Source organism: Megascapheus bottae, chromosome 1 (genome assembly GCF_031878675.1).
Source record: "Megascapheus bottae isolate mThoBot1 chromosome 1, mThoBot2.hap1, whole genome shotgun sequence".
Lineage (NCBI taxonomy): Eukaryota > Metazoa > Chordata > Mammalia > Rodentia > Geomyidae > Megascapheus > Megascapheus bottae.
In genome coordinates, this window is record NC_143509.1 from 45,418,289 (window position 1) to 45,562,467 (window position 144,179).

The window sequence follows — 144,179 nt, forward strand, 5'->3', positions numbered from 1 at the left end:
TATGTCTTTTTCTCCCTGCCTATCCTCCACAACTTGTAAACTTATCTTGAATACTTTTATTTTCATGGCAGTATTATTAGTTTCATAGCTTTATTTTATTTATTTATTTATTTATTTATTTATTTATTTATTTATTTATTTATTTATTTATGTCGGTCATGGGGCTTGAACTGTGGGCCTGGGCGCTGTCCCTAAGCATTTCAGCTCAAGCCCAGTACTTCTACCACTTGAGCCACAGCACCACTTCCAGTTTTCTGGTGGTTTACTGGAGATAAGAGTCTCAAGGACTTTCTTGCCTGAGCTAGCTTTGAACTACAGACCTCAGATCTCAGCCTCCTGAGTAGCTAGGATTACAGGCATGAGCCACCGGCACCTGGCTTATTTTCATAGCTTTAACAGAAACATTTTCCATGTCCTAAAATACCATGGAGACACTCACTGAAATGTCATATTTGAGAAAGATATGTAGCAGCTAATCTGACCATGCAGATTTAAGGTTCTGAGATGGACTTTGTGGAGCTTACAAAGCTCTCTTGGAACAATTGGCCTGACTCATTTATAGGATTACCAACACCAGAGATAAGTAAAGAAAACCATTTGTGGGGTATTTGGGATGATACTGCCTAGAGGTCTTGAGTTCTTTCTCTCCACCAAATAAAGAATTATGAGGTAGGACAAAGGGGAGTAAGGGTCAAGTTTATTTGAAAATAAGGCACTGGAGGAAACTTAGGAAAAGTCTCTAAGCTACTAGAATGTTAGTATAAGTCACTAAACTGGGGTCTCTATTAAGAAGGCTACCTTATGAGCCAGAGATATACAGTAGAATAAACACAGCCTCTTCAATTATTGGTGCTGGAAAAACTGGGCAGCCACATGCAGCAAACTAAAAATTGATCCCAGCCTGTTGCCATGCATGAACATTAACTCAAAATTGATCAAAGACCAAATATCAGACCTGAAACTCTGAAACTGCTACACGACAGAGTAGAAGAGACACTGGAACTCATAGGCACAGGCAAAAGCTTCTTGAACAGAGTCCCAGGGTCACAACAGATTGGAGAGAGACTGGACAAATGGGATTACCTAACAATAGAAAATTTCTGCACAAAGACATAGCTACTAAAGTAGAAAACAGCCAACCAACTGGGAAAAAATATTTACCAATAATATACCAAATGCTTAATATACAATATCTACAGGGAACTCAAGAAACTAATCCCCCCCAACTCAACAAACCAATCACTAAATGGGCAAGCGAACTAAAGAGAGACTTATCAGAGGAAGAGGTAAAAATGGCAAAGAAATATATGAAAAAGGGGCCGGGAGTTTGGCCTAGTGGTAAAGTGCTTGCCTAGCATGCGTGAAGACCCGGGTTCGATTCCTTGGTACCACATACATAGAAAAAAGCCGGAAATGGGGCTGAGGCTCAAGTGGTAGAGCTCTAGCCTTGAGAAAGTCCAAGGACAGTGCTCAGGCCCTGAGCTCAAGCCCAGGACTGGAAAAAAAAAGAAATATATGAAAAAATGCTCATCATCCATAGTCATAAAAGAAATGCAAATAAAAATAACCCAAAGATACCACCTTATCCCAATCAGAATGGCCGAAATTCTGAACTCAGACAAGGACAAATGCTGGCAGGGATGTAGAGAAAGAGGAACCTTACCGCACTGCTAGTGGGAATGCAAACTAGTATAACCACTCTGGAAGGCAGTTTGGAGGTTCCTGAAAAAACTAAAAATAGACCTTCCCTACAACCCAGTCATGCCACTCCTGGGCATCTACCCTGAGCATCATAACCCAGGATATGATAAGGACACCTGCACAGCCATGTTCATCACTGCACTATTCACAATAGCCAAGCTATGGAAACAACCCAGATGCCCCACTACAGATGAATAGATACGAAAAGTACATAGATGCAATGGAATTCTACATAGCCAACAGACAAGATAAAATAATGGCATTCACTGGGAAGTGGATGAAATTAGAGCGAATCATGTAAAGTGAGATAAACCAAGATCAAAGGAACAAACGATACATGGTCTTCTTGATACATGGATATTAGATCCAAACAGTACAAGAGCAATGTCTCAATACTCAGGTACTCAAGGTCATTGACATGAACTTAGAGATATAAATATAACTATATAGACATATAAATCTATGATGGTATATATATATATATATATGTTCTATAGACATATTGATATATCGATTGATATGTATCTATAACATACAAACCCTCAGATTAATTTGAATTTGGTTCTTAAATTTAGGTGCCAGTGATTGCATATAGAGATTTCATTCCTGAATACTTGTGAAACTTGACATTTGAAATATGATGCAAAAACTCTTTTAATTAAAAAAATAAAAAGAAGGCTACCTTATCCCATATGAGGTCTTGTTACCAGCTTCCAGGTGAGGAAGAGGAGAAAAAGGAGGAGGAAAAAGAGAAGGAGAAGAAAGAGAATAGTACAGCTTTCTTGGTATAAGAGAGTTAGGAGGCCTGGAAATAGAAAGCCCAATGTAGGCTTGTGGGGTCTCTCTTTAGTAGCTCTTTTGGGTGAGTCTCAGCTGTTCTGACATATGATTGGGTCCCTGTCCCCCTCACCCAAAGAGGAGGAAAACCTGTCCCCTGCTCAGGTGTGCTCAGAGATATCAGGGAGTTTGCTTTTATCAGAACCATTGTCTTGGTATGTATGCTCTTCAGAAAGATCAAAGACCCTTTTCTCCAGCCAGCCTCCTCTACTTTCCTAGGGTCATTGGAAAGAGGAGAGGGTACAGGCACCCTGAGTTGTCTCCAGAAAGAGGAAGGGGTGCCACTTCCACAATGTGAATTTCCCTATCTCCCTAATCTTTTCCTTTCTGTCTCTCCCTGGGGAGGATCTCAAGAGAAAATTGCTTCCAATCTCTTAAAGTCCTAGGTAGGCTGAAAACCTAAAATGGGATTCCCAGTAAGGAAAATTTTCATGGGGCCTGGAGTGTGGCCTAGTGGTAGTATGCTTGCCTAGCATGCATGAAGCCAAAACAACATGGAATTGGTGCTGTTGTTCAATTGCTAGCTTTGAGAAAGCTCAAGGACAGTACACAGGCCCTGAGTTTAAGCCCCTAGACTGGTCAAAAACTTTTTTTTTCAAAAAATTATAATAAATAAAGTAAGCCAGACCCAAAGAATCATAGGCTGCAAGGTCTCCCTCATTTGTAATAACTAGACTATTCCTAACAGAGGCTCACAATGGCTCAATAGCTATGTACATAGGATCATATAAAATGATGGTTGTCAAAATGAACTCCAATAAAAGAAAACCAGAGGTTTGTGTCACTGTATATTTTATAGTTCTGTCAGTGTACTTTTTTTTTTTACAATTATTTCTGTCAGTGTACTTTTTACAGGTATTTCCCTTTTGTTTTTCTTCTTTTTCTTCCCGTTTGGTTTATTGACACTGCTTTGGATTTCTGTACCCTTTGTCAGATAAGTTTATCTGATTTGGGGAAGAGAAGGAGAAGACACAGAAATGGTGGGACAAAGGTGAACCAATGCAACGGTGATACTCACTAGACATTATTTTGGAACTAAAACTTATAACTTGGGAGAGAAGGGATTGGGGAAAGCAAGAGAAAAGAGAGGAGGTAACATTATTCAAAAGAAATGTACTCAAATACAATTAAAAGAAGAAATGTACTCATCACCTTTATAATACAAAAGAAAATAAGAAAAATTTCAGAAGCCTACATGATCAATATATTATTGTTGCTCTTACGTAAATCATCATGAAATGAATAATTATTTTGCAAAAAAAGAAGAATCTTTGATTATTAGCACAGAGGGGATTTCTGTTTCAGTGGAAAGGTCTAGAACATCTGTGGGTTATCAGACTGTAATCTTGTTCCTTGCCTTTGAGCTGATTATCTTCCTGAGCTGGGACTGGATCCTGCCACTGAGCATATTTTGTCAAAGCTATATCCATGTATTTCATCTTCTGTGCCAGGAAATGTCTAGGACCACAACCCCAGTTGACTGTGTCATCACCAAATTCAGGCATGCCACAAGCCAGGAAACCTATCACACTGTGCTACTGTCCCCAATCCACCAACTGAAAATGTCTCTAGACCAATGTCTAGAAATCTTCTTGACCAGCTGCCCTCTAACCTCAAAAGCTGGGTTATCATGGGAAAGCATGACATTGCCCCATTCATAAGGAAATGGAAAGACTTGGAAAAAAACTCATATTAAATGAAGTAGGTCAGGCCCAAAGGAAAATAGGCACCATGGCTTGTAATAATTAGTACATATCCAAGATTCTCCTAGCAGAAGATCACAATGGCTCAAAAGCTGTGTACATATGGTCATACAGGATGCGACTAAACACAATGAACTCTAGGATATGGAAACAAGAGTTGTATCTTGGTGATTGTTGTTCTTAGTGTACTATGTGAAGTTATTTCTCTTCTCTTTGTTTCCTCTTATGGTTAATCTCATGTGGTTACTGTATCTGACTTTGTTGCCTGGTATATTGTTATACATTTATCTGATTACTTGAAATAGAGAAGGGAAGGGGGAAAACAAGATGACTGGGAAGGGATGGGGGAGGGAAAGGGGGACAAAATCATGAGAAGTGGTATCAAGTCAGTGCCTGAGGAGGCACTGTCAAGGCACTACCTGACAAATTTCCACTGCCTGATGAATATAACTGTAACCTCTCTATACATTATCCAGACAATAAAATATACTTTTAAAGCTGGGCTATCATTTCTTGCAACCATCACTTTTTCTTTTTTTGTTTGTTTGGTTTTTTGCCAGTCCTGGGCTTGAGCTCAGAGCCTGAGCACTGTCCTTGGAATTTCTCAAGGCTAGCACTCTACCACTTGAGCCTCAACACCACTTCCAGCTTTTTGCTATGTATGTGGGGTACCAAGGAATCGAACCCGGGTCTTCGTGCATGCTAGGCAAGCACTCTACCACTAGGCCAAACTCCCAGCCTCCCCATCACTTTTTCTTTACCTGTAAGTTTTTAAAATTAAATGTTTGACTGCTTTCATCTCTACCAAACCTCAAAGATGGTTCAGCTGGTCCTTAGTGAAGGCAATGGTACAAGAAAAGGACAGATTAGTCAGAGAAAAAAGAATGTCTCTCTTTTTTTTTTTTTTTTCCTGAAATGGACTGACTTCTGTAACCTGAAGATGTTCCTTGGAGCCTTCTCAGCAAGGCCTCAACTGGACTTGGGTGTTTTCCCTGTGGAGTCCAGCTTTAGCAAGAATCCTGCAAAATCAGCTTAGAGAAAATCTTAAATTGGATTTCCTGGACCTAGTTTGGTCTGGAGGAATAGCATCTTGCATGATTATAGAAAAGCAGCCAATCAGGAAACTGTGGCCTATACAGATTGTATATGGAAGGATAAGCTGATAAACCAAAATCTGCTTGGCAATAAGATGGGGGCAGAGGACCACAAAAGACTGAGAAAGGGGCTGGGAGTTTGGCCTAGTGGTAGAGTGCTTGCCTAGCAAACATGAGGCCCCAGGTTCGATTTCTCAGTACCTCATACACAGAAAAAGCCGGAAGTGGTGCTGTGGCTCAAGTGATAGTGCTCTCGCCTTGAGAAAGTCCAAAGACAGTACTCAGGCCCTGAGTTCAAGACTCATGATTGACAAAAAAAAAAAAAGATGGAGGAAGTAAAAAGAATAAAACAATAAGAAAATAAGGATTATACAGTAAATCTTTGGCATCACAACCTTACAAGAAACAGAAAGCAGACCCACCAATCCGAAAGCCATTCGATTCTCACTATTTAACCAAGGTCATGCTCTATTACAAGAAAGATGGCCACCATGCTGCAGCTACTTAACTGCTTCTTCCTTTAACTTCCCTGTGGAATATTTATGCCATGTGTACTCTCTCTCTCCCTAACCCTCACTGCCATGTGTATCCTCTCTCTTTTTGCCATATTTCTCTTCTAATAAAACTTCCCTATCACTTTTACTCATTTCTGCATCTTTCCCAAACTCTTATATGACCAGAAAGAAGGACAGGGGCTGTTTAGCTGTCCTAAACTTTTCGGTAACTCATTTGGAGAACTGGCCCGGAAGTTCAGAATTAAGTATGTGCTTTTCTGACTTGGATTCATCTAATGGTTACAATGGGACCTCCAGAGATCCCAGAGCAGAGGGCCACTGAAAGGAGGGGCGGGCTGGCCCCAGCCTCTGGAGCCCCAAGCCATGAGGAGCCATAACAGAGGGGACATATTTAGTCATCACAGACCACAGCACAGTGTCTGTGCATGGAATTAATATTGTCCTCTAGATCTTTGCTCCCCATTTGCTAGGTGAAGGGGAAAGCAGTGCAGAGTCCAGGGACAATTTGTGCCCAGACTTTGAAGTAAGTGGTTATTAAACTTCCAGAGAAGCCCTCAGGGCACAGAGTGTGGGGACACAGGACACCAGTCTCTCCAAAAGCCAATGTTGCTTTGAGCTTCAAGGAAGATGATTTAAATGTCTTTGTAGTTGTCCACAGGGTTTTGACACCCCTCCCGCCCCTCCTCATCCCCAGCCTCATCAAAGGTTTGTACCAGCTGCTGTCCCTCAGATGTATTCCCTGTGCCTCTCACCTTCTGTTCAGCTGGGCCTTCACAGGCTATAAAGCCACTTCTTTTAAGGTGTGAAATTTCCAAACTCGGACGCAGTTAGAAATTGCCCCTGTTTTTTGTTTTATCTGCTTTTCATTTCCCGTTGTGCATTGCCCAAAATATTCTTCTTTTCCTCTTGAAGACTTTTTCCTTTTCTGAACAGAGATTTTATTTCAAATTTGTTTCATTAACTTCCCATTGAAATGGTTCTTCAAGTCCAGATTTCTTTCCTCTTTCCTGTAATGGGAACTACCCCTTCCGCAACACTGTCCCTGTGTCTGCTCCAGAACTTCCTCCAGCTACTGGTCCATTAGCAAGCATAATCTCCCTTCACTTCTGGGGCTACCTTGTGAAGTAGGAATTACACATAAGGAAACACTGAAGGATGTGCTTTGTGACTGGCACTCGCTCACGGTTGGGTTGTGGTGAACTGTAGTGATTATGAGTTAGGACAAGAAGAAGAGCTAAATTCCCTAAAATCTGCAATGAACTTGAGTACCTGTGGATGAAGCTGAGAAGGCCAATTCCCTGAGGGCCGGAATCTGTTGAAATTCACTGCTCTGTCCCCAGCACTTAGAGAAATGCTTGATTTACAGCAAGTACTCAGTAAGTATTAACCAAATGAATAAGTGGCAGTGAGGATCAAGGTCCCCCAACCTAAGCTACAATTAGAACTACTCAGACTTTTTTAAAAACACAAATGCCTGGGTTTTATGCCCAAAGATGTGCATTTTATTGATCTGTTTTGAGACCCAGGATTAGTATGTTTGAAAGTGTTCCAAGTAATTCCAATGCGTACTCTGAGCTTATCTATGGATAGCTAAGGTAAAGGTTCTGGTCTTGATTCTAGAGACCAAATAACAGTAAGAATAAATTAGTGTTGGGCTTGGAGTTTTGCTTAGTGGTAGAGTGCTTGGCTAGCATGCATGAAAACTGGGGTTTGATTCCTCGGTAGCACATACATAGATAAAAGCCAGAAGTGGTGCTGTGGCTCAAGTGGTAGAGCTCTAGCCTTGAAAAAAACCCAAAGACAGTGCTCAGGCCCTGAGCCCTAGCCCAGGACTGGTAAAAAAAAATAAATCAGTATTGATTCTACACATGTGGAAATTCACCAAGACATTGCCTTTTAATCTAGTAGAGAAAACCAAATGGTAACTTGTATTCAAAGGTTCACCTCTTCTATGTAAAGAACAGATTTTACCCCCTGTACAAAACTGGTTCCTAATGTCTTCATGTCCATATTTTGTAGTTTTAATGCCCTCAGGGCAGGGTTTCTAAAGAATGATTACTCTACCCTACGGTTTTGAGAAACCAAAGTTTTCTCTGAAAACTAAGTGGCCGTATTTGTGGGGATGGCAAAGAGTGTAGTGGAAGAAAGAAATCAAGCACCTGGTTGCTTTCTTTGGACCATTGTTTTAAGAAACAACATGGCTGGGTGAAGTGACTTAGGCCTATAATAATAGCTACTGTGGAAGCTGAGCTCTGAAGGTACACAGTTCAAGACCAACCTGGGCAAAAAAGTTCACCAGACCTCATCTCAACCAATTACTGCACATGTTTGTCAACCCCAATATGTGAGAGGCTGAGAGCAGGAAGGTTGAGGCTCTAGAGCAGCCCATGCAAAAAAGACCCCCATTTCAGCAGAAAAAAAAAACTAAACATGTTAGCTTACTTTATTATCCTAGCCATGATGAGAAGCATAACTAGGATGATCGCATTACAGGATGATATGTACAGAAAGTGTGATAGCCAGAGGGATAAGGGCAGGAGGCATAGCTCAAGTGATAGAATGCCTACATGCGTCTCTGTCTAGCAAGTGTGAAGCTCTGATTTTAGACCCTAGTACAGCCTAGAAAGAGAGAAGGTAGAAAAGAATAGAGAAGGAAGAAAAACATGGTTTGCTTTTTAAATGATACACCATAAGTTAATTCCTCGCTTGCTTGCTTGCTTTTTTTCCTTCCTTCTTTCTTACTTTTTGGTTGGTGGTGGGGCTTGAACTCTGGGCCTGCATGCTGTCCCTGAGCTCCTCAGTTCAAGGCTAGCACCCTACCACTTTGAGCCACAGAACCACTTCTGGTTTTCTGGTAGTCAGTTGGAGTCTCAGGGACTTTAGTGCCTGGGCTGGCTTCGAACTGTAATCCTCAGATCTCAACCTCCTGAGTAGCTAGGATTACAGGCATGAGCCATCGGTGCCCAGCTAACTGATTAATTTCTTTGTCCTAATAAAACTTTACCTAAATGATAATAAAAAGAAAATAAAACTGATCTATGCTGCCATCAGGAAGAATGACATGGCCCCATTTGTAAGGAAATGGAAAGACAGAAAAAATCATATTAAGTGAAATAAGCCAGACTCAAAGGATCATAGGCTCAATGGCTTCTCTCATTTGTCATAATTAGTATAAACCTTGGACTCTCCTAGCAGAGGTTTACAATAGGGCAAAACCTAGATACCTAAGGCTATATAGGATGAGGCTAAATGAAAGGACTTCCAGGATATAGAAACAAGAGCCATATAATGTGTGATTGTTGTTCTTAACATACTATGTAATTTCTTGTCTCTTGTTGTCCCTTGGTTATCTCATATTGTTACAGTATCTTACCTTGTTATCTGATATATTGTATATATGTTTATTTGTTTATTTGAAATAGGATAGGGAAGGGGGAAAACAAGATAAGTGGAGGGGTTAGGGGGAGGGAAATGGGGACAAAAACACGAGAAGGGGTAGCAATGTTTGTGAAGTAATGCACCTTCTATATGAAGAATATAATGTAACCCTTCTATTAATAAAAATATATTTTTAAAAAATGAGCTCAAAGATAAAGAAAAAGAGAGACCAACAGAATATGAGACATTTAAATAAATTTTTCGAGTGAAAAAGCAGATAAAGAGCAGGTATTAACTTAGCAGAGAGGAACACATGATTAAATTAAAGGTTTGCTGTAGATAATTGTGATATGAAGTAGAATGCTCAGAAGCTTGGAGTTTGAAGGTTCTGATGAGAAGACATGAAGCTCTGGCCTGAAAAGAAGAGCCAGTGTTGAACATTTGCATGTGCTGTGTTGGTTTCCAGGTACCTTTCCCATCACCTTTACAATATTTCATTTCTAAAATAAGTAGCTTACCAACAATATGACACATGAGGAAAGATTCTGATGCAGGAGACATAAACTAGCCAGAATAAAGAGAAATAAATAGGTAGTTTAAGGAATTACAATGTCTCATAACAAAAGAATTTACTATTATGAGAAAGGACTAATCATAGAATAAGAAAGAATTGCTAGGAAAAATAGAAGTAATGAGATTAAGCATATGAGGAAAATAGAATTAATTAGTAGAAGTAAGAATGTTGGAGCATGTGGAATAAAGATAATATCATGCTTAGAAAAGTATGCAAAGGTAAAACAAAGAAATGATAAACTCTTTGAAAAACCAAGAGCTATCGAAGAAATTGAGAATAATCTAACTCATTGCTTTATTCAACAGTAAAGAGTATTTACATAGCCAAATGGAAATATGGAGTATCAATCTAATCAAACATCGTGGTAGAACTATGTCTGGCCACACTCCCGGGCTTTGACACTTCTGTCTGTAAATAATATAGTCAAATGGGATTAAAAGACAAAAAGATCTTCACTTGCCATACAAGAAACAAGGGTGTTATATCTGAAATATACCTACAGCTCAAGAAATTAAATCTTCCCAAAACAAACCCTCAAAGAAGCCCATTAAAAGCTGTGCTAAAGACTTAGAGACTTCTCTGAAGAGGAAATAAAAATGGCCAATAGACCCTTGAAGAAATGCTCGACATCTCTAGCCATAAAAAAAAGGGGCAAATCAAATAGAATAAAAAAAAAAACTACCACTGGGCAGGTACTGGAGATGTAATCCCAGCTATTTAGGAAGCTGAGATCTGAGGATTGAAGTTTGAAGCCAGCCTGTGCAGTAAAGTCCATGAGACTTATTTCCAATGAGACATCAAACAGAATAAAACAAACAACAATAAAAAAACAACAATGACAAGTACACCTATAACTCAAGTAGAGCCCCAGCCTTGACCACAAAAGCTAAGGAACAGTGTCTAGGCCCTAAGTTCAGCTCCCCCCCATCGCTGCCCCCACCCCACACACATTTAATAAAGGGAAACTCTACTATGTAAGCTGTCTTGCTATCAAAACCTGGCCTATGCCTATTCTTCTAGAATAATGAGGATTGTGTTGTTGTGTATAGGAATTGCACTTGTATATGAGGAATCATTCTAGTTAGAGTTAATGGCATTGCTCATAAATTTAAAGGAGGTCTGAAGCTTTGTTTTTGTTTTTGTCTTTCCTAATGCTGATCATTTATGATCCTAGTAAGCCAGGAAGTCTGAACCTGGCATTCATAGTAGAACTTAAATTAGCAAAGGACTTTCGTGTAGTTATGATAGTGATTATTGCTGGCCTCTCTGTATGATCAATATATTTGGGTTTTCCAAATATGTAAGCTTCCTAAAATGTAAAGCTTAGGAGAATATTTCACCAAGTTGACAAATGTGTTCATTGTTCTCTGTGTGTAGAGTCTTGGGGCTTGAACTCAGGGACTAGGTGGGCACTATTCCTGAGCTAGATGTGCATGTGCAAGGCTAGAACTTGCCTATTTGAGTTACAGCTCCATTTCTGGCTCTTGTGATGTTTAATTGGAGATTAGAATCTTATGGACTTCCCGGCCAGGGTTGTCTTTGAACTGTGATCTTCAGATCTCAGCCTTGTGAAAAGCTAGGCATAAACCACTGGCATACTGCTTTGGGATTCATTCTTTGTACTAAACTTTTAAATGCATTTTCCTGCATGGATAACAGGGCGAGTTTGATGGTCCTGACATAATGCTACCAGTCATAATTATTATCCTAAATTGCTGTGTGCGATGGAAATAACTAGAACTGTTTTGTCAATTGCTAAATTGTTTTGCAAAATTCTATGGCTGTTCTAAGTCTTTTGTTATTTCAGTTTTTATCCATTCCCAAAGCATTAATAATCAGAATCATGGAAAATATCTTTAGCAAGAATATTTTGTTAGATGAATTCATTTCTTTTTTAAATGTTTACTCTTATTAGCCTTTTTTTGTTTTTCCCTAATGATGCTTTGTAACTTAGCTACTGGCATTCTGTAGAGGTTGCAACAAAGCCATTTCTGCAATGCTTTCAGATGCTAGGATATCACCTGGAAAACAATTAAAGTTAAGAATAATGTCCATTCAGATAAGCCTACCCTAAAAATCACTCCTTACAACAAAGCCAGTCTAGGCACCTCTGACAGAGGCAGACTCCTTCCTTTGGCCTTCTACTTAATTAGAGACAAAATTCTATTTCTGTTGGCTATAAACATAACCAACCAGTTAGTTGGCCACACCCATAGAAATATTTAAAAGAGGATTCCTACTTAATCTTTAGAATCAGCTGTCTTCTAGAGGATTTGGGGTTTTTTTTTGTTTGTTTTGGTTTTGGTGGTGTTTCACTGGTGCTAACCCTGGGGCTTGAACTCAGGACCTGAGTGCTATCCCTGAGCTTTTGTGCTCAAGGATAGGGCTCTACCACTTGAGCCACAACTCTACTTCTGACTTTTTGGTTAGTTGAAGATAAGAGTCTTGTAGACTTTTCTGCAGAGGATGGCATCAAAGCTCAGTCCACAGATCTCAGCCTCCTCAGTAGCTAGGATTACAAGATGAGCCACAGCACCTGCCTTGTCTTCTAAAGTTTATTCCTTTATGTCACCTGCTTTATCATGGTTCTAGTGTTAAGCTTCAATAGTGTTTTTTATTTGTCTGTTTGTTCCATGGTGCATTTGAAATCAGGACCTTGTACTTCCTAGGCAAGTGTTCTAACACTTTACCCATATCCCCAGCCCTTTTTGCTTTAGTTGATTTCTACATTTCTACCTCTCATGCTTTATTCTAGGGTCCAGCTTCGGCCCATGATCCTCTTACATAAGCTTCCAGTGCTGCTGGGAATATGGATGTAAACATTAGTGCTCAGTTTGCTTGTTGAGATGGGGATTTACTTTAAAACAATTTTTTATTGGCCCAGGCTGGCCTCAAACTGTTGATTACTTCTGATCTCCGCTTCCCAAATAGTTGGGATTTCAGGCATGAGCCACTGTGCCTGACCACAAAGGGTTCTTTTCCTTATATACTTCAGCTATTATACTGTGTCTCCTTTGCACATACTGCTTTATCCCCAGTTAGTAAATCTACAAAGCTGGATTGGCCAACACTCAAATTTCCTCTCAAGATTGAGGAATGACCAAACAAAAAGGGGAGATTTATAACAGGTACTTGGAAACTGCTGTTGATGACAAGCACAGACTGCACCCATGGGCCCACAAATTCCACAGAGCTGGATGAAAGCCTCGTATCCCTGCCCCCACTTCGGTTCAGTTTCACCCTGGGGTATTTTTCTCTGTGATCATCTTGAAATCCAAGGAGAAAACAAATTGGTAGGAACCTGTGGCAGAAATGGGAAGTGTGCGCCTCTCACACAACACAATAATGTGGCTTTCCAGCATAACCAGGTGTTCCTGACCAGCTGAAATGGGGAGTAACTGGGTCACATCTATGATCAGAAATGTTTAGAAATGACTGCCTCTGTTCTTCTAGTTAAACCTAAAGCATATGTCTGTACCCAGAACCTGGGCTTGCTGTGCTTTCCTGGCCTCTTTCCTATAGGTGTACACCCAGTTAAAAATCTTTCTTTACTCCTTACTACCACCTGTGGGTTTTTATCTTATTGTTATCTTTAAGTAATTGTATAAAGGAATTGCCATTTAACAAAGTAGTATATGAATACAATGAGTCTTGATCAATGTTACCTTCTTTCATTGTTTTCCTCTATCCTGCCCAACCCACCTCTTTCCTGGATTTTTAAAAAATTTTATAGAATATGCTTTGAATTTTGTAACTTTCTTTCAAACTTTGTGAGTCCACAATGGAAGCTGGCCTTCAGAGCCTGGATGCTGTTCCTTAGCTTTATTGCTCAAGGCTAGTCAACCATTTGAGCCATGCTTCCACTTCTGGCTTTTGGGGTGGTTAATTACAGATAAGAGTCTCATGGGCTTTCCTGCTTGGGCTGGGTTTGAACTTTAGTCCTCACATATCAGCCTACTAAATAACCAGGATTACAGGTGTGAGCCACTAGCTCCCAGTTCTACTTGTCTCTTTATTTGGTGAGTGGCTGGCTCTGATATGTTGGAATGCTTGGCCTCTAGCTTAGAACTCCTGGTTACACTTTGAGGAAAACAATACTAATTGTTGATAGAAAAGAGTACTAAAGACAGACAGATTTGCTCAGAATCCTCAGCAAAACACAAGATCCAAAGGTTCTTGTGGGATACAAGGCTTCCCATAGCATGCAAGCAAACATTCAGAAAGTGTCAGCAAGTATTATTCCTGTAACAGTGAGCAGAGAAGCCAGCAGACTTCACAAGATCATTGCCTGGCCATGGCTGGCCTTTGTCTTCAGCTGGCAAGGGTTCCTCATGCGTCAGCTGCGGTGTCTAGATTTAGCTTAGGAGCTGGGCTCTGTGGCTCAACAAAACCCAAGCTCAACTAAACTCAACTATTCATTTTGGGGGGAAAATAGTAACTTTTCAGTGAAGAAACCTGGCAGATAGCACTAAGCCAGGTGATGGAGATTAATGCCCCCAGTGACAACAAGTGGCTAAGCCCAAAATGATTTCCAATTAGAAAGGGAAAACCTGCTAGAGAGAAAGGAGACAAGAGCTTTCAATAGGCAATTTACAGAAATACAAAGTGGTGACCAATAAATAGAGGAAATCAATGTTAGAGGAATGCAACATTGAAATTTTATGAAGTATTACTAACTCTACCAGAATAGCAAAAGGTTGAAAAGAATGAAAATAGCTACTAACTTTGAAACGTTAGGGTGAAAGCTCACCCCAACCACTAACTTTCCTTGTAAGTAGAAATATGACAGTAATGTTTTTGGAAGTCAACTTTGCTTTGTCTTTTAAAGTGGAAAATCCAAACAAGGCCAGTAACTGGGTCTGCAATCCCAGTTACTCAGTAAGCTGAGATTTAGAGGATCAAAGTTCAAAGCCAGATCCAGCAGCAAAGTTCAATAGATTCCATTCCCCGATTAACCAGAGAGTACTGGACTGGAGTCATGGTTCAAGTGGTAAAGCACCAGTGAGCAAGCCAACCAAATAAGAGCAAGACCCTAAGGGAAGCCCTGGTACTATCAAAACAAATAACATGGGGCCTGGAGTTAGGCCTAGTGGTAGAGTGCTTGCCTGGCATGCACAAAGACCCAAGTTCAATTCCTTAGTACCACATACATAGAAAAGCCGAAAGTGGTGCAGTGGCTCAAGTAGTAGAGCTCTATCCTTGAGAAAGTCCACGGACAGTACACAGGCCCTGAGTTCAAGCTCCAGAACTGACAATAAATAAATAAACAAATGAATAATCTACATAGTATCTCATTCTGAACCCCTGTTCTTAAAAACTATCCTGATAAAAACAAGAGACATAAGGATTTATTCAATGATCATGTATGCAATGATATTTGTGGTGAATTGTCAACCAAACTCGTAGTTAAAATATAAACAAAAGGAAAACTAACAACAAATCAATGGGTACTAACAATAAAAGTTATTTGATTTGTAAGCAAAAGACTTAGAGAGAATTCTAGAAAACACTTTTTCATATTTTTCCCCTGCCTGTTTTTCAGACATTACCTGAGGAGAGGGGCTTGCTGTGCATAAAGAGGTAAGAAGAAGGGAAACAGGAAGGAAGACAGTAAAACACTGCATAAGAAGACCACAACCAAAGGTCAGCAAAATAAAACACTAGGAAGCAAGTACTTGAAAGGGGTAAGGTAAGGGCAAGGGCAAGGAGAAAATGAGTAAAGAAAAGAAGGGGGAATGCAGTCAAGAGTCCAATGTATATCCTACAAAACTAAAAAGACTGAGGAAGGTATAAGTAGGGAAGGGTGGGTGAGAATGTCGAAAAGGATGACAGCAAGACACATTGAATTCATAAACAGCTTTGTTAAATGGCAACTCCTTTGTACAACTACTTAAAGATAACAATAAAAATCTAAACTCCCATAAGAAAATTAGCATACATGGAATAATCCCGTTTATATATACATATTTGTATGAAATATATTTAGGTGCAAAATATTGTCAGTTGGTGACTACTGAGATTATCTTGGGGTGGCAAGATTTAAAGTTATCTTAAAAGTTCTTTCTTAACCAGGCACTGATGGTGGTTCTTGCCTGTAATCCTAGCTACTCAGGAGGCTGAGATCTGATGACTGGAGCTCCAAGCCAGCCATATCAGAAACATCTATGGGATTCCCTAATTAATCACAAAGAAAACCCCCAAAACACCTGGAAGTGGAGCTGTAGCTCAAGTGGTACAGTGCAAAAGAAGCACAGGGACAGCATTTAAGCCCAGAGTTCAAGCCCATGACTTGTGCGTGCACACACACACACACACACACACACACACACACACACACACACACAGAGTTCTTATACAATTATTCAGATCATTTTAAAGAGCTATATTAATCAGATAAGTTGAAACAGGCCCATAGCTATTCAAGACTGGGATCCAGATTTGAAGCCAGCTAGACAGTCAAATCATTTAACCAGCAAAAAGCATGAAGTGGAGCTGTAGCTCAAGTGGTTAGAATAAAATGCGAGTAAAAATGCTAAGTAAGGGCACAAGACACTGAATTCAAGCCCAAGTATGAGTACCAGGACAAAACAAAAACAGTAACGAAACTCTTTTCACACTGAGGGAGGGAAAAATACCCCAAATTGTCCATTATCTGTGAATCTACCTGAGGATTTCTTTTACATCTGCCAATGGTAGGTGTGCTGGTGGAGGTGGTATATCATTGCAGACTCTAATGCTCCCTCTCTCTCTTTCTCTAATGAGGGTTCTTGGGCATTTTGAAACGTGCCAGATAATTATACAATCCTTCCTAGTCCTTCCTTCCTTCTTTCCTTCTGTCTTCCCTCCTTTCTTCCTTCCCTTCTTCTCTCCCTCCTTTCTTCCTTTTCCCTCTCCCACCCCTCTTTCCTTTCTGTGCTATTGGAGACTCTACTCTGGGTCTTGCAACCCAATGTGAGTACACTACCACTGGACTACACCCCAAGTCCTATATGCCCCATTTATAGACCTGATTCATTTCCCAGATTTGCCCATGGTCTGCTCCATATGTAATGCACATCAGGAAATGTCAGCTGAGAGGAACTTGAGCCCCTGTTCAGACTTTAGTAATGGAATGTGCTCCTGGACGCAGCCTGGGGATCGTGGAGGTAAGCTGCGATGAACTTCAATGAGCTGGGCCTTTCTTAATTTCTCAGGTCACTTTTTCATCTTCTTATATAGCACCAGCTTCTGCAGGGCCAGGCCAACTGCATGGATGCCCCTAGATGAGAAAAGCGTGTTCGTTCTGTATGTGACTCCATGGATATGAGCCCAGGCCTGGTAGCAAACTTTCAAGAGCTACACAGTCCTGTCATCACTGCAGCCTGGCTGTGCCTTCTATGAGGCTGTTTTATCAAAAGCTTTCTGCCAACAACTCCCACAGCAGAAAACCAACTGGAGAAGAGCCAGGCAGAGGCCCTGACATTGGTTTTCTAGGCACTGGAAAGGAAGTACAGAGGCCAGTGTAGCAGCAGAACAATGATCATTTGCTCCAGACAGCCTACCTCTGCTGCTGTCCTCAGGCAAATCCTGCTATTCACTGGAAAACAACTGGACACTTAGCTTGGCCCCAATCACTCATGCCATTGGTGAAGTGGTATGAAAGGCTCAGAACAGAAGGATAGAAGTTCAGGATTACCTTGGTCGGATAATTTGGAAAGATTTCTTCTAGATTGAAGAAGCTGAACAAGCTAGTTTCTAAAGAAGTGGACATAGTTAATTGTACACCAGCCATTCACCTGGCAGGAAGTGGGGCACTATCACAAAAAAAATTAGTGTTAAAAAAAAAGCTGGAGGTATGGCTCAAGGGTAGAGTTCCTGCCTAGTAAGTACAAGGCTCTGATTTCAAAACCCTAGTACATACACACACACACACACACACAATAACTCTTGGAATAGCAAAATCAGAGTTACTGAATAGAGAACCTAAGATATTGCATCTGTATTATAGTTTATAATTTTATAAGCTCTATGTTTATAATTATAAACTTCCTTTTCTTATTAATTTCCTTTTTGAGGCATAATAATTTTACATATTTATGGGGTACAATTATTTTGATCCTTGCATATCACAGTAATTAGCATACTCATCATCTCCAACATTTGTCATTTCTTTTTGTTGAAAACATTCAATATCATCTCTAATATAGCACGATGAAGCCTACAAATACTGTTGGGGTGGGGGATGAGGAAATGGGAATTAAAGAATATAATAAAAGGAGTGAGTTTGTTCAAAGTACATTGTGCACATCTGTGGACTTGCCACATTGAAACTCCCCATTTAATATTAATGTATGCTGTTTTAAAATAAAGCAAGACACTGCTGTGTGCTGATAGCTCATGCCTGCAATCCTAGCTATTCAGGAGGCTGAGACCTAGGAGACTATGGTTCACTGCCAGCCCAGACAGAAAAAATCTGAAGGAGTTCATCTTCAATTAACCAGAAAAAAGTGCCAGAACAGAGACATGGCTCAAGTGGTAGAGTGCCAGAAGTGGGAGAGAAAATGAGAGCATGAGGCCTTAAGTTGAAACCCTGAGACCAGCATTAAAAATAATAGTAATAAAATAAAGCTGGGCTCGGTGGCTCATGCCTGTAATCCCAGTTAGTCAGGAGGCCGAGATTTGAGGATCAAGGTTCAAAGCCAGCCCAGGCACAGAACAGAAGGACCTGAGAATCTTATCTCCAATTAACCTCTAGAAAAAATGGGAAGTGGGGCTTGGCTCAAGGGTAGGGTGGTAGCCTTGAGCTGAAGAGCTCAGGGACAATGCCCAGGCCGAGTTCAAGCCCCATGACCCACAAGCACACACACACACACACACACACACACACACACACACACACACCAAAACAAAAAAAAACAATTAAAGTATGACTGGGAGGGGGGACTTTATTAGCTTGAACCCCACACCTAGGAAGAATGAGTTCAGTCCTGTCCCATAACTGCTTTGGAATGTGAATAAATTATTGTTGGCCTTTGTCACCTGCAGTGCTATAGGGCAGGAGACCTCATTCCTCCCATCCAGCTGTGGCATTGTTACCTCTAGCCAGTGCGTTTCTATGTCTACCAGCCTCTGGGAGCCATCCTTCTACTTTGGGACCAGGATGTCCTAGAATCTCAGCATTGGGAGGTAGTTACTTCGGGGACCTCTGGCAATCCTTCTGAGGAAGCTGAGGGTAAGGGTGGCCATGACACCTTATGAGCATGTTAACATGCAAAAAGTTTTCTGTGGTTTTTAACTTTTTAAATAATACACAGCATATTTTAAAAAATCCCTTCCTCACCATTGTGTTCCCTTCAGACTTCATTCTGGAAGTCTTTAGTAGCCTTGGACTCAAAACTTCATCCCTCATGTTAGGAAGCAGAGGAGGAGGAGAAAGAGGTGGAGGAAAAGGGAGATGAGAAAGAAGGAGGAAGAGGAGGAGGAGGAGGAAGAGGAAGAGGAAGAGGAGGAGGAGGAAGAGGAGGAAAAGAAGAAGAGAAGGAGGAGGAGGAAGAGGAGGAGGAGGAGGAGGAGGAGGAGGAGGAGGAGGAGGAGGAGAAGGAGAAGGAGAAGAAGAAGAAGAAGAAGAAGAAGAAGAAGAAGAAGAAGAAGAAGAAGAGGAGGAGGAGGAGGAGGAGGAGGAAGAGGAGGAGGAGGGGGAGGGGGAGGAGGGAGGGGAAAAAAGAGGAGGAATGAGGAGAAGGAAGGAGAAAAGGAAAAAGGAGAAAGAGGAAGATAAGGCAGAGGAGGAGGTGGGGGGAGAGGAAGAAGGAGAGGAGAAAGGAGGAGGAGAAGGAGGAGGAAGGAAGGGGAGGAGGAGTTGGTGAAGGAAGAGGTGAATAAGGTGGTAGAGGAAGAAGTGGAGGAGGTGGTGGAGGAAGAGGAGGAAGGAGGAGGAGAAAGAGCAGGAAAGAAAAGGAGAAAGAGAAGAAGGAGGAAGAAGAAGAGAAAGAGGAAAAAGAGGAAGAGGAGAAGGAAAGAAGAAAAGAAGGAAGAAAAGAAGAAAGAAAGAAAGAAAGGAGGTTCTGGAAATCCTCTAACATGCCTTTGTCACTTCTCCTAAGGATCCAGTCTTCCAGACCATCCCTGAGAGACGCAGAAAGAGTGGGAAATTCTTTCTCTCCTCTGCAGAACGATGGGATATTTTGGTTGGTATTTTTGCCCCCTTCACATTTTTTGGCTCCTATATCTAAAACAAACAAATAAAAACTGTGCTCTGTGATCTCTATAGAATGTGAGCTAATTTCATCCTCTCCTTTCTCCCATCCATTGCAGACTCTGGCCACTGCCTGTGAGCGTTAGAAAATAACTTGTCACCCACTCAACTCATTTCATTCTTAAAGGAAAATATTTAGTTATGCCACCAAAAAGGGTTTCCATGGTAGTGATGGCTGTAACACTGTTGCCTTAGCAACTACTTGAGTCCATCTTGAATGATCCGAAATCCCTTTCACAGACAAATAAGGGAATTCTGTTAAAAATGAGCCTCCACTGGTAGAGATCCCTGAAAGATGTTTCCCCAGCTCCGAGTTCTCCCACCAGTTTCTTTGCTCCTCTGGCATGCCCCCTTCTGCAACTTCGGAACTTTCCATGTCTCCTGTTCTCTAAGTGCCTGCCCTGGCCCCTTTTCTAGTATTCAGACTCAGATCCTCTGGCAGCTCTGCAAAGGGTTAAGGATTGGCATAGCAAAACCACTGGCATGCAAAGCCATGCCAAAGATAACAAGAGGAAGAATAAATACACACATCAACTTTTTATAGAGCCCTGCTACTTGCCCCTGGAGACTAAGAACATATTTTTTTTCTCTCTCTCTCTCTCCCAGTCCGAAATCAGCTCTGTGGACAGGAAAGGTAAGTCTTCCTTGAGGCTCTTAGTCCTGACATGTGGGTAGGCGACTCCTCTCAGCCATTTTCTATAAAGCTGAGGGATTGAGGTGGGGGTGGAAGGTCCCTCTAATTTTTACCCTCAGATTTTTTTTTATGAACCAATGACATATTATTGTTTCTCTCCTAAAGGATCCTGAGAGTTCTCTTAGCACGCAGGCAGAGACCCTTACAGAGGACGCTGGGACAAGAGAAAAGAATCCTTGGAGGAACCAGGAACATGACAATATTGCATGAATGCTTTTTCAGCGCCCCCTTTCTCTCTCTCTCTCTCTCTCTCTCTCTCTCTCTCTCTCTCTCTCTCTCTCTCTCTCTCTCTCTCTCACACACACACACACAAACACACACACACACACACACACACACTCACTCACACACAGAGTCTAATCACCATTAAGGCCATAGACCACATTGTCATTTTCAGCCCTAAACTTCAGGACGGTTGTCAGTCGATGCTCTACTGTTAAAGTACTCCCGCAAGCTGATCAAATAAATAATTGAGCCCTCTGGGAAGCAGCAACTTGTTTCTGAGAAGAAATATCTCCCGTGCCATGCATGCCCATCTCAGGCAGTTTCTTTGCTTCTTTCCAAATTGAAAGGCACTGGCAAAGAACAGCTAGAAATGCTGACCTGCTTTCTTTCATTCTGCCTCCCACTTCTGACAAGGAAGCTTTTCAAAAAGAGAATAGAGCCATTTAGATCATTTTTATTGTTTTACTAGCTGGCAAAGTGAAAAAAAATCACTTTGCCAGTGTGGTACAGAGACAAGGAGAAACACAACAAATCATGGCAGGGTGGGGGGGGGGGCGGGGGGAGGTTAAAAGTTCTCTAGGAGCTGAAATATCTCTTCACCAAAAATACCTCTTCACCTTCTTGACAAGTAGATGTACAAATGTCACATCAGACTTATTCAGACTCTTGACCTGAAAGGCAGGATGGAAGGCTTAGGGACCTGGCTCTGGCACCATCTTTGTGACCATGACAAGCTACTTGACCTAAGCTTCAATGTCTTTAGCTGTATAATGGGAGAATCAGTATCTCTACAATAGGGCTGCCGAAATAACCATCAGCAGTTCTATTTGTCTGGGCTATAGCAGTGTTTGCTTAATCGAACTCTCACATAGATATCGTAGCCGAGGTACTGAATGATGAGGTTCACAGCCACAACCAGATGACTCTGGGTGAAGGAGATGTGCTTAGCGGTGGGTAGCAGGGAGGAATTGCTCATCTGATTGACTGACAGTCTTAGGAGCAAAAGCTGATGTTTCCCAGAGAAAAGAAAATTCTGTTTCAAGACTCCAGCCTGAACTGCCAGCATGCCCTGTGAATTTTCAACCTGTCACCCCCCACAATTGTACAAGGAAACACTCTAGTATTTCCTTCTCACTCTTGCTCTCTCTCAACATTTATTTTCTGTTTCCTTGGAGAATCGTCACTGGGATAGGCTATCAGGGTGTTGGAAGAACTTAAGGGTATTAGATATGTCAAACGCCAGCCTATAGAAGGGGTAACTGGCCTGTCCATTGCCCTGGTGATAGAGAGAGCATATTTTGCCCCATCCCCTTTCCTGCCTCCTGACTATGTTGATTGGACAAGGAAAAGGAGACCTGTGACCTAAAAGGAATCAAACATGACCTTGCCTGATTTGTCTTATCCAGCATATATAGTGTACTGGGGTTTTTGTTGTTGTTGTTTTCCAGTCCTGGAGCTTGAACTCAGGGCCCGCGCACTGTCTTTGGGCTTCCTCAAGGTACCGCTTGAGCCAACAGCACCACTTTCGGCTTTTTCTGTTTATGTGGTATCGAAGAATGGAACCTAGGGCTTCATGCATGCTAGGTGAGCACTCTGCCCCTAGGCCATGCTCCCAGACCTGTACTGGGTTTTTTGTTTGTTTAAAATTGGAAGATTTTGCTTTAAAATCCCAAATCTTTATCATTTCTTTAAAAAAAATTAAAAAAGGATAGATGCCAGTGGCTCACAAAACCTGTAATGCTAACTACTGAGGAGATGGAGATCTGAAGGCTTTGGTTCAAAGCCAGTCCAGGCAGAAAAGTCCAGGACACACCAGTTAACCAGCAAAATCCTAGATATGGAGCTGTGGCCCAAATGGTAAGAGTACCAACCTTGAATGAAAGAGGTAAAAGACAGCACCCAGGCCCTGAGGTCAAGCCCTCAGTATAGGTATATATATACCAAAAAAGCCAGAAGTCCACCAGTGTAAGGTCTACAGAGCTGCAGTCAAGTGCAGCTGGTCTGAGTCCTCCCATCCACAAACTTCTAGCATACCCTGCTAACTCTGCCTATTAGTTTTACTCTTAGAAGACTTGCCTAGCACTTGTGGGCTTTGGTTCATGCCTTTGTTCATACTGGCACTGTACCCATGGGAGTTAGAGAGAAGATCCCAGAAACTAGAGGTGTCTTAAATCTAGAGTCAGAAATTATGGAAGCCAATCTCAATACGGCTTTAAGGAACTCGCCCTCCTCTTCTATGTGGCATCTAACAAACAATCTTCTTTGCTGAGCTAATTTAAGAAACAGGCCGATGCATCCTGGAGCAATAGCTAAGCTCAATGAGCTGCTGTCAAAGGACCCTGAGGAACACTGGCTGATGTTTGAAAGGGGAAGCCCCCCAAATTAGCTGGGCATCAAGAACCCAGGCCTATTTTTGCCAGCAGAGAACCAAGAATAAGAGCTGTAGCCATCTGTTCACTGGTCAACACTTAGAGTGAAATCACTCCCATAAGCACTTACCTTGTAATCCCTGGGACCAAGTATATTTATCCTTTGGGAATGCCAAAAGCAGTTTCCCACAAGACTTTAAGGAAGCCAATCTATACAAACAATCAGAATGAACCTCAGCTCTGGCATTTGGAGGCTTCAGCTGGGGAGGCTCCGGGCAGAAGCTGTTTGTCAATCACTATAGAAGCATGTAATGTAAAACTGTTGGCATGGCTGAAACTGTGACTGCAGAACTTGAACTCATAGACTAGTCCTTCATCAAGTCACCACTTCAGGATTCATTGTTACCAGTTTGTTGTGTGTGCAGCGTTGGTACCTCAATGGTTCAATCCGACACAGCCCTGAGAACCTTCCTGTACTATGCAAAAGGATCTCTAGAAGCCCTGATTTGGCAAGGTGTTTGGTTCAGTGATGTGTGTGAGCTCCAGGGGATTGCAGTTTGTTATCACTGACTCCCAGGTACCTGGAGATGAGCCACACATCCCAGCGGACAGTGAGGTCTTTATCTTGCCTTCTAGATTCAAGCTGATGGTATTGTGTAGATCCAAATATCACCAAAAGGGTAACACAGGACTTTCTAGCCTTTGACTTTCTGTGGTATCATCAGTTTGGATAACCATTGCACAATAAAACCTTCACTAGAGAAAAGGAAACCAGATGAGAGATTACATCGTGGGGGTATAGCACAGAAACAAGAAAAGATATGAAGAAGACAGGGACGGCAGCTTTCCATCACCAGTGTCCATAGTGCATCACACTGCATGGAGAGATGGCTTCTGGGTGGAGGAAGGAGAAAGAAATGAGCACCTGACCTGGCTCAACAATCAGCCATGCAGATAAAACTCAGCACTGGGAAGTTTCCACAGTTCTAGAACCCAAGGTGGTACCCACAGACTGAACTTCCAAGTGAAATTCAGGGTGAACGGGATCCCAGGCCATCCCCCCACAGCCAGATTCACCTCTGAAGCCTCAGGCTCTGGACAGCTTCCAGGTCCAGGCTGGGCTAGGTGGCCTCTATTTCCCCATCAACCGCAGCTCTGTCTTGGCCCTCATAGTCCTGAGCCTCAGGCTTGCTCTTGCTCTGGGCCAGTCCTTGCAGCCATAATCATCAGATCAGCACTCTTAGACCCAGCCTTCATATCTGATCTGGTAAGTATATGGCCTTCAGGTCACTCAAGTTCCAGATTTACCAGGCTGGCCCACACAGCCCCAGGTTTCAGCTTTACCCCATCTCTCGGCTAGAATCCGACTCTTTCGGTACACTCGAATGAACTAATTCTTACAGATCCAAGCCCTAAGATGACCTTTGGACTGAAGATTAAGGATGACTCCTTATAGCCCCAGAACTAGCATCAGTTCTTGTGCCCCTTCTTTTCAGGCCAGACGCTATACATTTAGTCTCCAGACCACGTCTTGGGGCTATAAGAACCAGAAAAAAAAACTGACTTGCACATACAGCTTCAAGTCTCACCTCTACCACAGCCCTAGGCTGGCTCTAGGCCCTAGACTAGTTACAGTAATCTATGATTCTGATTGACCAAAAGGCCTGCTCCAGACAGACCTAGGATTCAAGATCATCCCTGTAGACCCATGCTGTAGGCCAGCCTTCCCAGATCGGCACCTAGGCCTCCTATGTTAGGTCAGGTTCCAGACCCACCCCTGCACCAGCCCAGTCTCTGCAGATTAAGAGTCGTGGCCCACCTCAACACAAAGGCCACTACAGTATGTCTAGACTTCAGGTTAGCTCCTATGAGCCCAGATGCTGGGCACTCCAGAAGAAAATTCATCCACACGCTGTGCCAAAAATACACATGGCCCAAATCAGTACAGGCAGACTGTTAGGCCATTTCCCTAGAAAGGCACAATCTGCAATGTAACCTGTAAGTTGGTACAGATACCAATGCACATCCACAAAGGATCAAGAACAATTAGGGAGGTGAACGTCATCACCACATAAGGTACAAGTCACTGATCTCAAAGAAATGGAAGGGGTGACAGTCCCCCAAAGTAATTGTATTCACTTACCTGAATTATGGAATGGTAACCCCTCCGTACAACCAACACCTTAATAATAACAATAAAATTATATATTGGTCGTGGGACTTGAATTCTGGCCTGGAAGCTATCCCCGAGCTCTTCAGCTAAAGACTAGTGCTCTACCACTTCAGCTACAGTGCCACTTCTGGTTTTCTGGTGGTTAATTGAAGATAAGAGTTGGGGGGGGGGGTAGAGTGCCCAGGCTGGCATTGAATCATGAGCCTCAGTTCTCAGCCTCCTGAGTAGCTAGAATTAGAAGGATAAGCCATTGGCGCCTGGCTTAAATCTTTTTTTCTTTTACAAAACTTATGGAGATACAGGAACCGCCTGACCAAAAACATTAAATTGTTTTAAAGAATCTCAGCAACTTCAAGAAAATATAGGAAATGGTCCTAAGAAATCATGAAATTTTTAAAAAATTTAAAGAAGAAATCAGGAAAATAATAAATGACCAAAATTACACATTTATCAGAGAGGTTTTACACACACACACACACACACACACACACACACACACACACAAGAACAGCTGAGCTGAGCTGAGATACGCCTCGATCTGACTCACAGACTGTGGCTGGAGGTAAGAGAGGCTCCCTTATCCTGACCCTTAGACATTGAGGCAGCAAGAAGCACCTCAATGTAGAGTTTAAAACCAATTTCTGGAGTAAGGAGATATCTGAGAAAGTGACATTTCCCATGGTTTAACAGATAAAAACTTGAGGGAAACCATTGAGCCTAAGTTCCTCCTTGGGTTCTCCTAGCAGAGATTTGCAATAGAGCAAAACCTTGATACAAAAGGCCATATAGTAGGACACTAAATGAAAGGATCTCTAGGATATGGAAACATAAGCCATATAATGAATGATTGTTGTTCTTAAGGTACTATGTTATCTCTCATCTCTTTTGCTGTCCCTGGTTATCGCATATTGTTACAGTATCTCACTTTGTTACCTGATATATCGGCTATAATTATATTTGGTTATTTGAAATTGGATAGGGAAGGGGGGAAAACAAGATGAGGGGTGAGGGTGAGGGGAGGGAAATGGGGACCAAGACATGTGAAAGGGTATCCATGTATGTGAATTAATGCAAATATCATGTAACCTTCTATTAATTACAATAAAAATATATGAAAAAATAGATAAAAATTTAACTGTTCTTTGAAAATATGTCACATCTCTCTCATTTGAAAACAAATTCATATTACTTTGTTAATCTGACCTTTCTTTTCCTTCCTTCCTTCCTTCCTTCCTTCCTTCCTTCCTTCCTTCCTTCCTTCCTTCCTTCCTGTTTGGCAGTCCTGAAGCTTGAACTCAGGATCTGGAGGCTGTCTGTTGTTAAGCTTCTTCGTGCTCAAGGTCAGCACTCAACCACTTGTGCCATAGTGCCACTTCTGGCCTCTTCTGAGTCATTTATTGGAGATGAGAGTCTCACAGGCTTTCCTGCCTGGGCTGGTTCAAACCTTATTCATCAGATCTCAGCCTCCTAAGTAGCTAGGACGATAGGTGTGAGCCATCAGTGCTCAACTTCACTTTACTTTTCAAGGTGAAGTATTTGGGGGAAACACAAAAGAAGAGGAAAGTAAATATTAATGTTGCTGCATATCTATAAGGCACATTGCAACAATAAGAGATTGACTGATTTCTCTCAGATCTGTCTAGTGCTAAGGATTTAGATAGCTAGAATGGTTTTGTCTTATGATATGAAAGATGTGGACAGGCTGGCAGTTTTGCCTAATGGGAGAGTGCTTGCCTAGCATGTGCAAAGACCCAGGTTCAATTCCTCAGTACTGCATACAAAGAAAAACCAGAAGTGGTGCTATGGCTCAAGTGGTATAATTCTAGCCTTGAGAAAGCCCTAGGACAGTGTTCAGTCCCTGAGTTCAAGCCCCAGGATGGACAATAGGTAGATAGATAGATAGATAGATAGATAGATAGATAGATAGATAGATAGATAGATAGATAGATGAAAGATGCTGACATCTGAGGACTGGCATTCAAAGCCAACCCAGGCAGAAACGTCCCTGAGACTCTTATCTCTAGTTAATCAGTAAAAAGCTGCAAGTGGAGGTATGGCTCAGGTGGCAGAGCCCCAGTCTTGAGAGAAAAAGCCAAGTAAGAATACCAGGTCCTGAGTTCAAGCTCCAGTACTGGCACAGGGACTTAACCCTGTGAACATGTACTGGTTTCCATCTTGTATCCAGGATCTGTTCTGAACGCTGCTGGAACAACAGCTGGCATTCCTGAAAGCAGTAATTACCTTCACTTACGAAACTGCAGACTGATGGAATCAACAGCCGGATATATCCCTTAATTCTTTCCTAACACTGCCTTAAATCAAACCTATCCTTCCAGAAATCCACCTCTATCTTCCCCACAAGCCACTGTAATTAATTTCTCCTGTGTTATGCCACATACTACACCTTAAACTCAGTGGTTCTTTCAACATCAGAATGGCCCCAGCATGTGACTCTAAAATCAACCCACTTCTGTGACAGGTTGATTCCCTTCCTCCTATTCCCACATTCGCACCGGGAAATCTCAGGACACCCCTTGAGAGTGTAGATGCACTTTTCCAGTCCTCTGAAATCTATGCTTCCAGAACAGGTTTGAACAGGCCCAAGGATCATGGGATTAAAAAAAAAAAAGGAGACATTGCATTAAGTAAGCTGTCCCTATCAAATATATCTACTGAATATCTCTCTTTTTGCCTATAACAATGACTCAATTCTCCAGCAATGAACTCGCATAAGCCTTATTTTTGTTTTGATTTAGTTGGGGGTGGGTACTGGGATTTGAACTCAAGGTCTCATGCTTGCGACACAAGTATTTTATCACTAGAGCCGTTACAACCTTAGTCATTTTTAGCCTTACTTTTTTTTTTAGATAAGATCTCATGTATTTGCCCTGTGATCCTCCTGATCTTTGCCTCTCAAATTGCAAGTATCACAGGCTTGGGCCATCACACCCACAAGTCCTACGTAAGTATATGGATCAATTCGCTTCTTCTATCAATAGACTTCTATTAAGCATCTACCATGTACCAGGTCTTGTATTGTGGTGAAAGATACCAGCCAATTAAGCCAATAGCTATTGCCCATAAGTTTTGGGTCCAGAGAGAGAAGGCAGAAAAGAAGGTGTAGGGGAGAGGCCATCTGCCTGTTTTTCATTTTACTGGGGAGAAAAATGGGGCCTTCTTGCCAAATCTGTGTCATCCCATCATGAAGACACAGGTAAGCTGGAGGAATGAAGTGAGTGGGGACTGCGTCAAATGGGAGAGTGCAGACCTTTCTAAAGACAATCCTTTTGCTTTAGCTCCAGGTACTTCATCCAAGTCAGACTAAGTCTAGTCCTATATCTACAGATGGTCAAACACACTAGCAATTGAAGTTTGTTCCAGCTCATTTGCATAGCTCAGCTAAGGGACTGGACTTTAACAAGTATAAGAATTGCCTGAAAGTTAAATGTAGATTCTTGGGTCCATTTTGGAGTCTGAACCTGAACTTGATATAATTGATCCACAGGCCAGTGAAAGGTCAGGGTGGAAAGGACATAGCCCTGGGTTAGTCCCTGAGCCTTGGAAACAGGATGAGCCATACAGGGTAGTATTTGTTCCGCTCATGGGAGGATCTTTGCACAATGCTCTCTCCTGCAGATGGACCTGGAGATGAGCCCATGGCCCAGTCAGGATACCCTGTGCTGCCTGATGCCTTCCCATCATGTGCAAATCTTGATAACAGAGTCTAAGGAAAGAAGCTGCCTGCCCAGGTCCGTTGGGTCCATAAAACATAAGACACATGACCCTGTAAATAATAATAAATAGAAGAACAGGCTTGGGTCATCAATTCTGGTCTGAAGGAGTGAAACAGACCAATCTGCCTTCTTTCCCAGAGTCTCCAGGAAGCAAAGGGGCGATAGTCTTGGGAAGTAGTCAGACCTGAGTTCTAGTCTCAACTCTGCCATTTACCAGTTGGGGAAAATCTAAATGATTCAACTTCAGGTCATGGTGTTTTCCAGTCTAAATACACACACACACACACACACACACACACACACACACACACACACACACATTCACCTGTGCACAGAGAACAATCAAGTTTACCTGCAGGGTTGCAGTAAGAATTAAATCTGATTACACAAGAAACTGCCTGGCACATAGAAGGGCTTAGCAATGCCCTCCCTTCTCTCTGCCTCCAGCTCTCAATGCTTGGGAGAGTTTTTCTAGCCTTAGGAGTCAAGAAGATAAAAAGGGTTGGTGGTGTGTACCTTTTCTCTCTTTAGTATTATTGAAAATTATTCAAAAGGAACATTTATACTAAAATGCAACCCTAGGGAAACAAAAGGACATGAACAATATATATATATATATATATCCATAAAATGAAATGTAGATTACAGCTCTTACAGGAAGCTTTGACAAACCTCCTACAGTTTTCAGGGACAATAGGACCCACTGGAGCTGAGGGCCTGACCCAATAGGAGATTGACATCTTGTTCCACCCTCTCTCTCCCCCAGACCTCCTCTACCAGGCTGTTTTCTCAGCCTGGTAAGGGTGGGAGGCTGTCTGAGTTGGAGGCACTTCAGTGTGTTGGGTCAGCTCTGTGGTCCTGAATCCTGCTTAATGCATACTTCTGCCATCCATTCTACAGGCCTGCCCTGCTGGAGAAATCTAACCAAGGATGTAGCCACAGCTCTTCCTGCGTGAAGCTGCCTGAGGCTGCACAAAGCCAGTCACGACTCCAGGCTCTGGGGAGAGGTGGGAATCGCTCCCACTAGATGGGTGTGAGGTAAACAGCAGTGGTTTAAAAGCCAGCACCATTGCCTTTTTCCAGTATCCAGCCCAGGTCTTGCAGTGTGGGCTGTTGACATTATGGAAAGAAAAGAGAACAAGAGCAGTAGGACCTAATCATGGAAGCTCTAGCTCACAACCCAACACCCTGCTTAGCTCTGGGAGGGGTGAGCACTTTGTAGGGCCTTGCATAACTGCCATCTCCAGGGCAAAACATAGGACTTAACTAGGACTGGGACTGAGTGAAGCCCAGATCACAGCTCACTAGAACTAAAGGAAAAATGAGAGCCTGAGAGTCTAAGCTTCCAGAGGCTTCCAGATAAGATAGATAAGGGTAACATCACAGTGCAGGGTTGCTTGGCTGGCATAGTCTGTGGTCTGAGAAAGGAAGCCATGCCCAGCTAAGGGATTTGGAAAGATTGCCAGTGAGGGCGTTTGTTTTTTCTTTGAGATGGGGTCTCACTGTGGAGTTCGGGCCAACCTCTAACCTGCAGTCCTTCTGCCTCAGTCTCCAGAGTGCTAGGATTACAGGTATGGCCCACCATACCTTGCTTCTAATGAGTAATTTAAGAAATGGGGAGTGCTTAAAAGGGAGAGAGGCTTGGGAAGAGCTGGAAAGGAGGTAGGATAGCCTAGGGAAAATGAGACATGGTAAATGGCTGCCAGGGATTCAAAGACCCAAGCTTAAAGTTTGTACGTTCACTTCCCTCAAGATTAAGGGATGGCTGAAAGTTTGGCCTAGTGGTAGAGGGCTTGCCTAGCATGAACAAAGTCCTGGGTTCAATTCCTCAGTACCACATACATAGAAAAAAGCTGGAAGTGGTGCTGAGGCTCAAGTGATAGAGCTTCAGCCTTGGGAAAGCCCAAGGACAGTGCTTAGGCCCTTTACCGGGACTGGCAAAAAAAAAAAAAAAAAAAAAAAAAAAGATTAAGGGAACAAAAGTCATTTTGAGGGAAATAAAGCCCGATAGACTAGGAAAAATGAGGTACAGTCAGCTTACAGCAAGTACAAGAGATATTCCTTCATGTACTTCCCTTAAAATTAAGGGAACAAAAATCATTTAGGGAGAAATGAAACAGGATAACTTAAGGAAACTGAGGCCTGTGAAGGTAACCCACGGTATTCAGAAGTGCTATCTTTGCTTCAAAGAGAGACAACAGAATGCATTTCTTCCTGAGAGATATCTCACCAACTTAACAGCTAACCGACAGAATGTGTGCCTTCCTGAGAAAACTTAAACTATCTGCCCAAAGTACAGATAAACAGGGCACCTCCCTGTCTCAAGCTTCTGTTTTATGGCAGGATGCATTCTTACTTGGAAACTCAAAGTAACACCTGGCATAATTAGAGCAAAGACAAAGCACCTAACTTTGCATAACATTGACCCCCTGCCTTTACCCTATAAATACCCCAGCAGTCCAAGGAGCTGTGTGCTTCTCTGTCTAGCTCCCTATGAGAGCACCCACACTCTGTAAGAGTGTGCCCCTGCCCTTTGGTCTGTCTGCTTTTTATCTATTTGTCTGATTGCCTGTTTCGTTACTCAATAAAGCTCTGCCAAGGTTTCTTACTATCATGACTTGTCCAAAAATTTTTATTCTGTGATGCAAGTCAAGGACCCTAAGTGAAGAGTTCCTATATTTAAAGGGATGCTTCACTAAACCTCACCTCTGTCTGGTGACATATTCACACAGGTAAGGATGCATTTGAGGAAGAAAAACCTGCCTTGATGTAGTCAGAGGGTGTCAGCATTCATAGTTTCCAGCATTCAGAGTGGGTGGTCTTCCTACAGCACTCTGGGAGGTCTTCAGGATGATATGCCAATAGACATTATACCTATAGCAAATGGTCTTCAGGAGCCTGTGCATGGCTGATGTGGAACTTTCAGAGTTTCAGGGATGACTGTGGCTCTCAGATTGAAGTTACACGTTTGTGGTCAATGACTGAGCATCTGATGCCTTCCACAGGCTCTCCCTAAGGAGGAAATAGGCTACTGAGTCACAAGGAAAATGACGTTTCAGTGATTTGGGCCTAAGCTGACTTTTCCAGAAGGAAGAAATAGTGGACCTTACACTTTGGCAGACTTTCTAGGCATTGTCCTTGAGCTGAAGAGCTCAAACACTCTACCACTTAAGTCACAGTGCCACTTCCAGTTTTCTCATGGTTGATTGGAGATAAGAGTCTCACAGACTTTTGAACCTAGGCTGGGTTTGAACTGTGATCCTCAGATCTCAGCCTCCTGAGTAGCTAGGATTCCAGATGTGAGCCACCAGTGCCCAGCTGGCAGACCTTCTTGATGGGGCATCCATTTTTTTGTGTCTGGTCCTGGACTACTGGGCCCAGCTGTTCATCTAGCCCATACCTATCCTGTCTGGAGGCACATTTTTATGATGTCTCTGCAAGGAAGATTTATAGTGAAGAAGTAGGAATCTATACTACAAATGGCTGCTTCTGTCCCCTCATTATAATCAGCAGTGCCTTTCTTGGGAGATTGTCTAATACTCTAGAGTCTGATCTCAACCCGCCAGAATTTATATACCTTTCCAGTATCATAACAAAGGCATCAGAAGTCAGGTGCAGGTGGCACATGCCTGTAATCCTAGTTACTCAGGAGGCTGAGATGTGAGGATAGTGTTTTAAAGACAGTCCAGGCTGGGAAGTCTCTGAGACGCTTCTCTCCAATTAACCACAAGTGGCAGAGCACTAGCCTTGAGCATTAAAGCCTAGGGACAGCATCCAGTCCCTGAATTTAAGCCCCAGTACAGACATGCACACATCAGAATGTATCTTTTTTTTTTTTTGCCAGTCCTGGGCTTGAGCTCAGGGCCTGAGCACTGTCCTTGGACTTTCTCAAGGCTAGAGCTCTACCACTTGAGCCTCAGCACCATTTCTGGCTTTTTTCTGTATGTGGTACCGAGGAATCGAACCCGGGTCTTCATGCATGCAAGGCAAGCACTTTAACCACTAGGCCAAACTCCCGGCCCCAGAATGTATCTTAAGCCAGGCATAATATATAGAGACTATTTCTATGTTAGAAACATAATAACTTCTTAGGACATACTGAACATTTCATGCACTCAAAGATCTACATTCCCATCTTTTGAGTCTTACTACCCTGCTTTCCTGAACTACATGGCTATAACACTTAGGATCAATTTGCCACTTCCCTCAATTTGTCACAACTTTTTTTGTTAGTGGCATTGGAGGTTATCATTTAGCTTTCCTCAGGATGAGATAAAACAGCTGCTTCTCCAAAGAGTGAAGATGGGCTATTTTCTCTGAATCCAAACTCTCAATGGCTTCAAAGACAGAATTATTTGAGCTCTAGTTTTTAATGGATAGAGCATTTTGTGTTGCTGTTTCCCCTGGCTATCCAGCATTCTTTTCCTATCTAAAAACACCCATTTCCTCTAGGGGATCCACTTGTTTCCAAATATATGCAGACCTCTATGTAAGCAGATAGAAGACAGGTACCCCAAATATAGAAAACAGGTACATCCCTTCACCAGATTCTCCCTCTCTTACCCTACAAGAGCCAAGAACGAGGGCATGGGGCCTCAACCAACTAATCAGACTCTTTCCTGAGATTTTGAAGGCTGAGCAAAATGGAAGAAGCAACACTGTTAAATACCTCCTGGCCTGGTTTCTTTCTTTTTTTTGTTGGCTGCAGGGCTTGGACTCTGGGCCTGGGTACTGTCCCTGAGCTCTTTAGCTTGAGGCTACTGCCTTACCCTTGAGCCACAGTGCCACTTCCAGTTTTCTAGTGGTTGATTGGAGATAAGAGTCTCACGGTCTTTAGTGCCCGGGCTGGCTCTGAACCGTGATCCTCAGATCTCAGCCTCCTGAGTAGCTAGGATTACAGGCGTGAGCCATCACACTGGCCTGCCCTGGTTTCTTTCTTATTTCTAAGTTCTCTTCTACTCTTCCCATCATTTTCATGAGCTCCCTGATAACTTCCCACCAAATTACCTATGCTTTTGTTTTAGATCACTCGTTGGCATTTGGCCCAAACTAAAAATGACTCCTTTCTGTTGCATTCTTTTGATTCTTTATGAATAAGCAATATGATGGGAACATCAAGGCATCAAGCATCCTAGGAATCAAAAATCTTTTCTCCAGTCTCCTTTATTCCCCCCTTAAGAGGTTGCTGCTTAGTGACGGGCTGAGAGAACTGAACTTATGAACTACAACCAAGTAAGAGCTAGGAGCAAGATCAGATAGCTTACACTCCTTCCAAATTATTCATGTCACCTGGATACGCCTTAGCACATCTCCTAGGTAGCCCTGAGATGAGATGGAGATCTTCATTCCAATTACCACCAAACCACAGCCCAGGTCTTGCTGTGACTCCTTGCTGTATTCTCACTTAGTCTTCTCCATGAAGGAACTCTCCACATAGCACCCGAGAGAATAGGAAGATGAGGAAGTGCGATGACTTACATCTAGGCTCAGACTAGAAGCCTTACATATGGGCTCAAGCTCACCTGAGAAGATGGGCTAAGCCAATGGGATCATACAGACCCTGATTCATAGCTGATTACACGAATATCGTCTGGGGGCTGGGGACCTCACCAGGTTCAACTGGGAATAACCTGGAAATTTTCATGACCCCAGAGCCTACAAAGTGACGAAGTTCATCCAGTTTAGAGATTTATGCCAATGGTGTTTGGAATGTTGGAGCCACCGTGGTTAGAAGCTTTAGGGCAGCAGGTTTGAATCTGAAAAATCTAAAGAAAAATCGAAGTGCAGTAGTAAATCTGTCAACTTGTGGGTACCTACCTACCTTAGCAAGCAGCCACCAGAGTCAAGTCCCAGTTCTACTACCTAACAGCTAAGCAGTAACTTAGGAATGTCACTTTATCTCTCTCTCCATATGAAAAGAAAGGAAATAATAGAACCAATTTCCCGGGGATTGGTAATGGTTAATGAGTCGGTATTTGTAAAGTGTAGTGGAGAGTGCCTGATATAATACTGATAAAATACAGGCTCCTACCAAGTAAGTTCTGGATGAGGAGGTAGGACTGTGCTTAAGAACTAGTGAACACCTCTTTGCTGGAAGGGATGGAAACTGGGCTAGGTGACAAGTGTCAGGGATGCAGGCAGTGTTATCCACTGCCTAGGAGATGGCACTGGACCATGGAACAGACTAAGCATAAGCTTTGGTGGCAGATGCATGGTTCCATATCACAAAGCTACCACAGTACCCCTGGACAAGGCACAGCATCTCCAGTAATGATGTTAATAATACCTTTTACTTCACAGACCTATCATTTGGTTTTTTGTGTGTTTTTGAAACTTCCAAAGATAATCATAGAAAGCATTCATAGTGTGATTATCTATAGATGGTCCCTGGCTCATACAGACAGGATGGATGAGTAGGAAGATAGTTTCTTGTCCTCTTTCCCAGTCCCCACGGCTCCCTGGGTACCAGAGCTGGTCCTCGACAGCCTTCTGGCTGGTCTTTTTGTCCTTTCACAGTGTGTGCCAGCTTCTTTCAGGCTGCTTTGTGTGACTCACCCTTCTTTGCAATTAACTGTGATGTTCTGCTGGACACTTCCATTATAAATAATGAGAACCGCCTCTTTGGCCTGCCCAGGATCTGGCGAGCTGGGCCAAAGAGACAGAAGATGAGCTCCTGGGAAGGTCATGGCTGTCCTACCTCCCTCTGCCTGCTCAGCTTTGTCCCTTGTCTCCATGGCACAGTCAGCCACAAGGGCGGGACCTGTGCTTTCACACCCACTCACTGGCACCTGGCTGATTGACAAGAGCCAGAAATCTAGCTGGTGAGGGAGGTTGGCAGGAAGACATGCTGTTTCTTCTCTTGGAGTCCATTTTCCATTTAATTCAGGATGCTTTAATTGAACACCTACTCTGTGCCAGGCACACTAGGGGATTAGCTGTGGGTTTGAAGCAGTTCTTGTTCCTTAGAAGTGACAAATTCAACAGGAAATGAAGGCAAATCCATGAAGACTCCTGTGCTCCAATATGGCACCAAACAACTGCCATAGAAACACAGGGAAGAAAGAGACTTTGCAATCAGACAGGGTGCTAGAAAGGCCTATAAGAGCAGCTAGTTTTGAATATACACGATGTGTGTAACTCAGTCTATACAACTTTCTGAACTATAGGATTATTTCCTACTCTCTGTTTTACAGATGAAGAAATGAAGGTCCTGATCTGGTGCTGGTGGTTCATTCTTGTAATTCTAGTTACTCAAGAGACTGAGACCTGAGGATCACAGTTTAAGCCAGCTCATGCAGGAAAGTCTATGAGACTCTCGTCTCCAGTAAAGTAGCAAAAAGCTGGAAGTATAGATGTGGCTCAGGTGGGGAAGAGCATTACTAGCCTTGAGTGAAAAAGCTAAGGGGCAGAATTCAAGACTCCCATAAAAAAAAAAGAAAAGAAGGTTCTGAAACATTAAATGATCTGCTAAAGTTATATCACCAGAAAGAGGTAGAACCAGAACAAGCTTCCCAGTGGTATAAAACATGCACATTTTCCAGGCTGCCTATCTACCTACTTCTTGCAGAAGGTTGAATTTGGCCAGGATTGAAATAAGGCTAATATTTCATCGGGTAACTCTGGGGTGAAGGGCCCTTCTTCTGTTTCTCCTTCTGGAGGGGTGCAAGCTGCCAACTGCAAGACATGGCTAATGGCTTTCTTCTTGCCCTCAAGGGACTAATGAAGCCAGAGAGCAGGCTGAGAAGGGGCCATTCATTCTACTTCCTCTATCAGCCTACATGAGTGATTCAACCTTAGCAAAGAACATTGCTGTCAATCCAAACAGTACTGCCTGCCCATAGAAATAAAAAAAAAAGCCAATTAACTTAGCACCTATGAAGGACTTTGCTCTGTTCTGCACCATTAATAACGCACTGAGCTCTAGCTAGCTGAACACGAGTACATCCCTTATGTTACTCAAAGCAAGCTTGTCCTCCCTCATCCATAGAGTTTTAGATGATCAAGGTTAAAGATGATCAAGTGCCTTGAGATAACAGAGTTCAAGAACCTCTTTTTGCTAGTGGCTCATGCCTATAGTCAAAGCTATTCTGGAGGCTGAGACTGAGGATCACAGCCTGAAAACCAGCCTGGGAAGACACATCCGAGGGAGTCTTAGTGCCAATGAACCACAAGAATGCCAGAAGTAGAGGTGTTGCTCAAGCTATGGAGGGCAACATATAAAAGAAGAAGCCAAGAGAGAGCAAAAGGCCCTGAGTTCAAGTACTGGGTGTGTGTGTGTGTGTGTGTGTGTGTGTGTGTGTGTGTGTGTGTGTGTGTGAAGAATCTCATACAGATTCTACATGGGTTCAGCAAAGGGAAGAATCTGACAGGATCTTCAGAGAAGGGCATGAGAGGGGACACTGGATTCTCCATGGTCCAGTACCTACTAGTGAGGAGAGGCAGAATTGAGATCTTCTGGGCACCTCTGCTGCAAGCATTTGTCCTGGGAGACATGCTACCTCACATCATTCTCACCCTTAAAACTGATGAGGAGAAGAGTCATGAAAGGTGACTGAGATCATGAGAGAGAAACATAGACAAAGTGGTGGAGGGGCATGCTCACTTGTCTCCAAAATCTCACCATTGCACTGGAGGAGGAAGCAGATGGTTTCCTTCTCTCCCTTTGTTGACTTACAAAATGTAGTTCGGTTGGGAGGATGGAGACTCTTCAGTGTAGAGGAGCCCAGAGTGGGACCTTTCCATGGAGAGAAATCTGAGCTGCTTGAAGTAGGGACCAGCCTTAGGCAAGCAGAAAGTGATGTGTAGGGAGCTGGGGAAATTGTACTTACATCTCCAGCTTTGTTCCTGGGTGACTCATGCAGTCCACAGAACAAAATTAATGTCTTCTCCAGGACCTGCAAGTTGTATTTCATCCTTTAAAAAAAAAACCGTCAGCCTGTCGGGCCTTGGTCTATTCTGGGGACATGGAGCCATCCTGTGGCCACTTCACTGGACAGTATGGGAGCTGTCAAGGCTCCCTTAGGACAGACAGCCTCCTGAGTCTCTGCACCTTCTACACATGCCAATAACACTTAGTCACCCTCATCTCCTTCTCTCTGAACTTACATACGATCAAGAGTTCTGGAAGTCCCATTACTGCCCCTCTCACAGGCCCATCTTCTCCAAAGACAGTCAAGTCACTTACCTCCTAGACTTGGTCTCCAGGGGCTCTGTGTCATGCGTAACAGGGTCCCTCCTCCATTTGTGCCCTTGCAATCTCCATGTGCAGGCTCCTCACCATAATAAACAGCAGCTAGCCTTTATATAATACCACATACCAGGCGTCAATCTAACAAATATGCGTACACACACGCACACACACACACACACACACACACACACACACACACAAATTAATCTTCACATGAGACAGGCACTGTTATAATCTCCATTTTACAGAAAGGGAAAAGAAAACCCAGGGAGGGGAAGCAATCTGACTGAGATCTCTTAGATGAGTGACAGAATCAGAATGTAAGTTTCTTCATCTGTCGTCCTAACCTCTCCAACACCAGTCACACCTTGTTTTATTTGTCTCTCAGTTTCTTCCACTATTCTGTAGGGTACTTGAGAGACATTACATCCTCTTCTTCTGGCATATGGTATTCCGTGTTCAGACTACCACAGGGGCTCAGGAAAATACTTGCAGAATGAATGACCCCATGACTCCTCACCCTGTGTGCCACAGCTACCTCACACTGCTCACATCTTTGTGACTTTTTGTGGGTGTGTGTATCAGTTGTGGGGCTTGAACTCTGGACTTGGGCGCTGTCCCTGAGCTCTTCAGCTCAGGCTACCACCCTACCCCTTGAACTACAGCCCAACTTCCAATTTTTTTGGTGGTTAATTGGAGATAAGAGTCTCACAGACTTTAGTACCCAGGCTGGCTTTGAACCACAATCCTCAGATCTCAGCCTCCTGATTAGCTAGGATTACACATCTTCGTGACTCTTATGCTTATAGTTCACCCAACACAGGTCCCCAGTTCTTGTCTCAACCAGATTTCCAGTGCTGGCCTCATCTCTGTTTGGGACTTACTGCTTTATCTTTTTGGGCTCAAGGGATACAGAACAAGCATGAGTCTCATTTCCAGTGCAATTTTCTTTGTCTTCCAAATGTACTATTCATATAATAGCAAATGTGAGCATCTTCTGCAAATTGGGCACTGTTCTGGGTGCTGAAAACACAGATAATCATGAACTCCACGAGCATGGTGCTATGTCCAAGTAGGGGAGCAGAAGGCAAACACACAGCAACTGAGTGCTTGAGAAAGGACCAGATAATGATTAATGAGAGCCATTATGAGGAGGTGAGAAAGGAGGAGATGAGCAGGGAACGGGTAGCAAGTGATGCGATGCTCAGAGAGGGCTTCTCCAATCCTGTCTTACTGAGGCGGAGACCCGATGACATAAGAAGCATGGGCTGATTTCTAGGAACTGGTCTCCAGGCAAAGGGGCTAGCAACACCAAGGCCTGTGCCTGAATGCAGAGCCTGAGAACACACGGGGAGCCTTTGCTGCAAGAGCAGCATCAGCCAGCACATTTGTTGTAGCAGATCATGTAGATCCTTGTAGAGCATGGTGAGATTGGGAGGTTCTCCAAAGGATTGGGAGCCTCCAAAGGGGCTTATATGAGGAACTAGCATCAAATGCTTGTAATCCTCACTACTCAGGAGGCTGAGATTGGAGGATGGTGTTCTGAAGCCAGATGGAGCAGGAAAAGTCAGAAATTCTTATCTCCAAATTAACCAGCAAAAGGCCAAAAGTGGAGCTGTGGTCCAAGCGGGAGAGTACTAGCCTTGAGCAAAAATTGCTCAGGGACAGTACCTAGGCCCTGAATTCAAGCTCAAGTATTGGCACACACACACACACACACACACACACACACACACACACACACACACACAGTTGAAGGCATGAATGTATGGGTCTGATGTCTCCCTCAACTTTTCAGATCAGTAAGGATGTTTCGGTGATATTTTACACTAGTTCTTTATGTGACCCCTGCCATGTCTTTATTATTATTTTTTTTATATAGTTGTACAAAGGGTCTTAAATTCAACATATTAGTTTATAATATAATATATCATGATCAATATCATTTCCCATCTCTCCCAATCCCATCCATCCCTTCAAGTTACCTGGTTTCATTGTCACATATGCACATTGGCTACTTTGACTGTAGTCATCCATCCTCCCTCCCTCCATTCATCTTCCCTCCCTCCCTTAGACATTTCCACTCTTCAGTTACACATGTTTCAGGTTCCTGAAATTCATTTTTTTAACTGTAAGTGATTTGCTCACAGGAATCAACTAGAATCATTTCTCCCTTGGTTACACCATACTTGAGTCAATTTGCTTGTGTAACTATGCAAATGACCCTGTGTATGTTTTCACATGTATTCATAATTTAGATTTAATTTCCACATTTGAGAAAAAAAACACATGCACACATGCCCTTTGTCGCTCTGAACCTGATTGTCCCCACTTGACATGTTTCCCAAGTTTATCCATCTCACTGCCATGTCTTAGTAGCCCTCGTGTTCAAAGCCCACATTGTGTCTCTTGAGGACTTGAACTGGCTTCAGTCAGAACGTGTAGTCTAATAAATGACACGACTAAATAATTATGGTAGTGATGAGAGGAGCTTGTGCTTGTAGAGGACTCTGTGTCCACAGTAAAGAGGTGCTTATCCAGGCACGAAGTGTCCTGAAGGACATCTGATGTGACATGTGACTTGGGCTGGAAATGAGAGTGTTGTGGGCACGGGAGTCATGAATCAGAACAGAGAGCTCATGACGCTTCATACCCATGGCCTCTCCGTGTCCTTCAGCCCTTCAGCTGCATACCAGCTTGTCCTTCAAGCCCCCCTGGCTAGCCCCAACACCCGCCAGACTGGGTAAATCCTCTTCTGCTGTTGAACATTGCTGGAGAAATTTGACACCCTTGGTTCTACAGATTCGCACTTTAATCCCAGCTAGACCTTTAGCCACTCAGCACTCCTTTCCTTGGCAGTGAACTGCCGCCACACTTCCTGAAGCACATTCTCCAGACTTCTATTTGCTTCCTGACTGCCTCCCTCGCTGAGGGTCACCTGACCCCTGAGGGGCTTTCCACCCCCTCCTGCCTTCCCCGACACCCTGAGTGTTTCTAACTGCGTCCACGGGAATCTCGGAAAACGATATGGTCATTCTTAAATGAATCCTTTGCCTGCAATCCTAGCTACTTACTTACAAGGCTGAGATTTGAGGATTGTGTTTTGAAGCTGTGGGATCATCGGGCTTGGAGGTCCCTTCTAAGCCAGCACAGGGTTCCAGAAGACTCCATTCCAGGAGTGGCTGGGAGACCCCGCTCCTGCAAACTAATCCATCCCATCATGGCGTTGGGAGCAATCACATCCCACCTTTTGTCCCCAACCATCCAGAATGGTAGGTGCTGTTATGACAACCCCGAATTTTGTTTTTGGACAAGTGTGGTTATTTCTTTGAAACACACAGCCAAGTGGCAAGGCAGTGTGAAGTACTTTGAATTCGAACCCGCTTGAATTCAGATTTTGGCTCTGCCACATGGCAGGTGTGTCTTTGGATTCATCTCAGTGTTAATATCGTTCTCTTAAACGGGGAGGAGAATTTCTACTTAACAGGATGGATGTGTCAGGATTAAAAGGACAGAGTCTACACAAAATGCAAAGCCCAGTATTTGGCACGGAATGTATGCTCTTGTGAATACGAAGTATCATTTTATTTTATTTTGTCGGTTGTGAGACTTGAACTCAGGACCTGGGCAATGTCCCTGAGCTTCTTTTGCTCAAGGCTAGCACTCTATCACTTGAGCCACAGAATCACTTTTGGCTTTTTCTGAGTGTGTGATGCTGAGGAATCAAATCCAGAACTTCATGCATGCTAGACAAGCAGTCTACTACTAAGCCACATTCCCAGCCCAACTTTTGGGCTTTGAGTGGTTAACTGGACAGAAGAGTCTCACTGGGACTTTTCTACTCTGGCTGGCTTCAAACTGTGATCCTCAAAACTTGGCCTCTTGAGTAGCTAGGATTATAGGCATGAGCCACCTGCAACCTGAGCAAAGTATCCTTTTAACTCTAATTGAAGTCAGATCCTTTGGTCAGCCTCTCCAAACAGCTCTGTATGTGCTATGTGCTCCTTAACGTGGACCTCTGGAATTCTGGGCTTCAGGCACCACCTTTGTCTTTACCTGACTGTTAAAGGAAATAACCGAGATTGGGGGGTGTGGCTTAAGTGGTTGAACATCAACAGGCCAGACCTCAAAGTACCAACACACACACACACACACACACACAGCAGAAAGGTGTTTGTGTGTGGTGGGGGAAAGGGACTAATAAACATGATATAAAATGAGATGTAGAGAATTCATGGACTATTGGAAAGAAATGAGCTCACTTAACCAAAGGCACAAAGGAGAGTGGGAAGGTATCAGAGTTTTTAAAACAATATCCCACAGGCTGGACCTCTTTTGCTTCAGTCTAATAAGAGATGGAAATTTTTTTTTGCCAGTCCTGGGCTTGAACTCACTGTCCTTGGGCTTTCTCAGGGATAGAGCTCTACCTCTTGAGCCATAGCACCACTTCTGGCTTTTTTTTTTTTTTTGGCCCCTTTCTAGCTCAGGCCCCGCTCGCTCCGGCCCAGCTAGGCCCCCATTCTAGCTCAGGCCCGGCTCGTTCCAGCCCCGCTCGCTCCGGCCCAGGTCGCTCCCGCACGCTCCTGGCCCCGCTCGCTCCCGCCCTGCTGGCTCCGGCCACCACTCGGTTGGCCTTTGTTCACTTCAGCTCAGCTCGCTTCTTTCGCTCTCTGTCGCCGTCGCAGTCTCGTCTCTGCCACTTCCGGCTTGGTTGTGTATGTGGGATACCGAGGAATTGAACCCGGGTCTTTGTGCATGCTAGGCAAGCACTTTAACCGCTAGGCCAAACTCCCGGGCCCTGGCTTTTTTTTTTCTATGTATGTGGTGCTGAGGAATCAAACCCGGGTCTTCATGCACGCTAGGCAAACACTCTACCACTAGGCCAGATTCCCAGCCCGAGATGGAAATATTTTTTACACAGCAAATACAAAGCCAGTTGACAAATAAAATCACTTCTACCCTGTTGACCACCTTTTATGTGCAATCGTCCATCGGTTCAGTAGGAATTGGGGGCCAGTGATGGGATGGAGGAGCTCTCCCAGCATTGTGACATTGTGATCACTACATTTGCTTAGCCTGGTCACCCAGGCAGAGTAGGGGTGTGTGTGTGTGTGTGTGTGTGTTTGTTGAGGTAATTGAGATGGATGGCATCTTCAAGGAGGCTCCCTAGAAGTTATGCTCTCTTACTACATCCTTCTATAGGCCACTGCTGTTCCAGGAAAAAAAAACCAAGTGCTTGTCATCCAGCCCTTCTCCATCCCCTCCAGTTTGCAGCCCTCCAGGAGGATGGGACAATGACCACAGTGTGTCCCTTTGGCTTGTGCAGCTCTTGGGGACTGCTGAGTAACCAGGGTAAAGACAGGAATCTCATTGTTCAGAGGCTCAGCATGGACCTGCTTCCTGAGGATAGAGACCCATCCTTCCCTCTACCCTCCAGGCTGGTCTGCTCTGCTCCGGGTTGTAAAGATGGCAAACCTGGAGAATTTCCCTTTCATAAATAAATAAGGCTCCATGAAACAGCGCTGCCCAATTGCTTTGATACTGGAGCAATATGTCTTTCATTCTGACAGCCCTTGACATCACCTCAAGCCCCTGGGAAGTCATTCTGCCTGTTCACTTTGCTGCCGCCTTTGGAAATGATAGGTCATCATAGAAAAGGAAAGGCCTATTGAATTCAACTCGAATGAATTCCTGTTACAAAAACATTCTATTTCCAGCAGTATTCTCAAATGTCTAATTTCAGGGCTCCCTTCAAAACCTGGGGAGCCTATGAGACAGAATTAGTATGTGGGGCCAGGAATTTTTATAATGAAATGTCTCATTCAAGTACTATAACAATTTTATGCAAGGAACAAACTATACTGTTTTAAAGAACTAGTCAGAGGCAGCTGTGGTGGTGCAGACCATAATACCAGCACTTGGAAGGCAGAGACAGGAAGATCCTGAGCTTGAGGCCATGCATAATACAGACATAGGAAAAACAAACAAACAAACAAACAAAAACAAGCTCAAATAAGCAGATGGGAATCAAGGAACTCCAATCAGAGTTGTCTACAAAAATATGCTTTTTCCATGGTACCATTCTACCTTCCTATATTTGTACACAGCAAGCAACTCATAAACCATCTTGAAAACACCGGTTCTGCATCCTATTGCTAGCTCTGTCCTGGATGATCTTGTGACCAGACTTACAGTCTCCTCTCAATCATCTACACTCCCAGCGAACCCCTCTGCTCCCCATGATAAAATTAAAACTATAGTCACAGGGGAAAAGCCAATTGAAATTTGTGTCCACAGCGGGATCTGGTGGAAGATTTGTATTTGTTCCTGTGTGGAAATTCACACTTCTTGGTTTCCACAGTTACAATGCCTTAATCACAACGCAGTGATTCTGAAGTAGCAGTCACATTCCCACTGGAAATAGAAATGCCAAATTGCTAATAGCACCCCTGGGGGTTGCACCTCACAGTATTATCTGTCTCTGGTGATTTGAGTTTTTTAAATCATATTTAAGTTCATTAAAATATCAATCTTGTTGTTATTGTTGTTAAAATAACAAGGGGAGCCAGATCATGCCTGTAATGCTAGCCACTCATCCCAGATAGAAAAGGCTGTAAATTCTTACCTTCAATTATGTAACAAAAGGCTGGGAGCAAAGCTGTGGCTCTACAGTAGAGTGACTTCCTTAGGTGAAAAGGCTAAGGGAAAGCACCCAAGGCTTCAATACCACACACGCACACACACACACACACACACACACACACACAAACTCTAGGCTATGCAAAGGTTGAAAATTGACTGGAAATAAGCGTACCAGCCCAGCAGAGTACCAATTTCAGTGTGGTAGTGGGCATATCTGAAAGATTAAAATCTTCCTGGTTGTCCATGGAGGGCTTCCCTCTGTTTGGGGGAGAAACAATGAAGATGAGTTGCTTAAGTTGGTAATTTATAAGTAAACTTGAGATTTTAGGAATAGCTACTGCCATGTTACTTAGAAGCTGAAACAGACAGATCTAAAAGAAGAAAGAAAGAAGGCAGGAAGAAAAGGAGGGAAGGAGAGAGGGTAGGAGGGAGGGAGGGAGGGAGGGAGGGGGGAGGGAATGGGGAGGAAGGAAGGAAGGATGGAAGGGAGAGAAAAGAGAAGAAAAGAAGTAACCAATCCTAGCCAAGTGAGGTGACTCACACCTGTGTTCCTAGCTACTCAGGAGGCTGAGATCTAAGGATCAGGGTTCCAAGCCAGTCTGGGCACAAATGACCTGAGACTCTTATCTCCAATTAACCTCTAGAAAATGGGAAGAGGGGCTTGGCTCAAGCATAGGGTGGTAGCCTTGAGCTAAAGAGCTCAGGGACTATGCCAAGGCCAAAGTTCAAGCCCCAGGACCCCCACACACACCAAAAAAAAAAAAAGAAAGAAAGAAAGAAAAAAAAAAAAAGAAAAAGAACCAATCCTTAGGATTGGAGGCATGACTTAGTTGGTAGAGCACCAATCAATAAGCAGAGCTTCAGTTCGAGGTTTGAGTTCTATTTTTGAAACAAAGAAAGAAGAAAGAAAACGAAAAGAAACAGAAGCAGAAACACATGGATTCAGAAAAGGTGTGTTTAATCCTGCACTGGGACAGGGAAATGAACTGGCCAAGGCTTCTCACAGCCCAGGAAGCTGAGATTTTTGTTCCACAAGCACTCAGGACCTCCAAAAGCAGATGTATTTAAACCAAGAAGGCAACACAATCACAGCATATTTTAGGAAGCATGCTCTGCTCCAGGACACTGGCAATTGGTGAGGAGGAAGAGAGAAGGCTGGGTGGCTTAAAGAAGACAGAGCTAAGACTCGATCAGAGGCACAAGGCAGGGAGGCAGGTGGAGGATGGAGGGTGCAAAGACAGGGTTTTGTAATGCACTAGGTACTAGAGAGGAGAGGAGAGGATGAGTACAAGAGAGCACTCTGAGGATAGAGATCTGGGAGTCATATTTATGGAGGAGGGGGAGAACGGAGGAAGTGTGGAAGAGGGGGAAGATAGAATCCAGGGAAGGTGGAATATAAAGAATTTAAGAACCCTAGTATCTCAGAGAAGGATAAAAGGGGTGTAGAGGAAGCAGATGAGGGCCCCACTGCCCCCCCCCAGGTCTTTTTTTATGCTAAGTAGGAGGTGATGGTATCTGGGGAGACCAGGCCATGTGGTAGGGGTTGGTGGGTGCATTGAGACAAAAATAGTCACTTGGGGGAGTGGGTAAGGGAGTTGACTGGACTGGGGACACAGAGAAGGACTGCCAAGCTCAGTCTGTTTTCTCCTGCCTTGATGGAGGCCATCAATCAGGGGACCAGATGAAAACAATGAGGTAAGTGTCCTCCAGCACAGAAACTAAAACTTTGAGAGCAGAGCCGGCAGTTCTACATATAGGATTTATTCCTCCCACCCAGCAGAGGACCACTGGTACACGATGGAGGGATTTGCCCATGGATCATGAGACATTCTAGTGCCATTCCTATTACACACAGGGCAGGCCCGTTTTATTTGCAGACTTGGAGAAACTGCAGGTGGAGACCCCTAACTTAAGAACCTTAATGTGGTTTTATAACTGACTAGATGGCAGCTCTCCACCCCAGTCTTTTCGTCCTTCACCTATTTCCTGACCTCACAAAAGCCATATAGAGGTTTTATCTCTCTGTCCCATGTCCTGGGTCCTGGATAGCACACTGGCCAGGATCAGCAGGCTTACCATGAGCTGGGGTGATCCATCCACTGTACACTGAGAAATTGTGCCAGTCAGCACCACAGCCAGAATTCAGCATTGTTCTGGGCCATGGTTCAGTGCACAGGCTAATGTGGCCCATCCAGGATCTGGGGTGGGAATAATAGAAGTAGATCTTTGTTTTTGTTGTGCACTTTGCTCCCTAGAGACAAAGTGCTGGCAGGACTTCCCCCTGAAAGCTAATCAATTCCAGAACCACTCAGCCAGGAAGCTGAGTCCTTATGGTTTGCTGACTCACAAAAGGGGCACATTGAGGCTGGGGGGGAAAAATGGGATCAAAATGGAAAAGAACTGAAATTGCTTAGCTGAGATGGGAGCTCAAGGGCCATCACAGGGGCTGGCAGAATAGAGGAAGGTGAACTTTGCTCTCTGTGCAAGCAGCTCTGGTCCCTCACCTGCCTGGAGCTCTACAGCCTCTCTTCCTTTCTCGAACTTTCTCTCTTCTGTCAGTTTTTCAGAAAGGACCTCATCAAGTCATTCACAGATATCTAAATCTTGATGATTAAAGCAGGGAGGGACCAGAGAGACAACCTGTGCACTGATGCCTACTATTTCACCATTATGGCCTCCCTTTAGGCCTTTTTCCTATAGGAATCCCTATTCTGAGAATTTTTTTTAAGCTGCCTTTATTTGATACCCATTCCTCTGAGTCTCATTCAGTAGGTGAAACTATTTTCCTGTTGTTGTTTCATCTGTTATCAACAAAGCTGCTTGGAAGTAGATACAGAAAAAAACTAACACTAAACAGAGGTGTGTTTGCCTCAGACCTGACCATCAGAAAGAGAGAGAGATAGAGTTGGGCCCAGACCTATGTGGCTGAAGTGCCACTTGCTGCCACTACTTAAGAAGTAATAGCTAGCTGGATGCCAGTGGCTCAGGCTTGGAATCATAGCTACTCAGGAGGCGCAGATCTGAGGGTTGCAGTTTAAAGCCAGCCAGGGCAGAAAAGTCCCCCTGAGAATCTTACCTGGAATTAACTCATCAAACACTGGAAGTGGTGCTGTGGCTTAAAGTGGTAGAGTGCTAGCCTTGAGAAAAAGAGCTCAGGGACAGTGCCCAGGCCCTGAATTCAAGCCCTATGACCAAATGGAAAAAAAAAATAGTAACTCACATGTCAGAAATTGGTATAAGGTATATATACCTAAGAAATAAAACTGTATGTCCACATTAAAACTTATGCATATTTACAATAGCATTAATAATGAATAAGCCCAAATATCCATTAACTGAAGAATGGAAATTTCCCTCTACTGGAATATTATTTGGCCTTACAAAGGAACAAAGTAATGCCACATGCTACAACACTGGTGGATATCGAAAACATTTTGAAGAGAAACTTGTTAGTAACAAAAGACCTCATTTTCTGTTTTTATTTACACAAAATGTCCAGAACAGGCAAATACAGACATACAGAAAGTCAATTGTGTCCTTGTTTTGGGTTGGGGGAGGGGAAATGAGGAAATAGAGGAGAGTGTGATCTTTGGAGGGCACACAGTTGCTATTAGAGGTGATGAGAATGCTCTAAAATTGCTTGTGGTGATTGCTGCACATAAGTGTGAATGTACTAAAAATAACCCACTGAACCGAACACTTTAAACAAGTACACTGTGTGACATGTGAAGTGGAGGCCCGTGGAGCTATTTTAAAAAATATTTGACACTGTGACTGACAGGGTACTGTAGTTCTGTCTCTTGAAAATTGCAAAACAAGAACTACATGGTACAATGGAAAGAATAAGAGTTTTGAAACCAGCCACCTTGAACAAGTTATTTTACTTTTTTTTTTTTTTTTGTGGGCTTGTACTCGGCCTGAGCACTGTCCCTGAGCTCTTCAGCTCAAGGCTACCACCCTACCCCAGGGCCTAGGCGCTGCCCCTGAGCTCTTCAGCTCAGGGCTACCCCCCTACCCTTGAGCCAAGCCTCACTTCCCGGTTTTCTAGAGGTTAATTGGAAATAAGAGTCTCAGGTCCTTTTGTGCCCAGGCTGGCTATGAACCTTGATCCTCAGATCTCAGCCTCCTGAGTAGCTAGGATTACAGGCATGAGTGCCAGGCCTATTTTGTCTTTTTTAAGCTCCAATTCCTCATCTGTAAAACTAGGTAACATCTTATCTCCTGAAGTCATTATTATGTATGGGAGAGCTCCCAACCCCTCCCATTTTAGAAATGCCTGATTTGGCTTTGAGACTCAAGGGAAGAGGTAGCTGTAGACCGATTCTTTCACACTGAAGTTATACCTGGGTGCCTGATGTCAGCCACAAAGAGAACTTGGCAGTTAGCTATAGACTCCAAAGAAGAAGGGTTTAGAATACAAGGCTGATTTGTTATTTCTAGAGACAACCTGGCTGGCTTTGGGAATGGCTGGGGGCTTGAACCAAGGAGAGACTTAGCAGAGAGTGAAGAGAAGCCCAGAATCCTGTGACAATTTAAAACATGACCTTTTTGGTGGTGGGATGATTATATAATTTGGATGCATTTTCCCCAAATACCTATCTGTCATTTGCCAAAAAATGCAGATGCAGTTCTGAAAACAACTGGCAGGCAGAAAGAGATAGAACAAAGCTAACCAAGTAGAAAAATAGCAACACAAGAACATACTTGAGCTTTTTTTTTGGGGGGGGGCAGTCCTGGGGCTTGAACTCAGGGCCTGGGTGCCATTCCTGAGCTTCTTTTGCTCAAGGCTAGCAATCTGCCACTTGAGCCACAGTGCCATTTCTGGCCTTTTCTGTGTATGTGGTACTGAGGACTCACAGGCCCACAAACATGAACTCTTGGTACTGAGAAATGATAATGACATCTGGTTGCTTTGTGTTGTATTGGACCCTGCCTTGGTGGATTCCTCCACTCATGAAGATGTGCAGTCCCCAAATCACTACCACTATGCTGGGCTCTTGCTCTCTGACACCATAGAAATAAATGTTGGGAGCAGAAAGCACAGTGAGAAAGAGTTCATTTAACAAAGAGCAATAAAGGCCACTCAGAAGGCGGGGCAGCAGGACTGGGAAACCAGGTGCCTTGCCTCATGGTCCTCGGCTGCTGCTTTACATTGCCCCTCCCCACCCCCATCCCCTTCTCTCCTCCCTTCAGGTAATCTTGGGGCTTTGAACAGGCCAGACCCTCTCCTGGGTGGTGGCCTGAGTATAGTGGGTTTGAACTGAGAGTACCCAAGGCCCTCCCCTGTGTGGTGGCTACTGGTTGTCTGGTGTTTACCTTCAGTGCTCTCTGACCAATCATAAAGCATGTGCCCAGCTGAGGTGGAACCAATCCTCTGCCTTCCTTCCAGCTCTCACACTAAACCAGTGTCCCACCCCAACTTCTCTGCACCATTTTACTTTTGGTTGCTTTCTTTGTATCAAATGGCCCTAAAGCATCATGTTCACCTGGGTGTAACGTTCCTAAGCATGAGAATGCTGCAGTATGCCTTGACAGAGGAAGTGTGTGAGCGAACCTGCCCTCGGGCATGTGTTATAGTGCTCCTGGCTGAGTTCTCTGTTCATGAACCAAAAATTACACGTCAAGTGTCTTTAGACAGAAGCATGCAACAAAGGCTGTAGGCATTGACTAGCTGATGAAAATGCTTGAGCAGGAATCTCCCATTCAATTTCCTCTGAGAGCAACAGTTCAATATTTGCTGTTCAGTGCTTGTGGTTATCTTTGTAACTACTGAAAATAAGGAGGAGTTGAGGAGAAACTCCATGCTATGTCCTTTTCCCACAATCTCTTCTTAATGCCCCCAGCATGGGCACTGTCTTTTAAGGATGAGGAAATGGAAGTGATTTATCTTAGGGCAGGTGATATGGAACTGACATATGGAAGTAGCCGGTCTTGAACTGATGGGGGGGGGGTCTATAGTGGGTCTGGTAGAAGTAAATGGGGGAAGAAACAAATTTACTTAAGAACATCTGAGAATGGGGGAAGAAAGAACTGAATGCAGCTCTCCATATGAGGTGACCACTGGTCAGATGACAGTAACACACGGCAGAGAGGTAAATTACAACAGGAACAGAAGCCAGGCATCAAGAGGGAGAGGGGACTTCAAGTTAGCACATCAAGAAAACAATGAAATAGGAATTGTTCCACCTGGAAGAGAAGGAATTGAAAAAAAAAAATCAGTCCTGGGGCTTGAATTTAGAGCCTGGGCACTTATGTTTGCTAGAGGTTAGTGCTCTACACTTGAGTCACAGCTCCATTTCTGGCTTTTTTTTTTTCAGGCTTTCCAGCTGGGACTGGCTTTGAACCTCCATCCTCAGATTTCAGCTTTCCGAGCAGCTAGGATTACAGGTACCAGCCACAGGTACCCAGTAAGACAAAGAATTCTTAAGTGTCTGAAGAACTTTCTTGATGAAAGGCTCAGTTGGAAAGCAGAACTCAAGTGGTAGGTTTAAAGTTACAAAGGCCTATGTTCATTCGATGTAAGCATAGTTCTTCTACAGGCCAAGACTGGAAACTGTGGTTCACAGGCCACATAGAACTTCAGACACATTTCATTAGCTGTGTTGTTTTTGTCTTCTTAAATGCATTTCCACAGCTTGCACTGCCCCCTGTACTGATGGCCCGTGTAAGCCATGTATAAGTTGCCTTGTTTTTATGGTAGGTTGGCCAGATTTAGCGAATACAAAAGCAGGATATAATTACATTTGAATCCCCAGCAAGCAATAATTTCTAAGTATGTTCCATGCAAAATTCAGGAGAAGCTTACACAAAATTGAGATTTATGCCTCAGTAATTGAGCTTTTCTCGTGATATCCTGTACTTAATCTGGCAGTTCTGTTCTGCAGGCTTTCAATAGGAGCCCTTGACACTGAGTTTTGAAGAGGGAACTATTTGGGAACTATTGAGAAGAGTGCTTAGTGGAAACAGGCTAAAATGGTTTAAGTATACCTTGACCCTCTTTTCTTGACATCCTACATTTCAGAGTAACAAAGCTGTAGCATTCGAGGAATTTAACTGAGAACACGAACCTAGTTGCTGAATGTGGTTGATGAATGGGACACCAGTTTTTTGCTCTTATAGGAGAGCTGAGAGTAATAGAGAAGGGCATAGATGTGTTTCTAATATTATTTGTTAGAAAACTTCCTTGTAAGTGAAAGCTCATTGGTGTGTCAGTAGCTGAAGCAGTAAATGAATCAAGAGGCACACAACACACTAAAATGATCAATCACTGTTTGTGTCGAAAGCCAGGTACCTTCTATGTCTCGGAGAATATGGTTTGTCATTCTGACACTTGGTTTCCTGTCCTGCTGGTTTTATTTTCTGGTTGTTTTGAACAGACTGTGACAGACTTCCGAGGAATGGGGCAACAGTAGATAGAAGAGAAGAGACAGATGCTAATTCCTTCCTTCCTCAAGAACAGCAGGATCTCTAATAAAACACCACTTCTGAAAACATGTTAGGAGGTCACAACTAGTCTTTTGGGGGTCATTTCTGGTCCCTAGAAAATTGGAGTGTGTTTGATGGACTCTCGTTTAGAAGAGGAGGAATGGGAGCTTCACAATAGGGTAAGTCCAGAGAGGACAGCTGCCACTTAGCTCACTAGCAGATGAGACAGTGTTCTTTGCAGTTCAGGAAACAGCTTCTCACGTTGGCTCCTCAGCTCATCTGGAATCACTACTTTTCTCAGTATCTCTCACTGGAAGCAGACAAATTGACACAGAACAAAAGGGTTGCGGGGAGGTATGCAGTATACCTTGGGATCCCTATATAGAGAGTTTAGAAATTCTCCTTTTTCTTGCTGGAGAAAAGACAATTCATCTCTGCACTATTCACAATAACCCAGCGATGGAAACAACCCAGATGCCCTACTACAGATGAATGGATACAAAAATGTGGTACATAGATACAATGCAATTTACATAGCCAACAGATAAAATAATGGCGTTCTCTGAGAAGTGGATGAAACTAGAGCAAATCATGCTGAGTTAGCTAAGCCAAGGCCAAAGGAACAAAAGGCACATGGTCTTCTCGGTATGTGGATATTAAATCCAAACAGTTCAAGAGCCTTGATTCAATACTTGGGTACTCTAGGTCATTGACATGAATTTGGAGATATAAATATAACTATATAGACATAGAAATCTATGATAGGCTATATATTCTATAGACATATTGATATATTATGTAGATTGGTATGTATCTATGGCATACAAACTCTCGGCATAATTTTAATTTTGTTCTTAAATCTATGTGCCAGTGATTGCCTATAGAGATTCCCTTCTTGAATACTTGTTTGTTAAACTTGACATTTGAAATATGATGTAAAAAATATCAGTGTTAATAAAATGTTTTAATTTAAAAAAAAGACAGGACTACAAGACATGGGCTTCACCAACACTTTTAAAGACAAATGCATTCAGCATTTTCCTCAGTTTGCTCAAAATACTAGCGATGCTGTTTTCTTTATCGTTCACCTCTTTATTGGGAGTGAATAGATAAAGCTTCAGGGTTTACTTAAAGGAAGCAACATTTGAGAAAGTTCCATCTCAGTGATCACAGAGCAAGAACAAATAGTTGAGCATGTCTTTTCTTCTCACAGAATCTTTTTTTTGGGGGGGGGGGTTGGTCAGTCATGGGGCTTGAACTCAGAGCCTGCCTGAGCACTGTCCCTGAGCTCTTCAGCTCAAGGCCAGCCCTCTATCATTTTAAACCACATCACCACCTCTGGCTTTCTGGTAGTTAAAATCTCATGGACTTTTGTGCCTGGGCTGGCTTTGAATCGTGATCCTCACATCTCAGCCTCTTGAATAGGTAGGATTAAAGGCATTCGCCACCAGCACCTGGCTAGGACTCAGAATCTTAAATGAGAGACTTCAGATGACTTATGGCTCCCATGTTTTGAGTTATAACTCCATTTTTTTCTCTAGACATTTAGTTTTTGTATGGGACCTGGGGGAAGACCTGTTCTTTTGACCCTTTAACCATTTATGCTTATGCTTACACCATGCACACAGATATGCAGCCAGGAGGTGTTGAATGAGTGCACTGGAATCAAAACAATAGATCAGTGGTTTGGGAAGCATAGCTGGGCAGAAAAAAAAAAGATCCTAGCATTACCATTCACCAGCTGGTGAATTAGGACAAATTATTTCCTCATATTAAAAGTCAGTTAGCCACCTCTCTTCCAGGGTGGGATTTTAAAGAGATGGGGTTGGGGATGGGATAATGACCCTATTATTTTGTGCTTTTATTTTTTTAAAGTAATACATCATGAAAACAAGCAGCACCACTGGATAGCAGAATGGGTTTCTAATCTTTTAATGCAGTCATATTTTGCTTGACACAAAGGTCTAGCTTGGTGATGGGATGGGATGAGTTGGTGTATGACTGACTCCTGTGGTGGGCTGGTTCCTAAGACACATTCAAGGCGACACATGATACATCAGCAGTGGGATGCATGCCAATTGTTTTATTGATGATGCCTACTTGAACCACAAGGCCAGCCAGCCTGGAGCCCTCAGATGAAATCTACAGCTCCGCCATTACTCAACAACGCGGCGGAAGGACTGGACAGCTGGGGAAGCCGCACCCCAATCAGTGGGCTTCCGGTACTCCTTCTTGTCCAGGAGGTACTGTCGGCCACGGTAGTTGGGTAGCTCGTAGAAAATCCAGACACCCTCCAGCACCTTAGAGGAGTGGATCTCACGCAGGTGAAATTGCTCCATAACAGAAGGGCAGTCTTCCGTAGTTTCATACATCTGGCCATTAAAATCCCCTTTCTCAAAGATCTGAATCTTATACTGGTCACCACTAGACTGAAAACAAAACAACACAACACACAGAAAGAAATAAACAACCACCCTTATGGAGATCACTGGTCAGAAACTAACAGCAAAAAGCAACTTAGTGAACCTCCCATCCCCACGAAGAAATGATTCACAGAGTTTTAAAAAGCAAAAGGCAAAATTTCTTCGGACTCACTTCTGTTCCTCAAGAAAGCATCGTGGATAGAGGGTCTTGTGAGGACCTGACCCGAAAATTTGCTTGCAACCTCACCATTCAACAAAAGCCCCCATCTATGACAAAATAGGAAAACGTAAAGCAAAGAAAAGAGGAGCTGGGAGTGTGGCCTTGTGGTGGAGTGCTCGCCTAGCATACACTAAGCCCTAGGTTCCATTCCTCAGTACCACCTACACAGAAAAAGTTGGAAGTGGTGCTGTGGCTCAAGTGGTGAAGAGCTAGCCTTGAATAAAAGAAGTTCCGGGACCGTGCCCAGGCCCTGAATTCAAGCCCCAGGACTGGCAAAAACAAGCAAACAAATAAAAGGGAGAGAAAGGTGTCTCTAGACTCACCAGGTGAATAGCTCTACAGGAGCCCAGGCGGTCACTGAGGCCCATCCAGCACTGGTATTCGGGATACTCGCCCTGAAGTAAGATGTACAAGTGCCCCGTAAAGTTGGGCCTTTCGTACACAGCCCAGGGGCCTCCTTCTACTCGAATGGAGTTGCAACGACTTAGGTACGAGTGGAAATCTGAACAGTCGCAATCGCAGTCATAGCGGCGGCCTTGAAAATTTTTATCTTCATATAAAGTGATCTGAAGCACAGAGGAGATAGAACTAAGGCGTTGACTGGCTTTAGTTAGAAATAAAGAGCTCATTGCCTGCTTCGGAAAGTGATGTTCGCTTCAGTTTTGAAGACAAAATCGTTTTATTTCACATCACAGCACATGGTTTGTGGCAGACAACTTTAGTTGGTAACAATAGAAACAAGACACTGCAGAATATGTACAAAGAAAAATAAAACCAGCTTCAGAGATTTCATTTTAGACAGACATGCAGCATACTCATCAAAACACATTATGTCAGGGGTCGGGGGAGAGTCAGGAGCATGGGCTGGTGGTAGAGTGCTCTCCAAGCAAGCACAAAGACCTGGGTTTGATTCCTCCGTACCACGTACATAGAAAAAGCTGGAAGTGGTAGAGCTCTAGCCTTGAGAAAGCCCAAGGGCAGTTCTCAGGCCCTGAGTTCAAGCCCCAGGACTAGCAATAAAAAACCCAAAACAACAACACTCCCCACCCCGCCACCATTATGGCCTGGCAGTTCATGGTTGTAATCCTAACTACTGGAGAGGCTAAGATCTGAGGATTGGAGTTCAAAACCAGCCTTGGCAGAAAATTCTGAGGATCCAATTCAACAGGAAAAAGTCAAGAGGAAAGCTATGGCTCAAGTGGTAGAGCACCAGCCTTGAGGACAAGGTTCTGAGTTTGAGCACAGTACTGGTACACACACACACACACACACACACACACACACACACACACGTTCTCCATTACTTTATTATAAAAGGGTCACTCTAAAACAAAGGAACAAGGCAGATTGCTTAAAATTCCTTTTCGTCTACTATAACACCTGAGGTAAGCCTCTGGTAGAACTGAAAGCACAGAGCCTGAGCTAATTTCCTGTTTACCAAACAGAACAACTCCAGTAAACTGAAAGTTGTGCCTACAAAAGCTTTTCAGGTTGAAATGGAAAAGAGTCCCTGACAACTCCTAGGGAGCCATGCAGTAGTTTCTGAAAACTACCACGAGAAATAGACTATTGTTCTTTTCTTTGGGGCTTAATAACTCCACAACCCATGATAACTGCTAGGTGAACCAACTGAAACCATAGGTGTCCTGCTTGGTGTGGCTACTTTCCTGGTGCTATAGCACCACCTGGTGGCTGATTTTCTGTACTGACTTAAAAGGGGCAAACCCAAGATTCAGGAAAGAACTGGGGCAAGTGGTCTTCGTCTTAAGCTGAGAAGTGAAGGGTAGGCAAGTGTTTTCCAGAGGCAAAGGAAAAGAGACAAGCTCTGCAGAATGAAGAAAAGAACACGGCCCATTATAAGAATAAAAGGTAGTTCTTGAAGTTTACTACATACTGAGTATGTGTCAAGGGAAAAAGACATAGAAATGAGTTAGAATCCCCTACTAGGAGCTATAGTGGGTTGTTTATGCCGGATAACAGATGGTTATTACAAATCAGGTGAGAGATTCGACCAAAAACAGCTCCAGCGAGAAAACAATCAAAAAGGTTGGGAATATGACTTGGTGGTAGAGTGCTTGCCTAGCATGCAGGAAGCCCTGGCTGGGTTTGATTCCTCAGTACCACATACACAGGAAAAGCTGGAAGTGGAGCTGTGGCTCAAGTGGTAGAGTGATAGCCTTGAGCAAAAGCAGCTTAGAGACAGTGCCCAGGCCCTGAGTTCAAGCCCCAGGACCAGAGGAAAAAATGAAATAATGACTAACTAGATGAAGAGGCTTTTGTTGTTGTTGTTGTTAAAGGGAAGAAAAACATGACTCACAAATGGTACATTTCATGTTTTCTTTTACCCTGGGCGGCTCATCCTAGTTAACATACTAACAACTATTTCCTTTCTCTTAGTCTCCCATTCCCTCTTTCCCAGTTCTCTCAATTCTATTTCCTGTACCTTAAATTTTCCTTTTACATTCCTACTAAGAAAATTATCTATTTCATTTCATTTTCCTCCTCTTTGAAGTTTTTTTTTGCTTCTTTTTCCAATTTAGTATAGGAAATATACAGTATCTGTTTATGGCTGAAGGAAACAAAGTTCCAGCATCACTTACCAGCTTTGTGATTATTTTCAAGACAAGGTTTTGAGAGTTAGACCCTTGAGTTTAATCCTATTTGGGGTTTTCTTCTTAGCTTCCCCCCACCATCCCCCACGTAGAGCTGAGAACTGAATTCAGGGCCTTGCACTCTTTCCAGTGAGTTAAATCTGTAGCCTCAATATTTGGGTTTTTCTTGGTGGTACTGGGGTTGGAAGTCAGGGCTTCCTGCTTAAGTGCTCTACCACTGAGCCACACTCCCAGTCCCTTTTGCTCTTTAGTGCTCTTAAGGGCCTTGCGCTTTGCCAAGGCTAGAGTCTACTACCTTTGCCTCAGGAGCTGAGATTACAGACATGCATAACCATGCTTGGCTAGTTATATATTTGATCCAACTGGCAAGGAGCTTTGGCTACAGCTGTAAACAGATGAAGTGACTTGCCTAGGGTCAGTAGCAAATGACAAGTTAGTTGTAGAAAGCCAATAGAAACACAAAACTTATGCTCAGTATTGTGGCTTACTTTTTATTTATCGTTTTCCTACCTGCAAAGCTAACTCACATGGCAGCATTTACTTTTTTTTTGATATTTCACTAAAAACGTTTATTCTTAAACCATAGTTAACATAATCTTAATTAAAGAGATCCCAGCTGTCGTGATTTCAAAAACAAAAAGGTACTACAGAGATCCAGCCTTATCTTTATAATCTTTTTCTAGTTTGCTTATATACCATTTCCAAAAGTCAACTATTGTGGAGAGAACAGACCCAGACCCAGAGCTGCATGTCTAGGCCTAGCCTATACTCTTACATTTTCTGTTGCAGTTTAAAGGTCTGGAGAAACTGAAAAGGCATTACCTTAATACTTTTTTTTCTCTTTAAAGAGAAATTATACATCTACCTTACAGTTTCCAAATCAAATAAATACTTGGAACAATCACAGTGATCAGAAATAAATAAACTATTACTGGGACCAGTCAGATTGACAACTGTTTTAAACATACAAGTTCCATTTCTATACACGTTCTCAAATTGCCAATAAAAAAAATTTGAACAGAGTAGTGGCTTAAATTTGACATCATTATCATTTATAAACACAAAACTGGACACGAAAATGTAAGTGTTCAGCCTGGCTTGTACCCAGAACCTGTGAGGAAAAGTCCAAGACAGAGGCACTCAGTCCTCTCCTAACAAAGGGCCTAGAAGACCCACAAAACTTTTCTCGTAAGAAGCTGACAAGCTCCTAACCAACACTGAACCTATTGTCCTGGGGGACAATTATACTCCAACCTCAACATAGATAATGAAGGAGTGGGGCCACAGGAGGAGTCCATGAATGAGAACTGCTTAACAATTAAGCAAAAGACTATTTTGTTAGCTGCTTCCAAGCCTGGAGTCAGAACACACTGCACCCGAGTAGGACTGGAAACTTCAGCCCTCAGGTTCCACATTCATCCAGCAAAATTTTCTTAGATAAAATACATATTGTGAAATCATGCTAAAGACATCCAAAAATATTTTTAAAAATAGGCCAACATAGCAGAGGGCAAATGAGCCTACTCGGGCATCAAAAGATTAGGATGTAGCAATGGCTAGACTCCTATAAGATTTTCCAGATGGGTGGCCAAATGAGAGTGCATTGTACTCTGTGATGGAAATTCCCAGGGTATTAAAAAAAAAAGTTGTTCTTACAATCCAGACACATTTCTGACAGCGTTCTGAGCTTGGGCAAGCCAATGGAGAATGCGGCCAAAAGCAGCAGCCCCACAACAGGTAATTTTCTTCTATTTTGTGCACTGCTAACACCCTGTCTCCTTATTAGTGGCAGTAACTCCAGCAGAATGCTAGAATAACAAGGTTTCTTTTTTCAGACTCCTCCCTGAAAACAAGTTAACAGTTTCCATCTCTTGAGGTACAGCTTTGAGAACTAATGTGCTTGTATGGCCCTATAAGTTCCCTAAGCTACTTTTCTATGACACGTCACCTATTGAGGAAGATTATGGGCATAGTGCTTGCTTAGCAAGTATGAGACCCTGGGTTCAATCCCTTGTATTAACCCCCTCTTCCTTCCCCAAACAAGTCAACAAGGGAGCTCCTATTAAAACATTTTTTCTTCAGCTTTCCAGACCCGAATCCTTTCCTTCCAACCTCTACCCCATATCCACATACTGAATTTACACTGACTTTATTTCAAGTGACATTATCTTCCCTCAGACACCCATCACCCAGCACAGTGGCAGGTCATACAGAAGCCATGGCATCCTCAGGCCTCTGCAATCCCTTGCCTGGGCAGATGACCATGACTGGACACATTCTCTTTCACACACAACAATGCCATCTACAAAGGCAGCTCCCGGTGCCCAGTTTAGTTCCTCAGAAGTACAGTAAATCCACCTTATGCACAGATTTATTTTAAATGGCTTGGACCAAGCTTGTTGAAAAATAATAAAGATGAAATCTCAAAAGCAAAATTTAAATTTCTGTGTGCACATGACACAACTCAGTTGCAAAAAGAAAGCTCTCATCAGTCCCATGTTATCATCAGTGGTGTTTAAATTGTTCTGTGATCTATTGTTTCCTTGCCCCGAATTTTGTGAAAATAGCCCTCCCCAAAAGCAAATGGTGTGCTCAAAACAAAGGAAAGGTTAATGTACTTAAGTGGTTAAATGAAAATTTTAGATTTGTTGAACCAATGCATGTTTTAACCAGAAGTTGGGAAGTGTTCTGGGAAAAAGTAACCAAGTATCCGCGGTTTGATACTGAATTCTATGCATCCTCAGTTTGTCTTCAGTGGTGTTCTCCTTGGAACCAAAGACCTGCTAAGAAACCCCAGTAAATTAGTAACAGGCAGGAAAGACAAAAGAAGCACAACTGGAGTCAGCTTAGGAAACTGGAGAAGCTGGGTGTGTAGAAACAGTAGCACTTGATAATAACTACTTTAAATACTCCAGAGGCTCTGGTACCTTCTCATGTGGCTCAAGCAGGACACCTAGGTTGTTTCTGAGTTACTTCGCATAATTCTGTAAGGTAGAGAGAATCATCTGAATAGTGATTAGAGTTTGCTTGTGTCTTTGTGTCTGCCTGTCTCTCTCTATCCTTGAACAAGTATAGAAACCTTTCTGAAGGAATTACAATACCAGGGGAACTACCAGGTCCAAATAATTTAAGATACAACAGGATTATGGATGATTTATCCTGGCTTTACCTAGAACAACAACAACAACAAAAACTTTCTTAGTGTTTTTGGCAAAAAGAGTACAATTGGGTGGAAAGGAGACAGGACAGGCACCGTGAGGGTCAATGTGGCAAATCAACCCTAATGTCTCTTTCACTTTGTAAATGATAAATCTGATGTCTTAACCATAGAGGATATGAGCCAAGTGAGGTGGCTCATGCCTGTAATCCTGGCTACTCAGGAGGCTGAGATCTGAGGATTATGGTTCAAAGCCAGCCGGGGCACTAAAGTCCGTGAGACTCTTATCTCCTATTTACCACTAGAAAACTGGAAGTGGTGCTGTGGTTTCATGGATAGGGTGGTAGCCTTGAGCTGAAGAACTCAGGGATGGCACCCAGGCCTAGAGTTCAAGCCCCAGGGCTGGGAAAAAGAAAACAAAAACCAAAAAAAGCATTTACTCTTTTAGGTTCTAAACAAGACTGTGAGGCTTTCCTGTGGAGGAGGAGGAGGAGGAGGAGGAGGAGGAGGAGGAGGAGGAGGAGGAGGAGGAGGAGGAAGGAAAGAGGAGGAGGAAGATGAAGGAAAGAGGAGGAGGAAGAGGAAGGAAAGGAAAGGAAAAAAATCGGGTTTGCAGTGGTATACTGGTGGATCCTGCCTGTAATCCTTACTACTCAGGAGACCAAGATCTGAGCATCATAGTTCAAGCCAGTCTGGTCTTAAAAGTCCAGGAGACTCTCATCTCCAATTAACCACTGGAAAACTGGTAGCGGAGCTGTGGCTCAAAGTGGTAGAGCCCTAGCCTTGAGCAAATGAACTCAGAGACAGCGCCCAGGCCCTGAGTTTAAGCCCGGCAAGCACCAAGGACTTGTAAGAGATATGCCATGGGAAATGAAGTTAGGATGTATTTCACGTGTTTCTCACACTGAACTGCCTGACTTCACACATTTTCCTGACTTCTACCAGTATCTGAGAAGAAATACACATGATCCCCATGCTGTTCATGTCTCCAGCAGACCAGCCAAGATGGAAACAAGTAGTTATTGTTTTGCTATGGAGTCATTACTGAGCTCCAGGTCCACCCCCTTTTCAATGAGAGCACTTTCAATCTTAGTCACATAATGTTACTCTGGTACTGTATTTTCTATTTGTAAAATAAACATGAAATGTATACACTCTTGCAATTTGGGCAAAAAATATAAAAAAGGGTTAAAATGTGCAGGTTTTCCTTGAAATTACTACACAATTGCTATTATTTTCAAGTTTTTTTTTAAATCATTGTACAATCCAATAAAACAGGAGAAAATGTTCTATGTATCTCAGAGGGAAGAATGACATGCCTAGGAAAATCCATTTTTTTTCCAAGCCCACAATTCCTGATTATGTTGCTTCCAGACAGTGGGAAAGGAAGAAGTAATGTTAAAGCATAAGAAATAGGGCTGGGAGTTTGGCCTAGTGGTAGAGTGCTTGCCTAGCATGCACGAAGACCCGGGTTCAGTTCCTTGGTACCACATGCATAGAAAAAAGCTGGAAGTGGTGCTGAGGCTCAAGTGGTAGAGCTCTAGCCTTGAGAAAAAAAAAAGTCCAAGGACAGTGCTCAGGCTCTGAGCTCAAGCCCAAGACTGGCAAAAAACAAAAAACACAAGAAAGCATAAGAAATAATGTATGGGGGCCAGGAATTTGGCCCAGTGGTTCAAGTGGTAGAGCTCTAACCTTGAGAAAAGTCCAAGGACAGTGCTCAGGCCTTGAGCTCAAGCCCTGAGCTCAAGCCCAGGACAGGCAAAGAGAGAGAGAGGGGGGGGAGGGGGAGAGAGAGAGAGGGGGAGGGAGGGAGGGAGGGAGAGAGAGAGAGAGAGAGAGAGAGAGAGAGAGAGAGAGAGAGAGAGAGAGAGAGAGAGAGAGAGAGAGAGAGAGAGAGAGAGAGAGAGACAGTCCTCATTTGGTCTAGCAAATAAGTTATTTAATAAATGAACCCAGCTATGAGCTAGAGCCCAGCATAAGTACTCTGGAAATCTTTGACACAAAGGGGCGCACGTGTGCGCCTCTGTGTGTGTGTGTGTGTGTGTGTGTGTGTGTGTGTGTGTGTATGTTTTAGCTATGAGCCTTCCCTCAGAGAACATGATAATCCCTCTAAGGACCTTAAATTGTTAGTGGGATTTTGCAAGAACTTTAGGACACTAAAAGACATTGTCTTCCCCACACCACTCCACAATTGGCAATTAACAGGCACCACCTGACATGATGTACTTACCAATACACAATGCCGCTTATAATTTCCTTGCCAAAGATGTTCAGTCTGATCTAAACATGAGGAAATCATCAAATCTAAATGCTGGTCTTTCTATAAGACATCTGGCCCAATCTTGGTGTGGGGGGGACAACATAAATTACTCAAAATAGGGAAGTTCTTCCTTCACATAGCCCTCCCTGACTGACCCAAACATTTCCATCCCAGTAAATGTAAGTCCAAGTGTTTTAGAGGCGATTTTGAGAAAGGCTAATAAGAGCCACTGTGGGAATGAAGCCCTGCTTCGTCTTTTTGGAACATTAATGGCTAAGGCTAAATTTCACCAAACAAATTTTTAATTGACAACTAAAAGTTGTCTCTATGTGATTCTCATACAATATTCATTGCCAGAAATCATCAGATTTATATACTTTATTTACCTGTATAATACTCAACGTGGCACACAGTAGGAAATAGTGTTTGATAACCTCTCTCCAATCTTCGCCCTCTTACCACTTTCATACTCACCTCTAAGCAAGATAAGAAGCAAAAGCTTTTCTCCATGCTCCTTTCAATTAGGTAAAAAGTGGGCAGGCCAAAATTCAGTATGTCCACTGACTTACCTTGGTTCCAGTTTTAGACATTTTTAGTGCATGGGTTGATATCCCCAGTGCTGAAGGAAATCCGGGAATAGCTACAGAGTTAGAAGCGCACAGACATTTATACTGTGCTGGTTTCAAATCAAACATTTGCTTGGTCATGAGAATAGGATCCAAAAATTGAGTCAGTCATTTAGAATCTATTGATGGTGTCTAGAAAAACAATCGGGATTATAAAATAAAGGAGAGCTGCAGTAACCCTTAATGCTTACCCAGCCCTGCTGTATTATACACTTTGCTGAGTCAAGACACCAAAACCCAGCCAAAGTTTTACAATTAGAAATGGAAATTCTCTCTACCTTGTGCCATTTTTGTGTTTTGTTTTCAGAACTTCTTTGAAATCCCTGTTTTTCTTTTTTTAGTTTAACAAGTTGGAGAACATAAGGCAGAAGATTAATTTCTAGACAAAAGTAAAATTTCTGCTAACAAACTACAGACAACTAAAGGCAATGACTTGTATTTGGGAGGGAACTGTCACTACAAAAGTCATTCTTGGGACAACAGAATAATTTAAAATGGACTTTGGAGAGTAGTATAGATACTACTGTACAAGCATTTAACTTTTTTTTTTCTTCTTCTTTTGCCAGTCCTAGGACTTGAACTCTGGGTCTGGGCACTGTCCCCTAGTTCCTTTTGCTCAAGGCTAGCACTCTACCACTCGAGCCACAGTTCTACTTCTGGCTCTTTTCTTTTTTCTCTTTTTCTTTCTTTCCTTCCTTCTTTTTCTGGCCAGTCCTGGATTGAACTCAGTGCCTGGGCACTATCTCTGAGCTTCTTTTTGCTCAAGGGTAGTGCTCTACCATTTGAGCTGCAGTTCCAGCTTTTTCTGTGTATGTGGTACTGAAGAATCCAACACCCAGGGCTCCATACATGCTATGTAAGCACTCTACCACTAAGCCACTTTCCCATCCCTGGCTTTTTTGGTAATTTATAGAGATTAAGAATCTTACAGACTTTACTACCCAGGTTGGCTTTGAGCCATGATCCTCAGATCTCAGCCCTCTGAGTAGCTAGGATTAAAGGTGTTAACTCAGCTAATCATGGTGACTATGTAAGGGAATGTCTCTGTTAGTGGGAAAATGCATTTATGTATTTAGAATAACCAAGATATTTTCAACCCATTTTCCAACTGTTTAATAAGAAAATAAAACAGTACTATATTGAAAGTAAAAGTGGATGGAACAAAATGTTTCCAACTGGTGAATGAACACAATGGGCATTTGTGAATTCTCTCTAAACTTGAACTATTTTCAAAATGTAAGTCTGGAAGTTACAATGCTCAAGAAGCATATCACAGTACAAAGCCTGACAGCTATCATGAGACTCCAAAAACTGCCCTATATTTCTCTGTCCATGATATCATATTGCAGCCTGTTCAGAGAACATTTTTTGGCTCTAAATATACCTCTTATTTTAGGAATGACATAACACTTTATGTAAACTCAAAGACACAATAAATCAACTCTTCTTTTAGTTTTCTAGGTCAAGTACATCCTTCTTTAACACCCAACTTCCTCATCTTTCTGCTAACAAAGCGATCCAACAAATATTTTTATAAATGAGGCTCCAAAAGGTGTATTATGGGTCAGTTTAGAAAATGGTCACCAGGCGTCAATATGAAGATTACTGAGAAGTAAATGTTGTTACATGCTTAGTTTTCTGAATTTTAAAAGAGGTATTTGATTAATACCATTAACAATATATAAAACACATTTCTCTTATTCTAGTGTTTCAATTGGGTAATTTTCTGCTTATTTAAACTTCATGTTAACGTAAAAACTATAAAACTTCTATTAGAATTAGCAAATATCCAAGCTTTTTCCTTTAGAAATATATAAGCAGCCCCCTTTCAAAACCATTAATTCATTTAAAATTTTTGAAATTATTTTCCTTTATCTTAAAGAATAGGGTCACAGGATGATACAGAAATAATATGTCACAGGATGATACAGAAAATATTTTTTATTGATTAAAAGTAAAGCTTTTATCTTTTTAATAAAAGGAGAAAATACTTTTTAGAGTTTGTTTATTGGAAATCTGAGGCAAAAAAGAAAAATAAAGATTTTTTTTCATAATTTCATTAAATTTTACATTTTAGAGTCTAAAATATCTTTATATAAAAACTATCTCTGCTTCATTTATACAACAACAAATGATACTTTCCTTTCAATTACTTTTTAAAAGGAGTGGCAATTTCCTTTGAAATAGGTGCAAAGAACTACAGAACTCTTTTTAACTCTAGAAAGGAGGAAATCCTTTCATAATACAAATTAAAATACGTTATGAACTTAAAAATCTATATTTGATCACTTAAATAATAACACAGGCATCGTAGGACTTCCTTCATCAACTTCTCCTTTTGGCAAGCCAAACAGGAATCTTCTAGTACTCTATACACAATATATTTATATCAAAGTCAGAAGCTTAGGTAAAATTTAACCTCAGCGGTGACAAATGAGCACTGGGTAGGACTGAAGGTCTTAAATAGAAAGAAGGGCCCCAAATCTCTTAGCAGCAAGAATGTTCAGGACATGTCTTCCATGTAGTCGCATGTTCTCATGTTCAGAGTCCTGAAGATAAGAAATGAAAAACTAATATTAGCAACTTACTCTATTGGTTTCATCCAAGTAAGAAAAAAATCCATTTACAAAATCACATAAATTATGGTCAGTTGATAGTTGAGGAAAATAAACGTTAATAATATTCCTTATAACAAGAAAGTTCCTATACGGAAACAAAAACTGGAAGATTTAAGAGATTAATTTTAACTAAAATTGTTACCCTTAGAATTCTTGTTTCCTTTGTGTAATCTCCATCCAAATTTCCCCTTTTCTCAGATCTATTTGCTATTATAAAATTCATTAAAAATTATATACAATTCAAAAATAAACAATACATAAAACATCTCTGTTACTTTGGAAAATTGCAGTTCCTTCAAAAGTTACGCTTATGTCTGTAGTTCCACTCTGAAAAACCTCTATCTACACAAAAACTTGTGTACAAATGCTGAAAACAGTCAGGACGTGGTGGCTCCTGACTGTAACCCTAGCTTCTTGGAAGGCTGAAATTTGCGGGTAGGTGTTTAAGCCAGCCTTGGCAAGAATATCCATGAGACTTTTTTTTTTTTTTTTTGCCAGTCCTGGGCTTGAGCTCAGGGCTTGGACTTTCTCAAGGCTAGCACTCTACCACTTGAGCCTCAGCACCACTTCTGGCTTTTTTGCTATGTTATGTGGGGTACCGAGGAATCAAACCCGGGTCTTTGTGCCATGCTAGGCAAGCACTCGACCACTAGGCCAAACTCCTGGCCCTCCATGAGACTTTTAATTCAGATTAACTAGCAGAAAGTCAGAAGTGGTACTCATTAGGCAGAGTGCCAACCTTGTGCAAAAAAGCAAAGCAACAGTATGAGGCTGAGTCCAAGCTCTAGTACTGGCATAAAACAAAACAAAATCAAATGCTGAACACTTACAGATGGCTGCTGTAAAGTAGAAACAATTGACTCATGTGACATTGATGAAGCTTGAAAGCAGTATGTCACAGGAAACAGGATTGATGCCATTTATGTGCAGTGACCAGAGAAGACAAAGTAGATTAGTGAGGGTCTCGGGTAAGCAGAGACACAGGAGGGATGGGCGTGGCTCCCATGATTACATGAGCTTACTTTTATTTGTGAAGACAATATTACAGATTTGAAAATGATGGTGGTTGTACAAACGTGGGAATGTGTATTTTTGTTTGATTTTTTTTTTTTTTTTTTGGCCAGTCCTGGGGCTTTAACTCAGGGCCTGAACACTGTCCTTGGGCTTTCTCAAGGCTAGAGCTCTACCACTTGAGCCACAGCACCACTTCTGGCTTTTTTTTCTGTGTATGTGGTACTGAGGAATCGAACCTGGGTCTTCATGCATGTTAGGCAAGCACTCTACCACTAGGCTAAACTCCCGGTCCTGGGAATGTGTATTAAAAGCCACTGAATTCTTCACTTTAGTAAGATGAATGTTGTGTGAACTGTATTACACTAAATGTAAAAAGTAAGTTTTCCTGGATACCCATCTTGTCTCATTCTTCAAAGTCATAAACTGTTCACAATTTTTAAAAAATCACTTTTCAGAAATTTACCAGGCAGATAAGCGCTCCCCCATTTTTCAATATACACATTTACATTTCTCCTAAGTTGGAGATCAATCCACTTCTGTATATTTAGCTTAACTTCATTCTTTGCCCCCCCCTGGGGCTCGAACTCAGGGCCTGGGTGTCTGAGGTCTTCTACCACTTGAGCCATGGTGTCACTTCCAGTTTTCTAGTGGTTAAATGGAGATAAGAGTCTCAGGACTTTCATACCTAGGCTGGCTTTGAACCGCTATCCTCAGATCTCAGCCTCCTGAGTAGTTAGGATTACAGGCGTGAGCCACCAGCGCCAGACTAACTTCATTCTTTTTTTTTTTCTTTTGGCCCCCTTCTCTTTCTGGCCCCGCTCGCTCCGGCCCCGCTCGCTCCCGCCCCGCTCGCTCCCTCACGCTTCCTGGCCCCGCTCGCTCCGCTCCGGCCCACTCGCTCCGGCCCACTCGCTCCGGCCTCGCTGGCTCTGGCTCGGCTCGCTCCCGCACGCTCCGGCCACCACTCGGTTGGGCTCCGCTTGCTTGCTTTCGCTCTCTGTCGCTTGTTGCAGTCTCGTCTCTGCCACTTCCGGCTTGGTTGTGCATGTGGGATACCGAGGAATCGAACCCGGGTCCTTGTGCATGCTAGGCAAGCACTTTAACCGCTAGGCCAAACTCCCAGGCCCCTAACTTCATTCTTTTAAAGATGAATTCCATGATATGGATGAATATGTTCATTGGTATTAGCTCTTTCCTAAGCAGCATCTGAGATGTTTTTTGCCCACAATTATTTCAAACATGCTACAGCAAGCAGCTTTTTAATGTAGGATTAATACAAGTTACAAAATTCAATTAGGAGTAAGTTCACAGCAGTAGATGAAGGCTATGATAAATAACTTTTTGTTTTGTTTTTGGTCTTTGGTACTGGGATCTGAACTCAATGTTGTATGCTTGTTAGACAAGTGCTCTACCACTTGGCCATTCCACCAGCCCACATATTACAATCTTGAAAAATGCTAGGGATTTTTAAGTGTTCTCACCATTAAAAAAATGACAACTGTGTGAGATATATTATATACTTTTAGAGTTCAGTTGTCAGATCTTCACTTGGTTTAGTTTGATATACCTCTCACCTGAGTGATTAACAAAGATTAGCTAGTTTATTAATTGGGCTGGTAGAGGATGGTAAAAGGAAAGGTATCTCAGAGAGAATAAAACTCAAAGCTGTGAGTGGAGACAAGTGGTATCTGTAGACTTGCCAAGCAAAGAAAAAAGTTAAAACTTGACTGTTACATTTGCTGAAAATTCTGTAGGTGCCACTTGGTTTTCCCACTGTAAATGTAGTAAACATGGGTACGTATGCTGATGTGAGTGGTGGAAGAAATTTGTAAGATGTTTACCATAATGCTCTGTGCTTTCAGGGGTATGTTTGGAAGACTTTACTCCAAAGAATACCTTTTAAACATCAAATACTGTACTGTAAATACCTACCGGAGATGGGATGTCCGAGTGCTAGCCTGCTGCTTGTCAGGAGCCCCCTGCAGGGGGTATAAGGCTGTCCAGCTGATGGCGATGTCCTGTATTAACCAACCATTCATAAAACTTGTTCTCCACAAGGATCTGGAACTGCTTCCTTTGATCCCTAAGGTTGCAATTAAGAGAAAAGAGAATGGAAGAATACTAATAAATATTTTTAAAGGAAAAATTAGATACTAGGTCCTCTTTTCAGATACATACTGTCAATTATTTATTGAGGAATGCATGTTGGGTAGTGTGCTGACAGAGGGACAGGGCACTATCTGGGTAAGTCAAGCTACCTGACTCTAGTGGGCGCCATCACATGTTTAGTCTATGTCCCTATGGACTGCGGGATCTTAAGTAGTTACAAGGAAACTACTTATTGGGGGGGCTGGGGAGGGAAGTGGAGCTTCGAGTTGGTGGCTCACACCTGTAATCTACTCAGGAGAAGATCACAGTTCAAAGCCAGCCCAGGCATGAAAGTCCATTAGACTCTATGTCCAATTAACCATCAGAAAACTGCAAGTGGCTCAAGTGGTAGAGTGCTAGCCTTGAGCTGAAGAGCTCAGGGACAGTGCTCAAGCCCAGAGTGCAAGCCCCATGATGGACAAAAAAAAAAAAAAAATAGAGCAGGGACAGAGAATGGACAGTACTAGGAATGCTCTCTTAAGAAAAAGAATGTACAGCAAAGGCCTAAGCTGACCTGCAGACATATGCTTGGAGCGATTAAAGAACCATTAGGCAAAAGAAACGGAAATGATAAAGAACCAAGTATAACACCACATTTATTATATTCAAGACAATAAAGACAAGAGAGCTCCTCATAGCCAGCAGATAGCTTTGCACTAGTGAAGCTAGCCTTGGTATAACTTAGGTTCTTACCTAGTGTGGTGCTGAACACACGTAATTCCACACACAGAGCACCAACATTAGACTGGCCACCTTGCAATGGCAACAGACCAAACCAAGAGAACACTCTAGAAGAACAGTAAATGTGGCTTAAGCCACAAGAATGACCAAACATCACCCTTTACTGATTGCTCCTGCTTCTTTCCAAATGTAATTTTAGTTCCACTTCATCTCCCTATCCCTGCCTTACAACTAACTATAAAATACTAAACTACCAATCATAACATTATCCTCAGTCTCAAAATACCTTCCAATCCACAACAAAGCCATGCTTATTAGAATTTTCCCCCAAATCAGAGTCAGAATCCAATTGCAAGTTCTTGTAAACCCCTTTTCTGAAATAAAGCACAGTTCTTTATCTCCTTTTCCTTTTATCAGATGGTATCTCTAATGCAGTTCCAGAATGGCTTTGAACTCTTCTCCTGCATTCACCTCCCAGTGCTGGGATTACAGGTGAGTCACCTCATCAGGCCCTCACTATACAAGTTACAAGTGAGATCCAGACAGGTAATATTCAGTGTTACACAGTTGGTGACATAGTAATCCAAAGAATGACTCCCTAAAAGCTAATTAAACTAAGAGATCTAATAAAAATAAGCATTTCATTATGAAATGTCATCTATTCATTGAAAAATATTATTTTTAAATGGCTATTACTTTCTCAGATAATGACAACCAGAAAGGAAAAAAAGCCCTCCCGCCCTTTTTTTTTGCCTGAGTACTGTCTTTGTCTTTGGAGCTCTACCGCTTGAGCCTCAGCACCACTTCCAGCTTTGTTTTTTCTATGTATGTGGTACCGAGGAATGGAACCTTGGGTCTTCGTGCATGCTAGGCAAGCAGTCTAACACTAGGCCAAACTCCTGGCCCAGCCCAATTTTTTAAAGAGCTTTTCTAAGCTATATTAGAAACTGAATAAAGAAATTAGAAGGCCGGGAGCATAGCCTCGTGGTAGAGTGCTTACCTAGCATGCACAAAGCCCTGGGTTTGATTCCTCGGTACCACACACAGAGAAAAAGCCGGAAGTGGCTCTGTGCCTCAAGAGGCAGGGTGCTAGCCTTGCACAAAGTTGTCCAGGGATAGTGTCCAGGGCCTGAGTTCAAGCCCCAGGACAAAGAAAGAAAGAAAGAAAGAAAGAAAGAAAGAAAGAAAGAAAGAAAGAAAGAAAGAAAGAAAGAAAGAAAGAAAGAAAGAAAGAAAGAAAGAAAGAAAGAAAGAAAGAAAGAAAGAAAGAAAGAAAGAAGAAGAAGGGAGGGAGGGAGGGAGGGAGGGAGGGAGGGAGGGAGGGAGGGAGGGAGGGAGGGAGGGAGGAAGGGAGGAAGGAAATTATAAAGACATACAAATTTCCAAAACAAACCTGAACTCTTCTTAGTCTAGATTGTCTTCAAATGGACAAGATTTAAAGCCATCACACTACCATCTTTTAGCACCGAAATGTTCATTTCCTCTAATATTGTTAATGAATAAAATTTGTGTACCTACATATTTTCTACAGTAGTAGCATTTGAACTGAGGCCGTCACGCTTGCTAGGCATGGTAGGCACCATGTGAGCCAGAATCTAGTCCTCCAGTCTTATTTATTCTGAGAAGCTTCTAACTGTAAGTTATAAATAGTTTGTCTGGATAAAATTGATTTACAAAAATTTTCTGATAGGTATTGTTGCACATGCATGTAAACCCAGCATTTGGGAAGTAGAGAAAAAGATCACAAGTTTAAGTCCAGTCTCGGCTATACAGTCAGACATTGTCTCAAATATCCAAAAACATGGCCAGGAATGTGGCCTAGTAGTAGAGTGCTTGCCTAGCATTCATGAAGCCCTGGGTTTGATTCCTTGGTATCATATATATAGAAACGGCTGGAACTAGTGCAGTGGCTCAAGTGCTAACTTTGAGAAAGCCCAAGGACAGTGCCTGGGCCCTGAGTTCAAGCCCCAGGACTGAAAATAAAAATCCAAAAACAACAACAAAATTTGTAAGCTGGGCTTCAATTTGTGGATTTTTTGTCTTCTTCACAAACTTTTGCACTCTTTAAACTTTGCCTCTTACCAAATTAAGAAGCATCTCCATCTCACTTTGCACTTTAGTCTAATTCACCAAGAGTCCAGATATTAAATTATCACTTACTTTTCTCTTCAGACTTGATATGCCAATCACATTACTTTATACAGTTTTACTCTGCCATAGTATCTAAAAGTGGTTTGCATCTTCTATAAATATTTCTGAATAAATGGAATGACTATCTGTCTCTAATGTTGTAAACACATTTTCGTTACTCTTTCTTGTGGAATTCTATTTAAGTCCAACTTTTACTGCCTGGTGTTCAAGATGTGACACAAACGGGCCCAATGTCCCCATTAAGTATTTCATAACTAAAATCCTGACTTAGCTACTGATTTCCAGAAAAACAAGCCTCTGCTTCCACATCTGCTCACTGGCAGCTGCTACTAAGTATTTAGCCCAGTCTTTAGTCCTGTACAAAATTTTCCTTCTACAACGCCCATTACAAATCCTATTTCTTCCCAACGGCTTCCTCAGCTACCTATACAGATATCTTGTGAGAAATCTACAAGCCATGATGTGTTCCTCACCCTTAAAATAAAATCTAGATATAATATCTGCCACCATCTACTATCTTAAGCATGTAACTAAAACCAAGGTATTTTAGCACTCCCAATGTAGAATGAGATTAGTAATTAATTACTGAGTAAATTAGCTTTTAATCTAAAACCACTAAACTTTTTTACATTTTTCCAATGAGTATAGAAAATTTGGATGGACAAAAACTGGCAATAGTCCCTGAACTAATTGGAAAAACATCCTTGGAGAATGCAGCTTGGTAAATTTCCGATGTGGTAAAACCAGGGAAATCTGTACTTTTAACAAGCCCCTGGGAATATTCCAATGCTTTATCACATTTCAGAACTACTAATATAGTGTATAAATGTTTTAACAACTAAAAGTCACTTAAGATTGCATTATGTGGCATAGTTTCTTTTTCTTTTTGATGGCAAATGCCTTGCATTTGCAAGACAGGCATACTATCACTTAAGCTATGCTCCTATTTCTTTTTGCTTTAGTTATTTTTGACTAGGCCAGCCTAGATCATGATCCACCTATGTATGTCTCCTATGCAGCTGGGATGACAGGCACACCAGCATCTTCTGCAGGTAGACACAGGGTCTCAAGAACTTTCTGCCCAGGCTAACCTCAAAATAAAGATCCTCCCAATCGCTGTCTCCCAAGTACAGCTATGAGCCTTATGAGGCATAGTCTACATATAATTTATCTCATGTAAGTTTCCTTTCTACCAACTAAACTCAGGCTTGCAGGGGTTTTTGCTTTTTTTTTTTTTTTTTATCTTAAAAGACAGGATCTTGCTACGTAGCCCAAGGTGGCCTCGAATTTGCTATGTAACCCAGGATGGCCTTGAACTCATAATCCTCCTGTTTAACTTCTCCATTGCTACAAGAATGGGCCTCTACTAGATTCCCAGACAAACTTAAATACTTTTCTTAAAAGAATACCTGAATACCTCTCAAATTCTTATTCTCCAAACATAGTTAAAATACTGCCTGAAACCAAAGTTGTAACGTAAGATATGCTGTATTGTATTGCTTTGGCCTAGATATAAAAATGCAGTTTATTTAGTCTTCTCAGGAAGCTTCACATAAATACAAATATTACTTCTAGAAAACACTCACTTTGTCAAATGAGCCTCCTTCACAGTTTTCTGCCAGATCTGTATTTTCTCTTCTCTTAGAGCCAGTGCTTTCTGATATGCAGGTGGAAGACCCCCAGGTATTTCTGTTGTATCCCCTTCCATTTCAAAGGGGATAATAAATACACAGAATTCAGAAGGCGGTAAAAGTTGGAAGACATTGTTGTTGTTCTCTCTACACATAACCATCGGATAATCCCAATAGTTTGGCACTGTAGCAAGACCAGCCCTGGCCATGTGCTCCTCCAGCATTGGGTAGTGAGTATGAAAAGGAGCAAAAGTTACTCTCTCATTCCCAGAGAGAATAAGTGGGCGCGAAGGTGTCAGAAGGTGAAAGATACAACCTATCGTAGAAGAGATGGACAAACGATGGCAAACCGCAATGACTTTCACGTTGTCACAGCCATGGAGGTGAAGAGCCGTCTCTACAGGGCCCAAGACAAAGGTGCTATTCCTGCATTTCTCAATTGTCACAGATCTGAAAAAAATTTTAAGTGAGGTTAACACCTCTACATTAAAAAAAAAAATGCCCTGATTAAAAAGTAGGATTCTTAAAAACCTCTGACTCTATAGACATGATGTTTTATTTCTTAAATTAATGTTTCTATGACATACAAACCCTTAGCCTAATTTTGATTAATTTCTAAATACTAAGTCCCAGCGAATGTAAATAGATTCCCTCCTTGAACACTTGTTTGTTAAACTTGTCATTTAAAATATGATGTAAAAATCAACATTAATAAATTCTTTTAAAAAAAATAGGATTCTTGCTAGTTCAAAGGAAATATCAAAATGTCAGAATATGAAGAGGACTATGCTTACCGTAAGGGGGAAAGTAGATATATAAAAGATTCATTGCAACGATGAATCCTGACATGTGACCCCACCAGAGTAACAGAGCTCTTTGCCAACGTCTGCTTGTACACCTGGCTCATCACCACCATGCGGTGCCTTTTAGGGGCTATTTGAGTATTGCAAGCAATCTTAGCTCTTTTGGTTGTGCCTTCAACTATTTAAAAAACAAAAACATAAATAAGACAGTATTGAATCAAAGAAGTGAGTGAATGACCACACAGGTTACACAAATCCTTGTCTATACTTAACATGTGAGAAAAAAATGTTACAGCTGAGTACTGAGTAAAATTGGTATTTACTATACCATTCTCATTTTTTCCCTGTATATCTGTGATTGTTCATGATCTGCTATAATTTTTTCTGCTGTAATGTTTAAATCTATAATTTATTTATTGAAAGATCTAAGCTTTTATTATATTCTCCTTTCAAGGTAAATTTTTTTTTTTTTTTGGTTAGTTGTGGGGCTTGAATTCAGCCTGGGCACTGTCCCTGAGCTCTTCAGCTCTAGGCTAGCGCTAGACCACTTGAGCCACAGTGCCACTTCCAAAATGTATTTATTTTTTGCTTATGCAGTACCAAGGAACTGAACTCAGGGTCTCATGCATGTTAGGCAAGCACTCTACCACTAAGCCACATTCCCAGCCCTTGTAATATTCCTACAGTCACATGGCTAGTTAAGTGGCATGACTGGCCTAACATAAATACTTTCTCCTCTTTTACTATTATCCCAATCATTGGCAACCTCTCTAAGTTGAGTTATGATAACATAAAGATACTTATGGTGTCATTCCATGAAGTCAAGCTGAGGTCATGTCTTTACTTCCAGGATTAATACTACCAGATGTAGTCATACCTGCTGGGTATAAGCATTATACACAGTGTCTTCATCAAACTGACAACAGAAACATGCTTCTGTTGCTTTCCTAATCAGTCCCAACATTGTGAGACTTCTCAGTTTGCAGTTGTCTGTACGCTGGGATACCCTTAGTATATCAGTGAAAATGAAATCAGGTAAATTAAGACACAGGGAATGAAGAAAGGGGTAACATTGATCAAGATGCATTGTAATCGTAAAGTGGCATATTGAATTGAAACTCCTGTACAAATCACTTAAAGATAATTTTTAATTTTTAAAAGTTCAGTTAGAATTCACTACAAGAATTGTTTTTTAAATGATCTATGTATCATATAATAAACACATGGTTACTATAGAAAAATAATTGTAAAAGAGAAAAATAATTACAAAAGAAGAAAAGTGTACTTGCAATCCTTCTATCTCTCTCTGCTAACAGTTTAGTATAATCCTGGGGTTGAATGTTCTTTTCTTTTTTTCATTTTAGTACCCAAATATATCTAAGTCTATATTCTTGTATGAAGAGTAAGAATTACATACCTTATAGGGCCCTTACTTATCGGATAGTCTGAGTTTATACAGAATAGTTTGGTTGGATATAAAATTCTTGAATTACAATTTTTTAGTACTACAGTTTAAACACAGGCCATGTGTTGGCTGGCCAGGCCCTCGAGTGCTTGAGCTATTCCTCAGCCCTTTTTGCTCTGGGTAATTTTTTTTTTTTTTAATAGAATCTTACTCTTTCCCCAAGCTGGTCCAGGGGTGACAAATGTGCACCACCAGGCCTCGCTTTTCTTGTTGAGATGGGAGTCTTGGAAACTTTTCCTTTGGCCTGAGTTAGCATGGAACTGATATCCTTCCAATTGGAGCTTTATCAAAAAGTAGAAGTGACAGGGACATACACACAGGAATTTGAGATGGTCTTTCATGAACTTTTTGCCTGGGTTGGCCTCAAAAAGCCATCCTCCTGATCACAGCCTCTGTAGAAGTATGAATCTGGGAGGATCACAATTGCTTTGCTCCAGATTCATCAGTGGGATCCAAGTGTTTTCTTTTAGTGTTAGAAAATTTTTACATTTTCTGGGGGTATGTGGCTCAGTGAGACTAAAATGTCAACAAAGATAGTAAGATTACAAAATGAGTTTTTTTCCTATCTTTTCCAGTTATTTTCTATAGTAACCACATACTGGCTGCATACTTGGCAGGCCTGAAACCCTGAGTTCAATCCCCACATCCTCTACAAACCAAATTGTTAGCTGGGTATGGTGGCTCACCCCTACAATACTAGCTACTCAGGAGGCTTGAGATCTGAGGACTGCGGTTCAAAGCCAGCCTGGGTACTGAAGTCCATGTGACTCTTATCTCCAATTAAGTACCAGAAAACCAGAAGTGGCGCTGTGGCTCAAGGGGTAGGGCAGTAGCCTTGAGCTGAAGAGCTCAGGGACAATGCCCAAGCCCAGAGTTCAAGTCCCACAACCGACCAAAAAAAAAAATTGTCACAAAACTAATATTTAAAAAAAATATATATATATATATGGGGGGTGCTATTTTTATTTTGACTTTGAAATTCAGAGATGGCACTTGAGTGCAAGCTTTTTTTATCCATTTTGTCCAGCATTTGCCTCAGAAGTACAAACATATGTGCCCAGTTCTTCTCTTAAAACTTATTCGAAAAGCCTGGAGTCATATAACACCTGAACCTATCCACTCAGACTTCCAGAAATGGAGCTGTGGCTCAAAGTGTTATAACACTATCCTTGAGCAAAAGAGCTCAGGGACAATGGTCAGGGCCTGGAATCAAGCCCCAGGACCAAAAAAAAATAAAGAAGAAAATTTTAGATCCTCTACAGAAGATATATAACATTACTATGCCAAGAAACATAGAACTGTCATTCAATTCAATATTAGCTAAAATATAAAAAAATACCTTGGAGAGCCCAAGCCAATTTTTTTCCAGACTTGAGGCAAGAAGATATACCAAATGGATTCCCAGTCAAACAGGTTCTTAACCATGCTTGCAGCTTGAACAAAGAGAAAGTCCTAGAGATCTTTGAGAAGCCACTTTCTGCATGTAGTGGTTGCCACAAGGCAAGTTCATGTAGAGAATAAACCTTCCTGGCACCACTCACTGTGCCTTCAATGAGAAAGCTAAGGGCCACAACAGCTTCTTGAGAAACTAGACTAGTATGGGTCGAATGAAAAGATGCTGTGAGTTGTTCTGGATCTAACAGCAATTCAAGGAGATCTGACAGATGATCATAGACAAAAGCCTGGTGACTATAATCATTCCAATTCTGAAAAAATAAATAAAAGCAAGCATTATTAACATAACAAAGAGATTCTGTAAGATATAGTTTTTACATTTAATTATTTTGCATTGATATGCTACCTCATTCCCCAAAAGATTCAACTAAGTGACTATACCGAAAACCCTTTTTGTGGGTATACATCAAGTACAAACATATTCTACTTTCATGTTAACTAATTCAAAAGCAATACAGGTTGAATATTCTTTGTCTGAAAGGACCTGGAATGAAAAGTGTTATAGACTTTAGAATTTTTCATATTTGGGGAATTTTGCATTTATAAAGAAGGCATCTTGATGGGACCAAACCTACACACAAAACTTTTTAGTTTCTAATTTTTGGATTAGGGATATGAACCTATACTAATAATTAACCACTAGTGTGTGCTAAGCATTGTTATACAAACTTTTAAATTCAAAGAATCTTTAAGTAGATGCCATTATCATATCCATTTTAGAAATGAAGAAGTGTGATATTTGTCCAAGGCCACATAGCTGGTAAGCTGCAAAATAAACATAAAATAAACAAAATCAGCATTCAGTGAAGCACTTGGTTTCCATCTCAAATTACAAATTCTATTGAATGAAATGGTGTCACTAAAATGACTAGATTTAAGAGAAATTATAACCCTTTAATTTGTTAGATGTCCTGGTGACTTGGGCTCATTTCTTTGCAAGACACTTTGTGAGCATCTCTTAGTAGGAATACTATTAAACAAAGAAAACAGAGTAAGACATAGCTCCTGGTTTCAAGGAACTCAAGAGTCTCTACCTGTGAAGATAATGAAGAAAGATTTCATGGCAGTATTGTTTGAATATTCTTGATTGATGGTGGCAATTAACAGCGAACAGATAAGAAGGGAAAAGTCATTTGGGACATACAGGGAAAAGCATATGCCAAGGTCCACAGAAATAAAAGCACTGCTTTGTTCAGAAAACTGGACTTCTGGGTAGGGTGGGTGGCAGGCTTGCAGGTGTCAGCTGAAATGATAGGCAGGGACCAATCATAAAATGCTGTGTAAATACCCAACTCCTAGGCTCTGTTTGGTATGCCAGGGCCTTTCAAACTATTTTCTATGTAGTTATATTTTCTCTTCTTTTATTCTCTTTTTGTTGTATTGTAGCTTATACTTGTTAGGTATGTACTCTACCTCTTGAACCAGCCTTTTTGCTCTTTACTTTTTTAAATAATAAACTCATCTGAATATCAAAGAAAATAGATAAAAGCTGTCTTCAGTTTATTCTACTCCTCCTCTTCCTGCTCCTTACTATGTTGCCTCTGGGCCTCTCAAAGTAGTCCTTGATGTGTCCCCATGACAACAATGGTAAATGATGATTCATTTACCTACAAGGTTTAGGGAGAAGATGACTATAATATGAATGCACTTATAAAACCCAGTGTGGTTGGAACCAATTATGACCTTATGAAATCAAAAGCAAAAAGTAGGGGGAGGGGGGGTCTGATTTTATTTTTAAAAAAGCCTAGATATAAGAAAAGGGACAGATTAAAGAGCTAATCTGAAGCAGAATGTTAAGCTTTGATGATTACAGAAATAGCACAGGTAGGGGCTGGGGGCAATCTTCACTGCTGTAGGCAGTACATGATGTTAACTCAAGTAAAGGCAGAGTTTACTATAAGGAGTCTTCTCCCAAACTAAAGAAGAGGCAGGCTTCATTAGAAGTGGAAGTAAAAGGTGGGCATGAGTGGCTCACACCTGTAGTCCCAGTTACTCAAGAGGCTGAGATCTGAGGATTAATGGGGTAGAGCAGTAGTCTAGAGCTGAAGAGCTCAGGGACAGTGCTCAGGCCAAGTTCAAGCACCACCACCACCAACAACAACAAAAAGAAGTGAAAGTAGAAAGTCATCTATAATCTTCTCTTTCAGAATGTTTTCTGGTTATGCTTTTCTTTTTTCTGATGAGCAGCATTCTGTGCTTCACTGGTTATTTTAGAATCTCTCATCTCTCATTAGCATTGTGGGTAGTCTAATAGACACCAATGCTACAGGAATTTTTACCTCAGGTACACATTACAAAGTGCTAATTTCTTCAGTCTCTAAGAGAAGTGATGGCCACAGGTCATCAGTTTAAACCAGAACAATCTCAAATTCATAGCAAGGAGAGTTAGGTATATTAAGCATCTTGAAACTGGAGGACTGCTTGAATTTTGAGACCAGCACGGGCAACATCTCAAAAAGCAAACATAAGCAAATATAAGCTGGGTGAGTTGGCTCACATCTGTAATCCTAGATACTTTGGAGGCTGAGGTCTGAGGATCATAGTTCAAAGCCAGTCTGGGCACTAAAATCTGAGAATCCCTTATCTCCAATTACCCACCAAAAAACTGGAAATGGCGCTGTGGCTCGTGAGGTAGGGTGGTAGCCTTGAGCGGCCAGGCTGAATTCAAGCCCCGTGACCAACCAAAAAAAAAAAAAGAGGAGCCAGGAGTTTGGAATAGTGGTAAAGTGCTTGCCTAGCATGTATGAAAACCCTGGTTCGATTCCTTGGTACCACCACATAAATAGAAAAAAGCCAGAAGTGGTGCTGTGGCTCAAGTGGTAGAGCTCTGGCTTCAAGAAAATCCAAAGACAGTGCTCAGGCCCTGAGCTCAAGTCCAGGACTGGCAAAAGAGAGAGAGAGAAAGACAGACAGAGAGAGAGAGAGAGAGAGAGAGAGAGAGAGAGAGAGAGAGAGAGAGAGAGAGAGAGAGAGAGAGAGAGAGAGAGAGAGAGACAGAGACAGAGAGAGAGACAGAGAGAGAGACAGAGAGAGAGAGAGGGGGGGGGGGATTATCAATGGCAGAACCAAGAAGGTATAGCATCATGGAATATAGAGGAAACATTTAATTTTGTTTTATAAGCAAAAAAAAATTAAAAGCAAATAATAAACTATTAATTCACTGGCTATATAAGGATTTTTTTTTTAGCCACCCAAGTGCTGAGATTACCTATATATACCACCATGCCCAATTTTACTCTAATGTAATTATTTTTTGTGTCCCAGCTCTTGGGCTTGAACTTACTCAGGGATCGGGTGCTATCTTTGAGTATCTTTTTTTGGTTAAGGCTAATATTCTACCACTTGGACCACAGTACCACTTCTGACTTTTTGGTAGTTAAAGTTAAGAGTCTCATGGACTTTCCTGCCTAGGCTAGCATCAAACTATCATTCTCAGACATCAGCCTACTGAGTAGTTAGGGTAATAGGCATGAGCCACTGGCATCTTGCCATTCCAACATAATTTTTAAATAAGGCAAATCATTTTTTTAATGTGGCATACATTAAAATTTATTGACTTATACTGTTCTTAGATCTTTCATGAATCTATGATTTGTAACAATATCGTTTTCTGGGAAATATTAATTCACTAATATATATACATGTAAATGTTGACAAATTTCATCATTCCTTAATTCTAAAAATATTGTTATTAATAACGTGAATTTTATACATGATATTAGAACAATGATTTTGAACTACTATATCCAATGAAAAGATCCTGATGCCTGCAGGAGGTCTTAGACTCATAACTACAGAACATATAATGCTTTTAGAAGCTTACTTACTCCCCAAAATATATTATATTTATTTATATAGTTAGAAGAAAATGGTACATTTTTTTCAGTATGCGTGTACTTTTACTTTTGCTATTTGGATTTTTACAAGGTAAAAATACTTCAAAATCAAAGCTAAAGACTTTGCTGGCAAATCATTTTTTAAATGGTCTCTTTCTCCAAAATATAAACAGTACCTTATTATGACAATTGGATTTTTCAGTCAGGTTGGGAGACTGAGATCTGTTTCTGGGACTAGGCCACTCCTCTCCAATCAGAGAAGTTCGCAGAGAAACCTTGTTTAATTGTTGTATGTATAAGAAGAGCAGAAACTGTAGGGTGTCCACTGAAAGCTATTCAAGGAGAAAATAAAATAAATATACCTTAAAACACCACCAATTATCAGTTTACAACTAAAGCAGCACAGTAAACTGAATTCACAGTTTGCTGATCCTAAATAAGCAAATTCAGAAACAATGCTAATGTCCCATGTCTCTGACGCCCAGATGTAGGAATTTCTAAAGCTAAATAACTAGAATCACTTCCTTCATTGAAAGCCAGAGAAATTCTCTCCCAGAGTTAATAAAGAGGAAAGGATGAAGTACACACTTTTAAAAAGTACACTATTTCAGAAGTGGAGTTGTGTGTGTGTTTGGGGGGATCATAGGACCTACTGCCCTACCCCTGGGCCTGGGTGCTGTCCTGGAGCTCTCCAGCTCAAGGCTACCATCCTACCCTTGAGCCACAGCGCCACTTCCCGTTTCTAGGTTTTCTAGTGATTATTTGGAGATAAGAGTCTTTTGGCTTTGTATTGTTTGTATTGCCTGGGCTGGCTTTGAACCTAGTCCTCAGATCTCAGCCTCTTGAGTAGCTAGGATTACAGGCGTGAGCCACCACACCCGGCTTGTTGTTTGTTTCTTAAGGAAAAAAAAAAATCTTAGCAATCTGAATAAATAAGTAGATGGAAACAACAACAAGAAAAGTAAATTTGGTCAACACAAAAAGGTTTAGTGGGGCCAAGAGTTTGGCCTAGTGGTAGAGTGCTTGCCTACAAAGACCCAGGTTCGATTCCTTGGTACCATATACATAGAAAAAGCCAGAAATGGTGCTGAGGCTCAAGTCGTAGAGCTTTAGCCTTTAGAAAGCCCAAGGACAGTGCTTAGGCCCCGAGTTCAAGCTAGGACTGACCAAAACAAAAATTAAATAACTAAATAAAGGTATAATGTACAGCTCACATATTAACCAAGAAAGTTTAGTATATCAGCATTGCATATGAAATGGTATGTAATTTCTTGGTATAGGTGAATAGGCCTCAGGCTTTCATAAAATTCCTAGAAAGTTGTTTAAGGAAAAGTAAGAAATAGCCAAGCATAGGATGTTTGTAATCCCATCATTTGGGAACTGAAACAGGAGGATTGTGAGTTCTATGACTACAAAGTGAGATCTATCTTTACAACAATAAATAAACAAAAACCACTACTGGTCTGATATATCAACTTATTTTATGTGAGGCAGGTGTAAGTTGAAGCTCATGACTGTCTTCATATATACTGCCTCCTACCCCAGACACACATAGGAAAGGTTAAATAGTGAAGTGACGTATCTAGTGTATAGTTATAATCCTCTTCATTCCAAACTACCACTATCATTTGAGGAATACAGAATTGATGGCTCATCCATTCAATCAATTGTCAAAGTGGAGCCCCACAAATGCTTATATTATGTAAGTTTTTACCTCCTTAAACTTTTTGAGATAACCATCGATTTACATGCAGATGTACAAAGATCCCATGTACTCTTTATCTAGTTCCTCATTTTCTAAAACTACAGTATAATAATAACACAACTAGGATGCTGACACTTATTCAGTCAAGATACTAAACATTTGCATCAACATAGATAGCTCTTTTGTTGCCCTTTATAGCTGCACTCCAACTTGCCAACCTCACCCCATAAACCCTTGCAATCATTTCTCTTCTCTTACCTCTGTACTTTCTGTCATTTTGAAACTGTTATAAACATGAACTCATACAGCCTGCAACCTTTGGAGATTGGGTTTGTTTGGTTTTTTTCTTTTCACTCTGCAATTCCTTGATCTGCCTATTTCTATTTTAATAATTTTTGTTAAACTATTTTTTCTGTATCTTCATGGGATTGTGATATTCTATTTTTGTAGACAATCTAATAAATAATATGGTACAGAATCACTCATTTCCACAGTTCTAGTGACCCCTGCTTTACTAAGCATATTCATATTTGATTAATGAATACTACAATCATCTTCCCTTCCTGGTTGCATGACAAGTCTCCCTTCAATTTTTTTCTATATGACATATAAAGACTCAGCTTAATTTTAATTATGTTCTTAAATTTGTGTACCAGTGATTGCACATAGAAATTCCTTTCTTGAATACTCGTTTGTAGAACATGACATTTGAAATATGATGTAAAAACTAAGTGTTAATAAAAACTTTTTATTAAAAACAAAAAGAAAAAAAAACTCTAGTATCAGTAAAACCAAAACCAAAAAAGAAAACAAAAGGGGCCAGGAGTTTGGCCTAGTGCTTGCCTAGCATGCACGAAAACCCAGGTTTGATTCCTTAGTACATAGAAAAAGCTGGAAGTAGTGCTATGGCTCAAATGGTAGGGTTCTAACCTTGAGAAAACCCAAGGACAGTTCTCAAACCCTGAGTTTCAAGCCCAGGACTAGAAAAATTACCTTAAATGTAAAGCTTGGGAGTTAATGAGAATTTAAAAACCAAAACATGGGCCTGCATCATGTATATGTAAAAATGAATTTACTTCCCACCTAGGTGGCAATTTAGGATTAAAAAAAAAATCCATAGAGAACTTGATAGCAGCTTCTAGTGAAAAAGGTGATAGTCAAGCCCACATAGCAGGCAAGAAAAATGTAAAAGCCAAGATTCACTATATCATTCAAAGGTTATTTTCTTGAATAGCTGACACATCAAGTGATTATTTAGCCTGTTTTTCCAGGTTTGTCTGTTAAGGACTCTGCATCTTTCTCCAAGCTCACTGAGGTCAGCTCTGGCCAGAGAATCTACATTTTCACAAGCATCCACCTATCGTACACATCCTGGGGAATTTCAGGCTCTGCTCTGACAGCTAGCCTGCTCTTCACCCAAGGGAAAAACCATGCTTATCCACATTGCAGAACTGAACACACCTGCATTTTATATGCAGTGCAATCTGTTATATGCAGAAAAACCATTCTTTGCCACACTGATAATCAATACCCTTGTTTGTCCTTGAATTAAAAATCCCATAATTTATCTGTTCAAAATAAAATCATGACACACTCCTATAGGAATCAAACTAACAATTAGTTCTAAACAGATTTTCCCCTCTTTACTAGTTAAATCAGTAACTAGTGATGAAATGTGACAGTGATATTAACAAGACTAACTTTTTTTTTTTTTAAGAACAAAGACTGACTTTGAATGGCAGATAACTAATCTTGACTATCTGCCATTGAGCACTAGAAGGTGAGCAAAGCAAGAGCACTATGGAAATTACATTCTCTGTAAAGTTCAGTCCCACAAACTGTGTGACTAGGAGTCCCAGACAATGGCGAGGCAGCCTCAGAGGGCCCTGCTTCTGGGTGTGATACCAGCATGCATGCTTCTTTCATGTTAGTTCTATGGGGTCTTTTCTCTACTGGCTCCAATTAACCTGGTTTTCCTGGCTCAGGATGGCTATTTGAGCTGGGCTGTAATGGTTATAGTTCCAAGAGCATTAGCTGAGTCCAAGGGAAACACGCTGCAGACAAACATGTTCTCATGGTATGAAGGTTGTTCAGTAGGTCCTATATAGATAATATATGTTATGATAGGAGACAAAGCTTTGGTCTTCTTTAGCCAGAAAACACTGGCTGTGGCTATCTCTTTTTCATGTGGGTTCTCATGTGTGCGGCAATTGCATCAGCTATTTCCCCATTTTTCCTGTTCCGGCCAAAATAAAAATTCACCATCTGGTCCAATTAAGTACATTATTATTGTGTGGTCCACCTTTCACATAATCTGCAATAGCTTCTTTTGTATCCCTCTCTGGGTCAATGGTGATGAAAAGTGGAGTTAAATTTGGCAGGTTGGAATACTATCTATTTCATCCACAACTTTAATCATCTTTTCTAGTTGTTCTGGACAGATATCAAGGCAATGGGTGAAACCAAAATAAATCAGTACCCACTGACCCACGTAGTCCTTGTCAGTTTTGGGCTTTCCAGCATGACTGATGAGGGAAAATGGTCGGCCAAGTAAAGGCTTTCCAAGGCTTCGCTGCCGTTCCTTCTGCAGCTTTTCTGTCTTTTCTTTTTTGAAGTACTTCATTCCAGCCAATAATGCTCCTCCGACGGCAAATGTGAATGCTAAAGACTTCCAGGAAACAGGCCGGGGCTTCAAGGGTCGAGTAGGGGCCCCTGAGTCCTTTCCTGTGGATCCCGGGGGCGGTGACAGCCGGGTGCTGAAGGGCCCCTCCACCTGCCGCTTGCGACATTGGCTCATCCAGAGTCTCCCGGGTCTCTCTGTCAGACCCCAAAGCCCAAGCTCTGCAAAGGAGGCCAAAGTTGGATCCCAGGAGCCCGCATCCTTCGGACGGATGCTAGGACCAGCCCCGCCATGAGCTCAGCTGAGGAGACCGCGTCTCCTTTCCCTTCAATTTTTAAAATCTTCTTTAGATACTATCCTATGTAAGAGAAACCAGATAGATGCTATTCTTTCTCCTTCAATTCAAACCATTAGATGGCATTTCCCAGCCCCCTTTATAATTTGATATAAGTGAATTGCAGTCAACTGAATGTAGGTGAATTTATATTTACTACTTTCAAGCCTGACCCATAAAATTCTCTCTAAAATAAATGAAGGTAAAATGAAAAACATTGAGTCAGCAAGTTGTAGTTTAAAAAAAATGTTTTGATCTTTTTCTTTTGTTGTTGTTGTTGTTGTCAGTTTTGGGATTTGAACTGAACACTGTCCTTGAGCTTTCTCAAGGCTAGTACTCTACCACTTGAGCCACAGCACCATTTGTAGCTTTTTCTCTGTATGTGGTACCAAGGAATCAAATCTGGGTCTGCATGCATGCTAGGCAAGCACTCTACCACTATGACACATTCCTGGCCAAAAATTGTTTTTAATTAAATGTTTGGGAGGGAAAAAAAGCTTTTCCCCTAAAGTATCATGAATGAACCCATAACATTCTGAGCTCTTTTAATCCTTGGTTGTTAAGAGCTCTAACATCACATCTTAGAACTGGTTTTAACCTTTAGCTGCAGTGGTTGCACAGTCACTTATATCATACATACATACATACATACATACATACATAAATACATACACACACACACACACACACACACACACACACACACGTATGTATATACACCTATGGATCCTTGGAGTTTATAATATGCTGAAAAAGTAAGTGGATGACCTACATAAAGCAAGACACAATTTCTTAATCTCTCATTGGCTGCTACCCTGTGTGCTTTTACTCCACTAGTCCTCTGCTACTTGAGACTCCACCTCCAGTTATCTGGTAGCTAATTAAAGATAAGAGTCTCACTGACTATCCTGCCTGAGGCTGGCTTTGAACTTTGATCCTCAGGTCTCAGCCTGATGAGTAGCTGGGATTATAAGTATGGGAACTACCATTGCCTAGCTTTGTATAGTTCTCCCCCTCCCCCTCTAAAACCACCCCAGGCTTTGGTTTTGCTTTTCTTTCTAATTGAGGTGTGAAAACATTCTAGGTTCAGTTGAAATTCCTGATGAAGAAGCACAACGGAGATTTTTTTTTCAGTAATAAAATTTGCATATTTGTATCTTAACAATATAACTAAAAGTTGATATAACTTCTTCCTTGTCTTTTTTGGTTTAATGAATATCACTTATTCATTAGGAAATATTTATTTTGTGTTAAGAATAAATGAACATCAAATCTTGGTTTTAAAAAAGGAAGAAAAAAATGGAGATAACTTTGATGCCTAATTGTCAGGGCTATGGCAGTGTTAATATTTGCAACTGTTCACCCCCTCATCTTTTGAGCCCTTTGTCCTATCTATGGTCCTGGGATTTTGCTTATCTCCTGTGAAACAGTTTGCCTTCCAACCTCATTGACTTTAGATTTGACCATGGGACAAAATTTTAGCAATGGCATGAAAGTATAGCTTACATTGCATCTGAGCAAAAGTTTTAAGTGGTGTCATGAGGACACATTTGCAAAAGCCTGTATAGCTTTTACCACATATAATCAATTCAAAAGGATTGATTAAAGATGCTATGATCTGTAATGGTAAAACACATAGAAGAAAAATAGTTTTAAAAAGTTCCACGATAGGGGCTGAGAGTTTATATATATAGAAAAATCCAGAAATGTTGCTGTGGCTCAAGTGGTAGAGCTCTAGCCTTGAGAAAAAGTCCAAGGACAGCGCTTAGACCCTTAGCTCAAGCCCCAGGACTGACACAAAACAAAACAAAAAACCAAAAACGCAAAAGAGCAAAAAAAAAAAAAAAGTTCCATGATACTGGTTTTTAGTAGTGATTTTTGGATATGACATCAAAAGCACAAATAGTAAAATAAAAAATAAATGAATGCGATTAGACCAATCTAAAGAAGCTTCTGTAGGACAAAGAAAGCCAATCAACAAAATGAAAAAGAAACCTATGTAATGGGCGAAAATGATGGGTACTCATGTATCTGGTAAGTTAGAATCCAAAATATATAAATGAATACGCTCAATTCAGTAGAAAAAAATACCCAAATAGCCTCATTAAAAATAAGCAAAAGTTGGGCCTGGAGCATGGCCTAGTGGTAGAGTGCTTGCCTATGATGCACAAAAGCCCTGGGTTTGATTCCTCAGTACCACACACATAAACAGAAAAAGCTGGAAGTAGTGCTATGGCTCAATTTTCCTTGAGGAAACCTAAAGACAGAGCTCAGGCCCTGAGTTCAAGCCCCAGGAATAAAAAGCCCTGGCAAATAAACAAACAAAAACCCATAATGGACATTTCTTCAAATGACCAACAAGTACATAAAAAGGTGTTCTATATCACTAATAATTGGGAAATGAAATCAAAACCAAATGAGGCCAAGTGCCAGTGGCTCATGCCTATGATCCTCTGATCCTAGCTACTTAGAAGACTGAGACTGGGAGGACAGCAATTCCAGGCCAGCCAAGGGTGGGAGTTTGTACAACCCTACCTTACTGGAGAAATCTGAGTATGATGGGACATGCCAATCATCACAGCGATAGCAGGAAGCATAAATAGGAGACTCACAGTCAAGGCTGGCCAGGAGAAAGAAAAGGCAAGACCCTATCTCAAAAAGAACTTGAGCAAAAAAGCCTAGCCAAGTGTGAGGTACAAAGGCAAAATGTGTGTAGAAGAACCAATAACCAAACAAAAATTTGACAAACAAGAGTCAAACAAAAATAACTACACTGTATATCACTCATATATTAGAATGACTATTATTGCCAAACAAAAACAGTCACTGGCAAAAATGTAGGAAACCCTGGTATACAGTTGGGGGAAATGCAAATTGGCACAGCAGTGACAGAACAGTATGAAGCTTCCTCAAAAATTAAGTTTAACCTACCATATGATCTAACAATTCCACTTTCAAGCCTTTATCTTAGATGGATTGTACTCTCAAGTTCATTGTATCATTACTGACAACAGCCAAGATATGGAAACAAAACATCAACAGACAGATGAAGAAAATATGATATGTACATAGGTAATTATTCAGCCATTAAAAAGAAGCAAACTCTGCCATTTCAACATGGCTGGACCTGAAGGACACTATACTAAGTAAAACAGACAAGAAGTACAAATACTGTATGACCTTAGTTTAAGTTTTACTAGTCCATATTTTGTTAGAGTCTGAGAGTTTATTTGGCACACAGTTTTAGAGGTTCAAGGTAGAGAGTCCACATCTGGGATTGTCTTCCTAATGGCAGAGTCTTAAGGTGATCCAAGATATTCAATGGCAAGAGATAAATGAGTATTTTCTCTTTCTTTCTTCTCATAAAGCCACTGCTATTTTATAGGGCTGGGATGAGGGGCTATATTAATAACCTCATTACTTTCCAAAGGCCTTACTTTTATTTTTAATTTTTATTTTTTGTCAGTCCTGGGCTTGAGCTCAGCACCTGAGCACTGTCCTTGGATTTTCTCCAGGCTAGAGTTCTACCACTTGAGCCTTAGCACCACTTTTGGCTTTTTTCTATGTATGTGGTGCCGAGGAATTGAACCCCGGTCTTCATGCATGCTAGGCAAAGCACTCTATCACTAGGCAAAACTCCCAGCCCCAAAGCCCCACCATAATACCTCTTAATTTTTCATAATGGGGATTAAAATTTCACTACATGAAACCTTGAAATCATTGCAACCATAGCTAAACCATAGCATAAATAAAACCTTAAATAGTCAAACTCACAGAAGCAAAGTAAAATAGTCACTGTTAAGTGCTAGAGAAAGGGAAGTGGAGAGACAGTAGTCAATGGCTTCAGTTAAGCAAGATAATTTAGTCCTGCAAATCTATAATACACCATAGTGCCTACAGTTAATAAATGTATTGCATTTTCTAAAAGAATAGACCTATGCTAAGTATCTTACCACATGCATACTAATAAAATAATGTGGTTGAGAAGATTTGGGGAGGTAATGGATGTCTCTGTGGCCTTGACAGTAGTAATGATTTCACAGTATATAGTCATCTTTAAAGTTATCAAAATGCATACATTAGAAATAAGACCAAAAAAAGGGGGGCATCATGAATTTCCTCCCACTGTTGGTCTTCCCATCTGTTACAAAAATAGGTAGGCCTACACAGAAGCTCTTTCTGTAGCCTGTATTCTCAAAGGAAGAAGATGCATAATGCCACTACAGCCTGGAAAGGAGCCACAGCTCAAGTGAAACTTAATGAAAAATGAACAAGAAATAAACTTTTCTAACCTAAGCCCCTGAGTTTTCACTATTTTCTTTTTCCTATAGAATAGCTAGTTAATACTAACTCTAAAAAAAAATAGAAGCATGGATCCTGCTTCAACAAAAGCCCAGAAATTTACCCTACCAGGTTTATCTGTGCAGGATTGCTGGACAAATGAACAGTTACTATTTGAAGCCACTAAGATGCTGGGATTATTATACTTGACCTTGTCACACCACTGTACTGAACTAGATCTATACTCTAGAGTTTTATGAAAAGGTGAATTTTAAAGTGATGAATTTGGGATGCCAGGCAGAGGAAATATCTGAACAACAAAGCATCCAAGCTGTTGCTTAGTTATTTTTAACTGCAAAATTCAGAACCAATGGCATGACCTAAAAATGGAATATGTAATTTAAGGGGAAAAAGGAATAAAAGATGTGAAAACGTCACAGCTTGGCCAGGCAAAGCAGAAAGAAAAACCATGCAGGGGTTGTGGCCATGCAACCTATTGCTAGAATGTTTAGCATGAAAAAATGAGGTCAGATGCATCAGGACAATGAGAAAGAGGCCTGGAGGGTATCTCAGAAATCTGAGGCTGTCTCTACCTACCATCACAGGTCCAGAAGTCTAGAGGGACAGAAATGTCTCAAGGACCACACCCAGGATACTTTCCAAAAGTTTACTTATCCAGGGGTACCTTGGGATTCTCCTCTTGACTTTCCAGAAGTACTTGGTGGCCACTGCCCCTGATGTTAAAGCAGGCCTGAGTATAGCTTTAAACATAGCTCCAAAGGTGCTAAGTGGTAGACCTTCGTGTACATGTACTAATTCTGTAGACAAGCCGAATGCAAGAGTTACAGGTTTACGGCAGTTTCCATCAAGTCTTCAAAGCAAAGCCTGGAAGGTGAGGTAGAGGCCTGCTTCAGAGGCAGAGCTGCCACAGTACTGGAGAAGCTGTAGCAGGAGGGCCACCACCAAGATTCCAAATCTGTAAAAGTGCCAATGTACAATGCCAGCCTGAGAACCACAGTCATAAGACTCTAAACTGAGAGCAAAGCTGAAAAGGCAGGGCGGCCTTGAAGCCCAATCCCATTTGCAAGCATGCAGAACCCAAAGCTTTTCAGATTTCATGTCTGCTCCGCTGGGCTTTGGATTTATCTGGATTTTCTACTTCCCTATTTCTTCTGAAACAAGTGTGTATAGCACCCTGTGCCTGCCCAACACTGTATACTGGAAGTAGACAACTTGTTTAGATTTTAGCTCACAGCTAAAAAGTTTACTTGAATCTCAAAGAGACTTGGGACTTTTGAACTGATGCCAGAACAAATCGAGACTATTTGGATGGTATGATGATTCTGTATATGAAAAATACATGCTATGCAGAGGAATAGGCAGAGACAAAAATCTGAAAACTCATGTTCAAATTTTTAATTTCCATTGTGAAGCTTTGAGAGGACAGAAACTTAATATATGTCATTTAGAGGTAATGCCCCTTGGACATTACTTTTCTCTTGAGATATCCTGACTGAGTTTCAGGGAACAGTCAGCCAGAAAGTTGTCTGTCATATATATATATGAATGAATATATATCCCTTGAGCCTTGAAGCTTCAGCCAAAATGAATCTCTTTAAAACTGAGCCAGTCTGGGGCTGGGAGTTTGGCCTAGTGGTTAAAGTGCTTGCCTAGCATGCATGAAGACCCGGGTTCGATTCCTCGGTACCACATACATAGACAAAAGCCGGAAGTGGTGCTGAGGCTCAAGTGGTAGAGCTCTAGCCTTGAGAAAGTCCAAGGACAGTGCTCAGGCCCTGAGCCCAAGCCCAGGACTGGCAAAAAAAAAAAAAAAAAAAAAAAAAAAAAACTGAGCCAGTCTGAGGTATCATCTTATTAGTATCATCTTATTAGCAACAGAAGACGGATGAATACATACTCCTAATCGTCTTTGAACCCCAGCAGATAGCAGATGCTCATTTAAAAAAGCAGCAGCCAGGCACCAGTGGCTCACTCTTGTAAACCTAGTTAATCAGGAGATGGAGAAGATCTGAAGATCCTGGTTCAAAGCCAACCCAAGCAGGAAAAGTCTGTGAAACTTTTCCCCAATATACTACTCCAAACAAGTTTGGAAGTAGTGCTGTAACTCTCAAGTGGTAGACTAGCCTTGAGCACAAAGAGGCATCTGAACTCTATCAGTGGTTCATTACCCCTAAATATTTTTGAAGTCAATGAAAATATTACACACTTTCACAATTCCTAGAGTATTACCACTCTACGAGTGGGAAAATCATTGGTACGTATTTGATGGAAAACATCAAATATTGTCAAACGAAAAACTACTATAACTTACATGGTACTTGGGGATCACAATGGCCATTAAGCTAAAACATCAGACTACATTGATAGTATAAATACTCAAAATGGCTTATTTCCCAAATACTTGTACACACATTAGTCCATACCTGATTTCTCTGCTTTTCAACTTCATCTTCAGATGTGCAGTTGGACAAAATCTCAGACCATTCCAGGCTCTTCTCAGGTGTCCTCACGGAAAGACTATCAAATATTTCGAAGTAAAGCCATGCTACATCCTTAGCCAACTGCAGCTTCCCACATGCAATGTGTCTCCATGTAAACCAGTACAGGCGTGGGTAAGCTCCCTCTGTAGCCCGTGTTCGCACATAGGTGGATATCTTCTTGAGATAATGAAGACTAAACTTGGATGGAGGGGGGATTTGCAAGGCACCCACTATAAAGGGCTCTGCTTTTACCCAGAGGAGAACTCCGGACTGATCCATATTATCACTAAGGACATCTGGATGAAAAGGCTTCTTTGCATACCTAGGAAACAGAGTTTCTTCAGATTTCAAACAAATCTGTTACACATATTTTTGGGATGTTGATTTCCCCTTAACTGTTTTTTATTTTTTCCTCATCAGTCCTGAGGCCTGAATTTAGGGTTGGGTACTGCCCCTTAGCTTTTCTTTTGTTCAAGGCTAGTGTACTACCACTTGAGCCACAACTCTTCTTCTGGCTTTTTGGTGATTAATTGGAAGTAACAGTCTCAAGGACTTTCCTGCCTGGTTAGCTTCAAACAAGATCTCAGATCTCAGCTTCTTGGGTATCTAGGATCACAGGCTTGAGCCACTGGTGCCAAGCTGTCCTCAATTGTTTTTTAATTGTACTAAATCCTCAATTTAAAAACAGCTCTAGTTTAACAACTTAAAATAGATTTGGGGGCAGATTCTATTATAATCTATTTGAGGAAAAAATATCTTATTTGAATTCTTAGAAATGGTTGTTTTAGAAGCATGTGAAAACAAAATCTGGGTTGGATCCTCCCTTAGGGCAGAAACAAAAGGTGTAAAAAGAGGAAGTTATCTGGTTACAGGAAACTAGGCTTTACCTTGAGGATAACACTTTGGAAGAAAGAAGGGGAATAAAATTTCACATAGTTAACTTTCACAAAGAGGACAGTAGCTAAAAATTTGGTATTGCAGGCTGTCCATACAGGCCCGGTATAAGACACTAACAAGTGGCACACAAGAATGTTAATATAAACAGTCTGAAAATATAGCTCAGGGAAAGTTAAAGCATCCTGGTAACAGTATATTCCATTGTGCTTGGTAAAATTATTTTCATATGCTTCCTGTTTCTTAATTATACATATGAAATATCTAATACAAGGGAAAATTATCCACATTCCTAAATGATGAGTTAGTATTTCGTTGTAATTCCTTCTCTTTTCTACACAGAAACTGGATATTAGTTATTTAATTTGTACTTGTAGAATTAAATACAATTCTGTATTATTTTCAGAGCTTTCTAAACATACTCCAATTTCAGAAAGTAATTTTAGAGTTTTCTGTAAGAAGAAAAATAGGTAAAATACTAGGTAAAATACTGATCATTAAAAATGAGTGAAGGACACAAAGTCCTCCCATCCTTTACATATCTGTTTTGTGTACCTTAAAAACTTCCATTATAAAAAGTCCAAATGTTTTCACTTTTATATATGGTGGCTTGTTGTCACCCTTCAAGATAGTTCATACATTATAGATTGTTTTCCGGGACATTTTCAGATATGCATTAGTAAAAGGAAGCAACGAACATTTCTGTAACTCCTGACACACTATCCTTATTGCTTTTCAAAAATGTCAAAATAGCATCATCATTTGATCCACCTACTCCACGAGCACTTAACTTCAGCTTAATATCACTTAAAATATCTTTCCTTACACTGATGAGGAAATGTTTGGTTGTATTTTGCATTTGTTTGTAAAAAGCTGAACTTTAAAAAAAAAAAACAAACTATTCAAATAGTTGGCATCGTTGTTCACTACGTGCCAGGCAGCATGCTAAATATTCTGTGTATTTCCCCTTCTATCCTCACAACCACCTGCAATATTTCCTCTATTTTCAGATAAGAGGGGGGGGAAAATGGTTTAGAGAAGTTAAGGGACTCACCTAAAGTATCTGTGTGTGTGTGTGTCTGTCTGTCTGTCTCTCTCTCTCTATACACACACACACACACACACACACACACACACACACACACACACACACACACACACACACACACACTTAGCTCGCACACTCCTATCTGAAGATTCTGATGGGACCTGTGAATTGAATGGGAAGGATTTCTGAAAAAGGAGCGGGTCCACACGAGGTAGAAAAACTTTGGACACGAGACCAGTCAAGGGCCAGGAAGGCGGACACAGGGCCAGGACCACTAAGACAACAAGAACATGTCGGGAAGACCTTCATTCTCCTTACAAATAAACGGACGTCGTTTGCTTGCCCTGGAAACGCGGGTCTGCAGCAGGACGCTGAGGGAGAACCCCGTGGGTTCACTCGACACCCGCGGGAACTGGGCTCTCCCTCGAGAGGCGCCGGGGGGCGTGGACTGAAGGGGGCCCACCCGGACGCCATCTCCACAGGGGGCCGGGGGGCCCGGCTTCGGGACCCCTGCGCCCCAGGGTCGCTGGCGGACCCGACTGTGTGCCGGCCAGCCCGAAGGCAGCCTCCCCCAGCCCCCGACGGAAACCTGACCAGCCCGCCCCGTCCTCCGGAGCATCCGACCGGCGCCGTTACCTGAAAAAGCCAACGCAGCCCCAAAGCCCGGGAGGCGCCACAGAGTCGCGCGCAACGCCGGCCGCCCCGCCTTCCGCCCCGCCTTCCGCCGTCGCCTCCGCCGCCGCGCTCACTGCGCAGGCGCACACCTCACGCACCATAGAGGTCGGGAGGACCGTCCTGCCAGAGCGTCGGGTGGCTGAGGACCAGAGGACCGAATGTGGAGAACCCAAGCCAGACCCGCCGTTCCTGGTGTCGTGCTTTTCAACACTGGAGTAGCCGTTAAAAAAAAAAAAAAAGTGCTTCAGAGAACTGTGCAGCCCTTTAGCACGCTTTGATCCGCAATAATAATGATAATGTCAGTTTTCATTTCTGGAACGCTTATTACAATCTGGGCACCATGTAAAGGACCTTGATGATAGTATTACCTTGACCTCTTCCAAAGTTCTTTTTAAGCTTAGTTACCCAGCAAGATACAAGCAAAATTCAAACATGGATGGTGGACTGACATCGACAGGCCTTGGCTCCCCTCAGCATTAATTCTTTAACTCTGTTGGATTTCTAACCATTGTTACAGTCTTCAGGTAGCTTTTTAAAAACTTATTATTCTATCCAAAACACACAAGACCTGCCTTTAAACTTCCATTTCTTGATCTCCAAACGTTTCTGTTTGCTTAGTTTCTTTATGGCCTCTCTAGGTGTAGCAAAGAAAAGTAGATCGTAAAATGCAACAGCTCCTTTGAGAGAAGTAGCCTTTCCACTAAGACATCTTTCTGACAACAGGGATTTAACACATAAACAGACGTAGGTTAGGATCTAGGCTGCACCACATACTAGCTCATGACCTTATCTATGTCCATGAAGTGACAGGAATACAGGAATTGAACCCAGGGGCATGTTAAGCAAATGTGAGCCAACACACACACACACACACACACACACACACACACACACACACACTCAGTGCCTTAGTGGTTCTCAGTTTCCAAAAACAGCAATTACAGTGCTAGGCATTAAAGCTTACAGGAGTGAACAAAAGAGATAAAGTCCTTGCTTTCCTGGAGTGTATAATTTAATAGCAAAAATAGCCGATACATTAGAGTTTGGCCTAGTGGTGGAATGCGTGCCTAGCATGCACAAAGACACGGATTCGATTCTTCAGTTCCACATTTATAGAAAAAGCCAGAAGTGATAGAGCTCTAGCCTTGAGAAAAGTCCAAGGACAGTGCTCAGACCCTGAGCTCAAGCCCAGGACTGGCAAAAACAAAACAAAACAAAACAAACAAACAAACAAAAAACCCACCATACATATTAAGAAATAGGGTAACTCAGACAGTAATACTACTGAAGAAGAAAAAGGGCCAGTAAAGGCATTTTAAACATTGAATTTCAGCTGATGCCTGAAGAATAAGAAGCTGGGTCCATGAAGATCATTTTCAAAGCAGCCTCTGCCCCACATTTGAGCATGATTCCAGGCACTGTTCTAAGGTGCTGTTCTATACAGCTCCTAACTGAACAATCCAGGTGTATACTTTCATGAAATTGGCATTTTCTGGCAGTATGTGAGGAAGAGAAACAATAAAATGGAGCCTTTTGAGAAGGATTCCAAAGAGGTTAATTTTGACTAGTTGGTCAGGAAAGTCTCCACACTTAGTGACTATTAAGCTGATGTCCAAGTTAAAAGAGTTACCCAACTTCAGGTGCAGAGACTATTTCTGGCAGAAGAAACAGGCAGGAAGGAGCTTGTTGTATACAAAAAAAAGAAAGAAAGAAAAAAGAAAGCAGGATTTTCTGAAACATAGTAGGGGGTAAAATGGAAAAGGGCACGTATATCATTATAAGGCTTTGTAATTATAACTCTCAGCATAGTCTTGGCATTTTAGTTTAAGTGTTATGAAAAGTTATTTGAGACTTTCACAGCAGATTACATTAGACATATTATTTTAAAAAATATGCAAGGGAGCATGTTAAAATGTACTAAGATATTAAAAATAGAGCTGGACACTGTGGGCTAAAACCTGTAATCCAGGCTACTCAGATGGCTGAGATCTAGGATCAAGGTTCAAAACAGCCAGCCTAAGCAGGAAAGTCAGATCTTACCTCCAACTAATAAAAAGCAGGAAATGGTGTAACTCAAGAGGTAGAATGCTAGCCTTGAGTGAAAAAACTAAGGAACAACGTCTAGGCCTTGAACTCAAGCAAGCAAAAAAAAAAAAAAAAAAAAAAAAGGAAGAAGGAACGAAGGAAGAAGCGAGGGAGGAAGGAAGGGAGAGAGGAGGGGAGAGGAGGAGAGGAGGAGGAGACAGGGGAAGGGGGATAGAAATAAGAATGGAGTCAAAGAGATCGGTTATACCTTTGCTAGTAGATGACATGACTTGGCCCAGAGGCCAACATATAGTGGACAGATTTAGATTGTAATCCATAGATAAAGATGTGGATAGGTTATGCAGGAATGAAATCCAGGAGATCTAGAAATGTTGGTCTAAGTAACTAGGTGGAGGGTTAACTACAGTAAGCAAAACCCAGAAAAGAGATTCAGAATTCTGCTCGCGGCTATATCAACAATGTTTATTCAGTATGCGTTTACTGTATACCACAGTGACGATAATTTTCAGAACTTTTCCCCATCAAAAATTCACGACACTGCCAGTAGATGCTTCACTAAAACTGTGTTAATAAGAAGGACGCGGAGTTGGGGGTCGGGAGTGTCTCACCGCTATGTGCCGAACCTGAACTTAAGTCGGTCTGTCCCACGATCGCGTCTAAGACATCGGGGTCCTTGACTATGAAACCGAGACCGTTTAGGACAAGATCTCCAAAGCAATGCGTCCCCGCGTCGTTCAGCGCGGAGCCCATGGCCACTCCCACCCGGGGGAGACCACGCATCCCCACGCCCGCGCATTCCGCTAGCGTATCACCGAATTGCCAAGCTCGGAACCGACACCTCCCGCCTGCAATTGGTTGGTGCTGGTAGGGGTGTGTTCTTATTGGTTGGACATTCCAAGGGGGCGGGCAAAGAGGCGAGGCGTGGTGCGTCTTTCCAGCGCTCGGCGCGCCCCTCTACGTCATACGTAGTTTTCGGAGACTCGGCAGGAGCCGCGGTTGTGGGGGTTTCAGCGGCGGCGCTATGTTCTGACGTCTCCTTTTCTCATTGGCCAGCAGCTGCGGCTGCAGTTCCGCAGCCTAACTGGCTGCCCGCGCCGCCACGGAGGTGAAGTGTTCCGCGCTGATTGGCTCCCAGGTGCCGGCCGCGTAGCAGCGATTGGCCCGCGTTTGCTCGGGGCTTCTCTCACGGGGACCGGGGACTCCCGGGAAGTGGACCGGCTGAGGAGTGGACAGTCGGTCTGTCTCTGCGGACCAAGAAGAAGACCCCAGGCGTGAGGCGGCCTCTTTGGGCCGGGTGGGCAGGCGAGCCGACGCGGCGGCGGAGGAAACTGTGAGGAGCCTGTGGGACCGGGGCCGGCGGAGGAACCATGGCCCCGCAGAATCTGAGCACCTTCTGCCTGTTGCTGCTGTACCTCATCGGGGCCGTGATCGCCGGGTGAGGAGGAGGCAGCGGCGGGCACCGGGCCTGAGGATCAGCCGTGCCGAGAAGGAGGCGGGCGGTCCTGGAGGAGGGAGGGGGAGGCGGGGGATGCTGCTTGGCGGGACTGAGGGCCGTGGGAAGGAACGGAGGAGTGGGTACTTGGGCTGGGCTGGTGGAGTGGGACACTTCGGACCCACAGGAGCGCTAAACACGACGTTTGAGGGTTGGCGGGAATTTAAGATCGAGGTGGTTGTGAGCGAAACGAGTGTCGGGTAGTTCTAGGGAAGGAATGTGGGGGCACCTCAGTGTCAGGCCAGGGCTGAGGCCACGGTCCCGTCTTTGGTGGAAGAGATGGGTCTCTGTCCTTGGAGGGGCTCGGAGAAGACGACAGTGCATCGCCGAGCCTTCGACGAGCCATCGAGGGGCTAATTTAAAATGAGCGGGTTATAGGGACAAACCAAACGAGGAGAGCCAGAAGAGAAGCCAGGCTGGGACTAAAAGAGATTGGGACTGGGGGACCTGACCCGTTAGAAAAACCTATGTGTTTCCCAGCTCCTTGTGTCGTTGACCCTCACTGTAGTCCTGCCTCACTGTCTCTCTCCATGGTACCTCCTGGAAAAGCTGGATGGTGGGAGTGAGAAGAGCAGTACGCCGACAGGTGTAGAGCTGTAGGGAGGTGTAGGATCCACCTCCTACCTCGTTTTATGAGCCATGGAACCATGAAGGACTCGTCTAAATTCTCATCCTTAATACGGGGATAGTATGGTGCCACCATTATTCAGGGAGTAGAAACAGATCACCTCTTGAGGACTCTGCCCGACTATAGTCCACGATCCTATATTCACGATCCTATCGTGCTGGCCACCTAGGATGTGATATACCAGGCTTTTGTTTTTGGATACAAGAATAGTAGTTATCAGTTTCTGACAATTCATGGGTTCATTTAAGTACTTGAAAGGGTTGGTTTTTTTTTTTTGTGCCTTTTGCAAATAGCTTAAAGTTGTCCCTTTGTCCTCATATATTTCTAAGTACTTAACATCTTATAGATACTTTCTTTTCCTACTATGTTTTGTAACTGTTTACAGTGTCAGCCACAAATACTCTAAGGTATTTAATAAAACATCAATGTAAATATTTTAATGCTGTTGCTTTAGACTTGTTAGTCACAAAGGAGAGGGACAGTAAGAATGATACTGACCTATGCCAGATATCTTTTTTATATTTTTCTGACCCGGTGCTTAGCCATTTTTGTGTCTTAAGCCTCGCTCTATATAGTTGGCTTCTCATGTAGTTTCTATCTAAAGAATATCCAGACTTTATAGAATTTTTATATTTTTTAAGCCTTATACATGAACTGAGGTTTTTTTTTTTCCCCCCCTAAGGTCTGACTAAAAGCTTGTAAAATTTTCGAATGTTCTGTCATGTAACACTTCAGTCTTGGTACCTCAATGAATATTTTCTAGTCCTTTTTTTTTTTTTTTTTTTTTTTGCCAGTCCTGGGCTTAAGCTCAGCGGCTGAGCACTGTCCTTGGATTTTTCTCAAGGCTAGAGCTCTACCACTTGAGCCTCAGCACCACGTCCAGCTTTTTCTAAGTATGTGGTACCAAGGAATCGAACCCGGGTCTTCGTGCATGCTAGGCAAGCACTCTACCACTAGGTCAAACTCCCGGCCTTTCTAATCCATTTTTAAGAGTATAATTCCATTATGATGGTGCTCTACAGAGGGATTACTTTTTTCATAAGTCCGGTAATGAGTACATTTCTTTTTGGACTATGTCATTTCGTCATTTACTTTTCCCCAGTTTCCCACTCCTGTCCCTACCCGCAAGTTACATAATTTCCCACTGTGTATACTGAATAGCATGATAGCATTTGTTCATCCTTCCTTCTTTCTTTCTGCACCCCCTTTAAAAAAAATAGCAGAAATAAACACCACCCAATATATTTACCATTGCTTCTAAATTTAATGCCTCTATTGTGTAACTTTCTGTTCTCCAGTACTGAAAGCATACATTTTCAGAATAAATTCAGACAGCTAAAATTACTCTGGCAAATGAATAGTTTCTTTGTGGGGGAAGGGTGCTGATACTAGAGCTTGAACACAGAACTTGGGTGCTATCCTTGCTTTTTGTTTTTTCTTTGTTTTTATTCATTTATTGCTGCCAGTCCTAGGGCTTGAACTCAGGGCCCCGGGTACTGTTCTTGAGCTTTCTCAAGGCTAGCACTCTACCACTTGAGCCAGAGCACCATTCTAGGGGTTTTTTGTGTGTATATGGTACCAAGGAATCGAACCCAGGGCTTTGTGCATGCTAGGCAAGCACTCTACCACTACGCTACACTCCCGTCCTTTAAAGAAATGTATTATTGTTATTGTAAAGGTAATGTACAGAGAGGTTACAGTTATATAAGTCAGGTAAAGATGTCCTTAGTTTTTTGGTTTTTGGTTTTCCTAAAGGCTGACACCCTGCCACTTGATCCACAGTTTTAATGTGACTTATTGTTGGATAATTGGAGATAAGATTCTCACATTTTCCTGTTCAGTCTGGCTTTGATCTGGGATCCCACCACATCCCAGCAAAGTATAGTTTTTTTTAATGAATATTCTTATGAATTTCATTTAATGAGTATTTGTTCTCTTCAATGGCTAGATATGGTCCCTGTCCTGAATTTTTATTATAGTCTTATTCTGTTTTCCCACTACCACTTCTTGCACAGATCCACTTTAAGATTTATTTTATTCCAGCATTGTCTCTAGCAAAGGAGATCACTGGACTTCTGTTGGTCTGCCAGTTTGTTCCTGTGCATATTCACAGTGACTGAGACATACCAGTTCCTGTATATGGCTTTTAGAAGCTATCTATAGCAAAAACTTGATCTAAATAAACTAGTCTACTGCAAGTGAACGTAAGATTGATACTTTCCCTCCTTTTAGGAAAAAAACAAAAACACCACAATCCGTTCATCTATATACATGTTCTTTAGTTATGGCTTTAAGTTATGGCTTAAATTTTGCTTAATCATTCATTTTTAACCTCTGAGGTTAACTTTAGTTACTTCATCTTTAATATTCCAAAAGTCTACTGCTAGGACATTTGTGTGAAATAATCTTTGTGAATAAAGACAACTCTCATTTGACCTTTGGAAACCGTCACAAGTCATTTGGAGCCAGTATAGAAAAAAAGAGGGAGTGTTGAGTAGATTATATGGTTATTGCTTGAAAGTAAGAAATAACATGTGACCATAGAGGTAAGACTTTTTTTTTTTTGCCAGTCCTGGGGCTTAAACTCAGGGCCTGAGTATTGTCCTTGGGCTTCTTTCTGCTCAAGGCTATCACTCTACCACTTGAGCCACAGTGCCATTTCCAGATTTGTGTGTGTGTGTGTGTGTGTTTATCTGTGTGTGTATCTGGTACAGAGGAATCGAACCCAGGTCTTCGTGCATGCCAGGCAAGCACTGTACCACTAGGCCCAACTCCCAGCCCCAAGAATGGTTTCTTGACTGAAGCTATTCTAGAAGAATGCCACACTATTTTGAATAAGCTCTTGGTGCAAGGAATATGTGTGTGTGTGTATAGAATATATTATCTTATTGTGATTTCTTCAATATATAACAAAATCTGTGTTCCCTTTTTAGTTACATTTTTGTATGTGTATGGATATGTCACACCTTCATTTTTGTATTGCTTTGCTCAGGCATAGACTTAAGTATAAAAAGGAAAAATCTCTTTCACTTTAGAAACTGAAGTACAACTCTAATGAAGGCTTTTTCCCATTCTCAGACGAGATTTTTATAAGATCTTGGGAGTGCCTCGCAGTGCCTCCATTAAGGATATCAAAAAGGCCTACAGAAAACTAGCCCTGCAGCTTCACCCTGACCGAAACCCTGATGACCCACAAGCCCAAGAGAAATTCCAGGATCTTGGTGCTGCTTATGAGGTGAGTCAAGGAAAGGAAGAAAGTACAGAGAAGACATGTGGATATAGACAAAAAGCATACTGTGCACACACTCCCTTCAGATCACTTTTATTTAAAGAAGGTAATTGATAAAAATAAATTTTATTTATTATTTATTTGCCAGTCCTGGGGACTGAACTCAGGGCCTGAGTACTGTCCTTGGGCTTTCTCAAGGCTAGTGCTCTATCACTTGAGCCTCGGCACCACTTCCAGCATTTTTATATATGTGGTATTGAGGAATCGAACCCTGGTCTTCATACATGCTAGGCAAGCACTCTACCACTAGGCCAAACTCCCAGCTAAAAATAACAATTCTTGAGGCTGGGAGTTTGGCCTAGTGGTAGAGTGCTTGCCTAGCATGCACGAAAACCGGGGTTTGATTCCTCGGTACCACATACATAGAAAAAAGCCAGAAGTGGTGCTGTGACTCAAGTGGTAGAGCTTTAGCCTTGAGAAAACCCAAGGACATTGCTCAGGCCCTGAGCCCAAGCCCAGAACTGGCAAAAAAACAATAATTCTTGCTGCTACATTGTACTAGATACTACATTCATGTCAGTAGATTCTGTTCCTTTCAATTTTCATATTTACATTATTTTAATAAAGGAAGTAATGTTGAAAACTGATGAATGTAATTAAGATTGCTAGATTACTAAGTAGATGAAATAGTGATCTATCATTTTAAGGATTTGGTATGTATAGCCAGAAACATGATGAAAACTTAAATACGCATTGCAGACTTAATATACCCATGTAATCCAGACAAATAACAGACAGGTATGAATTAGAGAGTTTATCATATGTACTCTGCCACCATATTGGAAATCAATAAAGATTGTTGAAGATGGACAAATTAAAGATTTCTTGACTTATTTCAAGGGAGCAGTTATTTTTCAACCCATCTCCTTTTTGTTATCAAAAGCAAACCTTCTATTGCCTAATTACTTATTTTTTTTTCAAGAGAAGTTTGAAGTGTAGATTTTTTTGTGACGATCCTAGGGCTTGAACTCTGTGCTTGGGTGCTGTCCCTGAGCTTTTGTACTTAAGGCTAGTGTTGTCTGTTGAGTCACAGCTCCATTTCTAGCTTTTTGTTTTGAAGTGATTGATTGGAGATAAGAGTCTTATGGACTTACCAGCCTAGGCTAGCTTGGAACCATGATCTTCTGATCTCAGCCTCCTAAGTAGCTGGCATTATGGGCATAAGCCAGCATCATCTGGCTAGAAGTATGGATTTTCATATAGATTCTCAGATTGTGAACTAATTCAGTTCTCAGATTGGTAACTAATTCAATTAAATTTCTTCTGATACAAATGAAACAACATTATAATTTGAATTTACAATATATGTCAAAGCACTTGCATGTATAATCCCACTTAATTCTTACTAATAAACATCTATTTTAATAATAGTAATTCTTCATAATTATTCATTATGAAATATGCTAGAGCTAGGCATATTTCCTAGAAGTCGGGAAAAAAATTAACTCTAAAAATCATAGAACTAACCCTTTAAATTTAAGCTTAAATCCTTGTATTTTGAGAAGCCTAGGTACAAAGCTGGGAAAATATTTTAGTAGTACAAAGAACAAAAGGAAAGGATGTCAAGACCTAGGTTAAAAATGCTACTGGCCTGAAACACTATCTTATAACCTGGAGAGCACTTGAGCTACCCTTCTCTCCATACCTTCAGGTATGCTATAGGACAAAAATTCTGAACCCAGATTCTTAAGTTAACTACAAGAAGTTGACAATCCCTTTTTTTTTCTTTTCACATTTTTTTTTATTAATACCAATGACTTGTACAAGAGTGTTTCTGTGCATAGTGCACACTGAGCAGACATACCCCTTCCATCACTCTCCCTCAGACTCCCTCGAAATTTTGCTTTTGGTGGAGGAAGGAACTGGTACTAGGGTTTACACTCAGGTCTTTTCACTTGATCAGCAGATGTTCCATCACTTGAGCCAGTCCACTAGTTCTATGGCCCCTCTTAAGTCATAGGTAACAGTTTCTTGTTGATTGTGTGGATTTTTATATTGTACAACATGCTTTCCTTTGTGACTCTCATTGTTTGCTAGGAACTTATATATATCTCACTTACAAAATTGACTTTCCTACTCACTAGTAGAAAATCACTAGTAGATAATTTTCTTTTTATCACTCTAGACTCGATTACTTTTTACCTTAAGTAAATGAATATTTACAAATCAGATCCCAGTATGGTCCAAAGATTCTTTTTACAAAAGTACAGATGTGTTTTCTCTACTGAGCTACTAGCTTGCTTTATTACTTTTTTGGGTTTTTTTTTGGAGGGGGGGGTCAGTTGTGGGGTTTGAACTCTGGGCCTAGGCCTTGTCCCTGAGCTCTTTAGCTCAAGGCTACCACCCTACCCCTTGAGCCACAGCCTACATCCTTCCTCATTTATTTCTTTATAGCTGGAACTTGTCAAAATTTTCATGTCATCCTTGCACAGGACTCATGCTAACCTCTGTTTGGTTCCAGTTTTCATATATGTTCTGCTGAGGCAAGCACTACTGGCATTTTGATTAACTGAGAATCTATGTTAGTTGACCAGCCAAGTAAATACCTTTTTCTTTTAAGAATAAAACAGATGGGCTGGGCACTGGTGGCTTATGCTTGTAATCCTAGCTAGTCAAGAGGCTCAAGGATCACCACCTTAATGGTGATCCTTAATGGAAGCCACCTGAGCAGGAAAGTCCATAAGACTCTTATCTCCATTAACAATCAGAAAACAGGAAGTGGCACTATGGCTCAAAATGGTAGAGAGCTAGCCCTGAGTTTTTGCAAAAACTGGGGATATTACCTGAGATCATTAATAAAGAATCATTCTTTTAAAAAAAAAAAAGCAAAAACAAACAAACTTAGGGATAGTGCCTAGGGCCTGCATTTATTGGCCATGATCAATAAAACAAAATAAAATAAAGCAAGTGGACATGGTAGCTTGTGTCTGTAGTCTCAGCTACTTGGGAGATTGTATGTGGCAGGAGGGTCACTTGAAGCCAAACTGGGCAAGACCTGGTCTCAGAAACATAATTAAGGAGTTAAATAAGATAAAATAGCCAGGTGCTGGAAGCTCAGGCCTGTAATCCTAGCTACTGAGGAGGCCAAGATCTGAGGATTATGCTTCGAAGCCACCTTGGGCAGGAAAGTCTGAAACTCTTAATCTCCAATTAACCACCAAAAAGCCAGAAGTAGAGCTGTAGTGGCACCCAAGCTCAATGAGTTCAAGCCCCAGCACACACACACACACACACACACACACACACACACACACACACACACACAGAATATTCATTTCCTTGTACATTCAATTTCTTTTTTTCTTTTTTGCCAGTCCTGGAGCTTGAATTAAAGGCCTAGGCCTTGAGCTTCCTAAAAGCCAGAACTCTACCACTTGAGTCACAGCACTACTTCCAGCTTTTTCTGTGTATGTGGTACCAAGGAATCAAACCCAGGGCTTCCTCTATGCAAGGCAAGCACTCTACCACTACGCCGCATTCCCAGCCTCTGTACATTCAGTTTCTATGTATTCATGTAAATACATATGAAATGTAAGTAAATGCTTGCCGTGACCCTTCCCTTTACTACACATCAGCAAGCCCTAGACAAAAATGTGTTCTGTTTCAATATGCCAGTGAAGGTCACATGCCTCCCTGTCACTTTTTTTCTCTAAGTCAGTAAGCTTTGTCTACTTGCAGCCTTTCTCTAGACCATTATGAACACAAGCATAAAATAACTTCAGTCTCACCTAATTAGGAATGTATAAACTCCAAAGGAAGATTGCAAAGTCATTTAATTCTCTAAGCTATATATGTACATAAACTCCAAGTGGTTGTAAATAAAGGGGAAGCTTTTGGCTGGTTGTTTCTGCATGTGGAAGGGAAATTTTGAAGAGCATGGAAGCCAGCTTTGTCTATATTCTTTGTATCAGATAGAGGGTGGCTTGAATAAGCAAGCTACATCATATAGCCATGGTTATGTTTTATAAAAACATTAAAACTTCAAAAAATGTTTTCCATCAATGAAATTGATCTTTAATAGTTGTCATAGTGTCTATCTCTCTATAGTTTGAACTCAGGACGTCACAAACTTCAAAAGTACTAAGACAGGGCTGGGAATTTGGCCTAGTAATAAAGTGCTTGCCTATCATACATGAGGGCCGGGAGTTTGGCCCAGTGGTAGATTGTTTGCCTAGCATGCACGAAGTCCCAGGCTCAATTCCTTGGCACCACATGCTAGAAGTAGTGCTGAGGCTCAAGTGGTAGAATTCTATCCTTGAGAAAATCCAAGGACAGTGCTTATTAGGCCCTGAGCTCAAGCCCAGGACTGGCAAAAAATAAATAAATAAATAAATAAATCATGAAAAAGACCCAGGATCAATTTCTTACTACCACATACTAAGAAAAGCCAGAAGTGGTGCTGTGGCTCAAGTAGTAGAGTGCTAGCCTTGTAGAAAAAGCCCAAGGACAGTGCTTAGGACTTGAGTTCAAGACCTAGGAATATGAATATTATATATATTATATATGTATATATATATATATATATATATATATATATATGGACCAGGAGTTTGGCCTAGTTTTAGAGTGCTTGCCTAGCGTGCACGAGGACCCAGGTTCGATTCCTTGGTACCACATACATAGAAAAAAGCCGGAAGTGGTACTGTGGCTCAAGTGGTAGAGCTCTAGCCTTGAGAAAGCCCAAGGACAGTGCTCAGGCCCTGAGTTCATAGCCCAGGACTGGCAAAAGAAAAAAAAATTATATATATATATATATACATATATATATATATATATATATACACACACACACTAAGAAGACAGGCAGCATTTTTCTACAAATGAAATTTTCCATATACCAAAATATGAATAAAAGGAGTAGAAAAGTATAGCAGTATAGATCTTATTGGAGGTCCTTTCATCCTGTCCCCTTTACTTGCCATTCTCCTAATGTATGTATGGGGAGCAGGATATGAGATGAATATATATTTGACCAACTGTTTTTAGGCTTATCTAGTGCTTCTATCACTAATGACAATCGGTTATCATAGTAACCCACTTCATAATGTAGAGACTCCGGGTAGCCTACTTACTGGAGTTAAAGGACAAAAAATAAACCTGAGCAATCTATCCTGCCTCTTTCTTGGGACCTGCCAAGTATGATTTTTAAGTTACTAGGTGAAATTTGATCATTTTAAATTAGAGTTAAGCAATGTGGAATAGACACTGCACCAGAGAATTTATTCTGTTAAGTCTGTTAAATAAAACTTGATAAATATTCCTTAATACCATACATAATGAAAACTGTATTCATCCTGAATTCCTTAGATATAGTATCAGATTTGGCTAAAAACAACAGGGTCAGGAGTTTGGCCTAGTGGTAGAGTACTTGCCTAGCATGCACGAAGACCTGGATTCAATTCCTCAGTACCACATATATAGGAAAAAAAAAGCCAGAAGTGGTGCTGTGGCTAAAGTGGTAGAGCTCTAGCCTTGAGAAAATCCAAGGACAGTGCTTAGGCCCTGAGCCTAAGCCCAGGACTGACAAAAAAAGAACAAAACCTCTCAATGTACATAAATATGAATAGGCCTTAACTAAATGCTACCAAGAATGATCTGCTTGCTTTTTTTCCCCAGGTTCTATCAGATAGTGAAAAACGAAAACAATATGATACTTACGGTGAAGAAGGACTAAAAGACGGTCATCAGAGCTCCCATGGAGACATTTTTTCACAGTAAGTAATTTACATACCTGCAAACTTTAATTGTCTGTAAATGGACTGCTTAGTGACTGTTAATGAGCAGAACGAGACATTCCTACTCATTTAATACCCTTTGTTTTATCCTGTTAACCAGAGGGATAATTTTAATAAACACCTTTCACCCCTCTTTGTTGATATCTGAATATTATATTTTACTAGAAAATCTTATCTGGGATTCAGATCTGAGGCTATCAAAACAACAACACAGTTTAAAGCTGCATTTTTTTATGGGGAGAAAATTAACTTCTTTTTTCAGATCCTAAAAGATTTTGTGAAGCCTCTCCCCTAAAAGAAGTAAGAATCACTGTTGTGTATACTTCCTTTCCCATTTAGTGCTAAAGGGTCACTTTTAGTGTTTGAGTAGACAGACATTCAGGCTTTTTAAAGATGTGGGAGTAACATGTGTAGGCTATTTCCCTTTGTCCCGGATGGACTTGACTTTTTTTTTTCTTTTTTGTTTTTGGCCAGTCCTGGGCTTGAGCTCAGGGCCTGAGCACTGTCCTTGGACTTTCTCAAGGCTAGAGCTCTACCACTTGAGCCTCAGCACCACTTCTGGCTTTTTTCTATGTACGTGGTACCAAGGAATGGAACCCAGGTCTTCATGCATGCTAAGCAAGCACTCTACAACTAGGGCAAACTCCTAGTCCCAGACGTGGCTATTTTTGTCTTCTGGGGAAGTGTCTGTTCTCTTAACTGTTTAGAATGATTCTAGGAATATCAGGAAAGTTCATCATCCTATAGACCCTATTTTCCTCCTTGCTTCTAGTTAAGAAATACATTTTCTAGAATTGATTGTGCCTTTTTAGTTTATGTTCTCAAGATTTTTGTGCAGCATAAGCTAGGTATAGTGTAATCCCAGCAGTCAGGAGAATCATGAAGTTTAAGGCCAGCTGTGACTGCATCATAAAAATCTAAAAAATAAATAAAAATTTAAAAAATTGTACAGAGTAGTAGCTTCTTTCATTAAGATTAACTTCTTAAAAGCATACTAAATGAATTCACATAGTGTGTTCAAAATTATCCTTAAAACTGCTTAAAACATTAAGTTCAGTGTTGTAGAGACTTATATATACTTTACTCTTTAAGTCTGTCCTATCTGCATTTCCTCAGTATTGAAGCAAGTTACTACTTCACAGGTGTAGTCCATTATTGACTTACTTTGTGTGTAGGCGCTGTATAGGTCATATTCTACTAAGAAGGAAAGGTGGCAAAGGATATTTGTGGAAAGGATGGCAAAGCAGTTACAGTATACTCGAAATATTGTATATAACTAATAGAAATATTTGAACAATTAGAAGTTTAGAAAAATTTATACTAGGAAGGTAAAAAATGTTATGTCAGACTGACAGGCTAATGGGCTTCAGGGAGATGAATGGAGAGAGAAATGATGAGCTCATACAGTCCAAATATTCAACGTTCATATGTGAAAATGGAACCAGGTAACTTGAGGGGTAGATATGGTTGGAGGGAAAAATGCAAGAGGTGATCAAGTGCATCATACACGTAAATGAACATTTATTTGAAACCCTCCTGTACAATTATTTAAAGGTAGTTTTTAAAACGATAAAAATTTAAATTGTATGTGATTATTTGACTCCAGTGTATTAAAAATATCTTTCAAACTGGGCACTGGTGGTCAAACCTGTAATCCTAGCTACTCAGGAAGCTGAGATATGAGGATTGTGTTTGAAGCCAGCCTGGACAAGAGAAAGTCTCTTATCTCCAGTCAGTTATAGAAAAAAGCCAGAAGATGCTGTGGCTCAAGTGGTAGAGTGCAAGCCTTAAGCAAAAGGACCCCAGGGACAGCGCCGAGGCCCAGACAAGCCTCAGGACTGGCAAAAAAAAAAAAAAAAAAAAAAAAAAATCTTTTGGTTTTGCACAATCTGTTGGTAGGAAGCAATGTTTTATTAATGAAGCAATATCAGAATTAACTGTGAGGCATAAACTCAGTTATTTTCCTGATGAACCTACACTTTTCTGTAGCTTCTTTGGAGACTTCGGTTTCATGTTTGGAGGAACTCCTCGTCAGCAAGACAGAAATATTCCAAGAGGAAGTGATATTATTGTAGATCTGGAAGTTACTTTGGAAGAAGTGTATGCAGGAAATTTTGTGGAAGTAAGTCCATCTTGATTAGTCTTTCTGCTGCCTCCCTTCATTCTTGTCTTTATTCTTTTTTTTTTTTTTTTGGCCATTTTGTTCATTTAGTTGTGAGAGTGTGTGTGTTTCTGTGTGTGTGTGTGTGTGTGTGTGTGTGTGTGTGTGTGTGTGTGTGTGAATTCCTGAATGGTACATTATTTGTATTGTTTTTGAATTTGTGGAATATTATTTATTATTTCTGTACTTCCTTTTGTTATTCACTATTGGTAGTAATAATTCTGCTGGATAAAATTTCATTGTGATTATTCATCAGAGGGCATTTGGGATAATTCCAGATTTTTATAAAAATTCCAGTCTTGTCCATGAACATTTTGTACCTGTTGTCAAGAAATATGTTAACCATAGAATTGTTTGGAATATAAACCAATGTCTGTGTTTTACAAGAAAATACTGTGTTAGCCAGAGTGGTGGCTCACGCCTATAATCCTTATTACTCAGGAGGCTAAGATCTAAGGATCACGGTTCAAAGCCAGTCCAGGTACTAAAGAACCTGAGACTCTTATCTCCAATTAATTACTAGAAAATGGGAAATGGGGCTGTGCCTCTAGGGTTAGGATGGTAGCCTAAAGTTTATGGAAAGCTCAGGAACTATGCCTAGGCCCAGGAGTAGGGCAGTAGCCTTGACCTGAAGAGCTCAGGGATAATACTCAGGCCCAGAGTTCAAGCTCCATGACACACACACACACACACACACACACACACACACACACACACACTTGAACTTATAGACTGCCAACTTTTGAATCTTGGCTCTGCCAGGATTATCTGTCGTTTTATTATTTCATGATCATAAACTACTCCTCATTTTACCTCATCTTTATATGCTGCTACTACTTCATCTGTAAAAAGATACAAGACCTACCTCATAAATTGTGTAGGTTATATGAATATGTAAATATGTGTATAAAGGTGTTTATAGTATTGCTTGGCAGATAGAAAGTGGTAGGAAGTATTTGCCCTAATTGCAGTAATATTATTGCTGCAACTTGTTCTGTTGGCCTGGGCTTTCATTTATAGAAGGCCTTAAGGAACTTTTTCTCCAGGTGTTTGTGTTACTCTGCTATGTGAGCTTGTTTTTCTGCAGTAAGGCAGAAACAGGAATGCATACATACTGATTTCATATACTTAGAGGAATGGTATGATTGCAATCAGCTACAAAGAGATGCTCATTGTGTCTTTCTATATGTAAAAGTGTTGAATGGCGGGATCCCTGGAAAGTATTCCCAGACCAAGTTGCCTGAAACAAGGAGGCGTTTTCCTTAGATTAATCACAGGATTAGATGGCAGCCACACAGCAGATTTTGAGCACTATTTTTTTTTGTGGGTCAGGGGGGTTGAATTCTGCCTGGGCGCTGTCCCTAAGCTCTTCAGCTCAAGGCTACTTGCCCTACCCTTGAGCCAAGCCCCACTTCCTGTTTTCTAGAGGTTAATTGAAAGTAAGAGTCTTTTTGCCCTGGCTGGCTTTGAACCTTGATCCTCAGATGTCAGCCTCCTGAGTAGCTAGGATTACAAGCGTGAGCCACCATGCCCGGCATGAGCACCAGTTTTTGAACACATATTTGTTAAGGAATAGTAATACTAGGAACTATTTTAACTCAGTAGCACTTAGTTGTGGCTTGGAAATGCTGATATCATGCACTTGATTTTTTTCATTTCACATCATCTATTTTCACTTTGCCAATTTTGGAATTGGAATCACTGAAGTATGTGACTGCTTCATTCCTGGTTGGGGAATGATTTGTATTCTTCAAAGCATCATGGCAGCTGCAGGTTTTCCTGAAAAACAGCTTTCCAAGGAAGAGAGAGATTTTAGACAAGGCATGTTTACAAAGCCTTAATTGGTTGAGGAAACTAACAGCTGTTTAATGCACTTCCTAGGTAGTTAGAAACAAGCCTGTGGCCAGGCAGGCTCCTGGAAAACGGAAATGCAACTGTCGGCAGGAGATGCGGACCACACAGCTGGGCCCAGGGCGCTTCCAAATGACCCAGGAAGTAGTCTGTGATGAATGCCCTAATGTCAAGTAAGTAAAAGCCAGCCCCTTGAGGATCTACCAAGAAACACTGCATTCCAGTCCCTCCCCCACCCACCTAGCTCTCCGTCCCCACCAAGGTCTTGAGGTCATGTAAAAGCGTGTACATTTAAAGGTTTTTTGTTTGTTTGTTTGTTTTTGCTATAGTGCTGGGGTGTGGCTCTGTGGTACAGTGCTTTCCTAGCAAAATTCAAGCAAGGACCTGGGTTCTTTGCCCTGCACAGCAGAAAATAAGTCTCTTCCCACACTACCTGGAGTTATTAACGGGGCTGGTTTATAAACTCTGTTATAAGACTCTCCTTTTATGTTTCTAAACTGACAATCAATTCCTTTTATCTCTGAATGTAATCTTTTTACTTAGACTATTTGAGCAATTTTAGTGTTTTTTTTTTTTTTTCTGGCCAGTCCTGAGGCCTGAACTCTGGGGCCTGGGTGCTTCCCTGTGTTCCTTTTGCTCAAGGCTAGGCTCATTTGAGGCCACTCAGGGCCTTAAACTCACTCAGTTTTCTTGCTCACAGCTGGTGCTCTACCTCTTGAGCCACACTTCTAGCCCAGCTTTTTGGTGGTCAATTGGGGGAATCTCACAGTCTTTTCTGCATAGTCTGGCTTCAAATCATAATCCTCCACATCTCAGCCTCTTATGCAACTAGGATTAAAGGTGCCTGGCTTCATTTTTTATTAATTTTTTTCTTTAATTCTCTTTGTTTTAGATTGGTAAATGAAGAACGAACGCTAGAAGTAGAAATAGAACCTGGAGTGAGAGATGGCATGGAGTACCCTTTTATTGGAGAAGGTGAAATATTGATGTTTTTATTATTGTAGCTCTGTTTTCTGCTAGCTTATGAATACTTTTCTACCTCTTCTCATATCTTAAAGACTGTATAATGAATGAGTAATTTCCAATGTTACCCAGTTTTGGAGTACAGCAAGCCTTTATGATCAGTATGATTAATCACCTGGTTCATTAGAATTGCTGTTCATCTTTTTCATATCATGGCCAAAAGTATCAAGTAGCATAAACTTTACCAAAATTTAGGATAATAGGACCTTTCACTCAGCAATGAAAATATTTAATTCCACTTAGGCATTATAAAAATGGTCTCAGACCTCACCTTTTGACTTAAATCTAAAACTCTAAAAGAAAATAAACATTAAGATTTGAGATTCTGGGAATCAGTGAAGCATTCATTCTTTGAGAAATAGGTCACATTTTTTTATTGTTGTACCTGAGGCACAGGTTATCTTGGCTAATAATCTGAAACTTGGTAAAAGTAGACAAGGACTCTGTCCTTACAAACAGACTTAACAGTGTCTGATTTAAAAAAAAAAAATGCCTCAGCTGAATAGAGTGTATTTAACTGATATGACTTCTCATATTCTAAAACCTGATCTGCCCAGGTGAACCGCATGTGGACGGAGAGCCTGGAGACTTACGGTTCCGAATCAAGGTGGTCAAGTAAGCAAGCACATTTTAGAGGCAATCTCCTTAGCTCTGCTTTTCAGATGAGTCAGAGTACAGAGATAATGCATCCAGCATGAATCCTTTTCCTCTGTTTTCCTGTGCTATTGTTTTTAACTGGGCAACAATACTGAGAGTTTGGGTTTCCGGGATTGAGCCCCAGGTATTTATTTATTTATTTATTTATTTAAGAATTGTGAATTCCAAAGATGTTAGAAGGAAAGAATCAGTAAATGAAAGGGGGCCAACTAGAATAGGGACTCAAGGAGGACTGCAATCTTAGCTACTGTGGCAGTATTCAGGTGCAGTGTTTCCATTTATGGGCTTCCCATCGGCATGCAGGTGCTGCTCAGAGAGTAACCTTGCCCTGGAATCAGGTTGTCTTACTTATCATTTCTCCCCTGTTCCCAGTGAGAATCCAGTGATATTTCTGCATTTAAGACATTGCTGAAACAGGGTTCCTACTGGATTATGGAGAAGTAGAGGGTTGGAGGCATGGCTCAAGTGGTAAAACTTCAGCCAGTGAACAAAATACCGAGTTTGAGAAGTGGGCTCGGCCTAGGGCTTGCCCCTCATTGTACTCTTTTATGTCCTATGATCTTTTATCTATCATAGATAGATAGATAGATAGATAGATAGATAGATAGATAGATAGATAGATAGATAGCACTATATATCCATATGTATCTATATGTATGTATGTATCCCAGGGAAAAGCACAGACACATATGTATATATACATACACATACATGCATACATACATACATGGGAAGATTTAATTATTGCATTTCTACATATGTTTACAGTGCATTCCTATTCATCTTACCACCTCAAGGCCTTGTCTGCCAAGATTTTCTCTCACATTTCTGGGAATGTGGCTTAGTGGTAGCGTGCTTGCCTAGCATGCATGAAGCCTTGGGTTTGATTCCTCAGAACCACATACACAGAAAAGGCCAGAAATGGTGCTGTGGCATAAGTGGTAGAGTGCTATAGCCTTGAGCAAAAGAAGCTCTGGGATGGTGCCTAGGCCCTGAGTTGAAGCTCTAGGACTACACCTTCCTCCCCTTCCAAAAAAAATCTCTCACCTATGTCCTTTTCCTTTCACTTACTCACATTGAGTCTTTTGAGCCTACCTGGCCTTGGGAGTCCAGCTCAGGAAACCGCCACAGACTTGGTTCCAGTGCCTACCTCCCCACTCCTGCCAAATAGCTTTCTCTTTTCATAACTTACCAGCTGATCACTTTCCTTACATTCATTGTTTCTGCTGATTGTAAGCTCATTAAGAAAAGGGTTTAGTAAGACATACACAAGTTTATAGTCTCATTTAGTGCCATATACAAAATCTTGTCTTATAAGTGCTTATTGTATAAGCAAGTGTATATGTGTGTGTGTGTGTGTGTGTGTGTGTGTGTGTTGTTGTTGTTGTTGTTGTTGTTGTTGTTTTGGAACTCAGGACTTGGGTGCTATCCCTTAGCTTTTTTGTTTAAGGCTGGCCCTCTCCCACTTGAGCCATGCCTCCACTTCCACTTTTTGCTGGTTTATTGGAGATAATAGTTCCACGGGCTTTTCTGTTTGGGCTGGCTTTAAACCTCCGTCCTCAGACCTCAGCCTCCTGAGTAGTTAGGATTACAGCAACTGGTGCCCAGCTTGGTATTGATAGATTTTCAGGACTTTTTTTTTCTAACAACTTTTTGAGAACGATGGAAGTTACTAATTTAGACCTTGTTCTGTTTTTAGACACCGGATATTTGAAAGGAGAGGAGATGATTTGTACACAAATGTGACAATCTCACTAGTTGAATCTCTGGTTGGCTTTGAGATGGATATTACACATTTGGATGGTCACAAGGTAAAGGAACCAATTTCCTCCTTTGAAAAGCCTTCATGTGGCTGGTTTTGGATGATTCTGGCTTCTTGAAGTACTATTTTCTTCATCTCCTGCTTTCTCTCCTCACTCTGCGAAACAGCCAGCAGTCACACCACAGTCTTCCAGCTCTGTTCCATTGGCAAAGACCACCTTTGGAAATTTGTGTTGGGTTTTTATTTGTATTTTCTAAAAGCCTGTTTCTTTGATTCTGAAACTGACGCTGTTTCCCTTACACTTCACCCCTTCCGCTTTGCTGGTCTCTGGCCGAGGCGTCAGCTTCTAGTGCTCACTAGAAGCTGAGGTGGGTTTGTGTGTGTCAGTCGTTCTCCAGCACTTTTTTCTTTTACTTTTCAGGTTCATATTTCCCGGGATAAGATTACCAGACCAGGGGCCAAGCTATGGAAGAAAGGGGAAGGGCTCCCCAGTTTTGACAACAACAACATCAAGGGCTCTTTGATAATCACTTTTGATGTGGATTTTCCAAAAGAACAGTTAACAGAGGAGGCAAGAGAAGGTACAGGGTGTTGTGAGAGCATGCATGTTTCTGTCTGTATTTGTATTGTGTACGAGTCCAAAATAAAAACAGATCCCCTCCAGTGACACCAAACACTGAGCACTAGTGAAACCCAGTGATGGGAACAGATTTGTCTTTCTCTGTAAAAGCAGTAATAAAAATCCTGCTGTTGTGTGTTCACAAAAGGCTTAGGTGAGTAGGTCTTTGAAACCTATGGAGTAGTGATTGTATGGAATAGAGAGAAGGAGCTGGAGGTCCAAGAACGTAGCCTAGTAAGAGTGCTCAGCAAGCATGCATGAAGCCCTGGGTTCAATTCTTTGGCACCACATACTAAGAAAAGGCTGGAAGTGGCAGTGTGGCTCAAGTGGCAACAAAAAGTGTCTTAAGGTCCCGAGTTCAAGCCCCAGGACTGGCAAAAAAATATATATATATAGGTACATATATATTAATTAATTAATTAATTAATTAATTAAAAATTGCAAAAAAGAGAAGGAGCTGGACTTCACTGTAAAGAGAAAAGTGAAATATCTAATGGATTCGCGGCTTAGGAGTAGATGTCCGTGATGACTGACTGGGAAGTGTTAACTCCTGGAAGTTTTACACAAAGGCAGCGAAAGTGGTAAAAAGGGCACACAGCTGGTAAGAGACCAAAGAAGGAATAAAGACTTGGCTAGAAGTTTTTCCTCCCCTTTTGCTGATTGCTTATTCCTCAGGGCTCTAGGGGGGTGGGTGGGCAGGGTGGGGAGGGGTTGGAGTGTGAGGGCCTGGTGGCAAGAAACAAGAGATTGCCTGGATGCACTTGTGCATATGTGGAGATAATCTGCCAAGTGGAACTTGGTAGCTATGATGTTTAAGTCAGACTTGTGGTGGTCAGAAGGCCTCTTGTGAGCCTCCTTATGGAAACATGCTCCCTACCTCATCTAGGGAATTCACCATGTAGTTAATGTAGTTATTTGTTCATTCTTTCAGGTATCAGACAGCTACTGAAGCAAGGACCAGTGCAGAAGGTGTACAATGGACTGCAAGGATATTGAGTGAATAAAATTGGACTTTGTTGAAATTAAGTGAATCGGCGATATTTATTATCTGCAGGGGTTTTTGTGTGTTTTGTTTTTATTTTCAATATGCAAGTTTTGCTTAGTTTCTTTTTTCCTGATGACTGTCAAGACATGAGTATGAAGGTTTAAACAAGTGTCCATTTGCATTCAGACAGGACTGACCAGCAAAAGGTTACCTAATACCTCTCCCCTTGGGGATATAATGTCTGGTGCTGCCGCCTGACTTTCAAGAATGGAAACTGCAAGAAGACTTGAGGAGCAAAAGAAATGATTTAAATGGAGTTCATTGTTAGCTATTTCATTCACAATGGCCAACTGGAGAAGTCTGTTTTGAAATACATCTTGTTTTGTTTTTTTCTTATTCTTGACTCCTGTTTCTTTCCTCCTGTTCGTTAGTTGAGCTATTCTTGTCCTGTCCCACAAGGTAGACAGGCAGCATATGGAATAATGATGGGACCCAGGGTCCAGGGCCCGCAAACACAGGTGGTGTCTTCTAGCAGAGCTCTAGAAGATGCAGAATAGATTAGAGATTGGGGTACATGAGTGAACATTGCACAAAGATCTAATTGTCCTTGAAAAAAACCTTTTCTCTCATTTTCCTTGGAATAATAAAGTCTGATATGGAAACTTAACTTTAGGAAGCACTTTTAGTGTGATCTCAGTTGACCTAGAAAGTCTGGGGTTTATCTTAGGAACTGGGATTACCATTGGTTCTAGGAGATGAATTTGAAAAGAATTACCAATTATATTTGCTCCTTCCAATGACAGTCAGTTTGGATGGAGTGTGATTAGCATATATTTGCTTTTTGGCCCTCTTGGGTGTTTGTTTGTTTTTACAGTACGTGGTCACTTCACAGACCTCTTGCTCTCCAAGTACATAGGACTTCCTGCCTGGTTCTTGTTGCAGTGTACATGGTGCTGCAGCACTGCCCTTCTGTATACAGCCGTCTAGGAATCAAGTGAAGCTGCATAAATTTATAGGCATGTTTGCCTTCTGTACATTTTTCATTACGTGTTGAATTGCCTGTTGTCGAGCATTCTTTAGAAGTGATTGGCAACATCCAGCATGTTCCTTTCATATCTTAGTCCAGCAGAACTCTTAATCATTATTTAAACTTGATTTTTTTTTAAATTTTTTGTGGGTCATAGGACTTGAACTCGGCCTGTGCGCTGTCCCTGAGCTCTTCAGCTCAAGGCTACCACGCTACCCTTGAGCCAAGCCTCACTTCCTGTTTTCTAGAGGTTAATTGGATATAAGAGTTTCAGGTCCTTTTGTGCCTGGGCTGGTATTAAACCTTGAGTAGTTAGGATTACAGGCATGAGCCTCCGCTCCAGCCTGCTATTTTTTTTTTTTTTTACCCAATGTGTATGCAAACATCAGGACAAGATGTATCAAGAGATAGAATGACTTGTCTTAGGGTGAAAGATCCCATCTAGGCAATACTTGACTTACAAAGAAGAATGTTGATGGGCCTTTGTCTTTCCTTTTGTCCATGGTCTAGAGTGCCATGATTTAAGTAGTCTAGACTAGCCTTTCATCACTGGACTCTCGGTATTCATTTAAGTATTTTTTGAGGCACGTTGTACTTGGAAAGATTTGTATCACGGTTCTATAGACTTTCTTACAAATAAAAACTTAAAAAGTTGTTAAGAGCCAAGTGTCAGTGGCTCACGCCTGTAATCCTAGCTATTAAGGAGGCTGAGATCTAAAGATCAAGGTTCAAAGCCAGCCCAGGCACTAAAGTCCATGAGACTCTTTATTTCCAATTAGCTACCAGAAAACTTCAAGTGACTCTGTGTCTCAAGCGGTAGGAGTGCTATCCTTGAGCTGAAGAACTCAGGGACAGTGTCCAGGCCTAGAGTTCAAGCCCCATGACAGACCAAAAAAAAAAAAAAAAGTAAGTTTCTGGCTTGAAATAGAACTTGTACTGCACATTGAGAGTAAAGGTCAGTGAAAACTTGATCTCTTTAGTGTAAAAAGACCTTTTTGAGTGCTTCTTATGAGCTAGGTTCGGTTCCAAGTGCTTCTTCTAGATAAACTCTTTATTTGGATGAGAGATTTTTTTTCTTAATGTCAACTTCTGGATGAATGTAGCCTCTCATAGCTGGACACTAGGTAAGTGTCTGGAAGTATTCAGTCCCACGTGGTAGCCACATGTGGCTTGTTGAGTTCTAAATCAAGAGGTGCTGTGACGTATGAAATATACATTCAATTTTGAGGATTTACTGTAAAAATACCTTAGTTTGGGGGCTAAAGATGTGGCTCAAGTGGTAGAGTGCTTGCCTAGCAAATGGGAGAGATCCCAAATTTAATCCCCAGTACCACACAAAATCTTAACTTTTAAAGTAATTTGAATTTTATTGACCTCGATTTTTAATATTGGTTACATGTTAATAGTGTCGGGCATTATTGACAAAAATAAAATACCATTAAAATACATGCCATTGTATTAAAATTCACTGGAAGGATTATTTTTAATTTTACCTTTAATTAATGTGCCTGTTAAACTCATTAGGCTGGCTCCCCCTTTTTGGTAGTGGTGATCTAGAATCCCACCCATGCTACCCAGGTAAGTCCTCAACACACAGGACCACTGGTGCTTGGAGATGAAGGGCTTCACACCTCCTCTTTCCCACATCAGCCCAATGGTCCAGTCCATTCCATTCTTGGGATTCTCCAATTCACTTTTCCATTGTGTGTCTGCCCTATCCACTTAGCATCTCAACATTGCATTGGCTGTGGCAGATTTCCAACACACTTAATGCATTGCAGCTAAAGGATTGGAGCTACTAAAACACTCCATGCCAGCATTCATGGGAGAGTGAAGTCATAACTCCCTTTGTAAAAAATAATGAGTCGCTAGGATTATAAATGTGCGCCACCATTACCTGGTGGAGCCATTATTTCTTCGTGTGCAAGGTAATGCCAAGAAATCTTGCTGAAATTCAGAGAACAATCTGTTAGGAAGTGAGGCCTGACTGATATTACTTCTTAGGGAACATATATTGTGTCTTAGGGGACCAGCACTTTTCATGAGTTGGTGCTTAAACACGATACCTTCAGAAGAAACTGCCTATCTCTAGTCTTCTAACCTGTCCTCCAAACCTTAAAATTAGACATTTTTAAATCCATCAATTCTCTCATTTTATGCTACTAGTTCCTATTGCTGTTGTCCATTCTATCTTAGACATTCCTTTTAATAGATTGTGGAAGCAAAATAGGAAGGTTTATAAAGTACAGTGGTTAAGATGTATATATTCCAGAATTGAACTCATTCAGCTTAGTTCTATCATGTACTGTGCCTCAATTTCTTCATCTGAAATGATGATATTAATAATAACTATTTCATCCAAGCTCTAATGACTCGCTCTTAGAATCCTAATCACTCAGGAGGCTGAGATCTGATAACTGAGGTATGAAGCTAGCAGGGCAGGAAAGTCCAAGAGACGCATCTCCAATAAACCAACAAAAGGCCAGAAATGGGGTGTAGCTCAAGTGCTAAGGCACCAGCCTCGAACAATAAATCTAAGGGAGAGTGTCTTGTCCTGGACTAAGTTCAGGCCCCACTACCAGCAGACAGAAGAGAAGAAACAAAAACAGGAACTATTTCCTAGGATTGTTGAACAAATATACATTTACAACTGTGGATTACCTTCCTTGGGACCAACAGACAAATGTAGTATTTCTACATTATTAAAACTGGCAAATCTGTGACCCCCCCCCCCCGGCCTCCTTCAACAACAATACTTGTCACCAGGGGATGCTAAAACAATGGTGACAGTTATAAAAAAAAAATCCATGGGCTGGGAGTTTTGCCTAGTGGTTAAAGTGCTTGCCTAGCATGCATGAAGACCCGGGTTTGATTCCTTGGTACCACATATGTAGAAAAAAGCTGGACGTGGTGCTGAGGCTCAAGTGGTAGAGCTCTAGCCTTGAGAAAGTCCAAGGACAGTGCTCAGGCCCTGAGCTCAAGCCCAGGACTGGCAAAAAAAAAAAAAAAAATCCATCCTGGGACTCCAGATTTTTAAAAGTCAATATTTTGATTATTCCTGCTAAAAAAGCTATAGCTTTCAATGCAAACTCAAATAACAATGCATTTTTTAGTATTTTCTCTTCTTCCCTCAGCCTCTCTTAAGCTATACATGGGCGCATGGGCTAGACTTTGATTTGGAACTTGATCATGCCAAAATAAAAATAATAGAAGTGTTAAAATATTACTATGTAATTTTGGGATAGGGATAGGAAGGGGAAATGGGAAGAATGGAGGAAGGGGTGACATTGTCATAGAACATTAAACTCATAATCTGACTTGGGGAATTGCAACTCCTTTATACAACTACTTGAAGTAATAAAAAATGGAAGGAAAAAAAGATAGCTCTTGAGAACTAATGGCAAGTGTGAAAACTGCTGTGAGACTCTAGATGAGTTAACTAGAAGCATCATGTAATTAAACATCTGCTTTATAAGTTAGATAATTAAACAGGGAGGACAGGAAATATGCTAGACAAAGTTTTCAGCCAAGTGTTTGAAGACTGATCTCATGATATCCCTGGGAACAAAGCAAAAAGGCATATGGTTGGATTCACATCTTTATAATTATAGTTGAACAAGATGTTGATGAAGGATGCATCAGTGTCAGTCTGGAAGAAAGATACCCTCTGCTGGCAGGAGGCAGGTTCTAGCCTGTTCAATACTTGGATTGGTAAAGGTATCGCAGGAAGAGGGTTGGAATGTGAGGTGTCTTTATGTGTGCAACAATTAGAGATTTTTTGCAACTTACATGCTTATCAGTCATGAAGTCTGTGAGAGGCAGGGCACATTAAAGCTAGCCAGAAAACCTTCAGACTCATTCAGGTTTCAAGTGGGAGAATCATGATCCCATAATTTTGCTATTGTGAATAGTACTGTGATAAATTTTTGTGAGGATCTACAAATAATTGCTGTGCCGTTTTAGGAAAACATAATACACACCCACCTCCAGGTGATCATACAAGCAGCAGGAGAGACTGTAGACTATCAGAACAGCAACCAAGGAGTCATATGGTGCATACAAAATGAAAAAAAGAGAGGAAACTCCGCATATTTCTCCAGGTCCATGAGCACCAACCTCCACAAGAGGGCGCTGTCTGCCATCACAGGGGATGGGGAGTGATTGTACAGTCAGCCAGACAATCATATACTGAAGCTTTACTTTCTGGCTTAAAAATTGTGTGTGTGTGTGTGTGTGTGTGTGTGTGTGTGTGTGTGTGTGTGTGTCCCTGCACATGGGCACCCTGACTATCAGGGCTTGAATTCAGGGTCTGGCATTCACAGTAGCTCCACCACTTGAGCTCCCATCTGGCATTTTTCTCTGGTTAATTGGAGATAGAGTCTTGCGTACTTTCCTACCCTAGCTGACTTAAAATCACCACCCTCAGTCGCTTGGATTTCAGGTATGAGCCTGCAATGATTCCCAGCTTCAGATCTCCTTTCTGATCCACCCAGGCCCACAAATGCCTGGCCTCCCCCCTTACCCAGGCAGGGGCTCTTCGTTCTGCTATCAGCTGATGAAATGTCCATGGTCTCAATTATATAGAGGAAATAGCCAAAATGACATCGAGGAGAATGTGTGGGCTCAATTTCATAGAAGGCTTTCAAGCTTCAATTTAGGACAAAAAAAAAAAGCAACGGAGGATTTTCTCAATGAGAAATATACAACGAAAGCAACATAAACGCTTTCTGAGCAGCTGATGTGTAAATAAACTTCAGGGAGGCGCTGAGGACCCGAGGACGCTCAGTGCCCACCAGTGCAGGGTAGGGTAAAGATTTGTGCTCTACCTTGTCCTCCACAACTGGTCCCTGAGCTTCCCAGCACAACGCTCTGGAGGGATTCCCAGCCAGCAGACAGCCTGGCTACCCAACATGACACTGGTCCTCAGGAGATGGGTGGTTCCTAACCACAGGCCCTACATCCTGTGTTGTCATATCATTGCCTAACGCCATCACCTTGTCCCTCCTTCCTTCTTACGCACTATCTTCTTTGGCAATCTCACTGTCTCCTCCCCCTGCATATGGCAGACAGCCAGATCTATCACCATTCATGACACCCAAAAGCAAGGCCCCATGCCAGCCAAGCATCAATCAGCTAATTGTGGGTGTTATAAAAGTGACCAACGGGGCCTAGAGTTTGGCCTAGTGGTAGAGTGCTTGCCAAGCATAGTCAAAGACCCAGGTTCCATTCCTTGGTACCACATAAATAGAAAAAAGCCAGAAGTGGTGCCGAGGCTCAAGTAGTAGAGCTCTAGTCTTGAGAAAGCCCAAGAACAGTGCTTAGGCCCTGAGTTCAAGCCCAGGACTGGCAAAAAAAAAAAAGTGACAAGTGAACTCTATGCTTCCCTTGGTTTCTGAATTTATCTGAAAGTGTTACAATGGCATGAGTTAACAAGATGCCTTTTAAAAAAAAACCCACATGACTTTACTTCAGGGCGGGGGGTGGGGGGGAAGCAATTGAGAGAACTAGAAAAAAAAATCCAAGGCAACAGCCATCGTGGTTCTAACCTCATTTCCAGAGGAGCAGCCTTCCTAACGATACTCTTCTTCACCCCTAGAGTGATCTGGAAAGTACAGGGGAGAGGATGCTAAAGCATCAGGGGGCTAGCTCAAGGGGACTCACTAGGTGAGGAAGAGGCTTCCACATTCCATTCCATGTTACACAGGCCAAGCCTCAATCAGTCATAGGAAAGGAAGGGAGCGCTGATCGGAATCTGGGCGCCTCGCTTCCTGCTGAGGGTCTCTCTGGCTTCAAATGTCTGAGGTTCTCTGGTTAATCAAAATGGCTTTTCCCTGGACTTATGTTTGAATTCCCAGATCTCTCTCCCCTGTCCCCCCCCCAAAAAAAAAACCACGCATGAATTACAGCTGACTTTGGGTTTACATTTCATTACATCACAAAGTAAATCAACTCTGAACTGTTAGTTTTGGATTTTCTCCCAAGAGATACTGCTGCCACCCACTCTACCATTCCTAATTACATGTCGTCTCTGTTGGTTTCACCCTTCCTCACTATCTACTCTAGCTGAGATAGTCCCAGATTTCCTCTGCTTATCTGTTCACTTCTCGAAACATACTGTATGGTAGTTGCTCGAATGAGTAGACATTGTTTGCTAAGATGAAGTAGCATAGGGACTAGGAGAGCATACCCCTTGTCAGGTCATTGCTGCTTGCCCTCGGACATAGCTGCCTGGCTCTGCAGGCTATAGTTTGTCTCTCCTCCAAGCTTATTGTCACCTGCCCCCTGGGTACCGCTGGATACCTCATGACAATTTCCGGGCACCTCTTCCTTATGTAAAGCATTGCTGCCCCACCCCTGGCAGGGCTGCAGGGCCTGTTCCCATTCCTTTCTTCAGGAAACTGCTTCCTGCAACTGGACACCTCACTGTCTGTGTCTGGGCACTGCTGCCTGACGTTGGGGACCACTCTCTTATAAAGGATGTTAAAGCCTGTCCCTGAGTACAATTATCTAATGCTGAAGACTACTGCATATCCCTGAATACCCCCTGAGTACTGCCTATGCCAGTGACCCACTGTCTTCTTTTTAAAAATTATTATATTTTTGAATTTTGAAATTGATACAATAAATGTGATATACAGAGGCATTACAGTTATGTGAGTCAGGTAAAGAGAACATCCCTCCTTGGACAATGTTACTCCTTCCCTCACTCTCTCCCAATAAAAAAATAATAATAATAGAGGCTGGGAGTTTAGCCTTGTGGTAGAGTGTTTGCCTAGCATGCACAAAGACTTGGGTTCGATTCCTCGGTACCACATACATAGAAAAAAGCCAGAAGTGGTTGTGTGGCACAAGTGGTAGAGTTCTAGCCTTGAGAAAACCCAAGGACAGTGCTCAGGCCTTGAGATCAAGCCTACTGGCAAATAATAATAATGATGATGATAATAGTATAATAATAATGATGATGATGATGATACTAACCTTCAATTGTACAAGGGGTTCCAATTTGCCTATGTCCTTTAAGGTACCTATCTCTGGACATTTCTGCCTACTCTGGACACTGCTGACTGACAATCCTCAAATAATCCTCCCTCCCTCCATCCCTTCTTTTCTTTCTTTTCGTTTCTGAGCCTATTCTGGGCCTTGAAGTCAGGGCCTGGGTACTGCCCCTTAGCTTTTTCCATTCAAAGCTAGCATTCACCCCATGAGCCACAACTCCACTTCCAGCTTTTTGGTGGTTAAGTGGAGGTAAGAGTTTCACAGATTGTTGCCCAGGTTGGTTTCAAATCGTGATCCTCAGATCTTAGCCTCATGAGTAACTAGAACCACAGACATAAGCCTCCAGCATCTAGCACCGCTTCTTTCTCAGAGGGACACTGTCTGCCTCTATATACTACCATAGGCCTCTAGACACACCTTTTGTTTTTCAGGGAATGACTTCTTGTCCCCTGGGCACTGCTGCCTGACTGTGGGAGTTGATGACCTTCCCTGCGGACCACTGGATACCACAACCTATCTCTCAGTATTGCTGCCTGCCCCAGGCACTGCCCTCAGCACTGGACCATAGAGCATCAGTGTAGACTGTACGATGCTACCCCTTGATTACTAGATGTTAATTAGCACCAACACGGAGACACTCAGCAGCCCAAGGCCCCTCGGGACAGCCCTAGTTGTGCTAGGACTCTGGGGCCAGTCCAAGTGACAGATACCATTTGGTTCTTTGCAGTTGACCATAGAGGCTCTAGTACCAGACCAAGCATGTTGGTTTTGGCTCTGTTCTGAGATGGATGCCTGAGAAGCCTGTCCACTCCTTCTGCTGCTAGTCTGTGCAAGGAGACCCTGGATCAAAACTCACTTCTACAGCCTAGCAGGGGCTGTGGCCCTGGTTGGTATTACACAAAATGTGTAACTGTCCATGCTCCTCTGTTGTACTAAATTGGGAGACTGAGCTCAAACTTTTAGAAGCTATGGGACGATCGTAGCCAAACGCATGTTAATAAATAATAAAGTTCAATATTTATAAATGTCAAATAGAATCACAGTAAAAAGTATCTTACTGAGTTATTTATGGCAAGTGAAACTGAAGAAGTACAGTCATTCTAGTCAATGTACATTATACTCAATATACATTATGAACTTTAGAAATAATGGCAAGGTTTAACACAGAGATTGTGTGATTCTGTGTGCGTGTGTGTGTGTGTCCTGAGCTTCGGGGAATGGTGAACTTAAGCCCTGGGCCCTGTTGTGAGCTTCTTTTGCTTAAGGCTAGTGTTCTACCACTTGAGCCATAGCTCCACTTTCAGCTTTTTGGTGGTTTATTGAAGATTAAATTCTCATAGATTTTTTTTCTTCATAGGCTGGCTTTGAACAGTAACTCTTGAGTAGCCTCATGAGTAGCTAGGATTACAAGCCTGAACCATGGGCACCTGGCTTGAGATTGGGAGATTGTTAAAAGAAAAATATATCCCCTTCTTTTTGTGCTAGCACTGGTGCTTGAACTCAGGTCCTCATGATTTCCCTTGGGTTTTTCACTCAAGCTGCCATTCCACCACTTAAGCCACAGATTCACTTCTGTTTTGTTGTTGTTGTTGCTGATGTTGTTACTAGTTAACTGGAAATAAAAGTCTTACTGACTTTTCTTCCCAGGCTAGGTTAGAACCATGATCCTCAGATCGTAGCCTCCTGAGTAGCTAGGATGATAGGTATGAGCCATTGGCACCCAGCTAAGTTTCCTTTTATATCATCTCTCATCTGTGTCAAATGGCATAAGTTTAAGTACTTTGATATTGCCCACATTTGTATTATTTTCTGAGCCACCCCTCTCTTCTGGTGAAGGGAATGTACCACCTTCGGGGAACGCAAGCTTGCAGAAGCATAGGTAAAGAATCTAAATCTTGATGACAGTTCTACCTCTACCACTTGCACGCTGTGCAAATTCCTTACACAAGTTGTGATACAGATGACAGAAGGAGAGACTTGTCTCCTGCTCTGTATCTAATCTATTGTTTGACCAATGTTTTCATTTTTATTTAACCAATTAAAGATATTCATTTGTGATTCTTTTTCAAATTTGTCTCCAACCTCAACACTTGCTTTGTTCTGTGAATGCTTGGTTTAATTTGTTAGTTGGGTCAATCACTAACAGAAGGCACCGGGCAGAAAGGACTAACAGAGATCTTGAGAACAACTTCTCTCTCCTGAAAGACCAAGCATGTGACGATGCACTGGCAAAGCCCAGATATGAACAGGTCAAAAGCGGGACTTCAAAGTTCAGGATTTTTCAATCATTCTCTAAACCTGGTCTGCATTTCACCTCATGACCTTGCCAACATAGCCTTTCCAACCTGATAGCTATGCTCTCATTTCCAGCTGTTCAAATCCTGGGTCAAGTTCACAATGCACCCTTATCCTTCTTCCCTCTCCCCCTGCGGATCCAGAAATGACTGTCCCCACCCTCTGAGCACTCAACTGTTCTCATGAACTACTTAGGATTAACAGGACCAGCTGCATGAGTTGTGTGACACAAGCAAAGTGAAGATTCAGTGCCTTGTTAAAACTATTCAAAAATTTCAAGACAGCTACAAGCCACAATTGCACAAAGCATAGAATGCCCGGGCACAGAAAGCATCGCCGGGAAGCCAGCCCAGATTGCATTTGCCAACTCCAAGGGGAAACAGAGTCCCACCAGGCAAACACAGACTTTTTAGTGCACATTGGAATCTCCTCCCGGCTCCTGAAATGCTCTCTTCTCTGCATGAGAATTGCTTGAGGACTCAAGTACCCATGTACTTGGTTCTCCACCTCGAATGGGAATTTGGCTAAGTACTCTGCATTCTGAACCCCCACTAGTTACTTTGACTTACTGCCTCCTGCCCACTGCTCTCATTCTTGAGGTCTCGGCCTTGTTGATTTCCCAGAGATCTATCACTTATTCTCCTTTACGTCTAAAGTGGCTAACAAGGCCCTGTCTTTGACAGTAGTCTATTGGTGAAAGAAAAAAGTAATTCCTAGCCCTCTCCACCTGACATATTTTCCCTGAGTAAGTTAACTGCAACATCATATTTAATTCTCTTAAGAATCCTTTGGAGTATGCACTGCTATGATTATTCCTTTTACAAACGAATAGAATGAGATTCCAAGAAGTTATATAACTTTCCCTGATTGATTCAGTAAAGGCGCTCTTGCCCTTAGCCATTGGGCTATATTTGTTTTAAATGTAGGCTACTTGAAGACCAAGCCCATGTCATAGTTGTGAATAGTCTCCATGTTTCCTCTTTTTGCTCCCAGTATGAATGTGATATTAGGAACTCCCACATTGTCACAGTTAACACTGTACACAGCCCTACAGTGAGCATTTTGCAAATGATATCTTATTAAATGTCATCTTTCAGCATGTCTTTACTAGCTGGATTTTATTGCCTGTATTTAATGGATGAAAACAATGCGGCCTTAGCAAGGCTTAAACTCTGCTTATGAGACATAGTTGGCAGAGTGCACTTGTTTCTAACCAAGGTGTTCTCAAACCCTTAGTTGATACTTCTTCTGTCCCCCTTCTCCATTTTAGTCACCCTTACCTTTCTGCTCATAGTTCTCCTCCCATTGCCTCAGTCTCCACCAGAATCTGAGGGCTGGGGACTCAACCTATTGCTTAACTCACCAAATGATTTTGGCTTCCTGTTGCACGATTCCTGGGCAGATGGACAATCGCCTTGACACTATGATCTAAATCTCTTGATTCCAAATGATCATCTTCCAATGCTTTCCAGCGTTCTCACAAGGCACTAGAAGCAAAGACTACCCACATTCTCAGCATATCCAAGAGATCCGGATAGTCAACAAATAGGGGCCAGGAGTTTGGCCTAGTGGTAGAGTGTTGTCTAGCATGCACAAAGACGGGGGTTCGATTCCTTGGTACCACATATGTAGGAAAAAAAAAAAGCTGGAAGTAGTGCTGAGGCTCAAAATGGTAGAGAAAGTCCACTTGAGAAAGTCCAAGGACAGTGCTCAAGCCCTGAGCTCAAGCCCAGGACTGGCAAATATATATATATATATATATATATATATATATGCTATCAACTCAGAGCCTTACCTGCATTCAAGAATCCCACTCAGAGCAGCCCTTCGAGAAGAATGGCCTTTGTTCCTATTTCATTGTTAACAGTCTTTTTTTTAAGATTATTGTGGACACTCATGGGGCTTGAACTCAAGGGCTCAGGGGCTGTCCCTAAGCCTTTTTGTTCAAGGCTAATGCTTTACCACTTTGAGCCACAGCTCCACCTTCAGTTTTTAGGTGGTTAATTGGAGATCAGAGTTTCATGGACTATCCTGCTGAAGATGGCTTCAAACTGTGATCCTCAGATCTCAGCCTCCGAGTAGCTAAGATTACCCACATGATCCACCAGCATCCAACTAAAAGTCCCTTTGAGGCTCCTTCTGAAAACCAGAAGACATTCTTCTTGTTGTGACAATGGGTTAACGTCCAGCCCTTAAATATCATTTAAATCTCTTCTCAGAGGATCATACACTTATGCATACATGGATATACACAAGCCAAACTCATGCAGATATCTATGTAACTAATTGTACCCTTAATCCCCATTTTATTTATTTATTTATTTATATTTTTTGCCAGTTGTGAGGCTTGAGCTCAGGGCCTGATCACTGTCCTTAGACTTTTCTCAAGGCTAGAGCTCTACCACCTGAGTCTCAGCACCACTTCCAGCTTTTTTCTATGTATGTGGTACCGAGGAATTGAACCCAGGTCTTCATGCATGCTAGGCAAGCACTCTACCAGTAGGCCAAACTCCTGCCCCCCTCACTTAATCCCCATTTTTATCCCATTTTTTGACATTGATGCCAGTCTTGCTCACTCAGTAGGATAAGGTACTCTCAAAGCAAAATCACTTGAATAATAACTTGAGAAACAGAGAGGTGAGAGAAAAGGATCAGAATATAGTATGGATGTCTCCGTAGACCTAGAGTGCAATATAATTGAGCAGGACTTTAGTTTGCAGACTTTGTAAGAGCAAAAACTAGGCCCACTGGTAAGTCTATAAGGCAAGCAGATTGGGGCTGGATAGAGCTATGCATTGAATGTGACTGCTAGAATCAAACGATTCCTGTATCTGAGCATTCTCAACAGAAACAAGATGCTAGGAGGCTCTGCCCTGCCTCGGCTGGTTTAGAGCTTTTCCACTGGAGATCACCCATGGCACTCAGTTTGTGTAAGGTCAGAAGAAGGTGCTGAGGAAATGAGATTGAATACTACCAAGATACTGCTGCCCTCAGAAAACTCTGCCCACTCATGGCTTGTGTTCCTCTGTGTTCATGCAGGCTAAAAGCAAGAGTCCAGCCCTTCCTTTTCCTGTGTCACAGAGTACTGTTGAGTCAGACTCAGCAGTGTCTAGAAGACAGTTCAGGTGTCTTTCATGCTGAAAGGCAAGAATTATGCCTTTCATTTGTATTTCCTTCACCCCTAGCACAGAGTCAAAAGTCTAAGGAATAGTTCTGAAATCAATGACTGTGTGTTCAGAAAATATTCTAGGCATATCAACAAGTAGATGCACAAAAACTTAAATGTTAGCTTATTGCTTATTGTTCAAATGACTCATTCTAAACTTCATAATGCACAAGATATACAAAGAACATGAAGTACCCCTCAGAGGCTCATGTACTGGAAGTGCGGCTACCACTTGATGGGTCTTGGGGAAGTGACTGGCTATCATTTCCTGATGAATTCCTAATATGGTGGCATGCTTGGGAGGTGGTAAAAAGTAGATATGGCCCTTGCTGGAGGAAGAAGGTCCTTGGGGCTGTAACTTGACACCACCTCATCCTGTATTATTCTCTCAGCTTCCTGGCTGCAATGAGGTGAAGAAGCCCTCTGTCATGTGTTCTGACAGCCATAATGCTCTGCTCAATAACTATGGACTGAAACCTCAGAAACTGCAAGCCAGAATAAATTATTCCTCCCTTAAGTTGTTTCTGTTAGAGAGATGAAAAGGTAACTAATGCAGTGCCTAAGCTCAATGAGTTGACATGGCCACAACATAACCATGGGTAAGGTATACCCAGTAGAACTCAAGATAAGGCAACAGGTCTTCTGGAAATCTTAATATCCAAGGCCCATCAAGCCCACTGTGAGGCATATTAAAATATCTTGCATTTTCTCTCTGTCTGAAGTGTTACTCACGTTGCTTTGAAGATATCAAAGGGTGATTACAGAAACTAGCAGGCAGGGTAGACGTGACTCTCAGCATTGATTAGTATTTCCCAGAAAAACATCTAACTAGAGATGGTGTAATCATTTACTTTTTATTTGCCTTCTAAGCTTGCAGTTGAGATAATTCCAATATCATATGAATCATTACTGAAGTAAACAAACTATTTTTTCTGAAGAGAAATTGATTTCTAATAATTTTCTCCTGATAGAATGATGTGGGCAAATTTATTTCTTAAATTATTTATACAGTTAATCAAACCTGATATATTTTCTATTCCTTTAGATTTAATCCCCTTCAACAACTATGCTTTCTACTATAAACAATAATGATTTGCTGGGGCCTGGAGTTTGGCCTAGCATGCACAAAGACCCATGTTCAATCCCTTGGTTCTACACACACAGAAAAAGCCGGAAGTGGCACTGTGGCTCAAGTGGCAGAAGGCTAGCCTTGAGCAAAAAGTTTCCAAGGACAATGCTCAGGCCTTGAGTATAAGCCCCAGGACTGTCAAAAAAAAAAAAAAAAAAGAACAACAAAGAAAAAAGAACAATGATTTGCTGGCATGTCAGTCATGTCCAGAGACTAACCTTTCCAGCTTTCTTTGGGCCCTGAAATCTTTTGATTTGGGACTAATAGAGAAACAAAGTGTTGGACTAAGGAGCTTCTAGAATATTTCTGATCCTCTGCTTCCTATTCTATAAAAGAAGAAAGACGAAACTTGTGTGGCTCTCATGCTATTTACAACAAGGATCCTTCCTTCCTCCCTCCCTCCCTCCCTCCCTCCCTCCCTCCCTTCCTCTCTCCCTTCCTTCCTTCCTTCCTTCCTTCCTTCCTTCCTTCCTTCCTTCCTTCCTTCCTTCCTTCCTTCCTTCCTTCTTTCCCTCCCTCCCTCCTTCCCTTCCCTTCCCTTCCCTTCGCCTGCCTGCTTGCCTGCCTGCCTTCTTTTGGTCATGGGGCCTGAACTCAAGGCCTAGGCTCTGATCCTGAACTTTTTTCACTCAAAGCTAGTGTCCTACCACTTTGAGCCACAGTGCCACTTCCAGTTTTCTGGTGGTTAATTGGAGCTAAGAGTCTCACAGACTTTCTTGCCTGGACTGGCTTTGAACCATGATCATCAATCTCAGCCTCCTGAATAGATAGGATTACAGGTGTAAGCCACTGCTACCTGGCTTTTGAAAAGTCTTCATAGCAGAAGGCCTTCTTTCAAAGAAGAGAGTCTGGATAATTTCCTCTCATCTCTTACAGGGTAACAGAATGCTGTCTACCAAGATCACTATGCTTTCGGGGACCGTTTCACACCTAAGATCAGAAGTCCAAATGGTAACAACAATAAGAGCAACCAAAACTGCCCTCGAAAGAAGAGAAAGATCTGCTGAAGCACAACCTTGCTGTTCTCTGGACTTACATCCTTCTTCTTGCCCAAGGCTAGAATTAGGGTATAGCCAGGAGATCTAGAACACAAAACTGAAGGAAGACACCCCCAAGAAATACCTCCTTAAGCTAGACACCTTCACCTCTCCCATGCCCCACCCTTTTCTGGCACTCTTCCTCCAATTGTGTGTCCTCAAAACACAGCTTCCTAAACAGGAGACAATCACCCCAGGCCATTGCGATACATTTGTAGTCTTGCTGTGCTCAGGGCTATGGGCTATGTCATCCAACCGTGGTGCATTGGCACTGAAAGGACTCTTCCAAATGATCTGGAGGATAACTTTCAGAGCAATTGGTGCTAAGTAACCTTCCCCAAATCCTGATGACAAAGGGGTAATTCCCCTTTGCCCTGGGACAAAGATTAATTTTTCCATTCTGTTGATTCATATTTTTACTGGAGAAATAAATCCCAGTCTGTCTCCACAGTACATGATGATAATTCATGCAATAACTTCATTCAGTAAGGTATAATGATCATATAGCCATATTGTAGTGGGCCCAATCGGTTGAGGGTACACAGTGTTATCTCTATGTCTAGGCACTTAAGATTCACAGATAGTAAGTGCTCAATAAATGTTTGTTCATTGAACGTATGAATGAAGAAAGAACAGGCATATCAGAAATTAAATATCTACCTTTCTCAGGACCTAGGCCCTTTAAGAACCAGAAAGGGCAGGGCCAGGAATCTGTCCAATGACTTACACCACCCACTGCGGCTTTCACCCTTCAACAACCCATCATTTTTTCAGGCGTTTGCTGCCATGCCATGTTCAGGTGAGAGGCTGGGTGTGCAGCTGTCAGCTTTTGTGCTTCCTGATGGGAGAATTTACTTCTCCTAGAGACTCACTGATTAGAACGAAAGAGGATCGACAGTTTCCTGGAGGTGGTAGCAGGGTGCTAGGTGGTGTGATTGATGGAAGAAATCACAAGATGGCAGCTGAAGATGGCACCAGGGCATCTGAATTGGTCAAAAATGCTCTTCACCAGTGAGTCTCTAGAGTATGCGATGTATTTGAACTAATCAAGGTAGGCAGTAGCGGCGTGTTAGGTGGTGTCATTGACGGTAGATATCTCAAGATGGCAGCTGAAGATGGAACCAGGGTGTCTGCATTTGTCAAAAAGGCTCTTCACCAGGGAGTCTCTAGAGTATTCAATGTATTTGAACTGATCCAAGAGAGAAGTCAGTGAGTTTGAAGCCAGGACAAGAAGGGTTGAAAGCCTGAAGAAGTTGACTTCCTAAAGTGGGCACAGCAACTCAGTTTTCCCAGGCTTAAAGAAGAAAAATGGTGGCATCTTACTGAGAGAAGATGTGTGATCTGGAATAGAGAACTCCCGATCTGGTGGTGTAGGGAGGACGGTTCTACTAAGGACTAATGCGAGATCAAGTCCCTCAGAGTGGAGCTGCCAGGTAGCTGGGCCCGCGGACTGCATGAGATGAGCTTCCTGGCAGAAGATGCCAGCCTGGGCTCTTGCAGCTCAAGTAAAAGTGGGCACCCCTTTCCACCCTCCACTATAGGTGCATCGGCACAAATTACCATGTTTGCTCCAGACTAGTATTTTTTTCCCCTTTCCTTTCCTTTCCTTTTTTTTCTTCTTTCCTTTTTTCTTTCTCCGTATTAGGACTTTAACTCAGGACTTGGGCACATCCCTAAGCTTTTCTAATCAATTCTGGCACTCTACCATTTGAGCCAAACCCCCATTTTCACTTTTGTCTGATAAATTGGAAATAGTCTCAGGGACTTTCCTGCCCAGCTGACTTTGAAACAAGATCTTCTATTCTCAGCCTTATGCATAGCTAGGATCTCAGGTGTGAGCTATTAGTGCTGGTATCGCAGGCTTTTTGTTTTGTTTTGTTTGTTTTTTTGTTTTTGTTTTTCCCAATCTTGTGGCTTTAACTCAAGCCTGGGTCTCCCACCGCTGCTTCTGCTCAGGGCTACTGCTCTATCACTTGAACTCCATTCACAGGTTGTTTTTTTTTTTGTAATTTATCGGAGATAAGAATCTCACAGATTTGCTGGGCGTGGTGGCTCTCGCCCATAATCCTAGCTACTCAGGAGGCTGAGATCTGAGGATTGAGGTTCAAAGCCAGCCCAGGCACTAAAAACTGTGAGACCCTTATCTCCAATTAATCACTAGAAAACGGGAAGTGGGGCTATGGCTCAGGGGTAGGGCACTAGCTTTAAACTGAAGAGCTTAGGGACAGCATCTTAACCCAAAGTTCAAGCCCCATAATTCCCCCACCACACCCTCCCCCCACCAAAAAAAAGAAACCTTATAGACTTTCCTGCCTGGGCTGGCCTTGAACTGTGGTCCTCAGATTTCAGCTTCCTGAGTACTTTGGAATACAGGTGTGAGCCAAAGCATTTTTTTTTTTTTTTGCCAGTCCTGGGCTTGAGCTCAGGGCCTGAACACTGTCCTTGGACTTTCTCAAGGCTAGAGCTCTACCACTTGAGCCTCAGCACCACTTCTGGCTTTTTTCTATGTATGTGGTATCGAGGAATCGAACCCGGGTCTTCATGCATGCTAGGCAAGCACTTTAACCACTAGGCCAAACTCCCGGCCCCTCCCAATCTATTCTTAAGCTGAGGATGAAGAGTGAGAGGCAGCCCAAGTGTGTAGGAAATCACATATTTGAAATGACTGGACTCAATTGTCACAAAAGAAGACTCAGAATCAGGATTCAATTGAATTTTGAAAATAACCCATGTTAATACACCTGAGCTTATGACTTTAAAAGATGAGCCCAGTAAACATTTATATAGTTTTACAGTATTTAGTACTGTCCATATTGAGTATTATAAAAGAAAAGCGCGGCTGGCACTTGTGGCTCACACTTATGATCTTAGCTACTCAAGAGGCTGAGATCTAAGGATTGTGATACAAAGCCAGCCTGGGCACGAAATTCCATGAGAGTCTCATCTCCAATTAACAGCAAAAGCTGGAAGTGGAGGTGTGGCTGAAGTGGTGGAAAGCCATCTTTGTGTGAGGAATTAAGTCCCAGTCCCAGTACACAGAGACATATTACTGGTGCCCCCCCCCCCACACACACATGACTGGAGCTTGTTTTCTGTTTGTGCCACAGCCCTCTCTCTTTGAGAGAATTTGGGGCCTGAACACATTGACCTCTGCCATTTGGTTTTGTATAAGTCTATGTGTAGCTGGAAGTAAATGAGAGAGTCAGTAAGCTAGTGCCTCTACTTTGCTACTTTGTCATTATCCCTTGCTATCCCCAACAGAATCCTGGCCCCTACAAATCAATATTGGCAAGTTTCTCTTTGAAAGGCCTTTCTAAAAAAAAAAAAAAAGAACATTTTTTTTTTTCTCTGAAGCAATAGCAAACCATCAAACAAATCCACCCTACAGTGATGACCTCTAAATATTTGAAGAACACATTAGCCTCCATGTTAGGTTTTCTTTGCTCTAGGCTAAAGCAAATCCTAGCATGACATTCCCCAAACATGTCACACTCAAGCCCACCCTCCTTGCAGGTCTCTCCTGGGACTGTCAAAGGCCCCTTAAAAGGCAGTGCCTGGAGTAAAAAGCTTCACGCTGGGTCAGATGCCCGTGGTTCATGCCTGAAATTCTAGCCACTCAGGAGGCTGGGGTCTGAGGGTCATGGTTTGTAGCCAGCTCAGGCAGGAAAACTGATATGACTTTCATTTACAATTAACCACCAAAAAGCCAGACTTGGAGAAATAGCTCAAATGTGACGGTGCCCTTGCTTTGAGAGAAAATATCAACTCACATCTTGAGTCCCTGAACTCAAGCCTCAGTACCAGCATGGGCGTGTGCCCATATGCACATATGCGTGTGAACACACAAACCCACAGTCCTGTGTTCTGATTGCAAAGATAGCCTATCCTTCTGCTAAGGCTGCATAAAGTATTTGTGTATGTCTTCAGTATTGGACTCGAATTCAGAGCTTTGCCAAATGAGTGACCGTTTGCCCCAACTCTCCTATTCTCTACTCAGCCACTGGCAGGAACCACAGGCCTACTTGTGTCAATCACAGTCAGTACTCAGAAGAGCAGGACCTGTCCATGATGTCATGTCTTGCCAGTGAAGTCTGCAGAAAAGATAGCTTGTCTAACCACACCCCCATTGACATAAGAACCCTCTACTTTCACCTCTACTCCCCGCCTTGAGACAAATAGTTTTCTTCAAGGATCTGACACAAGATCTTAGCTGTCTTATAGCTTTGATGTGTCTTGGTTCCATATGTGGGCCATTCCATGTAGGGGCCCTCCTGAAGGAGATAGTTCTTTAACATGTCTATTAACAATGTCTGAATATCGCTCCCCCCATCGTGGACCTGTACATGCTCAGAGGATGTGCCATCTGTGGCACACACACTATACCCCAGGCTAGCTGAGCCCATGCCATGCCCTCAGCTGCCTCTTGCTCTTTCTGCTGCTGTTTCTGTCATGCAAGCAGACTTTGGAGCATCTCCCACGCAACAGCATTGACTTTGGTAGATTTTCTTGGGAACCAGTGATGTCCTAATCTGTTTGCTTTTCCAGGGTGGATGTTTGCAGGGGTTATTTGGAAGCAGAACTGAAATCTGTCAGGTCCTTATGCAATTCCTTCACTAGAGTCCAACAGATAAAGGTCCTCTGCCCCCTCTGATGGTCTAGCTTTCCAAGCAGAATCCCTGCCTTGGTCCTGAAACTTCCAGACATCTGCCCACCAGCCAGAGCCTGTGTGTGGGCGGTCATGAAGTCATTTGTCTTGCTCCTTGGCCTTGCTCAGCTGTGGGGCTGCTCTGCAGCCCCACATGTTACAGGGGAGGGCTATAGGGAACCAGCTTGTGATGCTCCAGAAACAGAACAAGCAGCTGCAGCGGCTGTGGACTACCTCAATAAAAACCTTCTTCAGGGATACGGTCATATCTTGAACCAGATTGACAAAGTGAAGGTGTGGCCTCGGGTAAGTGAACTTGCTATGGACTATTGGAAAGAATCTCTATGTGGAGCCCAAACCAGTGTCTCAAAGACCAGCATTTCCCATCACAAATAAACGGTAGTGGGGAACTCTGATTTCTTCCTAGGAACAAAGGAAGGGGAAAGTGGAAGGCAAGAGAGGAAACATTTGATGTTACAGACAGGAGCCTCTCAAAGAGGGGACTGGGTGGGGGTGGGGCTGTATTAGAGATGAGAAAAGACTGGGGCTATTTTGCAGGCATAAGCACAATGGTTCACACGGATTACTGGAAATACTAGGGCCCAAGAGAGCAGCTTCCACTTGCCATGTTCTTGTCTGAAAAAAAAAAAATCACTTACTTTTCTTCATTCCCATCTATCTCGATAAAACTGAGAATAATACTAATAGGTAGATAGCTATCGTATGCCAGGACTTTTTTGTATAGATTGCTTTCTTAGCCCTGCCCTTCCCTCTTGCAGATTTTTGAGGCAGACGAGAGACTGTCTTTTTTTTTTGTCGGTTGTGGGGCTTGAATTCTGGGCCTGGGCATTGTCCCTGAGCTCGTCAGCTCAAGGCCACTACCCCACTTCCCATTTTCTAGTGATTAATTGGAGTCTCACAGCTTTTAGTGCCTGGGCTGGCTTTCAACCTTGATCCTCAGGTCTCAGCCCCCTGAGTACCTAGGGTTATAGGCGTGAGCCACTGTGCCTGGCCTTTTTTCCTTCTTCTTTTTTTTTTATTTTGCCAATCCTGGCTTTGAACTCAGGGCTTAAGCACTGTCCTTGGGCTTTTTCAAGGCTAGAGCCCTACCACTTGCGCCATAGCACAACTTCTGGTGTATGTATGTGGTACCAAGGAATCGAACCTAGGTCTTTGTGCACGCTAGGGAAGCACTCTACCACTAGGCCAAACTCTCCCTCCCCCCAACACACACACACACACACACACACACACACACACACACACACACACACACACACACACTTTTTTTTTAAGGTAAGAGAAAGTCAAGCTCTCTCAATCCCTTGCTCACTCATTTTTTTTTCCTTTTAAGGTGGTACAGTTAGTAAGCAGTCTGGGATTTGATTCCAGACCTTGGCTCTTTCTTTACAGAATTTACCTTCCTGAAAGAGTCATAACCCAGAGAGAAGTCTTAGCCAAACTAGGATTTACATCTCTATGTGCTAGAAAAGAAACTAATGCAACCAGTAGCCAGTGATGATAAAGAACAAACCGAAACATGAGCCTCGGTGGAGGAGGGTGTGTGTGAGAAGTTTGGAAAGGTGGAAAAGAAGGTAACTTAAATAAGATTTATTTTACATGTAGTAAAGAATATTTCTTTTCAGGAGTGTCAGGTACTGTGGTTTATTAGATATGAAAAGTATTAGATACTACACCATTAATATTGCCAATAGTTGGTTGCTTTTGGCACACAGAAAGCTTATATGGTTCCACATAATACAAAGGCAAGAAAGATTGTGTTCTCCAGAGACTTACAACATTGAAAGAAAACAGCAAGGTGCCTGGATTCTGAGGACCTGATCTCACAAAGAGATGTCTCTCTGAAATCAGGATTTCCCTGGATGGATTAAGAGTGATGAAGCTATAAGAAAATATAATAATGGTTCAGCAGGAACATTGATTAATTCAAGGGAAATCAGCACACCACATGAATTCTTGAAAGAAAGGGCAGTGGATGGGTGTTGAGATTTTCACTAAGGGCAAAGTTGAAAACTTAATCTCTTTATGAAACCCAAGTGTGCCTGGATCCCAGTTACTGATGCTCTGAGTCTCTTCAGGAAGTCATGTGGACATATGAACAATCATAACATGCTTCTGCCAGAGTCAGGGATTCTGAGGCTTCAGGCACTGGTGAGTTGGGCAGAGAGACAGAGATGAGTAGGGATGTTCTAGGATTTCTGGATATTCCAGGCTTTGAAGGTAAGATATACAACCAGGTGAACTGACAAGAAATACTTTAAAGAGTTAAGCAAACTTCCCAAATTGCATCTAAAGTAGTAATAGGTGCTAGTTATTATCAGAGTAAATTTGATATTCCTCTCATGACCAGCAGGAGACAGTAGACAGCAGGCTCTGTTTATCCTAGTAGCTACAAGCCAAAAGACAAAGTAACAGTCCAGGTTGAGAGCAACAGAAACATTTAAGAAGAAAAGACAATCAGAAATGGAAGGAAAAATTAAAAGGCAAAAAGTAGAGGGAAGGGGGCCTGGAGTTTGGCCTAGTGGTAAAGAGCTTATCTAGCATACAGGAAGACCAGGGTTTGATTCCTCGGTACCACATACATAGAAAAAGCTGGAAATGGTGCTTTGGCTCAAGGGATAGGGCTCTAGCCTTGAGAAAACCTAAGGACAGTGCTCAGGTCCAGAGTCCAAGCCCCAGGACTGGCAAAATAAGAAGAAAAAGAAAGGAAGAAGAAGGGGGAGGAGGAGGTGGAGGAGGAGTAAGAGGAGAAGGAGGAGAGGGAGAGGGAGAAAGAGAAGGAGAAGGAGAGGGAGAAGAAAAGGAAATAAAATAGAGTGTGGGGGGAAGATAAGATAAAGAGAGTAAACTATTATCCTATGTCATCTGACTACAGCTTGGCTAAGGAAATCTTAAACCAATGAGTTTCACATTCATGTCTACATTCTGCAGGCTCCAGTACTCACGCCTGTATTCCTAGGTACTCAAAAGGTAGAGATCTAAGGAGTGTAGTTTGAAGGTACCCTCAGCAGGAAAGTCCCTGAGACTTTTTTTTTGGCCAGTCCTGGGCTTGAGCTCAAGGCCTGAGCACTGTCCTTGGACTTTCTCAAGGCTAGAGCTCTACCACTTGAGCCTCGGCACCATTTCTGGCTTTTTTTCCCTATGTATGTGGTACCGAGGAATTGAACCCGGGTCTTCGTGCATGCTAGGCAAGCACTCTACCAGTAGGCCAAACTCCTGGCCCATCCCTGGGACTTTTATTTCCAATGTACTGCCATAAACTGGAAATGAAAATGTGTCTCAAGTGTTATAGTACCACTTGAGTGTGCAAAGCTAAGGGACAGTGTCCAGGCCCTGAGTTCAAGCCCTGCACCAGCACACACACTCACAAAGTGTCAATATTCATTTGTAGTTTTAAAAATTGTTCTTCAAGGAAGTGGTGCTGTGGCTCAAGGGTAGGGCAGTAGCCTTGAGTTAAAGAGCTCAGGGATAGCACCTAGGCCCAGAGTTCAAGCCCCATGACCCACCAAAAAACAAACAAATAAGCAAACAAACAAAAATTGTTCTTCCAGTGAAGACCACATGGCTTCAGCCCTTGACTGAGCCAATGTGTCTTCTTGTCTTGCAGCACCATTTAGCACTTGCTCAATCAGAAAAGTCGTTGGTTATGGTCTTGATCCCAGGCCAGTGCAGAGTTAAATAGAGCAGAGAGCAGGAGAGACATCTCCCTTCTCCTCTCCCAAAAGTACATGGCTTTACACACACCAGAGACTCAAAGTCTAGCTAAGACATGGCAGACCAGAGGGTGGGCAGCTGAGCTCTTCATTCTGTCTCCACAGCAGCCCTTTGTAGAAGTATATGAGATTGAAATCGACACTCTGGAGACCACCTGCCATGCTCTGGACCCCACACCCTTGGCAAACTGCCCCGTGAGGCAGATAGCTGATCACGTGAGTAGCCTGCTTATGGTGGCTGCAATGGTGCCTCAACCTCCATTCAAGGAAAAGCAAATCCATTCTCTCCAGCTGGTTGCCTTCTTGACAAGCCAGAAAGCAGTGTTTCAAATTGTCTTCCAGCCCAGAAGAATCCCTAGGCATCCTAGAATCCTGGGAGGCTAACATCTAAGGAACATGGTTCAAAGCTAGCCCAGGCCAGAAAGTCCAGAAGATTGTTCTATCTAATTAATCACCCAAAGGCCTGAAGTAGAATTGTGACTTAAGTGGTAGAGCACCAGTCTTGAGCAAAACAGCTCAAGAACAGTACCCAGGCCCTGAGTTTATGCATGAGTACTAGCATAATAGATAGTCATTGGATGCCACCTTCCCTGGGGCTGGTTTTTTTTTTTTTTTTTTTTTTTTTTTTTTACCACAGTTTACTTTCTTGCTGCAACTCTCCTCAAAAGCAGAGTATAATGCTTCAAGGTAACTTCATTAGAGTCACTTCTCACAACCATGAGTGGGACCAGTAAAGAGCAAAGTGTTCTTGAGCCCTCACTATGGCATTTCTTCTCCAGGCAGTAGAAGGAGACTGCGACTTCCATGTGCTGAAACAGAATGGCCAGTTTTCTGTGATATTTGCAAATTGTCATTCCACTGCAGGTACAGAATATTTTTGACCTTAATGGTGTTATCTTGAGAGAGAATGAGGAAGGAAACTGAATCATTTTGAGCCCAGGTAGTTCTAGTTACTTTGTCAGTGAAGGAAAGGAGAAGCCAAGCTTCTAAGATACTGAGATTTTTTTTTTAACCATTTTTTAAAGGGCTGTTCTGACAATTGTCCTTTCATGAGGACTGTCCTAGAAACCTCAGCATGACAAGGCCATTTGAAGGTTATGAGGTAGAAAAAATCCTGACATGGATAGGTCACAGATTAGTGTTTTCTTATTCAGAGAATAAGAAGTGTGGAATACCAGTGGCTCATGCCCAGCTACTTAGGAGGCTGAGATATGAGAGTCATGGTTCAGTGCCAGCCCTGGCAAGAAAGTCTCTGAGATTCTTATCTCCAATTAACCACCAAAAAGCCAGAAATGAAGCTGTAGCTCAAGTGGCAGAGTGCTAGCCTTGAATGAAAAAGCTAAGGGACAGTACCCAGGCTCTGAATTCAAGCTCTAACACTGGCATCAGAGAGGGAGGGGGAGGGAGGGAGGGAGAATGGGGTAACAGGTGACAATGGAAACCCAGGGTTCTTCCCCTTTCTGCCTAGACTCGGCAGAGGATGTGCGAAAAGTGTGTCCACAATGTGGTCTGCTGGCTCCACTCAATGACACCAGAGTGGCGCAAGCTGTTCAGGATGCTTTGTCTGCCTTCAACTTGAAGAATAACGGTTCCTATGTAAAGCTGGTGGAAATTTCCCGCGCTAAAATTGTGGTAAGGACTGAGATTCTCTTGGTAGATTGGGCAATTACTGGCTCATGGGGATACATATGGCAAAACAGGGATAAGGGGAAAAGCAGATGCAGAGGCAGTGATCAGAAGGGAAGGGAGGGTGCTGGTTGGAAAAGGGAGAATGGTACCCAGGGATGAGAGAATGCTATGTGGCATGAGCATTGCCACTCAGGGCCTTGAGCTGAACGACTCTGATAGACAATAGCCAGATACCGCATGAAGGTACAACCTGACTTCCCTGGTTCTAGTAATAACCAGGGCTTGGTATTCAGTGACAGATTCTGCCATCCAGACATACACTGTACCTTACATCCACTGGTCTCCACACCCTGACCAGCCTTGGCTGCCATCACCAGCGGCTCACACTAACAGGTGAATAATGGCAGGATCCTATGCTGCCTTTTTTCTTTTTTTTTCCCAATCCCGGGCTTGAGCTCAGGATCTGAGCACTGTCTGTGGACTTTCTCAAGGCTAGAGCTCTACCACTTGAAGCCTCAGCACCACTTCCAGCTTTTTTCTATATATGTGGTACTGAGAAATCAAACCTGGGTCTTTGTGCATGCTAGGCAAGCACTCTACCACTAGGCTAAACTCCCGGCCCCTATG

At 42.0% G+C, this 144,179-nt stretch overlaps 4 protein-coding genes, 1 non-coding gene and 1 pseudogene across 6 annotated transcripts in view; 2 read left to right on the forward strand and 4 right to left on the reverse strand.

Annotated features, from left to right (window-relative positions):
• Positions 1 to 54,644: 54,644 nt before the first annotated feature.
• Crygs (crystallin gamma S) lies at positions 54,645 to 63,867 on the reverse strand. Its single transcript, XM_090331656.1, has 3 exons — positions 63,730 to 63,867; positions 55,455 to 55,697; positions 54,645 to 54,917 (listed from the first exon to the last, which is right to left on the reverse strand). The coding sequence occupies exons 1-3, from the start codon at positions 63,865 to 63,867 to the stop codon at positions 54,645 to 54,647; spliced, it is 654 nt and encodes a 217-aa protein (XP_090187782.1).
• Positions 63,868 to 65,774: 1,907 nt separating this feature from the next.
• On the reverse strand, positions 65,775 to 95,036 carry Tbccd1 (TBCC domain containing 1). The gene is made up of 8 exons (XM_090343437.1): positions 94,978 to 95,036; positions 92,973 to 93,351; positions 81,765 to 81,920; positions 77,637 to 78,003; positions 74,824 to 75,010; positions 73,985 to 74,479; positions 69,351 to 69,501; positions 65,775 to 66,335 (listed from the first exon to the last, which is right to left on the reverse strand). The coding sequence occupies exons 2-7, from the start codon at positions 93,306 to 93,308 to the stop codon at positions 69,387 to 69,389; spliced, it is 1,656 nt and encodes a 551-aa protein (XP_090199563.1). The 5' UTR covers positions 93,309 to 93,351; positions 94,978 to 95,036; the 3' UTR covers positions 65,775 to 66,335; positions 69,351 to 69,386.
• On the reverse strand, positions 85,215 to 93,042 carry LOC150069065 (cytochrome c oxidase assembly factor SCO1 pseudogene; annotated as a pseudogene). The gene is made up of 2 exons (XR_016537386.1): positions 92,973 to 93,042; positions 85,215 to 86,271 (listed from the first exon to the last, which is right to left on the reverse strand). The product of XR_016537386.1 is annotated as a cytochrome c oxidase assembly factor SCO1 pseudogene (transcript).
• Positions 95,037 to 98,866: 3,830 nt separating the features above from the next.
• On the forward strand, positions 98,867 to 118,290 carry Dnajb11 (DnaJ heat shock protein family (Hsp40) member B11). Its single transcript, XM_090343458.1, has 10 exons — positions 98,867 to 99,127; positions 102,891 to 103,047; positions 108,718 to 108,815; positions 110,826 to 110,958; positions 112,879 to 113,021; positions 113,741 to 113,823; positions 114,429 to 114,486; positions 116,228 to 116,339; positions 116,712 to 116,871; positions 117,841 to 118,290. The coding sequence occupies exons 1-10, from the start codon at positions 99,060 to 99,062 to the stop codon at positions 117,903 to 117,905; spliced, it is 1,077 nt and encodes a 358-aa protein (XP_090199584.1). The 5' UTR covers positions 98,867 to 99,059; the 3' UTR covers positions 117,906 to 118,290.
• LOC150069067 (U6 spliceosomal RNA) lies at positions 105,490 to 105,592 on the reverse strand. Its single transcript, XR_016538469.1, has one exon. It is a non-coding gene; the product is annotated as a U6 spliceosomal RNA (small nuclear RNA).
• A 19,875-nt stretch (positions 118,291 to 138,165) lies between the features above and the next one.
• Positions 138,166 to 144,179, forward strand: part of Ahsg (alpha 2-HS glycoprotein) — a 9,721-nt gene continuing 3,707 nt past the window's right edge. The window contains exons 1-4 of the mRNA XM_090343472.1: positions 138,166 to 138,495; positions 142,029 to 142,139; positions 142,703 to 142,787; positions 143,392 to 143,555. Of these exons, the coding sequence (XP_090199598.1) occupies positions 138,283 to 138,495; positions 142,029 to 142,139; positions 142,703 to 142,787; positions 143,392 to 143,555 (573 nt within the window). The 5' untranslated portion in view covers positions 138,166 to 138,282. The remainder of the gene's footprint in view (positions 138,496 to 142,028; positions 142,140 to 142,702; positions 142,788 to 143,391; positions 143,556 to 144,179) is intronic.

Bases quoted from the DNA above. Each gene is read 5' to 3' on its own strand.
- Crygs (XM_090331656.1), bottom strand. From the start codon at position 63,867: ATGACCAAGCAAATGTTTGATTTGAAACCAGCACAGTATAAATGTCTG. The intron at 55,698-63,729 runs GTAAGTCAGTGG...TCTGTGCTTCAG, and splicing joins TGTCTAAAACTGGAACCAAG to ATCACTTTATATGAAGATAA. The intron at 54,918-55,454 runs GTGAGTCTAGAG...TTTTGTTTTCAG, and splicing joins CCTGTAGAGCTATTCACCTG to TCTAGTGGTGACCAGTATAA.
- Tbccd1 (XM_090343437.1), bottom strand. From the start codon at position 93,308: ATGGATCAGTCCGGAGTTCTCCTCTGGGTAAAAGCAGAGCCCTTTATA. The intron at 78,004-81,764 runs GTACTGTTTATA...TTATTTTTTCAG, and splicing joins AATCCAATTGTCATAATAAG to AATTGGAATGATTATAGTCA. The intron at 75,011-77,636 runs GTATTTTTTTAT...TTTTTTAAATAG, and splicing joins ATTGGCTTGGGCTCTCCAAG to TTGAAGGCACAACCAAAAGA.
- Dnajb11 (XM_090343458.1), top strand. From the start codon at position 99,060: ATGGCCCCGCAGAATCTGAGCACCTTCTGCCTGTTGCTGCTGTACCTC. The intron at 108,816-110,825 runs GTAAGTAATTTA...ACTTTTCTGTAG, and splicing joins CATGGAGACATTTTTTCACA to CTTCTTTGGAGACTTCGGTT. The intron at 110,959-112,878 runs GTAAGTCCATCT...TGCACTTCCTAG, and splicing joins ATGCAGGAAATTTTGTGGAA to GTAGTTAGAAACAAGCCTGT.